The sequence below is a fragment of the Schistocerca piceifrons genome, chromosome 6, assembly GCF_021461385.2.
Source record: "Schistocerca piceifrons isolate TAMUIC-IGC-003096 chromosome 6, iqSchPice1.1, whole genome shotgun sequence".
Classification (NCBI taxonomy): Eukaryota; Metazoa; Arthropoda; class Insecta; order Orthoptera; family Acrididae; genus Schistocerca; species Schistocerca piceifrons.
Window position 1 is genome coordinate 93257946 of NC_060143.1, and position 144179 is coordinate 93402124.

General features: G+C 40.1%; 1 protein-coding gene and 2 non-coding genes across 3 annotated transcripts; 2 read left to right on the plus strand and 1 right to left on the minus strand.

Moving 5' to 3' along the window:
• Window positions 1-10479: 10479 nt before the first annotated feature.
• Window positions 10480-121230, minus strand: LOC124803161 (transforming growth factor beta receptor type 3-like). Its single transcript, XM_047264342.1, has 7 exons — window positions 121066-121230; window positions 116018-116167; window positions 90012-90174; window positions 73506-73756; window positions 64496-64640; window positions 33087-33245; window positions 10480-11142 (listed from the first exon to the last, which is right to left on the minus strand). The coding sequence occupies exons 1-7, from the start codon at window positions 121228-121230 to the stop codon at window positions 11015-11017; spliced, it is 1161 nt and encodes a 386-aa protein (XP_047120298.1). The 3' UTR covers window positions 10480-11014.
• On the plus strand, window positions 29022-29095 carry Trnat-ugu. The gene has a single exon. It is a non-coding gene; the product is annotated as a tRNA-Thr (tRNA).
• Trnat-ugu lies at window positions 57155-57229 on the plus strand. Its single transcript has one exon. It is a non-coding gene; the product is annotated as a tRNA-Thr (tRNA).
• Window positions 121231-144179: the final 22949 nt, after the last annotated feature.

A 144179-nucleotide genomic window follows, 5' to 3' on the forward strand; every position in this document is an offset into this window, starting at 1 on the left:
TCCAAAATATAATGACAAGATGCTCTGTCCAAATGAAATGCTTTTGGACAACAAATGCTATTTAATTTTCAAACATCTTTTATGCTACTGGTCTTTTATGGAGACTATACAGTCTTACATATCAGAACATCACTCTCTATACAAGACATTTTAGTGTAGTTGAAGACAATAAAATTTTTTATTTTATTTCTTTTGTGGTTTACTTACACTATCCCACCTAAAATACTAAGTGACTGCAACAGAGTTTTGAATTTGCAAAAGCAGTAAAGCTTGAGATTATGTAATTTATTCATGAAAAATAATCCCACACACATTAATCATTATCTCACCTGTTATTTTACAAAATTTTGTTTTGGTTATCCTTTGTTCACTGGTACTAAACTTCTAAATTGTTGTTCACATACGCCACTGATGCAACAAAATATAATCATTTAGGCTATTATCTGCCACACCTGAAAACTCATTACTATTTTAATCTCTCTCTCTCTCTCTCTCTCGTCTCTCTCTCTCTCTCTCTCTCACACACACACACACACACACACACACACACACACACACACACACACACACGAGAGAGAGAGAGAGAGAGAGAGAATGACATAATTAATTAAAAGAATTAAGATAACCTCATCCACCACACAAACACAAACAAAATAGACAGAAGTAATGAATAAAATAACATGCATTATTACAACCTAGATTTCATTTAAAATGCTATTGACCTGAGTGAAATGTCACGAACAGCACAAAATAATTAAATGCATGAACTTTGCCTTCACAAAAAAACAAACATAAAAATTACAGCAATAATGAAAGATATATTTATATTACAAACAACTGCATTGAAAAACTCTCTTTATGGATATTACTACCAGTTTTCTAGTACTATAAATAATCTGCAGAACATATCTTCTATAATGGTTCATAATTTACAGTTTCTGATAATCTCACATAGTAAAAGCCAGGTACACTTTTATAAGTTTTTACAGTCCATCATACACCTTAGAATTTTCCTACAGGCATTATGCTACCTGTATTATATTACTTACTTTCTACATGGAACTACAGAAAACAAAGATCAACTAACCATATTAATTCAACACTAATAATGATGATGATCATCATGATTTTGATTGTGGTGATGAGAACAGTAGCAATAATAACCACCATTATAATATCTTAATGACATAAAATACTATACACTGTCAAGTTCTGAAATGAACTGTAACCCTCAACTACAATATTTTTCATTTTCCACTGAATACTACTTACATTCATCTGCACATAGCATTAACTTACAACATATCTGCTCCGGAGACACTTAAGTGTTTCTCTATTTTAAAAAATGCATTTATGTATTAGTCTAATTATATAAGAGCGACAAACTGAAAATGGATATGAAATGAGACTTGTATGTGTAACAATTTACACATCTGCGGTATAACACAGATGCATGCACGCACACACACATACATGCAAACTCCCCCCCCCCCCCCCCCTCCCACACACACAAACTAATGTGATTAAATTTCTTTAATGAATCTGTTTTTCAGGGAAAGAAGAGACTAGTCAAGATATAGACAAAAAATATACCCAGAGACAGAAAAAAATACACTTGGAAGAAACCTTTGTTCCATAAGAATGAGACAGAGAATTGGGAGAGTGAAGCGAAAGAAAGAGAGTGAAACAGAGGGAGGCGAGGAACCTCTGTGTCTCATCCCACTCCTCCCCCTCCACACCCTGCTCCCCATTCTGTTTTTTCTTGTAGGTTTCTAGTTTGAACAACAAACACATCAGTACCTATTCGAAAACACTGTTTGGTGCATAATTTCGATACAAAAAGTGCTGCAGTTTGAGACCTTATTTAGCACCTAGGCTTCCATACTTCCATAATTTGTGATTCGGCCATTACTCAAAAGAACCTGTGAGACTGTGTCAATATGAAATGATGTTTCTACACCTTTTTTCGCCAAGATCATAAAATATAATAGCAAAACACTTAATTCTGTGAGGTTATATCTACCAGCTGAGACAATACATATTTCAAAAATAAAAAACAAATTTATGAAATATGACTTAATTAAAATAAATATTATGCTACTTAATCCCAAATATTTTACTAACAAAACAAAAACTAGTGAAACAGGAACAAATTTCCCTCAGGCAAATTAAGGGTACTGAACTCCAAAAATGTATGAAAAGACACCTCCTGGTTTCACATATACAAAAGATTTCAAATGGTGACATTATACATCCGATAAACATTCTAAGTTATGATGTAAAAGATGAATAACAGCAACAAAACGTCACAGAATCTGTTAGCACAAAGGCTTCTGCAAGATGAACTGATTTTTTTCCTCTGCCAAACAAATAAAACATATTTTGGCTGTGCAGATGAAAAGTATCTGCTGGTGCATTTTGAAAATTTATTCTCAAAAATGGCTGTAACAAACAAGTCATTTGTTAACATATTATATCAAATGAATTACACACTGAATGTATTAAAAAAATTAAATGGAAATCACTAAGACCTATTTACAAATAGGAATTTTCCTAAATACAAAATTAAGCTCTTTGCTTTTCTAATAACGCTGTCCTAGCTTTGGCACTATCTTAATCGTATAGGAAGATTTCTTTTCTTTTTAATAAACATAATAATACATGCTCTTTAGAGAAGTCCTAAAGTTTTATGAAAATAGCAATATCTGTAGTATACTTTCATCAATAAAAGCTCATTATTCACATCCTGACTGGGTCTGGAGTATCTGCACCCCATTCTCTAAAGTAACTCTGGGGCACAATCTCAATAAGTGAAATTACATTTTTAAAAAAGCATTAGTTATCAAGTCGTGCTCTTTAACTACAATCTCGTGCCAATTTTATAGTAACTTTAAGGTTTTCAGACATCATCATACTAATGAGGCATAGAATAACTTTATATAAAGCTGCCTGAATGTGATCAGATCACAAAAAACAGTTATAGTAATGTATTAAAATGAATTATTAGAATGGCAGATTAATTTTGAAAGAAATTATGCATCTGAATATATTTTTACTTATGTGTTTCCGTCTCACAGAAAATGATTTTGTTTTCTTTAGATTCACACATGTGAAGCTGTGTATTCTAGAAGCAGTCATACACAACACCAATAAAAGAACATCACAAGTACACACATTTCAACAGCATATCACAAAAATATTTAGCAGAATTGTGCATATTATAAATCACTAAGTGAAATTTCAATTAATAACAGAATAATGAAGTGGCTTTGTATTACACAAACAGGCCAACACCTAAGTGAAATATCTTAAGCAGGTTGCAACTAACTACTATGAGGTACAGCTAATCTTTGTACACATGGCAATTCTAACATACAACAAAATTCAAGTGTGACAAAAAAATACAGTTAACAGCCACTGTGAAAGAGTGCAAAGAGATCAAAAATGCTTTTCTATTAATTTAAGTACAAGTCATCATGACTTACTACAACACAGATCATAAGAGACTCTTTTTTAAGTCAGTGGTGTTCATTATCAAATATGGATGAGCTCTACAGTTATTGTGTATCAACAAACAAATAAATCAAGTCGCAGTTACATTCTTATTGCAATAACAAACATTAATTTATTATTTCCCTATTCCTATGTTTAAAAACTCTGCCAGAACAGTACACAATGAGGCAGAGTGAGGAAAGCTACAGTATACCAACAAGATCATACCCAATAGTGTGCACTGTGGTGTTCAAAGCAACTTTCTGAGAGCTGACCATGGCATTAATAAAACAGATGGCAAATGACTACATCATTACATTGTTGCCAATGGAATGAAGTTCATAGGCTAACAGACTACATACCTGCATTTACAACCAATGTGAAGCATTTGTTATTATTTAAAATAAATTTGAAAGAAGTGCATCAACTAAATAAGTGTGCAGCCTGAGTCAAATGTGGGAACTGAATGAACTGTATAGGACTTTGTTGTCAAAGTATTAAGAACAATATTCTATACATATGTTATTGCTTAGCTCTCATCTATTACTAGCACACATTAGTTAGCTGATGGCTCAATTGTGCTCATCATTTACTTTTTGGTTGTTCCACAGGGCACTCAGAAAACAGTTTTAATTAATGAGTGTGGTCCATTTGACTTTTAAAATATGTTTTAAGTTTGCATGTAGTTTATTTTGGAGCTTGTATCATACACAGATGTTACAATTACTTCCCAATGAACATATTATTTGAATTTATGATAAATACTTGAGCAAACTTAACAGTAACCATTTTATGACTTCTCGAGTAGTAAAGCTGATTTAATTTTAACACAAGGCGAGAACCGAGTTCTAGCATTTATGAAATAGAATATTAAATAAAAAATATGAAACACGAAAAGTTATCAACTAAGTAATTTGTGATAAATTACAGGACATATTGGGCTATTACTGTACTTCCACACACAAAATTTTAAATAAGCTATTGCTATGACAAAACAGCTGAAAGACACTGAAGTGTGAAGAATATAATTTACTCCACTACTATCAGGTCGGTGAAATATGTGACACTGATTCCCATTTCATCCTCTGCCTAAGGCTCCACCGGATCTCTCTCTCTCTCTCTCTCTCTCTCTCTCTCTCTCTCTCTCTCTCTCTCTCTCTGTGTGTGTGTGTGTGTGTGTGTGTGTGTGTGTGAGAGAGAGAGAGAGAGAGAGAGAGAGAGAGAGAGAGAGAGAGAACGTTTTACATACTTAGTTACTAATTAGTACATGAGAGACTTTTGACATTAGCACCTGAGAGACTTCAGTTTTCACCTCCTATGTTTGCTTATATACAGTGCATAGGACTGAAATTGTATATTGAGGACAGACTGAAATTTGATATTTAAACTGTAATGGATGTACTATCAGCTGGCTAAAAGGATGGATGAAATCATTCCACTACAAAAACAATATCAACATGACACTCATGAAATTACCTGCCTGCTTGCATCAAGAATATGTCTTATTAAAAACACCTGAGAGGATCAAGGTAATTGTAACTGGATAAATATAAAAATCTATTCACCAAGTGGTGGCAGGACAACACACTCACACACACACACTCGCACTCACACACACACACACACACACACACACACACACACACAAAGGTTTCACTTACACAAGCTTCGGAGCCAGTGGTTCCTTCTTCTGGCAGAAGAGTTTAAGGTGAAGGAAGAGGGGTAAGGAAGAGGGGTGAAGGAAAAGGACTGTAGAGATTTAGGAAAAGGGGTTCAGTTCAGAAGTCACCCAGAACCCAGCATCAGAGGAAATTTACTGGTTGGGATGAAAAAGAAATAGGTCTTTCCTCCTCATCCTGTCCAGTAAGTCTCCCCTGACACAGAGCTCTGGGTGACTTTTCCAAACTGCACCACTTTTCCTAAGCCTCTCCCATCCTTTTCCTTCACACCTCTTCCTCCCCTTCCAACTCTTCTGCTGGAAGGAGGAGCCACTGGCTCTGAAAACTTGTGTAAGTTAAGTGCGTGAGTGTGTGTGTGTGTTTTCCTGCCACTGCTTAGTGAGTAGATTTTTCTATCTATCCAGTTTCTATTAGTTTCATTGTAACATTAGCCTGAGTGGATCAATGGGCATTTAGGAAACAAATACTATCACCAACAAAAATAAACTCACATTTATGACATTAAATTGTCAGAGTTCAGTGTGATCTAAAATCTTATTACATAACAATCATCAATTTTCACAATAAAGTTCATGTGCTTATAATAATTTTATCTTGAAACTTTTCCACTGGTCTATATTTGCATATGAAAATAACAATATGGGATTGTGGGTCTGCCATGCTGCAAAACACTTTTGTTATTTACTTATTGTTCCCAAAGTAGTTTCAGCAACAAAGATATTGCCATCATCAGTGGGTTCTCTGACTCTAAAACATGCGGAAATAGCATACGTACACAACATTGTTTTACATGTGTACTGCTTGGTTCCAAATATTGTATTCAGTGAATAATTTCAGAATACCTTATTTACTATACGTCACAGCATGTTTTTACAATTGTTGCCTCTGTTTCTGATATCTGCATGGCATAATCTCTCTCATAGATGAAACACTAAACAGGATAGAAGAGCTACACAGTAACATCAACACGGTGCACCCACAAATCCACTTCACAATGGACACAGGAAAAAAAAGAAACTAAATTTCCTGGACTTTACAACAACAAGCAACGATGACCAACTTGAATTTTCCATCTACAGAAACCCACATAAAGAAGCACTGTCATCCAGAGTTCATCCAACCACCCAACATTGAATAAATATTTCAGTTTCAAATACATGCTCCACAGGATAAACAGAACACCTATTAAGCCAGAAAACTATACACAGGAATTAAATATAATCAAACAAACTGCTGTTGAAAGACTATAAAACAGACATAACAAACAAGCTCAACAATAAGATAAAAATAAAAGATAATAATAGGGGCAACCCACTCAAGAGCACAACCAAAGAGTCTGAAAACACAGAGGCAGAACACACTGACACCACACCACACCACACCACATCAGGAAAAAGAAACAGATGGTACACATTTGGGATCCCAATAATAATCAGAACAAACGACACAGTTCAACAAAGGCTAAGACCAGGCAAAAGAATCCTGACAAATTCAGCAGTGCTGGAATATACCAACTCACGTGTAGCTCCTGTCAGACCCAGTACATAGGACAAACAAGCAGAAACTTCAAAAAAAAAAGTACAGATAACACATAATAGCTCTCAAGACTAACATTCCATTTTTGCAGAACACCTAATAAACAAAAACCACAACCAAACTAATATCAAAAGTGATCTACACATCCTGAAACACAGTGAAACACAGCAACAGTTAATACAGAAAACTAACAATACAAGAAAATTATTAGATGTAAAAGGCTACAGTGCAAGGGAAAAATGTGATAAATGAAAACACAACACTTTGTCACAACACACTTACTGCTCTAACAGAACTGACAGAGAACACAGAACAGGAAAAACACACACCCCCCTCCTTCACACACACAGAGAAATAAATAAGGAACAGAAGTCGTCAGAACTCCTGCTATAATTTTCATAACCTTCTCACAATATACGATGCATTTCTAGTGACACATGCAAACAGCACGATTGTGTAATGTTTTGGATTATGAACAAGGTGCGAAAGTTATGTTTTTCTTTGTCTAAAAGCAGGTGCAAGCTGTCCAACAAATGTGATTACATGACAAACTACATAAAAACCAAGTACACACCAAAACAATTTCCAAAACACCACTGCAATCCCAACTATATAACAATGACATACATAAGTTCAAATTTTTGTATTTGTTTCCTAATAGCCATTAATACCACTCATACGCCGAGAAAAACGGCAAAAAAACACAGAAAATATGCTGGAAACAGAAGCAACAATCATAAAAACATGCTGTGACTTATAGTAAATAAGTTAGTCTGAAATGAATCGCAGAAAACAATATTTTGAACCAAGCATAACACATGTAATAATGTTTTACAATGTTTTATAAGAATGCTATTTCTGGATGTTCTAGAACCAAATAACCCACTGGTGATGGTGATAGTTATCGCTAAAACTAGTTTGGGAATAAATAAATAAATAAATAACAAAAGTGTTTTGCATTAAGGCAGAGTCAAAATCCCACATATGTTCATACTCACATATGGACTTAAAATCCCAAATAGCTGCAGTAGTTATAAAATGTGGAAGGCAAGCCTTGAGAGACAGGAATTTTATTTGTTGTTAAATATAAGTTACTTCATATTTTTCAGGGGCAAGTCTGTTAATTCATGGAGCTCTGAGAATTCAGTTCAGCCAGAAACACCATCTTTTGTGAAACAACTAATCAGCACTTCTCAAGAATTGCATAAATGAAGGCTTTGTACATTAGCAAAGTTTATAACAAAAAATCATTACACAGCAAATATACAACAGAAGTGAAAGCACCGTGCTAGTTATTTATAACTTTTTGTAAAGTGACTGAGAAAAGTTTGCCACAAAAAGCAGGCCATTGCAAGTAGATATGATTTTGCAGGAGATGGGAATGTCAAATAATGGGCCATAATTGCGAAAGATGTTCTACAACAGTGCTCCTGGGAAACAGCACAATATGAAAGTGAAATGTGAGAAACATCCAAGTCAAAAAAATAAAGACTGTAACCATTTGAAACATTGTACAATATAAGTCTATCAAAGAACAGGTTAAATATGAGAAAATATATTACACCACATGTCAAGTACCCACAAGCAAAACATAGTTTACATCCTGTAACAAAAGAGGTAGGGTGGGGGAGGCAGGGGTTACACAATTCAAAAGCAAGTGTTACAAGTAGTACAACCAGTTTTGTGCATCAAGACCAGAGGATTCACTGCTGCAACTGTCTATTAATCTTCCCAGAGAGCAGGGGCAGGAGCTGGGGGCATAAGCCTATGGGCTGTAATTGTTTTGATTGGTAAAAACCAGAACACTATTTGTCATGTACAGTTTCATCGATAAAATACATTTCTTTGATAAATATGTTGGTAACTGGCAGTATTAATTTGTCAACAGAAAGAAAGAATATTAGGATGAGAGAGTAGGAGGAAATTGAGAATGTCCTTTTAAAAAAACATCCTTTCCAACCTTTGCTCCAGCTGATATGGAGAAACTGCGAACACAGAAATACCCTTTCTAAGACAAGAAGACAAGAGAATATATTTGTTGTTTGGAATGTATTGCAGAGAGAGAGAGAGAGAGAGAGAGAGAGAGAGAGAGAGAGAGAGAGAGAGAGAGTCATGTGGATTTTAATAAAATAAAGATAAATTTCATAGCATATTTGGAGAAAACAGAATTTTTTTTATTACAGCTGATTTTGTGAAAGAGCAATTCATATAGGACTCCACATTCCCACACCAAATGAACATTAAAATTACCGCCACCATTTAACAGCAAGGGCACAGTAGTTAATGTCTTGATGTGTTAATATGCAAAATAAAGTACTTGTCTAAACTAACTGTTCTGCTCACATGACATCATTTAGGATTAGACGAAATGGTTAATGACATCAATCTAGGATTTGAAAAATAATGACAGAAACAATAAAATGAGTAATTTGCATCAAGTATGTTACATAATAAACAAACTACAGTGAACAGAAACCAACAACCACATCATTTTCAGTTGTACAGATAAGGGTCAGCAGCTACAGAACCATGTTTTTACAATATGCAGGAAAAAAGAGCTCTCCTGAACAGTGGTCTAAATGGAAAAATATATAGCTCATCACTTGAGAGCAAATGGTTGTGGTTGTGCACATAGGGTTTTGGTAAATTGATAGCTTTCCACTGGTTCTCATACTCTGAATTATCAACACAACAACATTATCATTTTACTTAAGTCACATTGTGGTAAATGAGTACACAAATATAATGTAAATGAACTACTCCTGTATTACAGTAATGTAAACAGTGTCAATGAAATGCACTATACAATAAATATAATAACATTACATATACCATAGCTCTTCAACTGACAGCTTGCGTTAGGGTAAAAAAATCTACTGCTAAGGAACTTAAAATGAATAGGAACATCATGCAATCTCAGATTTAACAACTATTCACAATGTTTGTGTCAGTACGTGGTAAGCACATATATAAATATTGAGCAAATGACAAAACTGAGGTAAATGTACTTCCTGATTATGATTTTCAACAACTGTATACAAAGACAGGTACCCTACAACAGTTTCTTGGTTTGTTGCCCTTTCTAATAATATGACAAAAACACATACAAATATTTATTAACATAAAATAAGCACTTTATCAGGTAAAGTGAACCTCCAAAGTTGTGTAATTACATTAAAGGGAACCAAACACACTAGAAAACTAAATGTGAAGGTTGCTTCAGTTAACATTAACACAGTCAGATACTGAAAAATCTTAAAGCTTTCTTTACAGAAACAAATCAAATACTAGAAACCATGACGACACGATTTCTGATTATACACAACTGTAGCCATTTATGGCCTCGAAAATACCCGTCAATTTTATTTTAGTTGATTAGGATAGACATTTGCTTATTTTGTACATGTGAATGTTATACTGTGATACTAACAGATCTGACATAATAAATACCTAAAAACACGCACATCCTCAGAAAAAGTGTTTTGATTCTATGTAACATTAAAAAGGTGAAACATATGTTGTATGCACATTCAGGGGACAGACAACAGACAGCTCACAAGTGGGGCTGTGATTGCATGCACGTTGCTACTTCAAGGTAGAATGTTGCAATACGATATGCAAAAACCTTGATCAATACCAAAAATATCAACAATGATCACACTTGTCTGTGTTCCAAATGCAGTTCAACACCATAAGTCACTTTTATTTGCAAATATGTCTTTTTTCCATAAATGTTTTCTAGTAAGGCCCAGAATATAAAAATAGTTCCAATTCTGCCTTGCAGGTTAAAGGTTACTCTCACATGTGATAGAAATACTCATAATATTAGAGCAAATCTATCAGTAAACTGCAAAAATGATTTGAGCAAGTGAAGATTCTGTTCCATTTTGAAACACTAATGGTGTTATATGGAGGCAAAGAGCGAATAAAAAAAATCACTACCATGCATACTGATACTGCACCACTGAATCATTAAGACTGTCTTTATTTGATGTGCATCCAATTATTTTTATTTGAAGCCAACTCATTTCTTCTGTATGAGGTATACTTTAACGTACGGTACTTTTGTTGCTGATGGTGGAGATGATAAAGGTTAAACACTGCAGTTCAAATAGGAACTCAACACTTGGTTTCATACACATTTCAGTTTCTTCAACACGGCTCACAAGTGAATAGATTCACATCTGCAATCACTTCTTTCGTACAACAGTAACTGCAACCTGGGTGCAATAATAAAAGCTGCATCTTGTCACAACAATGCTCACTCACAACCGTGCCCACATTACTGGAGAACCACATGTAGCATATCATAAATTAGCACTTGACCCAACACTGTTTGGGGGTACACTGAAAACAGTGCCACCTGCACTAATATTTCCTGTGGTTATTCCTCCAGTCTGATGAACTTGTTTTGTTCTGTGATGCCGCAATGGATCTGAAAAATACATATATGTATATATTCCAGTCTTTCACATCTCTATATTAAATAATGCCCCATAATGTGTATTGGAACAATCTGAGAACAACTTACACAAAGAATTCAGAAGTAGGATTTACTGAAGTAATCACACATTAAATTTTCATAACACTATGATCAATGAAATAAGTCATATCAAAATTGATGAAAAATCTTGGGGTTGTCAACCAGCCTGCCAGCTGTCCAGAAGATGAAGAGTAGGATACTCATCAAAATGTTGTGGTACCTCAACACTGTCAACTGTCTGGAAACCCAAGAGCTTCTCAATAGTAGCATATGGCAACAAAATCACCATTCTTATTGAAAACATTTCAGTTTTGAAAACCAATGAGCACTACTAAAACTAGCAAAAGTGGCTCTAAGAATCTTCATCTGTGCTACAGCAGCATTACACGAGGAATCATATTTATTACATAACTCAACTTTCATAATCGTAAAGCCATTTTTAAATTTTGACAGTACAGTAATTGTGCTCTTAATAATGTTGCTATCAACTCAAGAGGTAGCAGAGTTAACTTTGTGCCAAGTGCAAGTCTTGTGTCACAGAATAAGTGAACAAACATGTCTTTTGTAGTTATGCAAGGACACAAAACTCCTTCATATGCTCTCTCTAAAGTATTGCAGAAAACATACAATGAATACTACACTTCATGGGATTTGCTAACCATCTTGGAATTTGTATTAGGGACTGTGAAGGTAATGTAGATATCCAGATCAAGTCCCAATATAAAATGACTGCAATTAATTCCAGTCAATACCTCTACAATATATATCATGGTATAATAATTTGCCAACACGAGATACCTGAGAGAAAAGTCCTCAGGAGTTGTAGAACCTTGCTGTGATTTGTAGCAGCTTCCTCTTAACAGTTTGCACTGTAACTAGTCTACTGGTGATGTTCTCTACACTCATGCAAAAGCTGTCTGTTTTTGTGTTCTGGTAGATGTCTAGAACCTGCTTCTCTACGCTGACATCCTGTTTTTCAGCTCTTCAAATATTTCATTATTCTCAATTACTGAAACAGTGGTGAACTATTCTTATCTATCTTCCAGTAATGACCCCAACTAATTAACATATTGGCAAGCAAAATATGTTTTATACTGGTGAGGAAAATCTGTTTTACACTACCCTAACTGTAATCTGTGAGCATGTGTCATAATCTTAACAACATGTGAGATCAGTGACTGAGGTGCAAGGCAGTGAGCAATTTTGTAAATATTCACAGAGACCATGAAATTCAAAGAAACTCACTTAATGTTAAAACGGATGTGTTTACACAACCTTAGCAAACTTGCTTGGGACTCAATATACAGTCATTTTCATGCCTTCTATCAATGCCTGTAATATAATAACTGTCTGGCTCTCATCTAACTAGTAAGCATAGAGTCATGAACCCCAGGCTAGTAAACTTGAGGAAAATGAAACTTAGTAACATCTATCTGACCAAGCAAAACAACAATTATCTAGTCTCCTGAGGCCTTAAGGGTCTTCCTGAGACTCTTTACCATTAATGTAAAGTTTCCTTCTTCCCATAGCTGGCTGCCTGTGACTGTTTAGCCACAAGAAAGACTGGTTAAGATCTTTCAGTCTCTCATTTCATTCTCCTAATCCTGCTATTGTTCCACAATCCTGGGCACAATGGTCATGTGGCTCACAGAAGACATAAACAGTACCACCTGTTCAACTTTAATTCTTAATATCCCCTTGAAATTGTTGTACAGGTGAAGATTAACTGTGTAACTTGGGGTGGTGATGGTGTTGCACAAATATTTTGTAATCCGAGAGCTCTGCCCACATCTGTCCCAATACATTCTATTACTTTAAGGATGTTGTTCTAAGATACCTTCACATTTAACTTTAATGATAAGAGTACAAACACACAGTCAGTCATGAATGCGATCACAGGTATTCACATCTTTGTCCAGCGCATACAGGGTTTTAATATGTAAATTACAGTTTGTACAGGTGTAGTTAAGTGCTGCTAGAATCACACACTGTAATAGGTTTAATTCCAACCTCATAGTCCAAGTGAACCTGTATAATTCTACTACTGTTGCTATAATAAGCCTAAAGCACCTTTTTTGTCTCCTGATAAGTATCAACAGTCACACTGATACCATTCCCCTTTCAGGTTTCCACGCAGATGTATGTGCTTATAAATGGTAAAAAGTGACGAATTCTTGCCAATCAAATGCTTGAACTGTTTTGAAAAGCTGTACAAGCTTCTGAAAAATGCCTTGAACTATAAGAAGCGCAGTTTTATTAAGGTTCATAAGACAGCTGAGGTGACAGTTACTGACGGTTATGTGTCATTAATGGTAATGTGTGACACAGCACCTGCCTCGTTTCATCCCCATTTTCTGTGAGATACTTACAAAAGTACATTTGCCAATAAGTACACACCATATTCAGTTATGTGAGATTTTAGTACAAGCACTACAAACCTTGCTGTTGTGTGCCCACACCTCCATACCATTATCATCATCATCAGCAGTTATGTTGGCAACAAGCTCAGTATCATCAAGCAGGTTGTGAATCTCATTGTTGAGACCTGTCAATTTATCTATTATTGCAAAATAGAGGAGAGAATATCATGGACATGATACAGGATTTGGGATGGACCCAATAGAACAAAGGCATTTTTCGCTGTGGCAGAATCTCATCACAAAATTTCAGTCACCAACTTTCTCCTCCAAATGTGGAAATATTTTGTTGATGCCAACCTACATAGGGTGAAATGTTCATTATAATAAAATAAGGGAAATCAGAGCTCCCAGAAAGATACAGTAGTTCATTTTTTCCACACATTGTTCGAGGGTGGAATAATAGAGAATTATTGTGGAGGTGGTTCACAATGAACCCTCTGCCAGGCACTTTAGAAAGATTTGTATGTAGATGTAATCTGGCCTTACAGTGTTCCACATCCTCCAGTAGCATCAAATCAGTAAATTCCTGCACCTACTTGACAAAATGTGTGATTTTTACTCTTCTTCTTGCCTGTTGCTTTAAATGGTCAGGAATGTAATTTGTGTATTTCACAAAATGACAAAAACATAGAATCCTACAAATATAATACCAGTGAAGTCATACAAATACCTGGATGTAGCACTCAGTAGGTACACAAAATGGAACAATCACATAATCTCTGTTGTGGAAAGAGCAGGTAGCACACTTCAGTTTATTGGTGGAATACTAGGAAAATGCAATCAGTCTACAAATGAGATTACTTACAAATGACTTGTGTGGCCCATCTACAATACTGCTCAAGTTACGATGAAGCAAGCTGGGATCTCTTTACTTCCTCTCTTGCTTTGCCATCTGCCTCCTTAAATTCATTTTTTTTCATTTTTGACTAATTATCTTTAACATACATGAGTATAATCTGCATTTCCATAAAAGAGAAAGGATGGCCCTCAGTCTTAAAGAATAGAGCACCAGGCCTAATTTTGTGCTTAGTTTTGTGTATGTAATTAATTTCCTAATTTATTTTGACTATCCCCAGTTAATGCCCTTTGTTATAAGGTGAAGTCAATAATTGTTTGGTGACTTAAATTCTATTGTTGACTTATAAACAAATATAATTTGTGCTAATTATAAACAATTGGAAGGAGAACTGCTAGAATTCTTAAAGTATTTATTTGGCTCTATCCGAAAACATATTAGAAAAGCCAGCCCTTAATTATTTCCAAAATCAGTACCAGGTTTGTCAAAAGTATTTTTTGTGTAAAAATATCTGTTAATTTCATTATTTAAAAAAATAATTCAGCCTTTGTGGCTGAAGAAACTGTTAAAAAAGGAGGAATTTTTTGATGTATTCAGTTAATTGAATGAGTTATGTTTTCACTGTAATTTCTGTAAATTAAACATCGAACAATGTGTAGTTTTAGTACCTATTATTGTGAAGATATATAAAGGATGGATTTTTGGTCTCTACACAGTCAGCCCAAGGCCAATTTTCAGAGGGAAATTATGTACTGTTTAAAGTAACAACAATGTGTCAACTTAACAGTGGAGTTAGTGTTATACAAATAGACCATGCATTAAAACAAGGACAGTGTCTGTTCAATTTTTATAAGAAATTGTGTCACACGTACCATATTATTTTGCAAGAACCGTGAACTGTGTGGTTACGTTTTTACTGCTCAAAGATGTTCATCAGCAAACTATTGTAGCAGTATGCTGATGTTTGCCTGCAACCTATAAATGAGGCTTGTCAAAATTTACCGATAGTGACTGGGCATATAACTGTGTAATATTGGGGGGTTGTGAACAGTGAAAGTAAATAACTGTGAAACGCAACTATGCACCTGTCGGCTACATCATTTACAGTAGTCAGTATTGAACTTCCAACCTCCATTTTTCAGCCAGTGTAACAATGCTGTACGTCGACACTGAGGACTATCAATGAAGAAATAAAGCAGATGAACATCACATATGGTGCTTTCAGGTGAGGACTACTGCATTTTGACACAGTAAACAAGGACTCACAAACTTTGAACAGTGAACTCGAGAGCAGTTTACAGTACAGTGACTTTAACAAAGTGAGTGGATGATACATGTGTCATCAGAATTTTGTCAAAGACAGTGAACAGACAATATTATGGGAGTGTGAAATACAATTACTTTGAAATATCAGAATTGATGTAGCCGCCATCAAACAGGGAGGTGCAACAGCCAATCAGCAAGTGGGTTCTATGGAAGCAGCTGTTGAGTACAGGAGCAGCCAATCAACTCATAGGTGGACACAGCCGAGCAGGATAAACAACATGTCTCACAAAGAGAATTACAATATGCACCAGCTGTGCAGACGACCATCAAGATGACAACCGCAGCAGCAGCAGGAGACGAGTGAATAAAAATAAGGTAATTCATAGCAAAAGCCGTTTTGTATTAAGTGATACATAATGAGTGGCCTTAACAAACAAGACAGTGTGATGGAGGAGAATGGACAACAGGAGAGTGATGTGACTGATAACAAAGCTGTAGATGTTAAGTTTTTAAGTGAACAGATAGACGTAATGGGGACTGATTCAGTAGATGACAGTGATTATAAATCAGATATGAATGTAACTTTGAATGATGGTGATGAAGGTCATATTGTAAGTGAAATGATAAAAGTGGCATCTAAATTCTGTGGTGATGTGAGCGAAATGGACAAAAACAGTACTGAAGCGGGTAAAATCATTAAGGTTAAGGAGGAAGACTCATAGTGAAAGTCAGCGAAGGCAAAATTTATGGCAGACAGAAAATCTGAAGTGATGTCAAGGCAACTTATGAGTAGTATGAGTATGACAGAAGACATTAGTAGTATGAAAAAAGACATTAGTAGGGTGAAAAATAAAATTGTGAGCATTAAAACTGACATTGCTAGCTTAAAGGATGAACTGAAGAAAGAAATTAAAAAGGAAATTAAGGTAGTCAACTTTAATCTTTCAGCACATTAAAAGTTGAGGCAGTAATAAAAGACTGTGATTAAAAGATAAAGAAAGTAGTGCAGAATACTAATGAGAAATTAACATTAATGAGTAGTAAATGTGTAGAGGAGAGAAAGAAACTTTGTGATGACTATAGTAGGAGGGTGGGAGGGTGGAGGCTTCCAGGAAACAGTGTAAAGATGAAGTCAAAGCAGCCAGGAAATTTTGTGCTCAAAATAGGATTAAACTTTAGAACCAAATCAATCAGATTAAAAATGATTTACAAGTGTAGGTAGAAACCAAGTGTGCAAGAGTGCTAGACAAAAAACTGGTAAAAGTAAATAAAAATGTAGATTCAAAATTGGCTGAAATGGAGAAAAAGATGGATGAGGTACAAAATCTATTATATACAGTATGTAGTGTCCCAAACAGTCCTTCATTTGTTTGTTGTAAGAAACTTAATAATTTTGAACAATATGGGGAAGTGCATCCACTGGATTTCATTAGAGAATTTAATGCTTTCCCTGAAACATGGAGTGACAAAGACAAAATGTCATTTGTGAGAGGTTTCTTGAAATGGGATGCTTATCGATGAGCAGCTCAGGTAGCTGATAATTGTACCTCATGGCATAGCTTTATGAAAGCATTTTTAGATGAATATTGGTCCAAAGAGAAGAAGCAGAGAATTTTGAGTGAATTTTGGGGAGGAGAGAGATTTTACTCTAGGAACGGTACTGTGAAAGGTTTCTGTCAGCTTTGGATAAACAAACTGAAATATTTGGACAAAAAGCTAGGTTGTTTGTTGTCGTCTTCAGTCCTGAGACTGGTTTGATGCAGCTCTCTATGCTACTCTATCCTGTGCAAGCTTCTTCATCTCCCAGTACTTACTGCAACCTACATCCTTCTGAATCTGCTTAGTGTACTCATCTCTTAGTCTTCCTCTACGATTTTTACCCTCCACACTGTCCTCCAATGCTAAATTAGTAATCCCTTGATGCCTCAGAACATGTCCTATCAACCGGTCCCTTCTTCTTGTCAGGTTGTGCCACAAACTCCTCTTCTCCCCAATTCTATTCAATACCTCCTCCATACAGTAAAGCTGCATGCCCTCAGGAAAAATTACGGCTGTAGTTTCCCCTTGCTTTCAGCCGTTCGCAGTACCAGCACAGCAAGGCCGTTTTGGTTAGTGTTACAAGGCCAGATCAGTCAATCATCCAGACTGTTGCCCCTGCAACTACTGAAAAGGCTGCTGCCCCTCTTCAGGAACCACACGTTTGTCTGGCCTCGCAACAGATACCCCTCCGTTGTGGTTGCACCTACGGTACAGCCATCTGTATTGCTGAGGCACGCAAGCCTCCCCACCAATGGCAAGGTCCATGGTTCATGGGGGTAAGAAAAGCTAGGTAGTGAATCAATAATTGTTGGTTTAGAAACTAAGTTGCCTCAGAAAGTCAGAGAATTGCTTTACCTACCCCGAGGGGTAACATTAGTAATTTTTTAAAATTATGTTGATAAAGTGGAGAGGATGAAGCCCTCAGTGGAAGATCATAGGAGGAATTTTGATGACAATAATCAATCAGGGAGAGAGTTTCAGGTAATTGGGATGAACAGAACTAATTATAGTAGAAATTCAAGGAATGGTTGGGTGGAAGATAGCCAGAATGAGCACAGAAATGGTAGGACAAATTCAAATAACAAAAATGGAGGAGATAATGCTCCAGTTTTTGGCTCGCAATAGAGGAGGTAATAATGAAGAGCCACGTGTATATAAATGTGTTGTAATCACAGGTAAGGTTAATGTAAATGATAGTAGTAAGGTGAGTGTAAATTCTAATTCTAGTGAGATGTTGAAGGATGGTGTGGGTAGCAATGTTTATCCTGTAAAAAAAAGAGGAGGAACTTGGTATAATAAAATTAAGTGATGAAATAGGGTGTGTTGCTGTTGCTCTGGATGTCCAAAGTGTCAAACTGGATGGCAAATTTTTAAGAGAATTCAGGTATTTTGCTGTTTGGTCTAATACTGGAAACAAGGATCAACTAATTAGCCAAGTATTTGAGGACAGTGAAAGCGAAAGTGGGTCTGATTCTGACAGTAGCTGTACTGATGATAGCAATGATGAATCCAGTAGTAATGAGGATGAGGTATTTGAATTTATCATCAATAATGATGGCAATGTGTTAAGTAAAAAAAGAATAAAGGAGGATAATACTATGCCTAATGAAGAGTTAGAGTTTAATGAGAGTGGTAATGAGGACGAGGACCATGCTGTCATTTGACTGTGTCTGATAATTGTTTTGATAAGCAGGATAATAGTTTTTCCAGGGAAAGGATTAATGAGAATTTGTTGTATGAAGAAGATCACATGGTAAGTAAAAAGGAAGTGTGGCAACCTGTAATAAAATGTACAAGGTATACATGTTAGGTGTTTACTGGACAGCGGTAGTGATTTGAATGGCATTTCACAGTCATTTTTTGAATCTATTAAGAACGCAGAGGGTATAGCAGTAATACTTGTTTCTGGAATAAAAATTATTGGTGCTATAGGTAAGCTATCAAAGAGTGTGAAATGAGAGGTACTGTGGAGTTGGCGGGACAGTTGTTGGAGTGCAATTTCTTGGTGATTCAAAATCTCAGCATTGATGTAATATTTGGGACTAATTTCTTGTGCAAATGGTGTGTAAATATTGATTCTGCCAGTGGTAAGTTTAGTTTTAAGTGCAATGGAAGTAGGTATGATGCATCATTTTTGGAGGGTATGGACAAGTGTGTGGAAACTGAATTAGATTTGCCATTAAGAGTTTTGACCATTGGGCAGGTTGCTTAGGAACAAAATGAGGAATGAGCAAGGCTGGAAATAATAAAGAGAGTTGAGGATATTAAAGGTATTACAAATAATTAAAGGGAGGAATTAAATGGTATTCTACTGAGCAACTGTAAGGCATTTTCAGACAAGCCAGGTTTGGTAAATGATTTTGAGTGCAAATTAGAGTTTAAGGATTATGAATCATTTTTCAAGAAGCCTTATATTACTCCATTTTCAAAAAAGGAAACAATGAGAAAAGAAATTCACAAGATGGTCTCATGGGGGATTACTGAAAGGTTGTGGTTGTAAAGAAGAAGAACAGTGGTGTCAGGTTGGTTCTGAATGCCAGGAAGTTAAATGAAATCGTCGTAGGGGAGAGTGACAACCCACTAACACAGATGAAATTTTGCAAAAGTTCCATGGATGTAAGTTTCTGACTTCTTTTGATGTGACTTGTGGCTATTGGAATATTAGTTTGGCCAGTGAATCCAGGCCATGTACAGCATTCTCTCTCTCTGTGCGTGTGTGTGTGTGTGTGTGTGTGTGTGTGTGTGTGTCAGAGCTATTGACAAGGTGGTAGGTGAGATATTAACCACAGACATCACAGTCTATGTAGATGATATCCTAGTAGTGAGTGCATAATGGTTCAAGCACTGTAAGATTCTGAATGAAGTACTGAGGGCTATGTCTAGAGAAGGTATGAAACTAAAATTAAGTAAATCTGAACTTGTAAAGTAGGAAATTTCATTTTTGGGTCACAGGATTAACGAGGAAGGTATACAGCCTGATGCAGAAATCTTATAGCTAAGTTTGGCTTGTTTGGCTTCTACTGAAAGTTCATATCAGATCAGTCATTTAATCATTCTTGCTTTGGTTATTTGTTGAAAAAGGATGAAATGTGAAATTGGACAGAGGAGTGTGAAGAGGCATTTCAGAGTTTCAAAAAAGAATTAGTAAACAGTAAGGTGTTAGGACATCCAAATTTTTCACTGCCTTTCTGTGTAAGTACTGATGCAAGTTTTTGTGGTTTGGGGGTAGAAATTTTCCAATTACTCGTAGTACCTACTGAGAAGGGGGCTGAACACAAAACTATTGATTTTGCTAGTAGAACATTACAGTCACATGAAAAGAACTATTACATTTCAGTATTAGAGCCTTTTGGCAATTAGTTTTGGATTTCAAAAGTTTGAGTACTATTTGCTTGGACATATGACCGTAGTGTATACAGATCATAAGGCTTTGAATTACCTCCAGAAGTGCAGGCTGAAACACACCAAGTTAACTAGATAGGGTTTTTATCTACAACAATATGATTTGGAGGTAAGGTATGCAAAAGGAAAAGACAATATTGTGGTTGATGTATTACCTAGGATGCCAGCAGGGAAGAAGGATACTGACAGTAGTGAGAACCATGAAGAACAAGTAAGGTTGTTTTATTTGCAGGGAGTGAAGAATGAGAAGCTTATTAGGAAAATTTGCAAGCAAATGAGAAGGGAGCAGAATGGGGTTCCAAATTTAAGGTTGGTTGAGCAGTATTAGAATTCAGACAACATGCCAAAAGTGGAACAGTACTATACTATACATAAAGGGTTGTTGTTTAGGAAGTAAAATTTGAATGGTGAGGACTGGACATTTTGAGAATCCAGAGTGAAAATATCATTCTGGAAACATCTCCCATTGCTGTGGTTAAGCCGTGCCTCCGCAAGATTGAAGCTATGATGATAGGTCGTGTGTCGTGCTTGGGTAGGTCAGTTGGTAGAGCACTTGCCGGCAAAAGGCAAAGGTCCCGAGTTCGAGTCTCAGTCCGACACAAAGTTTTAATCTGCCAGGAAGTTTCATATCAGCCCACACTCTGCTGCAGAGTGAAAATATCATTCTGGAAACATCCCCCAGGCTGTGGCTAAGCCATATTTCTTCCAGGAGACTAGTTCTGCAAGGTTCGCAGAAGAGCTTCTGTGAAGTTTGGAAGGTAGGAGACGAGGTACCGGCAGAATTGAAGCTGTGATGAAGGGTCGTGTGTCGTGCTTGGGTAGCAGCTCAGTTGGTGGATCACTTGCCCGCAAGAGGCAAAAACTCCCAAGTTCGAGTCTCGGTCCGGCACACAGTTTTAATCTGCCAGGAAGTTTCCAGACTGGAAATGATGCTTTCCTGACCAACATGTTGATAAATTTGTTGACTACTTGCATGAGAATTATGGACATTATGGCACTAGGAGAATAGTAGCTAAGATACAGGAGACAGTAATATTTAAGAACTTGTGGAAAAGGGTTAAGGAGAGACTAGGAAGGTGTGGTAAATGTCAGAGAGTAAAGACAACTGGCGTGCCATCAAAAGGCTTAATGCATTCTGTTCTTCCTAGCGAACCTAAAAAGCTTATAGCAATTGACCTTCTAGGAATGTTGCCTGCATCTACAGGAGGTTGTAAACATATTTTCGTTGTTTTGGACACATTCTCAAAATGTGTAAAATTGTATCCAATTAAGAAGACAAATATTATAATTGAGAAGTTGATATCTGATTACTTTTGCAATGTAGGGGTACCAAAATCACTTTTGTCTGACAATGGTCTGCAATTTGTTTCTGAGAGGTTTGGACACTGTATGGCAATACACAAGATAAAACACATAAAGATCTCTACCTATTTTCCACAAGGTAACATGAGTGAAAGGGTTATGAAGGAGATTAATAGACTGTGCAGGACTTATTGTAGTAAGAAACACACTGCTTGAACAAGTTATATTCGACATTTGAAAATACTATCAACAACTTGTGGAACAAATCAACAGGATATGCCCCAGGTGAGCTTATGTTCAACGAGAGACCCAGCAACATCATCAGAGAAGATGTGGATTTCCCTCAGGTAAGTGAAGTAGCACAGGACGAAAGGATCAGATTGGCTAAAGAGATAATGAAAAAGAAAGCAGCAGGAAGGAAGAGAAGACATGACAAAGGAGTGAATCCAACTAGTGTCAGAATAGGTGGCTTTGTCCTTATCAAAACCAAAGAAAATGATGAGATGAATAAATTTTTGCATGTGTATCATGGTCTTTTCTGAGTGGTACGCAATGCCCATGACAACTCTTATGAACTGGCTTACACAAAAACTAGTAGGATTTTTGGAATAAAGAATATTATTGACCTGAAACCTTATGTATCACCAATGAGATGTTTGTATATCAATCCATGACAGTTTAAAATGTTTCTAAGCTTAGGTAGTGTGGATTTTGTTAGGAGAATGGAGTGTGCATTGAACCAGAAATAAGACCTGTGACCAAGTAGGGGGTTCAAGATTGCGTGTTGGGTTCATTATGTGGCGATAATGCTTACCCCAGCTGTATGTCTCATCCTTTGTGTTTTCTGAGGCAGTCAAACTCCTATCCTATCTGAAGTTTTTAAGTGAATCAGAAACATTCTACTTTCGATTTTCATGTGATTACATAAATGGTGTGAATTTCAAACCAGGACTTCGCATTTTAGTGATTTTGCAAATGGAAAATAAACCCAAATCTTTCAAGTTTAACCAGTTTAAGACAGAGTTATCTACAAGAGTAGTGTAATGTGCACTTGATTTTAAATTTTTACTAGTCTCCACCTTTCGCACTGTAGTCAGTTTTAGTGTTAATTATTGTGATGTTATGAGAACTGTGTGATGTATTTATTTATGAAGTCATGACCATTATTTGCCATCAGTGTAAAACAATTTTTCCTTATACTTTGTTAGAAGTAAAAGTGAGTGTACTAAAGTGGGGCACTTTGTCTAACTTTTTCATGTACTGTGGTGGAGGAGAGTCACCTCCAAGGATAGCAGTGTGTTTCCTTACTAACTGCCACTTGGACATCTGAAGGTGTGGATGACTTGGTGAGAAAATGTGTTAAAGCTCATTAAAAGAGTGAAAGTGCTTGTGCAAAATACTAAACAATGAAAAAGTGAATTTTTCTGTCAAGAAAATGAACTGCAAGGTGTAGTGCAATTTAACTTCTTGCAACCCATATCATTTACTTTATTGAAGCAAGAGAGGACTTGTATAAAGTGATATGTATTTTAAAATGTAATCTTTGTTTATCCAAAAAGGACATCACCTATGATGAAGATGTCTATTTTTATTAAAAGTATAATTTGTGGATATTTTGTGCCAAGGTACAATACACTATATGTAAATATTTTGTATGGAGATTTTCATATGGCCAGTTCATATAAGTAGGAATCTGAAAAACATATGTGCTGTAGTTTATGATAAGGAGGTTTCTTATGTAATTTTCTTTTTTATGTAGATTATTAAACCTACTTTCTGGGATCTCTTGTGGTCATTGAATTGCCCAGTTAGCTATTTGCAATACCTATCTGGTCAATCCAATGAGGGGGTTATGTGACAAAGCAAGATGGGATCTCTTTACTTCCTCTCTTGCTTTGCCATCTGCCTCCATAAATTCAATTTATTTTCATTTTTACCTAATAGCCTCTAACATACATGAGTATAATCTGCATTTCCAAAAAAGAGAAAGGTTGGCCCTCAGTCCTAAAGAATATAGCACCAGGTTGTGCTTAGCTTTGTGAATGTAATTAATTTTCTAATTTAGTTTCATTATTCCTAGTAATATATTTTGTTATAAGGTAAGCTCAGTAATTGTTTCATGGCTTAAATTCTATTGTTGACTTATAAACAAAAATAAATTCAGTTCTAATTATAAATACTTGGAAGGAGAACTGCTAGGATTCTTAAAAGTATTTATTTGGCTCTTTTCGAAAACATATAAGAAAAGCTAGCCCTTAATTAATTCCAAAGTAATTACAAGGCTTGTCAAAAGTATTGTTTGTATAACTATATCTGTTAATTTCATTATTTAAACAAATAATTTAGCCTAACCTTTGTGGTAGAAGAAACTGTTAAAAAGGAGGAATTTTTTTATGTATTCAGTTAATTGGATGAGTTATGTTTTAATTGTAATTTCTGTAAATTAAACATCGAACAATGTATAGTTTCAGTACCTGATATTGCGAGGATATATAAAGGATGGATTTTTGGTCTCTGCACAGTCAGTCCATGGCTGATTTTCAGTGGGAAATTATGTACTGTTTAAAGTAACAACAATGCATCAACTTAACATTTAATTAGAGTAACACAAATAGGTCATGTGTTAAAACAAGGACAGTGTCTGTTCAGTTTATATGACAAATAGTGTCAGATGTACCATATTATTCTGCCAGAACTGTGAACTTCATGGTTAGATTTTTACTGCTCATAGATGTTCAACAGCAAACTATTATAGCAGTATGCTGATGTTTGCCTGCAACCTATTAATGAGGCTTATCAAAATTTACCAATAGTGAACTGGCCACATAACTGTGTAATATTGGGTGGTTGTGAATTGTAAAAGTAAATAACTGTGAAACACAACTGTGCACCTGTCAGCTACATCATTTACAGTAGTCAACGTTGAACTTCCATCCTCCACTTTTCAGCCAATATAACAATGCTGTATGCCAACACTGAGGACTATCAACAAACAAATCAAGCAGGCGAACATCACAAAGTGTGTGGGACAGTAGGATATGGGGGGGGGACAGTAAAGTGCTGCTTGTGTGAGCATGCAGGACCATGGTGGGGACAGGGTAGGGCAGCTAGGTGGCATCTGGAGGTTTCATGGGGGAGGAAGTGGAGGAGGGAAAAAAAGGCAAGCAGAGGTAGGGGAGGAAAAGGAGAGAGAGGGAGAGAGAGACTGATGGGTGTGTTGGTGGAATAGAAGACTGTGTAGTGCTGGAATGGGAACAGGGAAGGGGATAGTTGAATAAAGGATAGGGACTAACAAAGGCTGAGGCCAGGGGGATATGAGAATGTAGGCTGTATTGCGTGGAGAGTTACCACCTGCACATTAAGAAAAGCTGGTGTTGGTAGGAAGGATCCAGATGGCACACGCCGTGAAGCTGTCACTGAAGTGAAGAATGTTGCTTCACAGTCGGCACCATCTGGATCCTTCCTGCCAATACCAGCTTTTCTGGACTGTGCAGGTGGAAACTCTCCCTGTAATATATCCTACATCCCATAAGCCCCCTGGTCTCAACCTTTGTTAGCACCTATTCTTCCACCAACAACCCATTCCTGCTCTCACTGCAGCACTATACAGCCTTTTATTCCAAAAATGTACCCACTAGTCTCTCTCTCTCTCTCTCTCTCTCTCTCTCTCTCTCTCTCTCACTCACTCTCACTGTCCCCTCCCTCACTCACTCTCCTCTCTTTCTTCCCTTTCTCTACTTCTCACCTCCCCCCCTGCCCTGCTGACCCTCCTGACTGCACCAACTGCACTACACTCCCTCCACCACATTCCTGTATGCTCCCAAAAGTAGCACTTTACCATCCTTTCACAAACTGCAACATCATCGCAAAAAACTAGTGACCTGTATATATAATAAGTTTCCTTTAATTTACGTCTATGGTCACACACTGTCTGTTAACAGACTACCGGTTTCGGTCTTTAATGACCATCATCAGATCTGCAGCAAATAGGAAAAACATAAATACACTCTCAAACTGTATACAGCTTAAGAGCAATGCATAGACCATAATGAAAAGTAGTACTGACAAAATTTACATTTGTGAGCTTTAAATATGAAGAGGCATACCTGTTTCATAAAAACAAAGCCCTAATGTACTGCAGTCATAGTGGCATCGTGAAATGTTAAATGCGGAATCAGCACCATCATCGTCAAATACATATAAATAACACCACATGCACGAGTCATGTTGTCAGTAGTACTACTGTTTAAAACAAGCTGCCGTACAGTAGCCACAAGATGTTTGTGTTGTAAGTTCACCAGATGTCACTAATGTCAGCATACACTAGTTTTCAATAACTAATTGAAACAGCAAAAATAAAGGGGGATACAATAATTGAAATCTGTAATAAGCTTATAATGTAAAAAAGGCAACTAGACTGGCCACAAATGATGAAAAGCTGTTTTTAATTATGTCAAGTATGGATGCTGTCTTTTAAGACAGATTTTAATGATGTGTGAAGCTGTAACAGCGCCAGCACTAATCAAGGATGTTTTATGGTATGTATTTTGTAATTAAGTCATGAATATATTATTGGTCCCTGCTACAATATTATATGCAGTTCTGCATGCCGTTGTATGTTGCTAACTTGAGAAAAAATGTTTTTTATATCGTAGATCTGAAGACAGCTAGATTCTTAGCTGAAACTAGCAATCAATCCAAATACAGAAGACTTCAGGTGTGATCTTGACTACATGGGTTTTCAGTCCTTTAAAAAAAAAAAAAAAAATAAATAAACACTGTTAAAGACTTCCACTCAATTGTTGTGCTGTATTCTGAACATCTGGTAATAAATCTAGGATTAAAAAATGCAGAATTCTTGTGATGAACACAGGCATCTCCTGGCCTCTTTGGAGAAGCACTTTTAGCTTCAAACAGATGGAACACTGAAATGTTTCATTATTTAACCATGTTAGTTCTAATGTTGCTGGTGTCTTTCACACTAGAACTCTAAGGTTGGTTTGATGTAGTTCTCTGGCTCTGTCACTCATCGGCTATACTCTTCGTTTCAGCTGACCACTGCATCCTCCATCACCATCGTCAATGATCTGCTTATATACTCATATCTTTGGCTGCCAAGGCCAGACTGGTCTCGGCAGCCAGAGACAGTGGTCATGTCTGTGTGAGCTGTGTTTGGGTGAATGTGTGTGTGCATGTCGCCTATTTCAGCAGAGAGCCTTCTGGTTGAAGGCTTGTGTGTAATAGTCTTTTTGTTATGCATATCTGCAACCCATCATCTTCACTATAAGGTGTGTAGCAATCTATCCTTTCCATAATACTGTCATTATACCAATCTGGATTTTCCATTGTTTAAAAAAAAGCTAGGTATATCCATCTCTTTACAGTCTTTGGAGAAACAATAACATTTTTACAAAGAAAAAAATTTGGAACAAAGCCCATATAGTCTGCTTGATGATTTTGGAGTTATTTTTCTACTTTTCAGAGAGTGATGTCCACGCATCACATTGAAAAACTTACAGTGAACTTCAAGTTTGTGTATGTTTGTACTCTTAAAATGACTTATGATGCCTTTTCCTTGTCCATGTCCTATGGCTGTGAACATAACACTGACGTAAGCAGCTGCTTGGAATAATTCACAAAGTGTTTACATCTTTGATCTGCCTATGTTCATTGACATAACCTGATGCGCAACACCTAAAGTGAATAGAACAGAAGATCTTCAGACCTACTAACATGAGTGACATGGCAGATATCACCATCCTAATGATGTGTTTCTTTCTCTACATTGGTTCCTTTTTCCTCAATAAAATAGCTAACAATGGTTCAACATTGTAAAGATACATACATAAACATAAGTTAACTGTAGTGCGAGTGGCTGTTTCAAACTGAACCTCTACAAAACATGCAGTTTTACTGGGGATGAAATACTCCCAAATGACACATCAGAAGATCCTGGCTGCTCAGCACAAAAAATTCTTTGTGGGAGCTATAGCACTTCAGTGCTTTATATAGTTGAGTTACTGAGTTTTTCATTTGGATGACATGATAGTTTTGACCACATTATGTTATCTTTGGTCTGTTTTCAATAATTGAGAAAATGTTGGCCAAGGCAGGATGTATTATAAAGACAACAATAATCTCAATTACTAATCAGTCTGGCCAACTGTGGGTATATATCAAATTACATACTTTAAAATTTCAAGTTAATATAAACTATTGAACAATAAAATACAGAGATTAAAAGGTACTCTGCAACTTGTACAGAAGTCAGACTCCAATTATAACAGAGAAATCTGAACACTAGGCAGATGTTAGAGAATGGAGTGTAATTAAATTAAGTGATGCTTTGCGAATTAGATTAGGAAATGACACACTAAAACTAATGTAGATAAGTTCTGCTATTTGAGCAGCAAAACAACTGAAAAAAGACTGAAGTAAAGAGGATTTAAGTGCAGACTGGTAATAGCATGAAAAGTTTTACTGTAAGAAAGAAGTCTGTTAACACTGAGTACAAATTTAATCATTAGAAAGTCATTTCTGAAACATATTTGTCTGAAGTGTAGCTCTATATGAAAATAGAAGCTGGATGATAAAACAATACAGGCAAGGGAGGAAAGAAGATTTTGAAATGTGGTATTACAGAAGAACACTGAAGATTAGACTTGTAGACCAGATAACTAATGAAGAGATACCGCATTGAACTGGGAGAAAAGAATTTATATATGTATGTCCCGGTCAGGGCACACATTTTCAGCTGTCCCCATAGAAGTATATCGACAACACGTGTCGGCAGCTGAGGGTTTCAATTAATTATCATTTATTCTTGAGAAGATGCACGGTCATCAATGGTATCTGTTCTTTCAAGAACAGTTACTATCTTCATACATATAGTTAAAGGCTACCCAGCCATTGACCTTCGTCTGTGCAGATGTGCACAGGTTGCCCAAACTCTTACGGGAATCATCACCTTAGTGTGCGCGAGTAATGAGTGGATGGGCAAATATCTATTACATACATTACGTATGTAGATTGTGGACAGTTGGAAATGTGGGTCTCACGGGGAGCATGCAAGGGATAAGTCCCTGCAGTGGCACTACTCATCTGTGTCCTTGGTGGCTCAGATGGATAGAGTGTCTGCCATGTAAGCAGGAGATCCCGGGTTCGAGTCCCGGTCGAGGCACACATTTTCAGCTGTCCCCATCGAGGTATATCAATAACACCTGTCAGCAGCTGAGGGTTTCAATTAATTATCATTTATTTTAGAAAAGAGTTTAATGACACAACTTGACTAAAACAAGGGATCCTGTGGCATCACAGAACTGTTAATTCAGTAATGTAGTGAGGTATGTGGGGGTTGGGTAAAAACTGCGTAGGGAGACCAAGGCTTGACTACTGTATGCAGGGAGAAGCAGGGCTTGACTTCAGGAAGCAGGTTTTAAGTGATGTCTGGTCCCAGCATTCCTGCAGAGGTGAAGAATTTTACACAGGATACACTAGCATGGAGAATTGTGCAACCAGTCTTTGGACTGGAGATCACAACAGCTACAACACTGACAAGAACATTGTCTATTTTAGGTCAAACAGAGCCTACCATAATGTAACTAATATTTGAAAACAGAAAATGCAGGATAGAATAAAAACAATACACCTTGGGACAGACTGGTAATCACCACATAGCAGACACAACACTTATCAGCTGCCAGATCCATTTAAGTAGATCACTGGCATTATTAAGCATTGCATTTTTTGTAGCAACTCACAATAGTTGAGTCTTCTAGTATCAGAATAGTGACCAATAGACTTCATTTAATTTTTGATAATTTTCTTTTTATGACTTAGGATTAAAACTATGATGGTAAGTGTGCACTTTCCATTGCTCTTATGTGAGCTATTAAACTATGAAGGTAATTCTATTCCCCACTGCCCTTTTGCAAGCTGTTATGGGTTGCAATCAGAAGGGAGGGGGGAAAAAACAATATTTTGTGTTTTTATTTTGGGGAAACAATCCTAAAAATTTCATTTACTACACAATAAAGAAATGAGCTGATACAAGTCATGACAATGTATATGGTAGAAATGAAGCAATGTGTTCAGACTTCACAAATGACAACAGTAATGACCTCACAGTAAGCAGAAACTAACGACCATAGGAGTTAGTTTTGACACGTAGCAGTTAGTTTTGACACGTAAAGTACGTTGTACTACCACAAGATGTTGGGCACATCCGGAGGTAGTAAGACATATTCCCACGAACATAGTAAAACAAATAAATTGCAGGCACGTAAGTTTCCGACAGTCCACAAAAAGGAATATTAACCTTGTGAAAAGTTAACAGAGGTGATACAATACATTTCCACGAATGCAGTAAAGAAATACAGTTAGTGGTAAGTATACTTCCCACAGCCCAAGAAAGGGTTATGCTATAGGACTATGTCCTTTGTCAGATATATGTATGCGCGCACACACACACACCAGGTGCTAAGGCCCCATTACAACTTCACCTGTGGTGAGTAGCAATCTCAGCTGGGGTGGGTAGTTGGTGTACACAATAGACCTGGGTCATGGAGGGGGAGGGACGACAGGTGAGGGATGGGCATAGATGCGAGTGCCGTCAGTGGGAGTGTGCAGGGGAGTGGTGGGAACAAGACATTGCAGCATCAGACAGGGGGGCGGTGTGAGGTGACTGAGGGGAGGGTAGAAAGGGGGAAGGATTATGCAGTACAGCAATGACAGAAGGTACGTGTAGGGCTGTAGTGGGAGCAGGGAAAGCAGGGGAGAGGACAGAGGCAGCTGGAGGAGGAAAGCTAGTAAAGGCTGAGGGCAGGAGGGCTACAGGAACAAATGATATGTTGCAGGGAAAGTTGCCATTTGCACAATTCAGAAAAGCCAGTATCAACGGGAAGAATCAGTGTCATGCGGCCGTGAAGCGGTTAGAGTCGAGCACACTGTGCCAGGTGGCACGTTCAGCAACTCGGTGTTCCAGCGGTCATTAATGAGGATGGACAACTTGTTTGCTGTCACATCACAGTGCTTGCAGCTACATCGGTAGCTGACGTGGCCGTTTTCACCATTGATCCCCTCTTTCGTGGGGCAGGCAGTGCCTGTGATGGGACTGGAGTAAGTGGTGGTCAGAGGAAGCATAGGAAAGGTCTTGCATTTATGTCTATCACAGGCATCTGAGCCACGAGGTATTGGGTAGCAAGCAGAGGTGGAATAGGGACAGAGAAAGATATTGGATAGGTTGAATGGGGGGGGCAGAATATCTCAGTGAGAGGTCGGGGCACAATTTTGTCATTATGACTGGTGGTCACAACCCTAATAGAGAATGTGATTCAGAGCTGCTCCAGTCCTGGGTGGTACTGCGTCATGTGGGAGAGTGGGGGGAGGGTGCTTCTTTGTTGGTGGCCGGTGGGTATGTGAGGGATGGTGGTGACTGAGGAGACAAGGCACATGAGATATGCTTCTGGACAAGGTGCAGAGGGTAATTTCAATCTGTCAGTTCCCTGACACATTTGAAACGGGAATGCTCACCATTATGGATGCAACAACCACAGGTGACCAGGCTGTACAGAAGGAACTCCTCAGTGTGCAATAGGTGACAGTTGTCAAAGTGGAGGCACTGTTGTCAGTTGGAGGGTTTGATGTGGGTGGAAGTACTGAAGTAGCCACCCTCGAGATGGAGGTTGATGAAGAGGATGGTGCCTTGTTGGACTGAGGTGGACTGGGTAAGGCAAACAGGGAAGAAGGTGTTGAGGTTTTGGGGGACTGTGAATAGGCTGCCCTCACCCTCAGTCCAGACCACGCAAATATCATCTGGGGAGTTTGGTGGGCAGCGGAAGTGTTAAAATTCTGAAGAGTGTTCCTGGACCCACTCTCTAGCAATTCTGGATGCGTGGGGTGTCACATTGTCCTGCTGGAATTGCCCAAGTCATCAATGAATGTGAAACAGGTGAGGGATTTGAGATCTCGGCTGGCTAGGAAGGGTCCCCTTCAATGTACATTTCTGCCTCTAAGCACCACATTTATGTGGTCAGTAGCAGTCTATCCATTTCATATTGCTAATATTCCATTCCAGATTTTCCACTGTTTAAATGCGCCTTTCTGCCACTCAACATCCTTGCTATGCACTGAGTAGCAATTTATCGTAATTCATATAGTTATATTTAACAAACATTTTAGTTTCTTCACATTTCTGATATTCTGTATAGCTCTGAATAATATTAGCTGTTTCAGCACAAAGCCAGGACTACAATTTTGACAAATGTAATGAAACTCTTAAATTTTAAAACATTTATATACTATATCATTCAAACAACAGCAAGAAATCAAAACAGACTTACTTCTGGACTACAAAGAGCAAAACTGGCACAAATTGTGATGTGTATCACATAAGTACTTTCTAGCATATAAAACTACTTCTGCATTTTGTTAACAATCTCTATATAATTTACACTACTAATAAATTAGCCACACTTGAGAACTTTATCCAAGAACAACTATTTGACTTTGAACATTTCACATATTTCTCTTGTTGAATTCACTATGTATCCACAATCACATTTCCCTAAAACATTTTTATTCAATGGTTCCATATATGCTGGAAGACAGGTCTTTTGATATGGAGTACTAGTCCAGTCTCTCAGGTCTGATAAACATGGGTGTAACAACCAGTCATAGATATCTTGAGTGAATCATCTTTAAATTTACCTGGAGAAATTTATCAGATCACAGAAAACATAAATCAACCCAGTTCTCCAGAAACTAACATTCAGAATTTTACTTACGTCAATGATTTACACCATTATATAATAATACAATGTTTGAGCTGTTTCTATGTAGATATTCCACAACATAATTTAAAGAAAGGTGATGCTAATGAAATGCTGGATTCTGGGGGTAATGTAAATTGGGTATTCATAAATTACAATGCCATAAATGGCTTTGAGATATTGCTTCTGGGAAAATTCTGTGAAGGTGATTGAATGCATCATTATTTTGTTGGGCAAAATAAATAACTTTTAATGTTGATGGTTCTCATTTATTAACATACCTTCTCACATACATATTGTTGACTGAGATTTAATAAATCCTTCATTTCATATGCATCAATCTCAAGTAATCAACAGCACGCCACTCTACTGAATATTTTAATTGGTATCAAATACACTCACCAGTTTTCACATGGATGAACCAAATGATTATCATCAGTACAATACCAATCACAAAAGATGTCAAAGCAATCCCCACAGTAGCTTGTATGGACACACAAGTTGTACTCATATCAACAACATGTGGGAACACTGCTTCAGCAGAAGTTGGAGAAGGGATAGCTGGAACATATATACCATTAAACTATTTCCACTTATATACAAGTATTACAGTAAATTTATATATCATCAAATGCTGTGAATAATTTTTTCTTACTTATTTAAAGCTCTGGTACATGGACTAAATTTCAGCCAAATATAAATGAAGTATCAGGGTTTCTGAATATATGACATGACAGTGTAATATGTAAGAATTACTGACTGATTCGGATTTCAGTTAAATTGTTCCAGAGAACACCCTAACTGTCAGACTGTTACAATGACTTGTATTTAAATTTAAAATGAATATGTTTGTGTGTGTGTGAAATAAAATTCTCTAATTTTCAACAGCTGTAACCTTCGTCGTCATAAGGAGTAAAAGTACCAACTGCCAGAATTGGCACAGTGTTCAGCTTAAATACTGAAGAGCCAAAGAAACTGGCACACCTGCCTAATATAGTGTAGGACGCCTGCAAGCATACAGAAGTGCCGCAACATGACATGGCATGGACTCAACTAATGTCTGACGTAGTGCTGGAGGAAATTAAGCCATGAATCCTGCAGGGCTGTCCATAAATCCATAAGAGTATGAGGCGGTGGAGATTTCTTCTGAACAGCACATTGCAAGGCATCCCAGATATGCTCAATAATGTTTATGTCTGGGGAGTTTGGTGGGCAGCGGAAGTGTTTAAATTCAGAAGAGTGTTCCTGGATCCACTCTCTAGCAATTCTGGATGCGTGGGGTGTCACATTGTCCTGCTGGAATTGCCCAAGTCTGTCGGAATGCACAATAGACATGAATAGATGCAAGTGATCAGACACCTGTCAGAGTCATATGCTGACGTATCATGGGTCCTATATCACTCCAACTGCAGATGCCCCACACCATTATCATTACACCAGCTTGAACAGTCCCCTGCTGACATGCAGGGTCTATGGATTCATGAGGTTTTCTCCATACCCGCACAGACCAATCAGCTCAATACAATTTGAAATGAGAATCATCCGACCAGGCAACATGTTTCCAACAGCCCAATGTCGGTGTTGATGGGCCCAGGTGAGGCGTGAAGCTTTGTGTCATGCAGTTATCAAGGGTACACGAGTGGACATTTGGTTCCGAAAGCCCATACCGATGATGTTTCCTTGAATGTTCACACACTGACACTTGTTGATGGCCTAGCATTGAAATCTGCAGCAATTTGCGGAAGTGTTGCACTTCTGTCACATTGAACATTTCTCTTCAGTCGTCCTTGATCCACTTCTTGCAGGATCTCTTTCTGGCTGCAGCAATGTTTGAGATTTGATGTTTTACTGGACTGTGAAGTGGTTGTAAGGGAAAATTGCCACTTCAACAGTACATCGGAGATGCTGTGTTCTATCGCTCGTGCGCCGACTATAACACCATCTTCAAACTGACTTATATCTTCATAACCTACCTTTGGAGCAGCAGTAACTGATCTAACAACTGCACCAGACAACTGTTGTCTTGCACAGGACTTGCCTGTTTACATATCTCTGTATTTGAATAGCATGCCTATAACAGTTTCTTTGACACTTCAGTTTATAGGTGTTGCCACCAGAGAGGGGTTGAAACGACACGTGCATGGGAAGACACATTAGGCTGCTGCTTCTGACAGCTCTGGCCCACTACAGGATGGCATACATCAGATGGTGTGTGGGGCTGGTGCCATCTCTGAACCCTTTTCTCCCGCATCCCTGTAAGTTCCGAGCACCTATTTAAGCTCAGCGTCCAGGTTGCCCCTGTGCCCCAATCCTACTACACGTATGTTTTTCATTTTGAACAAAATTGTTATCATATAATTTAACACCAGCCTCCTCTTCTATAATGAAACTCAAATATGGAGGTGCAAGGGACAAGACCATCATACTTTCATATTGTATTTTATGTTCGTTCTTTAGGCAGTGTTCAGCAATGGTCAAAATCTCAAGCTCCCTCTGCTTTATGTGGTGCACATACCCTGTATACCAAAAGCACAAATCTTTTGGCCTGTGCAGATGCTGAATTCACAGAGGACACTACACAATGGTCACTCAAAGACATACATAATCTTTAGGCATAACATATATCAGGTTGGGCTGAAACACTTGTCTCGATCTCTGACCCTGGAACACACATCCATTTTAGGTCCTCACAGCCATCTTTTTCATCATAGTATGGAAGGTATACTGCTGGCTTGGTCCAAGTCACATAGCATCCTTAACTGGTGGCACCTGAGCGCATCTGCAATTTCCACTTTATGTAATGTGAGAGCCCAAGACTTTTATACAGGAGTAGTGGATACGCATTTCTGTTGAAGTTTGCGATACATTGCTATTTTTATTACATTGATGTATATTTATGATTATGTACCTGTGTGTCACATACATTAATCATTGTTTAACACTATTTTAAATAATTTAATATCATTAAGCACAGAAGTTCATCATCAACAATGGAAATTCCTGGCTGGAATAGTACGTAAAATAATGGAAATTCCTGGCTGGAATAGTACATAAAATAATGGAAAGGCGGACTGATGTGTGGTACACAGAAACATGCAACAGAAAGTAATATTAATGCTCACTTCTGATATCTTGCTCTTTCTCTTGCAAAAGTTTATACAATGTAAGCTTTCATGGTTGGTACTGACATCACTTAAAACTTTTAGGCTACGGTCGATGTATAAAACTTCTTCACAACATTTCCACTCTATTCCAGGAGACATCTTCAGAGGCAAAACAGCCTATCACAGATGTCGGCTACGAGATTATCACTGGTATTGCCAATTTTGACATCCAAATTTTGTATACTTTAACACCTTCCTTTTTTCAGTTAAAATTATTATGGTGGTTAAACATCTCAATAGCCTCTCTATACACATACGCATGATAATGCGATGTTTTCGATGTGACACTCGTCTCAGAGAATTTTATTTAATGATCACCATCTTGGTAAAGATGTTCCGCCAAGGCTGATTTATCTGTATATCCCAGGTGGCAATTTCTCTTGTGTTCAATGAGACAGGTGTTAACACATCTTTTTGTGGTACCAATATAAACCAGTCCACAAGTACATGGAATTTTATATATACCCAGTGTGCCGATCTTAAACATTCTTTTATATTTCTGGTGGGTCTGAAGGTAGCGTCCACACAGTACTTACTCAAAACTTCCCTAATGCGATCTGTAATCGTCCTGAAGAACGGAAGGGAAACTTTCCCTTCAGCCAGCCATCGTTCCTCATTGGTCCTTATTCTCTCCCCAGGGTGAAGAGATCTATCTACCTCCTCATTAGAATAACCATTCTTCTTGAAGGTCAAACGTAGATGTTCAAGCTCATCTTTCAAGTAATACGGTTCACAAATTTTGCATGCCCTATCTAGAAAGCTTTTAATCATCCCTCTTTTTTGTCTGGGGTGATAGTCAGAATCTTTACGCATGATTTTTCTATATATTCTTTGGCCCAACGTCCCATCCCCTTGATTGATAACAAACACATCTAAGAAATTCTGCTGTTCATTATTCTCCATCTCCAAAATAAATTGTATTTTTGGATTGATGCTGTTGAGACGTACCAGGAAGGCATCCACTTCCTCTGCACCATGTGCCCATACTACAAAAGTATCATTGATGTAGTGGTACCACCTGGCTAGTCTTTTTCTAGCAGTCTGCAATGCCTGTTGTTCAAAGTTACCCATAAACAAATTGGCAACACCTGGACTAAGAAGATTGCCTATAGCCACCCCCCACCCCAGCAACCCCCCCACCCCACCCCAAATATGTTCATAAAAATCATACTGTACTGAAAATAGGTCATGGTAAGGCAATGTCTGAATAACTCCACAATATCTGATGGAAAAATATCAGCTATAAATGAGATAGCTTCGTTCAATGGAATAATGGTAAATAAGGACAAAACATCAATACTAACAAGGATATCAGACACTGCCTCACCATGACCTATTTTCCATATATAATAATGCTTTTTATAAACAGATTAACAGGGTGGCTATGGGCAGTCCACTTTGTCCAGCTGTTGCCAATTTGTTTATGGAGAACTTTAAACAACAGGCATTGCAGACTGACAGAAAAAGACCAGCCAGGTGGTACCACTACATCGGTGCTAATTCCATAGTAGGGACACACAATGCAGAGGAATTGGATGCCTTCCTAATACATCTCAACAGGATGAATCCAAAAATACAATTTATTATGGATATGGAGAATAATGAACAGCTGAATTTCTTGGATGTGTCTGTTATCAATCATTCAATCATGGGGATGTGACGTTGGGCCATAGAATATATAGAAAAATCATGCATTACCTGCATAAAGATTCTAACCATCACCCCAGTGGGGGAGGGGGGGGGGGGGATGTGTAATTACAACCTTTGTAGATAGGGCACACAAAATTTGTGAACTGTAAAAGATGTGCTTGCCCAGTTGACATTCAAGAAGAGCGGTTATTCAAACAAGGAGATAGATAGAGCACTTCGCCCTAGTGAGAGAATCAGGACCAATGAGGAACGACAGCTGCACAAAGGGAAAGTTTTCCTTCTGTTCATCAGTATGATTACAGATCGCATTGGGAAAGTGCTGGGCAAGTACGGCGTGAACTCTAACTTCAGACTCACCAGGAATATAAAATAATGTTTAAGATCGGCAAAAGATATACTACATCCTTGGCTGCACCTTGTACTTGTGGACTGGGGTTTATACTTGTACCACAAGAAGAATTGTTAATACCAGTCTCGCTGAACGCAAGAGAAATTTCCACCTGTGTTATACAGATAAATCAGCCATAGCAGAACATGTTTACCAAGAGGGTGATCATGAAATAAAACTCTCTGAGACAAGTGTCACATCGAAAACATCCCATTATCAGGTGTGTGTGTGTGTGTGTGTGTGTGTGTGTGTGTGTGTGTGTGTGTGTGTAGAGGCTATTGAGATTTATAAAAACCATAATAATTTTAACAGAAAAGAGGAAGGTAATAAATTAGACAAAATTTGGATGTCAAAACTGCAACTTAAGAATGATGATCAATTACTTTCAATGGGGAATGTTGACAACGCCAGTGATAATCTTGTAACCAATGTCACATGATAAGACTGTGGTGCCCTCTAAACTACCTCTTTATTCCACACTTCCTTGAGATATGTTTGCAGTTCACCATTTTACCTCCGAAGAAGCCTCCCACAGTTGGAAAGGAAACAATAGGAGAAAGTTTTATATACCGACCACTGCCTAATGGCCCAGAAGTTCTAAGTAATGTCTAGCAAAAGTAGACTTATTCACACACGTGATACACAGTCACGCAAACACACACTCCTATGGCTGTTTCAAGACTGACTATTGAATATCAACTATTGAAAGTAGTTGCATGAGGAAATGGATGAGGTGAGGGGTTAGGAAAGGCTGCACGAGGCAAGAAAGGGGTAGTGGGATAATGTGAAGCTAGGTCTTTCAACAGATGACTCAGCATCTGCATGTCAATATGACGAGACAAAAGGAGTTCAGAGGGTAGAGCATGTAAGTGAGAGTGTGAGTGAGAGTGGTGGGTGGGTGGGTGTGTGTGTGTGTGTGTGAGAGAGAGAGAGAGAGAATGGCAGGGGTGGAAAAGGAAAGGAAAATGGAGATGAAGAGGGAGACACCATGGGAAGAGAAAGGGGGGGGGGACAAAGAGAATGGGGGGAGGTGACACCTTTAGCCAAAAACTAAGTTCAACCATGCTGGATTTGTAAAGGACCTTCTTTATTTTACTCATTCCCTGCGGCGAAAACACACCGACTACAGTCTCCCAAATAGAATCTTGTTCAAAACAGTTTCAAACTCCCTCCAACCTTGATTCTCCTAGCTATCTGTAACCAGAAAACCATTCCAAACCTTATTATCCTTCCCACAGACAAAGGCTCCAGTGCAGTGTCAAAACTGTAGTGACTATGTGGCTGAGGGCATCTGACAACCTTGCGACACTTCTGCATACAAATCTTATGGCCATGATCCAATGCCAAAGTCCAACATGACCTCCAGCAGCTCTTCAAGGCCTTAAGTCTATCCCCATCTGAATCCATCTCCCTTCTCAATCAGGGCAACCCCCCCCCCCCCCCCACCACTCCTAACATTTTATGTACTCCACTAACCCAAACCCACAAGTCTTCCTACTGATTGTTCCACTGTAGCTCAGTACAGTGCTTATACAGGATGAACCTCTGCCTCTACTGACCAACACCTCTGAACTGTTGTCTGTAGCCTCATGTCCTACATTAAACACCCTGCTAACTTCCTTTGCTGCCTTTCCACAGTTCCTGTTCCTTTACAACCAGAAGCCTTCTTGGTCACTGTGTATGCAGTGTCCTTATACACCAACTTCCCCCACTACCTATCCAAACATCCATCCTAATCTTTTTAGACAACCATTTTTAGACAACCATATCCTGACCCACAATCATTTCACTTTGAATGATTAATGGAAAATCTCATATAAAGATGTGAAACAAATACTAACAAAGAGATAGAGGGGCTGGCCAGTACTTACCTCAGCTGAGTACAGCCGATAGATGACACAAAACAGAACAGAAAATTTACATTCCTAGCTTTCAGAACTTTGCTCCTTCATCAGGGAGGAGAGAGGGGGAAAAAAGGGAAGAAGGGAAAGTGGATTTAGTTACTCACAACACAGGTTATGAAGCAACAGGAAAAGGTAAACAGGGAGGGTAGCAAGGATGGAGGCATGGTTGTCAGAGGGAAGCCAAAGATATTCTACTGGTAAGTACTGTGCCAGCTTCAAACCAAAGAGGGTGCATACAGAAGTAAAGAGGTATATAGCATAAAGATAAACACAATTATGTAGGATGAAAAGATGCGTGAATGGCTAAAGAGGAGAGGGAAAAAGAAGAAGACTGAAGAGTAAATGGGAGTGATGTTGGTTAACGTAGGTTCAGTCCAGGGGGATGGCGGGATGAAAGGATGTGTTGGAGTGCAAGTTCCCATTTCCGCAGTTCCGAGGGACTGGTGTTGTGTGGGAGAAGCCAAATGGCACGTACGTTGTAGCAGGTCCCTAGGTCCCTAGAATTATGCTGGATGGCATGCTCTGCTACTGGGTATTGGACATCTCCTAGGCGGACAGTTCGTCTGTGCCCGTTCATGTGCTCAGCCAGTTTAGTTGTCGTCATACCGATGTAAAAGGCTGTGTAGTGCAGGCATGTCAGCTGATAAATGACATGTGTTGTTTCACATGTGGCCCTGCATTGAATTATGTATGTTTTACCAGTAGTGGGGCTGGAGTAGGTGGTTGTGGGGGGATGCATGGGGCAGGTTTTGCAGCGGGGTGGGTTACAGGGGTAGGAACCGCAGGGTAGAGAAGGTGGCCTGGGAACATTGTAGGGTTTGGCAAGGATGTTACGGAGGTTGGGGGGGCGACGAAAGGCAACTCTGGGTGGTCTGGGGAGAATATTGTCAACGGATGATCTCATTTCAGGGCTCAAATTGAGAAAGTCATATCCCTGGCGGAGTAATTTGTTGATGTATTCGAGGCCAGGATAATATTGGGTGACAAGGGGGATGCTTCTGTGTGGTCTGGGGGTAAGAACATTGTTGTTGGATGGGGAGGAATGTATTGCTCAGGAGATCTGTTTGTGGACAAGGTCTGCAGGATAGTTGCGGGAGAGGAAAGCACTGGTCAGGTTATTGGTGTAATTGTTGAGAGATTCGTCACTGGAGCAGATACGTTTGCCACGAATACCTAGGCTGTAGGGAAGGGAGCGTTTGGTGTGGAATGGATGGCAGCTATCAAAGTGAAGGTACTGTTGTTTGTTTGTTGGTGTGATGTGGACAGAGGTGTGGATGTGAGCTTCAACAAGATGAAGGTCAACATCCAGGAAGGTAGCTTGGGTTTTGGAGAAGGACCAGGTGAAATTCAGACTCGAAAAGGAGTTGAGGTTATGGAGGAAATTAAGGAGTGTTTCTTCACCATGTGTCCAGACCACTAAGATGTCATCTATAAACCTATACCAGGCCAGGGGAAGCAGCTGTTGGGTCTTCAGGAAAGCATCCTCCATGCGGCCCATGAAGAGGTTGGCATAGGACGGAGCCATCCTGGTTCCCATGGCCGTTCCCCTGATTTGTTTGTAGGTCTGGCCTTCAAAAGTGAAATAATTATGGGTGAGGATGAAGTTGGTAAGTGTGATAAGGAATGAGGTTTTTGGAAGATCTTTGGGCGGGCGTTGGCAGAGGTAGTGTTCAAGGGCAGAGAGACCGTGGGTATGTGGGATGTTTGAGTAAAGGGATGTAGCATCTTCGGTGACAAGAAAGGTTTCAGGTGGGAGGGGAGTGGCAATGGATTTGAGGTGTTCCAGAAAGTGGTTTGTGTCTTTGATGTAGGATGGGAGTCTGCAGGTGATAGGTTGGAGGTGTTGGTCTACCAGAGCTGAGATACGTTCTGTTGGGGCCTGCCACAATTGGACAGCCAGGATGGTTCTCTTTGTGGATTTTGGGTAATAGGTAGAAGGTAGGGATACGTGGCTCAGGTGGAGTGAGTAGGTCTATGGAAGCCATTGTGAGGCCTTGTGAGGGACCTTGGATTTTTATGATTTTCTGCAGCTCAGTCTGGATGGAGGGAATGGGATCCTGGGTAACAGCTTTGTAGGTTGAGGTGTTAGAGAGTTGACGCAGTCCTTCTGCCACATACTCCACATGGTCAAGTACCACAATTATGGAGCCTTTATCCGCCGGGAGGATGACAATAGAGCGGTCTGTTTTCAGCTCCTTAATGGCACGGGATTCAGCTGGGGTGATGTTGGGGGTTGTCAGGATGTTCTTCAAGAAGGACTGGGAGGCAACACTGGATGTGAGGAATTCCTGAAATGTCTGCAAGGGATGTTTTTGGGGGAGGGGAGGAGGATCCCTTTGGGAAGGCGGTCGGAACTGTTCTAGACAGGGTTCAACACTGGGTTTAGTATTTGGGGGCTGTGTTTGGGTGGTGAAGTGATATTTCCAGTTGAGGTTCCGGGTGAATGAGAGGAGATCTTTAACCAGAGCAGTGTGGTTGAATTTAGGTGTGGGGCTAAAGGTTAAGCCTTTTGATAGAACAGATGTCTCTGGAGGAGAGAGGGATCTGGATGAGAGGTTTAGAACTGAATTGGGACTGGTGGTATGTGGCATTTGACTGTGGTTATAGTTGAGATTTGGTCTGTGTGGGGTATGTGCTGGGATTGAGAGATCGAGTAGGGTGGCCAGGCTAGGTTTGTTGGCTATGAGGGGGGTTTGTTGAAGGTGATGTTGTGGTTGGTGTTTGTGAGGGATAGGGAGAGGGACCCCACTTCTTAGGTGTTGCACTAGCACTGTGGATAGTTTTTTCAGGTGGTGTGTGGCATGGAACTCAAGTTTGCAGCTGGCTTCTAGGATGATGTTCCTGAGTGTGTTCTCCAAGCAGGGGTTTGAGAGGTGGAGGACATTGAAGAGAGACAGGAGCTGTTGGGAGTGGTGGTTACACGAAGTAGTGTAGAGATTCAGGACAAGTTGGGTAAGGGCTAAGGATTGAAGGTTCTGGAAGTCCAGGAGAGACTGGTGGAAGGAGGGATTGCACCCAGAGATGGGAACTTTTAAGGTAAGTCCTTTAGGGGTAATTCCAAAGGTTAAGCAGAACCAGAGGAAAAGTATGTGGGATTGCACTTTGGCTAGGGTGAAAGCATGTTTCCGGAATGAATGTAGATAATGTGGTATAGGATTAGGGTACAAAGTGGGTAACTGGTGTGTAGGGAAATTAAATAACTAAAGTTAAAATAGTAATAATAAGAAGGAATAAAACAAGGAGGGAAGGATGAGAAAGAAAATAAAATCTGTTGGTAATGTTCAATACCAAAGGAAGACCACTAAATAAGAAAAGTACGGATAAAGGTTGACCAGACCAAGCAAGTATGTCCATGCCATCCAGCATAATTCTAGGGACCTAGGGACCTGCTACAATGTACGTGCCATTTGGCTTCTCTCACCCAACACCAGTCCCTCGGAACTGCGCAGATGGGAACTTGCACTCCAACACATCCTTTCATCCCGCCATCCCCCTGGACTGAACCTACGTTAACCAACCTCACTCCCATTTACTCTTCAGTCTTCTTCTTTTTCCCTCTCCTCTTTAGCCATTCACGCATCTTTTCATCCTACTTTTCTCAAAGTATTTGTATGGAGTGTAGCAATGTATGTATGTGAAATGTGGACAGTAAATAGTTTAGGCAGGAAGAGAGTAGAAGCTTTCGAAATGTGGTGCTACAGAAGAATTTTGAAGTTAGAAGATTATGGGTAGATCATGTAGCTAATGAAGAGGTACTGAACAGAATTTGGTAGAAGAGGAATTTGTGGCAAAACTCCTCCTATGTATCAGATTCACTGATGACATTTTCATTATCTGAACTCACAGCAGGGACACCCTTGGCTCTCACCTCCATAGCCTTGAAATGAGGACTATCCTATCTACATCACCCAAAGTAGTGTTCCGCCACTCACCCAACCTACAGAACATCCTTGTCCACCCCTATTTCAATAGTGCTCCCAATCCTGCACTCCATGGATCATTCCCTTAAGGTCAACCCATGTACATGAGCTGTACCATAGATAAACCCGCAATCTCCTAGCACCGTCCAGTCACAGGCATTTTCTACTTAATAAAATGCAGGGTCATGTATGAAAGCAGCCATGTTATGTATCAGTTACACTACAATCAGTGCACAGCATTTTATGTGGTCATGATAAATAACAAACTGTCTACTCACATGAATGGCCAGTACTAAACTGTAGTAAACAACAAACTAGACCATCCAGTTTTGGAACAAGCTGTGCACCACAGAATAATGACTTCAACAGCTGCTTCACTATGTGAGCCATTTAGATATACCTTTGCAGCACTAGTTTCTCTGAATTACACTGATGGGAATTGCCTCTCCAGCATATCCTGCACTCTTGCAATCCCCCTGGCAGTAATTCTCCGCTAATTTGTCACCCACTGCTGCACCTTTCCTGCTCTCTCTCTTCTGTTCAGACCACTCCTTTCCCATCCAGATCATGTACTGCCCCCCCCCCCCCTCAGGCAGGCTCCTCCCACTCCTCTCTCCTGCCCCCCCTTCCCCTATCTTTGCCACCTCTCTCCCTTTTTCTCACCCCTTTCAGACTACATCTTCATCCTTACCTTTCTCTCTTCCCCCTATATATCTTACATGGTCTACCCTCTGAACTCCTTTCATCTTGTTGTGCAGGCACTGAGACATCTGTCGAAACACTTGGTTCACACTATCCCGCTACCCCATTCTTGGCTTGTGTGTCCTTCCCTACCTCCTTACCACCTCCAACTGCACATGTAACTGCTCCCAATAATCAACAGTCACTCTCACCGTAGCTGCAAGAGTTTGTGTTTCAGTGACCGTATTGTGTGTGTGAATGCATGTACTTTTGCTAGAGAAAGAGCAAGAGCTCGAAAGCTAGTGTGAATACTGTTTTCTGTTGTGTGTTTCTTTGTGCCAACAGTAGTCTGTGTATCTGTAGGTGAGTGGTTGGCTTTCCCTCATTTTACGTAAAAGTTCATCATCTCATTTCTTATGAAAAATTATGATTTTTTATAAAATGAAATTTTGTGCATGCATGTTCCAATTCAGTCATTTCAATAGCTTAAATCTGTGAAAACAAAAATGTGGTCATGCAACGCAAATTTTTAATAAAATACAGTGTATCTTTTAATGGAAGTTACTAGAAAGTATTGTGAAATGCTGTAGTTACATATTCAAAATGTGGATATTTAGCACATTATCAACCTTCAGCGAGACAATTCTCTGTATTAAAGAATAAAACTGAAGCATTAGAAACACTGTAATTAAAGGAAACTAAAATAATTTATATATTACTGAAATTTCTCTATCTTAAAACGGAATGTTAAAATTAAACATTTCATAAAATTTATTACAGTAAAGTTTGTATTTAACAAAAATGTGTAATTAAAATTTGTTATTCATTAGGTAGCCTCATGTTCCATGGGGTATTATACAATTTATTGTAATAATCTGGTATCAGTTACTGTATATTCAAATAATACATCCATATATAAATATGGCTGCCATTGCGACCATTTACAAGTGCCTTAAAGGGGTGAATTAGTAGTTCTTATTACCATCTTTTACATGTTGCAAAAACAGAAATTCTTCTGTGGTATAGGAGATGTCAAGGAGAAACTTTTCAGGTTGTTTTCAAATTTAACTTTGCTGTTTCTCACACATTTTATATCACTGGGTAAGTAATTAAAATTTTTGTTGGCAGCATGCGCACCCCTTTTAGTGCTCAAGACAAACCTAATGTGGAATAATTAAGGTCATTTTTTCTGCTACTGTAATTATGTACATCATTGTTTATTTTGCATTGTAGTGGGTTGTTTACAACAGAACTGTTTATTAAAACTTTTCATTAGACATTATCAAATGAAAATACCCTAAATATATTAGAATGAAAATACCCTAAATATATTAACATTCTGCTTTGTGTTTCCTCAAGATCTTCAATGATTCAAAAGTGCACATTTGGGTGAACTAAGTTATTTTAGGAGTTCCAAAAATCCCCCCCCCCCCCCCCCAATTTAAATTCTTATCAATGTGGATACCAAAAAATTTTAAAGTTACCACCCTAGTTATTATTCCCTCATTACATGTTATATTTATTGTTGGTGTACTACACCTGGATGTGTGGATGTGAATATCTTGTGACTTTTTGAAACTAGCAGTGTGACCATTTGCAGAAAACCACATCATAATACTTTTAAGAATACTGTTTACATTTTTGTCTGTTGCTGTTAAGTTCGGACCAATTACAATACTACTCCGTCATCTCCAAAAAGAATAGATTCTGCTTATTTTATATTAGACTGAAGGTTGTTTGCATATATGAGAAACAATAGTGAACCTAATATTGAGCCTTGAGGAACCTCTGATGTGATTTTTTCCTAAACAGAAGAATCTCCCCTATTTATACTGGTTGAATTATTTAGTACAACTTTATCTTTATTCTTCTGATTAGACATGATATTATCCTCCAACTCCACAAAACCTCAGTGTATCTACAAGAATACTATGATCCACACAGTCAGTCAGATCAGCCACACAGTACACCAACTGGTGCTATTTTGTTATTTAATGCTTGTAAAATGTTGTGAGTGAACAGGTAAATGGCATTTTCAGTTGAGAAACTCTTCTGAAATCCAAACTGTGTTTTACTGAGGACACTATTTTCCTCGGGTGGGATATTATTCTACAACAAATCATTTCTTTAAAATTTTGGAAAATGATGTCAGTAGTAAACATGATGGTAATTATTGACATTCCTCCTATTACTTTTCTTATGGAGACAATGACATATTTCAATTTCATTGAGAAAATGCTATGAGTTAGTGATGTGTTACTTATTTCAGAAAAGACAGTGCTTATTATATGGAAATAAGTCTTTACTACTCTGTTGAAAACATCATCAAATGCAGATACGCTTTTATTTTTGAGAGAATATATACTTTCTAATTTCAGACGGAGAAGCTGGTGAGGCATTCATATAACTTAATGTTATGAGAGCTGCTTTTCTAACATGCTACTATGATTTGCTCTTGAACTGGTTGTCCCTGTATTTTCTATTACATTTAAGAACTGATGATTAGGAATACCTGCTACATGTGTCTGATCATTTATAGCCCTTCTATTTAAATCAATAGTTATATTATCCTATTGCATGGCCTGTTGTTCTGTGCCTTCTTCCGTTACATTCCATACAGATTGAAGTGTGAAGTCAGAAATACTAATCTCTGACATAATGTGCACATTCTTAGATTTTTAATAACTTTTCTAAAAATTCTATGTAGTGTGAAATTCCTGCAGGAACTTTACTTGTTCTTGCCAACAGACACATTTCCCTTTTTATTTCACATGATACTTCATTTCCTCCTATAGTTTTTAGATGGTTGACCAATGGTCTTTCTGATTAGCTTATGAGGAAAACTATTTTCAAATAAAGATACGAATTTATCATATAGCAGATAAAATTTTATGTCAGCACTTGTAAATGATTCTTAAAAAGTCTTTCCTGAAGTCATTAATTCTTCTCATTAATTTCCAGTGAGGAGTATCTATACTGTAAGGCACTATCTTATTTATCCTAACTGCTTGAGCACCATGATCAGAGAGACCATTTGTTACTGGAAACACAGATATTATCTTGCTTTGAACTTCATCAATGAAAACTTTGTCAAATAGAGTCCTTCTGTCTTGATCCATCTGTGTCAGAAAATTAATTACTGGGATCGAATTGCAGGATCTAAATATGGTTTCCAGATATTTTTTTCTATTAGAATTCTTAACAAAATCTACAATGAAATCACAGACTAATAACTGCTTGTTGCTGTTTGACAGATATCATAACACCCCCATGAAGATCTATATTCAGTTCCAATTAAAAGAGAACTATTTTTCACTTATGCAGAATATGCTGTCACACATACAACTTTATAAATGGACATTTCTTCATTGTAATACAAGATAAATTAAAACTGTTATTTGCTTATACTTCCAAATAAGAGCCAGTGCAAGGCCATGAAAGGAGCAAGTTAGTGGTTGTAGTGAGTTGAAGTTGGTTGTTATGGAGGTTGTTGGTTGGTCAGGATGGTGAAGCAGTGGAGAAAGTTGTGAATAATTAATTAATTAGGCTGTAAAAATTTATGTAAACAGTGACCTGCCTATAAGTTGTATGCAAAATACTAAAAATCTATGACTTTGCCCAACGATATGAAATAACTATTACCAACAATTGCTGAGAAAATTGTTTCTTTGTGTTAAGTATTAAGGAAAACTCTAGCAAAATGTAAATATAATTAAGAGTAAAGGAGACCACACACCAAATAGCAGAGGTCAATGAGTTGTCAAGAGGCACACACAAAAGAGGAAGACAAGTTTTCTAGCTTCCAGTACAAATCCTTTAGCTAGCAACTCAGATAGAGGTAGCAGGTGTGTAAAATATGAATGCAAGAGGGAGGAGTGGCAAGTACACCAGCTAGACCTGTGATACAAGGTTACAGTCTGAGCTAGTGAGTTGTGACACATAATGAAGGTGGCGCGGAGGTGTGGATTTGGAGGGGTAACAGGACATAGGGAGTGGGGAGTGTGTTCAGTAGAGATAGTGGAGACAGAGGGACAGTGGAGGCTGATGCCGCGAGAAGTATGGGATCTGTTGCAAGGCTAACTCCTATCTATGTAGTTCAGAGAAGCTCATGTTAGAAGAAAGAATCCAGAGTGCACACATTGTGAAGCAGCCATTGAACTCGTGCCGTTTTCAGTGGCATGTTGTGACATGGAATGGTGAACTTTGTTCTTGATCACAGTTTGCTGGTGTTCAGCTGGTTGGTAGTCATGTCCACATATAATGCTTTGCAGTGACTGTGACACAGCTGGTATTGACATGCCTGTTTTTACAGGCAGCCCTCTCTCTGAAGGCATAGGATAAGACTGGGAGAGGACTGGAGTAGGATGTGCTGATTGAGTGGATCGGGCAGGTCTCGCACCTGGGTCTTGCACTAGGATAGGATCCCTGTGGCAAGGGGCTGGGAGGGGGTGTGGCATAGTGATGGACCAGGAGGTTGTTTAGGTTGGGTGGGTGACAGAGTAAAACTTTAACAGGGGTCCCTATTTTGAGGATAACTATATCTTCACCCACAACTACTTTTCCTTTGAAAGGGAGGTGCACAAACAAAACTGCAGCCCAGCCACAGCACTCGCATGGCACTCTTCTATCCCAAACCGTTAATGGTCCATGTAGAGGATACTTTCCGAGCCTCCCGAAACCTCAAATCCATTATCTGGTTTAGATTCACTGATAATATCTTCATGATCTTCACTCAAGAGTCAAGACACCCTATCCTCATTTCTCCACAATCTCAACACCTCCTCTCTTATTCCCCTCACATGGGTATCCTTAACCCAACCCTCCTTAACCCAACACTTCTTAACTCCTGGACGTTGGCCTCCATCTCTCTGATGGCTCCATCCACCCGTCTATACATATTACACCCAGTAACCACAAACAGTTCCCATATTGTGACAGCTGTCACCCTTCAAAACCAAAAAATGAAGGCCTTCACAGACAGGCAGTAGTCTACCGCCTGCCCCCCCCCCCCCCCCCTCCCAACCTATTCAGCAAACAGATTTCCTATACCATATCCTCACACATCCCTCACCCTCCTATCACCTCCAACAAGAAGCTGCAAAGGAGTGGAACCTCTTGTCACCCAGTATCACTCCAGACTGGAGCAGCTGAACCATATCCCTTGTCTGAGCTTTGATTATTTATCATCATGACCAGAAATGAGAGACACTCTACCCAAGATTCTCCCAACCACTCCTCCTAAAGTGATATCCCATTGTCCACCCAATTTACACAACACTGTAGTAGTTGGTGTTGGAGCTGCTCCTTTTTTTTTTTGATTGAAGTCAGCTGATAGGTACACCAGCTTAAAGGAAGTTCCTCTAACTAAGGGATCACCTTCAGAGGACATCATATTTCCAAGCAGAGAAGGAATTGGCATATTTCATCAAATTATAAGAGATATTAGAGATGAAGTTAGTGAACAGCTTATAGATGTTGACTCTGAAATTGTTGGTATGTTGGAGCACCACTTACATAATTTGACAATTCAGAGGCTTCCTTTACCAGGACACAGATTAGCTGGCTGTTTTTCAAGGAGTTCCTTGTGAGATGGGGAAGTGGCTATGTACATAAAAAACACTATTCCATTTGAGTCCACAGACGTATCATGGCACTGCACTGAACAGATATTTGAATGTTGTGCAGGAGCAGTTGAATTTAGTGAAACTAAACTTCTAATTGTTGTTGTTTATAGGTCCCCTAACTCTGACTTTAGAGCATTTCTGCTCAAGCTAGAGAGGGTTCTTGATTCACTTTGCAGGAAGTACCAGAAATTAGTTATATGTGGAGACTTCAATATAAATTTTGTATGCGACGGTGCAATATAAAGGATCTTGGTAGATCTCCTAAATTCATAAAATCTGATTCAGACTGTGGTTTTTCTAACTAGGGTGCAGGGGAACAGTAGCACAGCCATAGACAATATTTTTATCCATTCTTCAGTACTAGATTGGCATTATGTTAGTAAAAGAGTGAATGGCCTTTCCGACCATGATGCACAAATTTTAACACTAAAAGGCTTTTGTATGCAAACAAATGTCACATATAATTACAAGCTGTGCAGGAAAGTTAATCCAACAGCAATAGAGAGTTTTTTAAACCTTGTCAAGGAACAAGAGTGGCAAGATGTTTAGGCTATAGTGCCGATAACATAGATGATAAATATAATGCTTTCCTTAACACATTTCTCATGCTCTTTGAGAGTTGCTTTCCATTACAATGTTCTAAACGGGGTACTAGCAGTAATAGGCAGCCCAGGTGGTTGATAGTGGGGTAAGGATATCATGTAGAACAATGCAGGAATTATATCAAAATGTTAGAAGTAGTCACAATCAAGGTACAGTAGCCCATTACAAACAGTATTGTAAGGTGCTTAAAAATGTTATTAGGAAGGCAAAGAGTATGTGGTATACAAACAGAATAGCTGATTCACAGGACAAAATTAAAATAATAAGGTCAGCTGGGAAGGAAGTGCATGGTCAGCAGCACAAGGTCAATGACATAAAGCCAGTTCATAGTAAAAATATTTCCGTTACTTATAAATCAGATATATGTACAATATTTAACAAACATTTTCAGAGCATTGCTGGTGAATTAAATAAAAATTTAGTTTCTACAGGGAATCATATAACTTTCCTGGCAAATGCCTTTCTGTGACTGATGTCTGAAATGCTCCTCTGTGATACAGACAAGGGGGAGATTGAGTCAATAATTAAATCACTGAAGACTAAGGACTCTCATGGTTATGACTGAGTGCCTAGCAGAATATTAAAGTACTGTGCCACACATGTTAGACCTGTATTTAGCCATATTTGTAATTTTTCCTTTAGGAATGGTCAGTTTCCTGATCGATTAAAGTACTCGGTAGTAAAGCCAGTTTATAAAAAGGGAGAAAGGGCTAATGTAGATAATTTTAGACCTATTTCTCTGCCATCAGTGTTTGCTAAAGTTATGCTATCAAACGTACAGTTTGGCTTTGAAGTCGTTTAGCAACTGAAAATGCTATGTTCTCTTTTCTCTGTGAGGTACTGGATGGGTTAAACAAAAGGTTTCAAACATTAGGCATATTTTATGCTTTAACTAAGGTGCTTGATTGTGTTGATCACAAAATGTTGCTCTAGAAGTTGGACCATTACGTAATACGGGGAGCAGCTCACAAATGATTCACCTCTTACCTTAGTAACAGACGGCAAAAGGTCATTATTCAAAATGTTGAGAATGGCTGTGAGGTGGGATCTGAGTGGGTGGTGCCCCAGAGATCAGTGTTGGGGCAACTCCTGTTCCTTATTTACATAAATAATGTGCCCTCTAGTATTATGAGTAACTCTAAAATATTTCTGTTTGCTGATGACACTAGCTTGGTAGTAAAGGATGATGTGTGCAACATTGGCTCGGTTTCAAATAGTGCAATTCGTGACCTAGGTTCATGGCTTGTAGAAAATAAACTAATGCTAAATCACAGTAAGACTCAGTTTTTACAGTTTCTAACACATAATTCAACAAAACCTGACATTTTAATTTCATGGAATGGGCATATGATTAGGGAAACTGAACAGTTCAAATTTCTAGGTGTTCAGATAGATAGTAAACTGTCATGGAAAGCCCACATTCAGGATCTTGTTCAAAGATTTAATGCTGCCATTTTTACTATTCGAACTGTATCTGGAGTGAGTGATCATTCGACACGAAAATTAGTCTACTTTTCTTATTTTCATTGGCTTATGTTGTATGGTATTATATTTTGGGGTAACTCTTCCTATTCTAAAAGGATATTTTTGGCTCAGAAATGGGCGGTTTAGGCAATAAGTTCACGAATCTCTTGTTGACCCCTTTTCACGAGTCTGGGTATTTTGACATCGGCTTCTCAATATATATATTTCCTTACTGTCCTTTCTTGTAAACAATATTAGCTTATTCCCAGGAATAAGCAGCTTTCACTCAGTTAATACTCAGCAGAAATCAAACTTGCATTTGTATTAGACTTCATTAACTCTTGTGCAGAAAGGTGTGCAGTAGCTGCAGCCATTTTCAATAAGTTACTACTCGAATTCAAAAAACTTAGCAGTAATCCACGTACTTCCCAAATCGAAACTGAAGAGTTTCCTCACAGGTCACTCCTTCTATTCTGTTGAGGAGTTCCTTGAAAAATTAAGCTGATTCTTGCTGTATTGTTGATTGTGTTTCCTTAAACTTATGGACTGACTTTTTTGGGTTCATAAAGATTTTATTTCTATCTGTTATTATTTTTATGTTGTAATTTCATGTACTGATACGTTCCATGACCTTGGGAGATTTGCTCCTCAATTTGGTCCTATGGAACTTGAGGCGCAAATAAAATAAATAAACCCCTATGCCACTCCCACTCTCAACCCCTCGACACAGGAGTCCTATCCCAGTGGAAGACCCAGGTGCAAGACCTGCCCAATCTACACACTCAGCACATCTTACTCTAGCCCTATTACCAGCTTATCCTATCCCATCAGATGCAGGAACACCTGTGAAAGCAGCCATGTCATATACCAGCCATGCTACTATCATTGCACAGTATTTTATGCAGGCATGACCATCATAGCTATGCACCCGAATTAATGGCCCTCGCTACACTGTGGCGAACAACAAAGTTGAACATTTAGTGGCAGAACACATCAATGAGCAGAACACAGTGGAGTTCAATGCCTGCTTCACAACGTATGTAACCTGAGTCCTGTCCTCCAACACAAGGTATTCTAATCTACACGGATGGAAGTTATCCTTGCAACAGATACTTTTTCCCCCATAATCCTCCTCATCTCAACCTCAGCTAATTTACAGTTCCCACAGCCTCCACCCAACAGCTTTCCCTCCCTCTCTCCTGTCAGTCCTCCCCCTCCCCCCCCCCCCCCCCCCAAATTCATGTCAGGTTCAACACCCACCACACCTCACCATTTCCTGTACCTGTGTGTCACTTCACTGATGCACCTGCCACCACTTCCTCCCACATTCACACCTTACAGATTCTGCCCTCCCCCCCAAGGCCCCAGAGCTCCAGCTACCTGTCCTCAGCCCCCCCCCCCCTCCTGCTCGCTGTCTCTTTCTCTCTGCACCACCTGACAGTCCAGCCAGCACTATGTAGGTGCTCATTTTCTTGCGGTTTGTGTGTGTGTGTGTGTGTGTGTGTGTGTGTGTGTGTGTGTGTGTGAGAGAGAGAGAGAGAGAGAGAGAGAGAGAGAGAAAGAGAGAGAGAGATTGGGTAACTGATTCCCCTAAATTAGGTTCTTAATACACAATATAGTGCAACAAACTCTATCCCTTAGAGTAAACTGCGATTAGGGCTAAATTTTGTATCTATTATTGTCAATATTGAGAATGAGAGCATTATACTTGCTGTAACCATTTTCCCTGAACACAAGCCTCATATGCAGAAATTCAGACTGTAGACCAGGATGGCCACGGTGTGCCACACTTCATGCTGGCTCTGTGTGCGGGCCAAGGCTCAGCCTGTCATGGCTTTGTTCGTTCCTTCTCAGAAGTATCAGGTATAGCGCGAGATTTCACTTAGTATGCAATGTGGCACAACTCTCTTCAGTTCAGCAGAATTGTGGTGTTAGTCTTGTTTACCCTTCACTATTTGTTCATGTTATGAAGGATGTTCACAGGTCCAGTGGACGTTTGAACAGAAAGAGGCAGTCTCGTGATCTGTCCTCACGAGCCTTTAGAAATTATCAGGAACGACAGAAGAGAGGGGTGAGAATTCTCAATATATATATTATGCCGTTGCATAAGCAACAGGGACTGCAAATTAGCCATAAAATGATATTACAATACTATGCAGAAACAATTTAAAGATTTAACTGACAGTGAAGCAGCAAAAAATTACAACTACTGACAGACTGTGTGACGAAGCAAGCTGGGATAATTTTAATTGCCCTCTTGTTTTGTCATCTGCCTCCTTAAAATTCATTTTTTTTCATTTTGATTTAATTAACATTAACATATGTGAGTATAATCTGTATTTTCATAAAAGAGAAAAGTTGGCCCTTAGTTTTAAAGAATATAACACCAGATCTAATTTTGTGTTTAGTTTTATGTATGAAACTGATTTTCTAATTTATTTGGACTATTACCAGTTAGTATCTTTCATTACAGGGTGAAATCAGTAATTGTTTCGTAACTTAAATTCTAATGTTGATATATAAACAAGTATAAATTCTGTAATAATTATAAACATTTTGAAGACAAAGTACTAGTAATTTTAAAGTATCTATTTAGCTCTATTCCAAAACATGTTAGCAAAACCAGCCCTTCATTAATTCCAAAGTAATTAACAGTTTTGTCAAAAGTATTGTTTGTGTAACAATATTTGTTAATTATATCTAAAAACACAGGTGATGTGACTTACCGAACGAAAGTGCTGGTAGGTCGATAGACACACAAACATACACACGAAATTCAAGCTTTCGCAACAAACTGTTGCCTCATCAGGAAAGAGGGAAGGAGAGGGAAAGACGAAAGGATGTCGGTTTTAAGGGAGAGGGTAAGGAGTCATTCCAATCCCGGGAGCGGAAAGACTTACCTCAGGGGGAAAAAAGGACAGTTATACACTCGCACACACACACACATATCCATCCGCACATACACAGACATAAGCAGACTGCTTGTGTCTGTGTATGTGCAGATGGATATGTGTGTGTGTGCAAGTGTATACCTGTCCTTTTTTCCCCCTAAGGTAAGTCTTGATATGTGTGTGTGTGCAAGTGTATACCTGTCCTTTTTTCCCCCTAAGGTAAGTCTTTCCGCTCCCGGGATTGGAATGACTCCTTACCCTCTCCCTTAAAACCCACATCCTTTCGTCTTTCCCTCTCCTTCCCTCTTTCCTGATGAGGCAACAGTTTGTTGCGAAAGCTTGAATTTCGTGTGTATGTTTGTGTTTGTTTGTGTGTCTATCGACCTGCCAGCACTTTCGTTCAGTAAGTCACATCATCTGTGTTTTTAGATATATTTTTCCCACGTGGAATGTTTCCCTCTATTATATTCATATATTTGTTAATTTCATGATTTAAACAAATAATTTGGTATAACCCTCGTAGTAGAAGAAACTGCTAAAAATAACCAATTTTTCAATATTTTCAGTTAATTTCATGAAGTAAGTTTTAATTGTAATTTCTGTAAATTTAACTTTAAACAATGTGTAGTTTCAGCACCTATTACTGTGATGCTATATAAGGGTCCGATTTTTGGTCAGGAGAGAGTCAGTCCATGGCTGAGTTTCAGACGAGGAACCTGTGTTGGTTAGAACAACAACAATGATTGACTTAACAGTGAAATAAGTGTTACACCAATAGGCCGTGTGTAAAAACAATGATAGTGACTGTTTCCATATGTACCTGATTATTCTTCAAGAACTGTGAAACTTTGTGGTTAGGTTTTACTGCTCGTGGATGTTCAACAAGAAACTACTGTAGCAGTATGTGGAGTTTCATCTGCAAACTATTAATGAGGCCTATGGAGCTTAAACAATAGTGCACTGGCCATACACATATAACTGTGTATCATTAGGGTGGGGAGGTGAACAGTGAAATTAAAGTACTGTGAAACACAACTGTGCACCTGTCAGCTACATCATTTAAAGTAATCAGTGTCAGAATCCACAACCCATTTTTCAGCCAGTGTAGCAACGCAATACGTAGACACCAAGGACAATCAACAAACGAAGAAAATAAAAAGCAGGTTGAACTGTCACAACTGGATTCACTTTTCTGTACATCAAGATGCACTTTGTGCTCAATTTGCAAGGATGGAGCATGTGAAGAAATTGTTGGTACGAATAGTAAAACTTCTGAAGTCACAAGCATTATTTCACTGTCAGCTGCAACAGTTTTTGTTGTTGGGTTGTTTGGAGGAAGAGACCAAACATCGAGTCATCGGTCTCATTGGATTAGGGAAGAGTGGGGGAAGGAAGTCGGCCGTGCCCTTTCAGAGGAACCATCCCGGCATTTGCCTGTAGCGATTTAGGGAAATCAGGGAAAAACTTAAATCAGGATGGCCGGATGCGAGACTGAACTGTCGTCCTCCCAAATGTGAGTCCAGTGTGCTAACCACTGCGCCACCTCGCTCGGTGCAACAGTTTTTAATGGAATTGAACAAAGAGAATGGAGACTTCATATGTTACTGCAAAGTATGTTACTTAAATGAAGGAACGTGCTTAGAACAAGTTTTCGATTTAAAAATTGCTATTATTGAATTTATAAAGGGAAAAGGAGAGCAGGAACAAAAATTAGAACATCTGAAATGAATTTCAGACTTGATATTTTTAATTGGACTTGACAGCACACTGCCAAGAGTAAGACACTGCAAGGTGAGAAAAAACTTATTTGTAATTTTATGGGGATGCATTTACAAAGAAATCCACATTGTAGAAGGTAAAAATTCTGGCCAATACATTACAGTTCCCTAAACTCACTTGTGTTAAAGAAAGCATGAGGTTTGAAGAATTCATTGTGGACATGAAAGAATCACAAGGATAGTTTTCTAAATGGTTTGAGAACATTGCCAATTTTACATCTGTCTTTTTATCTGTTTTCAAGTCTGTTTTTTATCTGTTTTGCAGTTAGAAGTGTCCCTGTGCATGTGCAGACGTAACTGATTGATATGCAATGTAATTCCCATTTTAAACACACATGTTGGGAATGTGGATCTCGCGGGGAGCGTGCAAGGGATAAGTCCCTGCAGACGCACTATCCTCTGTGCCCGCGGTGGCTCAGATGGATAGAGCGTCTGCCATGTAAGCAGGAGATCCCGGGTTCGAGTCCCGGTCGGGGCACACATTTTCAACACGTCCCCAATGAAGTGTATCTACGCCTGCTTGCAGCTAGGGTGTCTATTTAATTATCATTACATTCTTTTATGTTAAAACTGTGCAGGACACCTCCATTGGCTTCCTCAGATAGAGTTTCCACATCTCCCTAATGAGACTGTAAAATCACTATAAAATTTCAATCAGTGTGTGTGTGTGTGTGTGTGTGTGTGTGTGTGTGTGTGTGTGTGAAAGATCTTTTTCGATTATCAAACTAAATAAGTAATGATAACGAGACAACAAGAGTGTGAAAATCTGTGAAATTGCCTGCACCTTTCTGTAATGCTGACAGTTTGTACCAGATAATAATTATATTATGTCTTCAACATGCCAAAATAATTAAACAATACTGAAAATTTGTTTTGTTTGTGATCTATGTGGTTGAGAATAGTGAAATATGAAACCAAGTTGTATGCAGTGAGAGAACACTGCCATTTAAAGGTGGCACATCTGCATTTTCCCCCTTCCCCCTCCTCACACCCAGACAGTTTTCCATGGTGACAGAGGAAATGTGCAGATGTGTAGAACGCTACAGCACTCATGCCATGGCGGGGCTCTCGAGGTGAATTCTCAATCAACTTTGCTGTAGATGGTCATCATCTGAAATCACTTTAGTTATGTACCAATACATTCGAGTCTGCTTTTTTGTGTACAGGATGGAGAAATCTATTTTCACTCACAAACTGGTTGGTGTAGGCCAGTTTCCTAAATGCTAAATGACCAAGGTGGCCATCTGCCTTCTGCTCAACTAACTTATCGAAGCTTGTCATTCCTCTCCATTTTGATGGTTTGGTCACTCAGTGTATAGGGGACTAACCTATACTGGCCACTATCTGAATGCAAACCGTTTTCACCATACTGTGCAGAGAAAAAGCAACCTTGGACACATTGCCACACATAGCTACAATGATTCTGATTATCGTCGTCTACAGTCTGAACTTCAGAATTTGACTCTCATGTTCAGGGAAAATAGCTACAGCAAGATAGACACTACTGTTTGGTGCCACCAATGAAGAATGCTAAGTAACTCAGTGAGGTTAAGCTGGCAGCATTCTTTTCATTCTGTGACATGACAACCAGTACAACAGGTTGCATGCTCCACATATATGGATATTACAGCTGTTCTAACCTGCCTCCAACATCTGAGATATGCAATGCCTTATTAAGGGCGACTTAAGTCATCAAGCAATCGATGTATGTGGCGTCCTCTGTGAATGTGGCAGAATGTACAGAGGCCTCGTAACTCAAACGAACGCTGTGTGTTGCACTGATCAAATGCACCACTTTAGACAAAAGAGCTCCAGCAGTCTTCCACAGATGAATATTGCCTAGGGAACATACATAAACACAATTTGAACAAATGAGGGCCTCGGCACATTTGCTTTCACAAGAGAATCTTTTTATGAAGATGTAACCTGATATTAAATTGAATTGCAATAATTTTAACCAGGATAATGTGTACATATTAAATCGGATCGCAGGTGGTGTTTAGACTTGACGCTTTCAGAGACGTGGAGTGGCAGGTCCCAATGTAGCACTAGCTCCTCATACCATCTGACATTACTCGTTCCCACAGCACAGCTGCCAAAAGCTGCCTAGCTCGCATTCCTAGATGTGTATCATTTTGGCCCGATGGGAGATAGCTGCAAAAAGTTTGAGTATTTTATTCAACATGATACAGCTTGAAAACCATGAATATTTTATTCACATTATTGCTAACTGACCTCATAACAATATATAAAATAAACGAAAGGCAACCACTAACTTACAGGTAGCTGATTTGTGGCCCACTGAAACATGAAGAGTAAAACACACATATCCACGAAGACAACCAAATGCACATGCCTGTGGCCATGGTGAAATTTCATGATAAGCTACACAGTGCCATATAGTTTAGTTGACAAATGAAGCTGTGACCTGAGAAGAGGTTACTGACCACGTAGTGAAGTGCCAGTTACCGTTCAAAAGCTTCGAAGATGATAAACCATATGCATTGACTACTGTACATTACCTCCTATACTGTTGCATGCGTGTCATATCTTCCTGAGAATTCCAACTGTAAGATGACTGATCAATTGATTTTTTTATTATTTATACAAACAAATAAAAACTACACAGTCATGGGCACAGTCAGCAAAAAGGAAAAAGTGAAAACTACCCTCCTCTAGCCAGGAGTTGACAATGACCATAGTGCCACATCAGTCAGATCGCTGGCATTGGTAGCTGTGGGATAGACAGCATATTCAACACAAAGTGTTCCGAATGGTGCCAACATGTAATCAGTCAGTTAACTTTTCATGTGCTGCCATTCACCAACAATTGCTGCCACCAGAAATTGAGACAAAACAACTCCAATATCTGATGTTGCCCTGGCTGAATGAGAAGTTTTGATTAGCCTTGAAAATTTTGGAACACCTGCACAACCACTACATAAATGTGGATAAATGCTGCTCCTTGTTGAATTCCAGCCACTCTGTGTCCAGTTTTTATCACTATCCAATCTATCATGAATGTGTACACTGTAAATTATGTATTAACTGTGGTTCGCAGTCTTAAATATTCTTGGTAATAGTTTTATATAGAATCATGGATACATTTTTAAATGGACATAAGTCAGCACTAGTCGACAGTGAAGCATAAAAAGTGCACGGAAGAGCATGATTATGAAGGTGAAACCAAGAAAATATTCTCAAGAATACTTAAATTTTCAGTTTACCAGCATTGAAGTAAATAAGGAGAAAGACCCCTGTACATCATCTGCTCAAAACTTTTGAAACCAGAGAGTGAGAAACCTATTCAACTTAAATGACGCTTGGAAAAGCTTCACAATGAGTACACTAACAAACCCCAAATAATCATCGAACTGAAATCAAAACCATTTGGAAGGCTTTATTTATTTATTTATTTATTTATTAAGGAAAAAAGAGTTTTGTCTGTAATGAAAGTGATTTATTTGCCTCTTACAATTTTTCATATAAAATAGCCAGGTGCAAAAAGTCTCACATCAATGGTAAAAAGCCTGTTTTGTCAACTGCAATCAAGACCGTAGAAACTATGTTTGGAGATAACTTCACCAAACAACAGTAGTCCATACCTCTACTAAATGGTACTGTTGCCCATATATGATACAGCTGAAGATGTACAGCTTCAGCTTTTCAGGACGTTGCATGACAAACTGTTTTCAATTCAGCTCGATGAATGAACAGATAGCAATAAATCAAACAATGGAAAATACAGGATGGAATGTAACAATATTATGAGCAGGAAAATTGCTACTCACCATATACAGGAGATGCTGAGTCGCAGATAGGCAAAACAAAAAGAGTCTTTTTGTTGTCTCAGCATCTCTGCTATATGGTGAGTAGCAACTTTCCTTCTCATAATATTGTCAGATAGCAATAAAGACACTTATTGCCTTTGTCAGATTTTGTGATGGTATGTCAGCTGTACAGGAACTACATTTCTGTAAACCAATGGAACTGAAAGCAACAGCAATCACATCATTCACTATCTTCAATGATTTTCTAAACTAGGCAAACACAGAATGGAAAAATTGCATCAGAACAGGTACCAAGAAGCACATTCAATGTATGGAATATTCCACAGTATACAAACACTTGTAAAGCAAAAATTTCTACAGTGTGTCTGGACCGGTCTGAAAACATTGCATGCGCTGACAGTTGCAGCTGTAGTACATGATATAAATACAAAAGCCCTAAAATCAAGATTTTTTTCTGCACTTTGTACAGACATGGGTGAAATACATTGAGTGTTATTATTTTATTGTGATGCAAGATGGTTATCATGTGGGAAATTTTTTCTATGTCTTTACAAATTATGAAATGAAATCACCGCGTTTCTAGAAGAGGAAAACTGATCGGAAGCCAAGAAGTTTTGAGACAGTTTATTTGTGATGAAACTGAGCTACTTGGTCAACATATTTGAGGAAATAAATACCTGGAATCTTCAACTCCAAGTAGCAAACACACATATTTGTAGAAAATTAGAATTGTGGAGCCGAAATTTAAACCAAAAAAAATCTGAAAATGTCTGCCAATAAAAACTGTTTTTGTAGCCATTGAAAAATCATTTAAACATGGTGGGGAAAAAAAATTAAAATGTATTTTCCTGCTGATGAAAAATTGGTAGCAAGTTACAAGTAGGTTATGAATCCATTTCAAACTACTCCCGAAGATATCTCAACTGTTAAAAAAGAAACATTCATAGACTTTATGGGAAGTGACAAAATCGGACGACAGTTTTGTAACAAATCGTATTTGAATTTTGGACACAGATGGATGACGAGTTTTCTGCACTGAAAACACAAGCACTTTGTATACAATTACCATTTGAACATCCTACTTTCGCAAAACTGGATTTTATGCATGAGCTGCTTTGAAGACAAAATATAGATCTCAATTAACCTAAAAAACAAACTCAAGACTGTCTATTTCTAATATTAAAACCTGCTCTGCAAATTTTTGTTCTGCAAGGCAGACCCAAGTGAGTCACCAATAATTACTAAAGTTGTTTTTTAATTTAGTTCTGAAACGTTGATTATTAAATGATTTGTGCGGTACTGATGAAGTTTTATGTATAAGTGCATTACATCAGTGTAAAAGTAAATTGTAGTATTTCATTGTGTCAAAAAGTATTTTGCTTTGCTTTCCTTTCAGAAAATTAATCAACATTTTAATTCTTTTTTCCAACAAGCTTGTGCCCCACTCTAGTGTTATTGCAGCCCCTACAGAGGCATGTCCTACAGGTTGAGGCTGGCTGCTTCACATGTATATATGTATGTATGTATGTATGTATGTATGTACAGACTATTTTCAAGCAAATAATGTTGGGACATGAAATAACATGTCCAAGTTTTCCCCTGCTACTCTTTCTAACAATAATTGAACTTACAAGTATGGGCTGGGTTTGACTTCAGATAAGTATAAGGAAATGGGTAGATTGCTCACCATAAAGATGACACATTGCATTATAGTAAACATGCACAATGAAAAGCCTGTTACACATTTGGGTTCTGGCCAAAGTCTTCTTTAGAAAAGAAAAGAAAACACACACACACACACACACACACACACACACACACACATATATTCACACACGCAAGCATACCTCACGCACATATGATTGCCACCTCCCACAGATCAGACTGGAATGCAACTGTCATGTAGAACGGAAGCATCAAAGTATCAATCTGGAGGGGACAAGGAAGGTATAGCAGGATACAGCTGGGGGGAGAGAAGAACACTGTCTGGGAAACAGTGCAGGGAGTAGACTGCCAACAGGCATAGCAGCAGGCTACTGTAGGGAAGGGATGAGTGGGTCGAGGGGGACGGGAGGAGGGGGGGGGGGGGAGGGGGGAAAAAGGACAGAGGAAGTGGAAACTGTTGGGTGGAGGGTGTGAGGACAGTAAGTTACTGTACGTTGAGACTGGAGTAATTTCGGGAATGTAGTATGCGTTGTGAGGACAACTCCCACCTGTACAGTTCAGAAAAGCTGGTGGTGGAGGGGAGGATCCAGGTGTCCCAGGTAGTGAAGCAGCCATTGAAATCACACTAGTCATGTTCAGCTGCATGTTGTGCCACAGAGTGGTCTACTCTGCTCCCAGTCACCGTTTGGCAGTGGCCATTCATCCTGGTGGACAGTTGGTTGGCAGTAATACAAATATAAAAAGCTATGCAGTGATTGCAGCAGAGCTGGTAAATGACATGGCTGCTTTCACAGGTAGCCTGGCTTCTGATGGGGTAGGCTAAGCCTGTGACGGGACGAGAGTAGGAAGTGCTGGGTGGGTGGCCTGAGCAGGTCTTGCACCTAGGTCTTTGACAAGGCTATGATCCCTGTGGCAAACAGTTCAGACTGGGAGTGGCGTAGCAATGGACTAGGATGTTGTGGAGGTTGTGCGAGTGGCAGAACACCAGTTTAGGAGGGGTGGGAAGGATTATGGTTAGGAATCCATTATTTCAGGATATGATGATACATTATCAAAGCTCCAAAGGAGACCTGTTCCAGATCAGGGAGGTATTGGGTGACAAAGAGGGCACTCCTTTGCAGCAGCTTCCTGGGCACAGTTGGAGGATTTGGGTTGTCTGGGGAAAGGGCACGGGAAATCTTTATGCGAACTAGGTCTGGGGGATAGTGCCTGTCTCTGAAGTCCTCGGTAAGACCTTCAGTATACTGGGTGGGGGAGTTCCTGTCCCTGTAAATATGCTGTCCCCTGGAAGGGCTGATAGCTGTCAAAATGCACGTACTCAATGGTGGTTGGTGGGTTTAATGTGGGCAGAGGTGTAGATGGAGCCATCAGAGAGGAGGATGTCAATGTCCAGGAAGGTGGCATGCTGGGTTGAGGAGGACCAGCTGAAGCAGATGGGACAGAAGGTGTTGAGGTTGTGGAGGAATGAGGGAGGAGGACTAAGTGAAGTGGACGGGAGAGAAGATGTTGAAGTCTCTTGGACCTTAGTGCAGATCTAGAAGATATCATCAATGAACCTGAACCAAGTTAGGAGTTTGGGATTTTGGGAGGCTATGAAGGTATCCTCTAGATTGCCCAAAAACAAGTCGGCATAGAAGGCTGCACTGCCCACTCTGCTTCATTTATTATACTTGTCACCTGTGCCCTTTTCATTTGTGCTAGTGAAGAGCTTCACTTTCATATTACACAACCACAAACATGTCTTACACCGTCATTTTAGTTACAGATCATTATCTAATAATGCTACTAAAAAGGTTTTACTAGCAAGAGGTAGATGACAAAAATAGTTGGCAGAAATGCTAGCCTTAGATAAAAAGGAATCATTCAGTCATTGACCAACAGGGAGCGAAGGGTTGGAAGAAATGAGACTACTCAGGAGCTACATTTGAAAAGGTGTCTACTATCAATATCAAAGAAAATAGACAATAATGGGATTTGAGGAAATGAACAATGTAATATAAATAGCAAATGAGAACTGAACACATAAATAGATGGAAGGCAGTCAATAATATGTCAGAGATTTGAATAGAGAGACTGAAAATGAAAGAAAGGGCGAGGCAAATCTGAGCAGTAACTGAAAAATTAAAAGATGGAGCAAATAGTGGAAAGACGGCAGTGAAGATAGAGCAAATAGTGGAGAGGCAGCAGCGACGTTTGAAAAGACAAGAGAAGCTACGAAAATAACAAATACTCATTTTGCAATAGGCATCTACAAGCTATGTGATAATCTATGTGCAATGTTGCCATACCTGCAATACTCTTTACATGTGTCAGAAAATTGGGTACAAACTTCAGTGGCCCACGGGTAACTATCTGCTGAGCTGTCGACACTGTCGTCTGGTTCACAAGTGGCTGGGACCTTGGCTTTGAGCAATGCTGTGTTCTGTTGACACACTGAAATGACATGTCAATATGATGAGTTATATAATTTACCTGAAAGTTGTTTCCAATAAAGGGAAGATACACTTTAATTATTAATGTATACCTATTATTCTGAGCATCTGCATAACAACAACAATAGTCCACTATACTGCAAAGCTTATGCAAAATTTCCTGTGAAAGCATTTACTATGAGAACATGTTAATGAAGAACATTTTGACCAAGTATTCCTCAAGCATTGTCAAATGGTAACTGACTTTTGTACAGTTGCTGGCCTCATCCCTGTACATCCACTGTACCAGCTGTGACATCACTGGTCCTCAGTCCAATGCCATTTTATTCACTGTTCTCATCCTGCATCTGCAATGTCTACTTTAAACTCATGATCATCAAGTTTCATTACATACTCAACTGCAAATGACTGTCATTATTCAGAAAATATAGTGTAACTGAATAGATAAAAAAATCTACTCACAAAGTGGCAGCTGGAGAAAACATGTACAAAGGTATTGGAATTTGCAAGCTTTGGGAGCCATTGGCTCCTTCTTTTGGTGGAAGGGTTGAAGGTAAATGAAGAGCGGTAAAGGAAAATGACTGACAACCTTTAGGAAGTGGAGAAAGTTTGGAAAAGTTATCCAGAACCCTCAGTCAGGGGAGACATAACTGGAAGGGATGAGAAGGAAAGTCTGATTGTTGGGAACTGTACCAAACGAGATTTGAAAACCTGAGGGCTTAAAGGTGGAAGATAGGGTAATATTCAAGGCAGAGATTAGTGAGAAAACATTGTTGTAATGCCAGTTCCTACCTGTGAAGTTCTGAGGGAAGGGAACTGGTGCTACACTATATCCTTTGTTCTCACCACACACCTGGCCTTAATTTATGTTAATGTCTTTGGTTTCAAATTTTCTTCTCAGTAACTATTCCTTTCTTCACCCCCTTTTGGTTTTGTACATCTTTTATTTTTTTGACACATTTATTTCCCCCCACCCAACCTCTACCACATACAATGCACTTAGCTTTCCACTCTTATTAACTCATTTTGTTAGTAATCTCTGTCTTGTCTAGCACCCTATCTTCCATCTTTCAGCTCTTAGGTTTTCAAATCTCATCTGGTGCATTCCCCAATCAATCAACCTATGCTTCTCATTATATCCAGTAAGTCTCACCTGAACTGGGGTTCTGGGCAACTTTTCCTCATTTCCTAAATCTCACCATTCCTTTTCCTTCACCCCTCTTCTTTCCCTTCAACCCACCCACCAGAAGAAGAAGCCACTGACCCTGAAATCATGCAAACTTCAATATCATTATACGTGTTTTCTTCTGCTGCCACTTGGTGAGTATATGTTTTTATCCATCCAATTATATTATACTTCAAAAATTGATTATTTTCATTTATGCCTTAGTTCAGTACATCATTAGATTTTTTTATCTCTATAGCTTCTTTTTTTACACTATCCCAAAAACATTTAGCCATCTTGACGATCATCAAATGCAATTTTTTGCCCATTTTCTGAAGCACATTCAGCTTTTACTGATTTCTCTGAATAGCACAGTAGCAGACTCCTGTCACGTTCAGCCTGGTGTCATTCTATCTTGCGCACAGTCTGCTTGATGTAACACTGTGCACACTCACATTGTATTTTGTAAATGACAGGAACTCTGAGGTCTATAATATCTTTCACAGGCCACATGAATTTGCATAATTTGTCTGTAGGCCTAAAAACTCACTTGATGTTCTGTCTATTCTGGAGCCTTTAATATTCCCTGTCGCTTAACCACTGAATGACTGAATGGCAATAAATACAATTTTTTTATTTCTCAGTGTGCCAATGTTTCACTTGCAGATACATCGTGAAATTGTTTGATATATTTGATGGTTATTGTCGAAATTCCCACAGAAGACTCGTAGATTGTTCACTTCCTGTGGTTTATCTCTGGCATCAGAGGCAGTTTCTGCTTGATGAATCAAGCTCCTTACAACAGTCCATAGCTGGATCGTATGTTGGGGTTACTGGTTAAGAGCTTGTAGATATTGAATCACGTAACTGGGTTTCTTGTACACACTTTGGCTGAGACACCCATTGGGTTTTTGGCAGATGAGGACATCAAAGAAGGATAATGAAACACCCCCATTTTGTCCTTTATTGGGTTTTGTGTGATTACCGAAGATGCAAACAATTAATTTTTATAATTATATGACCGTGTACTTAATGGATGAAAGGCTATCGGTTTTTCTGCTGTGGTTTCGGGGGTATTTCAACTGAGTGCAGCTGTTCAGAGAAAGAATAGTTAATGATTGAAAGTTTGTCTATTATTAAAGACCATAAAGGTTGCGATGTACAAACTGATACGTATTTTCTACTAATACACAAATTCTGAGGCAGTTGCTACCTTCACCTTACACGTCTAATTACGGTTATATCTTTTATTGGTTGCTGAATTTAAGTACTTCGTCACACGCAATGATGATGGTTAACATTCACAACAATCCTCACTGCAATCCATGGTTACTGCTGGCCGACACAGTTGGCGCGAAACATGTAATTCAGCACTTATCACTTTTGGTTTAATATCAGTCGCGAATCGGTATCAATGAGGGTCAACCCCACGACGATCAGGGGGACGCGCTCATTTGTCATACTCCAGTGAATTTACCGTTTACTAGTCATTCGACCATCATTCTTGCCCGTCTCTCCAGTACTACTGCTCACTCGACACTAGTCTCACTGCCTCCTGCAGTGCTCGATAATCGACTCCTGTCTGCTAGTGACCTGGGTGTCTGATACTAGCATCTATGTTCGTGGGATCACGGATCCCTTACAAGGCACTGTATTTTTATCATGAATTTGATGTGGTATAGATGCTACTGAGGAACTGCATGGACTCTTCAAATTTTGATGTTGGCCTGGTTGTACACTAAAAGTGTCATCAACATACCAGCAAAACATACTTTGTTTCACAGGAGCTGTGTTGAGGGTGTGGTGGTATCCGGTGGTACCCTCAAAGTTTTAAATGAATAGTTTTGTTATGGTCAGATCTAACTGGCTTCCCATGACAGTAAACAATATTTATCATCAAGAAAGCTAAGAGTTTCTGAGAGAACATAATCAAAGAAAATACAGAGATCAAAATATCTAACAACACTCTCAAAGAAGGTGGTGCCATGCAGGAGAGTATAGCTTGGGACCTGACTCTTCCAAGATTATGATTAGAATTCACTATCAATTCCTTGCCTGGCTTTTTTTTCTTTTTGTGATTGGATCCCAAATCTTGGATCTGGCCCTTTTATTTTGCATTTAACCACACATGATAAAGACACCCAAAACAACACACAAAAAATGATGGTAACAAAATAATGCGCATTCCGTACATACCACTAGCCAAAGAGTACTGGATTCTTTCACACAAGACGCAATTCGGATTCACATATTCAATTATCATTATCACAGAGATTGGCTTACAGTAGGTACACCTGATGTGACATGGCACGAAAGCGAACTTTTTCTACACAGTGAATGATCGTTGCAACTGGTTCTAGATATAAATAAATATTATAACAATATAATCCGCAGGTCTTCCGTAGTGCAGAAGGAAAGTTACATTTAGAGACTCAGACGACTGTGTGTACAAATCCCATCAGGTGGGGAAATATTTTTATTTTTAAATCTTCATCAAAATGACTGTGATTATTATTATTTTCAATTAATTGGTCTCAATATAATTTTTTATTTTTAATCTTTTGTCACATCATTTTTATCATCATACTGACTTTTTTATTTGGTCCTCTTATCACTCTTTTTTCATCTGGAATCTGCCTGTCTCGCCTATAATCTGTAAATGAGTCCCAACCTGGACTGCTCATCATTTGGTATAAAGTCAGCTTGTGTACCAAAAGCAAGGTGTTACAGTTCACTTTTAGCACTGAAACTGAATTTTTTCTGTCTTGGGTTTGTTCATACTGTCAGCATTAATTGCCATGAGCAAAGAGAGTGTGATTAACAGCTCTGCCGCAGGTTGCTGACTGCCATTTTCTTATATACATTGCACATTAAAAGGTTGTGGTTAGGTTAGGATAAAAGTGTAAGTTCAGGGCTACAAAATGCGTTATATGCCACAGTTCTGTCATTGGTCATTTAAAATCAGCTGTGGACAGAGCATCTAGCACTCAACCCCATACCTGATGGCAGCAGCTCCCTCCGTGTTACATGAACAACATTTCAGCACTTCGGAATTGATCCACCATATTTGTGTGTCGTCTTTAACACTTAGGCGCCGATGCCCGTAAAAATACGGGCGTGTGCGACCTGCCCATAAGTCTGGCGCCCGTAATTTTATGGGCGTGTCTTCTCGTTCTTCCGCTTCTTTCCTTTGTGTGTTCTCACGATTCCCGCTTGTCTGGGAGGCGCTGCATGGACTGTAGTTCGAGTATTGGTCACTAGATAGTGCAGGCATGCTGTGGAAGGGTGTGCTTCCCTTTTTATTTGTCGGGTTTTGTAAGCAGCGATTTTGCCCCACGTGGTCTCAGTAGCGTCGACATGGCAAAGCGTGGCTTGACGGACGAAGAAATTGCTCGCGAGTTATATTGTGATTTAGAAGAAATTGACATTGATTTGTCAGAGGAAGATATTGTAGATGACTCTGATGATGTGGACTATGTTCAAGAAGAAGTTTCTGGCAGTTCAGGTAAAGAATTCTGACAACAAAACATCTATAATTTTTGTTCAGATTTTCACTGAAAAAACTCTCAGTACGTAATTATGATTTTATTTGCAAATACTACTCTTCTGATAGACTCAGAAGAGGAGAGCAGGTGTCCAAGCACTTCAGCAGCAAGTAGTCCCGTCGATATTGTGCCTGAAGAACGAGCGAGACTAACGGCGAGGGGTAAGCCGAGACGTGCGCGCCACACCGATTCTGAGGAAGGTTGGACGACTACTGATCGTGCATCAGAAATCGATCTATTCTCAGGACAATTTGGAATATGCAATGTTGTCAGTTTAGACCAGAATAGTGCACCTCTAGAATTTTTTTCATATTTCCTGACAGATAGTATGATGAAATATATAAAGGAACAAACTAATCTGTATGCTCAACAATGCATCAGGAAATTACGAAGCACAAATTCCCTTTCACCCACCTGCTCATTATCAAAGTGGAAAGGAGTTACACTTATGGAAATAAGGAAGTTTCTGGCAAAGTGTGGCGAAAAGACAGACGCTACCAGTGTAGTGAATGTAAAGTAGCATTGTACAAAATTCCGCACTTCAAAATTTACCACACAAAGAGCAAAATTGCATCCTAAAATAGTTACAGGAGGTTACTGTAGATGATACATACTGTATAAATCATAATTACAATTTTTGTGTAAAATAAAAAAAAAATTCCTTCTAGAAAATACAGTGAATATACCTTTGACCAATTTTTCCTTTTTTAAAAAACAATGTTATAATAATAACGCTTGTCAAAAGTATGTATTAATTCAAGAGAAATGTATTATATATGGTTTTAAACAAGAAAGTTTAGGTTTTTCAATAAGAGTAATTTTATTGCTATAACTGAAACCTTCCATGAGTTGTAGTAGTTTAAAATACGTTAAAATCAGCCAGTCTTTATGGTAGACATCCGTGCGCAATGGCTCAGGACCCAAAGCGTTAACCGAGCAGTAGCCAATATAGCAACACTGCAATGCCAAGTGGCAGACGTCAACTATCAAGTAATTTTAAATGGACTATACCATGGCACTGGACTGAGGACCAGTGACGTCACAGCTGCTATCACAGAAATATAAAGATGAAACCATTCACCACACGGCAGTCAATTATCATCTGACAAATACTGAGGAATACTCAATCAAAAACAACCACAAGGATGTATAACCATTTGATGCAACTGGAAGCCCAAGGTGATTTTCTTTGGCCACCCTGCTATGAAAATGTGCATTCATCCACCATATGACAGTATTGTATATTGTATATGGCAACAAGCAGAGGAGCATCAGGAGTCAGCTGCTTTATGACTGTGACTGTTCTGCAAATTATTTACAAGTGATGCAGTGGTGTATCCCTGTGACTGGCATACACTCTTAAGGTGTTAGGTTGGTGCATAAGTACATAGTGTTTTTGTTCTACATGCTGGTATTCTGGTTGCTATGGGTTTATATATTGATTGTCATTTTTTATTTGTAGTTCACTGTTGCTATTTGAGTTTACATATTACCATTTTGTCATTTGGAGAGAGAGAGTGGAGCTGTGGACACTAGAAAATGGAGTGCTAAGTGGAGAAATCACAACATTTCCATCATATTCTTCTGTTCGAGTTCAGTATAAAGGTGACAGGAGTGGAGACAGCCAGAAACACTAGCATCATATATGGACTTAAAGCCACTGAATACAGCACAGCAAGAAAATGGTGCCGCCCGGAGTGGCCGAGCGGTTCTAGGCACTACAGTCTGGAACCAGGCGACCGCTATGTTCGCATGTTCGAATCCTACCTCAGGCATCGATGTGTGTGATGTCCTTAGGTTAGTTAGGTTTAAGGAATTCTAAGTTGTAGGGGACTGATGACCTCAGAAGTTAAGTTCCATAGTGCTCAGAGCCATTTGAACCATTTGAAGAAAACGGTTTTCTCATTTTAAGCAAAATCGTTTTGACATTAGTGGCTCTCCACAGTCAGGAAAACCATAGGGGTTTGGAGAAGATTGTCTAAATGCATTAATCCTCAATGATCCAAAACTGTGATGAACTGTGATCATTAGACCACTGTGTGACATTTGCATGCAACTGAGTGTATAGGTACCAAATTTCTATGCCAAAATCACAAAAAAACAGTGGGTGGCAGCATGTGCAGTTCTACTTGTTGCTCGTCAGCAATTGCTTGTGAAGAGCACCAACCATTCCTATACCGTATTGTTACTGGTGGCGAGAAATGGTGTCTTTATGCTAACATAAAGAAACGAAAGGAATGGCTGAGCCCGAGCAAAGCAGAATAAGCCCATAGAAAGACCTGTGCACATCCACAAAAGATAACATTATGCATCTGGTGGAACAGCGAAGGGACTACAAACTGCTACCCTGAGGTGTGACCATCACTACTGCAAGTGTCAACAACTGAGACGCCTTGCAGATGCAATCCAAGAACAATAACCAGGAAGACTGTGTGAAGTGATGCAACTCCACTATAATGCCTCCTCGGATTCTGCAAGACTGACAAAAAGCACTATACAGAAACTGGGTTGGGAAGTCATTCCGCACCCACCTTATTCACCCTATGTCACACCCTCAGATTTTCACCTTTTCTCCTCTCTATTGAACAACCTTCAAGGAACTTCCTTTATGGATGAAAACTTGCTACAAACACAGCTTGATGAGTTCCTCACCTCAAAACTGTGCGATTTCTAGAGTAGGGGAATTGAAAACTTGCTCCAGCATTGGCAGACTGTTGTAAATAGTGAAGGAGAAAATATTGCTGATGACTTAAGTCTCTGTTATGCATATGTGTTATGTTTATTAAACTTGTGGAAAAATACTATGAACTTATCCACCACCCCAATAAGATACAACACTTGCCTTAAGTGCAGCTTTTCTATATTTATGGAGCAGCTGTAAAATGGCTGGAGAAATGTCACTTATACAAATATGTAACACTTAACTCTAGTCAACATCACAACTTATATATCTCACTGCTGATGAGTGAACAAATTTGCCCAATGCTTATTGATATGTTGTGGAACAACCATTAACTGAAACTTATATTCTAACAACTAACTACACTTTCATACTAAGTAGTGTTTCTCATACTTCAGTGTTTGTAATATCTGTACCTATATAATCTTGTCAGCTCTTAACTTCGGCAAACTCTAATAGTGTTTTCCATTATTCATTTTCCTCACTGGTCACACAAAAACTCTCTCCATAAGTACTCTATCATCTCTTTAGAATACCTGTGTGCAATCAACACTTCTCTCTTTGAATAAAAACTCTTTCTCAGTAGTGACTGATAGTTTATGGAATGGTCACTAAATTTTAATTAACATCTCTAAGAAATAAAGTTACATAATTGATATTTTGTTTGTTTTCTGGTACATTTCTGTACACAATGAAATCCCTGTGCCGCAGCAGCACAGCATGCTGCCAGGGGAGACACAAGACAACATGCCACGGCCCGTCTCCACTTTATCGATGGGCTGCGGGCAGCGCTTTACTCCAATTCTCCTGTCAGCATACTACAGTACTGTGGCACAGGGATTTCAATGCTTACCAGGGATGCAGGCATGTACCTGGAAATAAACAAAAAATCAGTTATATAACTTTATTTCTTAGAGATGTTAATCAAGACATATGACTACACATCATGCTACCCACCCCACTTGTGAAATAAAGACTATCTGTGACCAAACAGTCCATATAATTAGCTGTTGCCCATGACTATGATTAGTGAAGGTTTTTCTCCAGCATACACTGTACATCTTATCACTGGCTTCAAAAATAAATTCTACAGTCAATCGTCTTTTTGCCAATATAATTTAAAACACTGTTGCAATTTAGTCCAACTTGCCTGTTACTTCATTTTCGTTGTTATTTATTCAACAGCTGCCTTTCATTGTTTGTTATTATTTTTAAAATGATACATTGTTATTCAAACAAAAGAAAGAAATTATCTTGGTTATGGAGAAATCAGAAATGACTTAGCAGATGCATAACAGCTAAATAACACAGCTCTTTCATCATTGCAACATCAAATAATGCATAAATAGTTCAGTAACACATGAAAAAAGCATTTGATCATTAGTAATACTCTGAAATTGATGTATTTCTATAAGTTGATAGTAAACAGTGTACAGTTTAACAATGCATATTACAAAAATATGCTCGTACACTCACCAATGCCAAGTTTCCTTTGGTAAGGGACTCCAAATAGGTGCACATACCAATACGACAGTGCATATACACAACACCCACTTCTACATATTCAGGGCTTGTTTTAAAACTGAAGCTTCCATGCTGCTGCAGTAAGCTGACTGCAGAGTCAACAGGGCACGCATTACGAAGAAGAAACTTCTGTATTTTGCTTTTCGGATCAGAAGAATTTGTCAGCCAACAGTTCTCAGTAACCAGCTGAACTTTGGTCCCACCTGGAAAATAAAGACATGTAGACTGCTTCCAACTTCATTGAAACGTAACAACAAACAAAAGTTTTACACACACACACACACACACACACACACACACACACACACACACACAGACACACACAGACACACAGAGAGAGAGAGAGAGAGAGACCAGGAAGGAGGGGGGTGGATATCAAAGCCCTGAATTATCAATAAATATCTGGGAAAAATTTTGGCAGTTGCCTCTAGGTAAACAGTATACTTGGAAACTGAAACTTTCATGAATGACAGGTCCTGACAGGTGTGAACACTACCAAACTATCAGTTTAATAAGTCATGGTTGCAAATGAATGACATATATTACTTTTAGAAGAATGGAAAAACTGGTAGAAGGCGGACTCAGGGAAAATCAGTTTCTAAAAATGTGCAGGGCAATACTGACACTACAACTTACTTTAGAAGATGGATTAAAAAAGACCAAACTTACATTTGTAGGACTTGTAGACTTAGAGAAAACTTTTGACTATGTTGACTGGAATACTATCTTCGAAATTCTGAAGGTATCTGGGGCAAAATACAGGGAGCAAAAGGTTATTTTATAACTTGTACAGAAACTAGATGGCAGTTATACGAGCTGAGGGGCATGAAAGAGAGGCAATGGTGGAGAAGGGACTGAGACATGGTTCTGTACAGGAAACCAAAGAAGAATTTGGAGAAGGAACTGAAAGTTCTGGAAAAAGAAATAAAAACTTCGAGGTTTGCCGATGACTTATCATTCAATCAGAGGCACGAAGGACTTGGAAGGGCAATTGAACAGAATGGACAGTGTCTTGAAAGGAGCATAAGAGATGAACACCAACAAAATCCAAACAAGGGTAATATTATGTAATTTAATTAAATCAGGAGGTGCTGAGTGAATTCGATAAGGAAATGGGGCACTAACAGTAGCAGATGTGTTTTGTTATTTGAGTAGTAAAATAACTTATGGTGGCCGAAATAGAGAGAATGTAAAATGAACCCGGCGATGGCTAGAAAATTGTTTCTGAAGAGGAGAAGTTTGTTAACATCAAACATAAATTTAAGTGCTAGGAAGTCTTTTCTGGAGATATTTGTCAAGAGTGTAGCCTTGTACAAAAGTGAAACATGGACAATATGCCGTTTGGTAAATAAAATGGAAGCTATTACAATGTGATGCTATAGAAGAATGCCGAAGATTAGATGGGTAGACCATTTATTTCTTTTTGGTTTTCTTTACTTTTTTCTCTATTTACAGCCTGAATAAAGATGGGGATGGGCTATTGCCCTGCTTCACTGCTTTATTATTACTTTCTTTTCGTGTGCTTTGGCTCTTATAACTGAGACTTGGGTTCTTTACAAGTTGAGGCCTGGGTTCTTTACAAGTTGTAGATAACCTTTTGCTACCTGTCTTTTATCCTTTGTCACTTTTCAATTTCAAGGTGTGTATTCCACTCAAGAGTGTCAATTTTTTTAATATCTTACAAATAATACCAATGTTTGCAGCGACAAATTAGTTCAGTAACAATTAGATCTGACAGTGCCTGTATTCCTCTGTACTGTGATTATTACATTCTTCTTGAAGTCTTGAGAGTTTAGTTTTGGCTGGCTTTCCAAAGGATCTCAATAATTCTGATGGGATGACATTTATTCTAGGTGCTTTGTTTCACCTTAGATCTTGCAGTGTTCTGACATATTCTTTTCACAGCATCACCTTCTCATCTCATCTTCATCTACTTCCTCTTGCCTTTCTGCTATACTGACTTAGGGTTTCTTTGCCTTATGCTGTCCTTCTATATATTGTTCCACCTTTCAGCGTTTGCTTAGTAATGGCTTACCACCCGAGCTCTTCATGTTCATGCAGCAAGTTCTCTAATTTCGAAAGTTTTCTTTAATTCTAATTTTCCTATATACAGCATCTATTTTTCTTATAGTCATACACGCTTCTGCAGCTTTGCATTTGCCCTCTAGCTATTCCAACTTTGTTACTTCATACTTCCTGTCAATTTCATTTTTTGTCATCTAATTCCATTCTGCCTCTTTCATTTCCTGCATTTTTATATTTTCTCTGTTCATTAACGAAAATTAATATCTCAACCAAAATAATTATTTTTTGACAATATAAAAATAAATTTATACTTATGCATTTCATGACCAACTGAACTCAAAACTGGTAATTTTACAGCAACAAAAACAGCCTATTTCAACATTAACAACTGTTTTTGCCTATTTTAGTTTTAAAATCCTAAAAGATACCTATTTCTTTAATATAACACTTCCCCCCCCCCCCCCCCCGCCCGCCCCCAAATTATCATAATTGCTTACAAGAATTGAAGGTGGGAGGACATAAGACAATATTTGAAGGGAAAAAAAGTAAAATAAATAAAATAATAATAATAATTTGTAGCTCACAGAATCCTGCCCAACTGTCTACTTCCACAACAATAGATAATTGTAGGCCTTGAACTGACATCGGATTTGAGGGGGGGGGGGATACATATACAAGGAGAGACTTTAAAGCTGCCTAGCAACTAAAGGAAAAATCCTCATTCTCCCCTTGGTTATACACGGAGGCAATTGTCGAATTTTTGTTATACACCCACCAAACTAAACCAGTACAAAGTGTACCAATGGACATATAATATAAAGTGCAATGTGTTCATTGTTCAAAATCTATTCTAGTTTCAGTACACGAATAGCTCAATGGAAGATAATATCAAAAGCAGCTAATTTTTCTGCAAGATACGACAGATGGAAAAATTATATTGTGCCAAGTATTCAACCAAGAGGTTAGTGGTTATGTTTTGGTGCTACTTAGTTTTTAGTGCTGTTTTGGAACTGCAAATTTCCTCATACCTCTTTTGACACCAGAGCGTTTTTGAAGCACGATATTTTGTAAATACTGTTTAAAATTACACTAAGAGACAACTGTTCACTTTTATTCTAATTTTTTAAGTTGCTGAGTTCAATTTTCATATAAAGGAAAAGTAAGCAATGTGAAAATATCATACCTACAGGACAAAGAATAAATGTTTTTAAAATTATACACCAAGTTCTGATTTTTTTATAGTTTTGAGTTGTAAGAAATATCTATTCAACGACAGGATAGTTGGAAAACTAAAATTGCCAAATTGTATTTTTTATTTTATTTTATTTTTTTATTTTTTTTAATTTTTTTGGTAAAATTATGTATCACTATCCCTTAACAGCACCAAATACTTTTTATACGCACTTCTATGTAGCATCTTGTTTCAAGTGATAAAAAGTCCCACTTAACTCAGCATGCAGAAGGAGCATTATATAAGGGAAATGTAGAACATTATATAAGGGAAATGTAGAATGGATATCAAAATTGAAGCAAAAGCTTTTAACAAAGACATCTGACGAATCCACCAAAAAGAACCAATTCTGCAGTGACTTGTTTCATGCTATTGTGGCAGCAAACTCTCTTTTCGAAAACTATAAAATTCTATTTTCAAAGGTTTTCTTGAGAACTACTGCCATCAGTCTGTTCCTATAGAGTCAAAATTGTGTAACACATTGCACAGAATCCAATAAGATATTGGTGAGTCTTGCATATGGATTTCTATTGATGAAACCAGTTACAGTCTTGGTCCATACATTTCAAATCTGATTATTGGTAAGCTGGCTCCAGATATGCTCTCCAGGGCTTATTTGATTTGTTCAAAACAACTCTCAAAGACTAACCAGCAAACAACTGCCTATTTTGTCTACAATGGGCTGAAGCTGCTATATCCAAATGGTGTGGACGTAAATGAGGTGCTTCTGGCATTCGCAGGTGCTGCTGCATATATGGTGCAGCATTCCCATTGCTTCAAGCTTTCTACCTTTTAATACTGCATGTAGCTTGTGTAGCACATGTGATCAACCATATAGCAGAGCAAGTAACACTTGTATTCCCTGACAGTAATAAATTTCTCTCCACAGTAATGTGCCATCAAAGATACAGGCATTCAAAGAACAACTTCAAGATGTCCCCTTGCCACCTGAACGTGCTGTTACCCACTGGGGCACATGGTTAGCAGTGGTGGAATGCTATAGTAAGCATCTGACAGCAGTCCAGAAGGTAATTTAAAATCTACCAGAGGTTGCTGCCACTGTAACTTCAGCAAAACAATTACTCAGTCCAACTGGACTGGACTTACATTAGAGCCACCTACACATTTACGGCAAGAATTATTTCTGAATTAGAAGGCTAAGAGAGACCTAGCTATGAAAACACATCTTTACTGGAAGAAGCTAAAAAATAAAATTAATTAAGCACTTGATGAAGTGGGCAAAAAAGTAAGGATAAAAATGCAAAAGGTTTTGCATAACAACACCAGCCTGAAGGACTTATACACTGCAGCATACATACTCAGAAGAAAATCTACGGCCCCTGTGTGTGTGTGTGTGTGTGTGTGTGTGTGTGTGTCATTTTTATCATCATTTCATCATTATTGACCAGCAAGTTGCCAAAGTCCCCCTCAGGAGACACCGCCTTAATGAAACACTGTCCGTTTGGGCGAGGGGGTTTGTGTGATCCAATGAAGTGGAGGGCTATGCCGGCGGTGGTGTAACTACCGGCAGGGCCTCCCAAGCCGGACAGGTCTCCATAGAGGATGCAGACAAAGTGTGTCTCACAATGTCCCGTCTAGTGTCCTGTCCTATCCTATTCTGCTCTGTCCCATCCTATACATTCCATTCATTTCCTTTTCCTCCTTGTGATTGTGTGGCAGCAGACAAAGTCCCCTAATGTGGACAGCGGAAGATCCTTGGAAATCAGGACAACGTTGATGCACATAGGCCTTATTGCGAAGGGATGGATAGCGTTCTGTAGTCGTGGTGAAGACAAGCTATCTAAGGGGTAAGGCCCTGAAATAAAACCTTGGCAGGTGTCCAGGCCATGAGGTGGCAGCCCCACCAGGACACTCGGGGGCTGTGGGCTGATAACCCGCACCACCAAAAAACACATATCACAGGAACTAAAAGGAGAAACAACCGGATGGATCTTAAGGATATGACCGTTGGCCTGAAAAGGAAAACCCTTATTGGTTTTTGGAATGTAAGGACGTTGAGAGAGGCAGGGAGGCTAAGACAAGTTGAAAAAGAGATGGAGAACTATCGACTAGATATATTGGGACTAAGCAAAGTAAGGTGGCCAGAATCTGGGGAATTCCAAACACAAAATGGTGGAGTGTTGCTGTATGCGGGTCAGACAGGTGAGGACGTGATGCACAGGAATGGTGTAGGGCTCTTACTATCTAAAAGCAGCAAGAAGAGCTTACTGGAGTGGAAACCAGTCTCGGAACGGATAATAACCGCACGCTTTAAAACAAATGTGCGATACGTCACTGTAATTCAATGCTATGCACCTACTGAAATAGCTAAAGGATAATTAAAAGATGCATTTTATACAGAGCTTAACGGAGTTCTTAGACAAACAAATTCTAGGGACATAAAAATTTTAATGGGTGACTTGAACGCAAAAGTTGGTTCAGAAAATGAAGGGCTTGAACATATCATGGGCGTGCATGGTATGGGGATCAGGAATGTAAATGGTGAACTGTTGATAGATACATGCGCTGAACATGACCTAGTCACAGGAGGCACATTGTTTCCACATCTTAACTGCCATAAGATAACGTGGGTTTCTCCAGACCACATTACCAAAAATCAAATAGACCACATAGTCATAAGCCACAAGTTCCGACACTCTCTGTTAGATATCAGAAATAGAAGAGGGGCAGACGTTGGAAGTGACCACTACCTAGTTTTGGCGGAATTCAGACTGAAGATAGTGGCAAATAGAACCAAGCTCAATCATAGGTGCAAGAAAATAGAGGTGGCAAGATTAAAAGACCAACAGATCAAAGAAACATTTGCCCTTGAACTACAAAACAGATTCCAGGTCCTCTCTGAAGAAAACTTTATGGAAGAGGGAATTGAAACATGCTGGCAAAAAATCAAAAACAGTTATTTAGATGTGAGAAAAAAAATCCTAGGATTTAAGGCACATCAAAGGAAGGAATGGATCTCCGATGCTACGTGGAATGAAATCAGCCACAGGAAAGAACTAAAACTTAAGTTAAATTTTTGTAAGACAAGAGCGTAGAAGAGCTAAGCGCATAAAGAATACATGAAGGCGAACAAAAAAGTTAAAACATTGCTACGTCGAGATAAAACGAAATGGATAGATGAGCAAGCAAAATTAGCAGAAGAGGCAGCAAGACAAGGAAATATGAAAGACCTCTACAACATTACCAAACAGTTGTCAATGAAGAACTTCAGACATGAAGGACCAGTTAAGAACAAGAATGGTGTGATGCTTACAATTCAACAAGCACAGCTACAGAGATAGGAGGAGCACTTCAGGCAACTGTTAAATTGTGAAGACAACCAAGAGGAACACGTAAGAGAAGTTCCAGAGGAAGTCGAAGAAGACCAAGATATAAATTTGCAGTGCCCCACAATGGACGAAATTAGGATTGCCTTGAAAACACTAAAAAATACAAAGGCTCCAGGTCTAGACAACATAGCACCGGAGCTCTTAAAAGCCAATATTGAAAGTACTGTTAAAATGCTCCATCCTTTGCTGAAGCATATTTGGCTTGAAGAGAAATCTCCAAAGGAGTGGAAAAATGGCTTGGTGGTAAAGCTCCCAAAAAAGGGAAATTTGTCAGACTGTAACAACTGGCGTGGTATTACATTGTTGTCAGTGCCCAGTAAGGTCCTCACCAGAATTATTTTAAACAGAATTAAAGAATCCCTTGAAAAGCGACTGCGTAAAAAACAGGCCGGTTTTAGGGCACAACGCAGCTGTGTTGATCTTATTAACACTCTTAGGATCATCTTAGAGCAAAGCAAAGAATTCCAAGCAACCATGTACCTGGCATTTATTGATTTTCAAAAGGCCTTCAATTCCGTGAAACATAAAGTGCTCTGGCAGGTGTTGCGGAAGTATGGCATACCACAGAAGATCTTAAACATCATAAAAGATCTATATGATGGCTACGAATGCTGCATACTCCACAAGGGAAATATGACAGAGCCCATAAAAGTAACAACTGGAGTCCAGCAGGGTTGCATTTTGTCACCAACAATTTTTCTACTCATTCTAGACTCTGTTATGGGAAGAGTCACAGCAGGCAGGAGACAAGGAATCCGGTGGGGGATCCACGAACGTCTGGAGGATTTGGATTTTGCAGACAACACAGTTTTATTAGCTCCAAGGCTGACTGATATGCAAGCTAAATTAAACTTGCTGAAAGAAGAAGCAGAGACTGCTGGCCTCAAGATAAATACAGGCAAAACAAAGGAAATGAGAGTAAATTCACGTAACATGGAGGTGCCCCTGTTAATAGGTGAGCAGCGAGTGGAGACTGTCAACTCATTCCTGTATCTGGGTAGTATAGTGGCAGAAGATGGTGGAGCTGGAGATGACGTGAAAAACCGCATTAAAAAGGCAAATGCTGCCTTCATACAATTGTATCCAATATGGAAAAATAGAAATATCACATACAAAACAAAAATCCGTATTTTTAATACAAATGTGAAGGCTGTCCTTCTGTACGCCAGTGAAAGCTGGAAAATGGATAAAAAGATAACAACCCAGTTACAAAGCTTCATAAATAGATGTCTTCGACGCATCATGAATATCTGGTGGCCAGAAAAAATATGAAATGAGGAGCTCTGGCGAATAACAAACCAGATACCTATAGAAGACCAGATACGAGAGAGAAAGTGGGGCTGGTTGGGGCACACCTTGAGAAAACCAGATGGAGCCACCGAGAAAAAAGCAGTGGAATGAATCCCCAGGGAACAAAGAAGAGAGGAAGACCAAGGGGCACATGGAAAAGGACAGTGAAAGGGGAAGCAAAAAGAGTTGGCAAGACCTGGGCAGAATTGAGGCAAATGGGCAAAGACAGAGACGGATGGCGAGTTCTCCTGGATGCCCTATGCCCCCATGGGGGCCAAAGGAATTAAGTCAAGTAAGTCAAGTTGCTAAAGTGGCATCAAATTAAAAGGACTTCCATCAGGCGGCTGAATAAGCCATATGCACATTTTCAATGAAAAGTAATATGTTCTTACATCAATACCGTGTATTTTACATTATAGTTTTTCTATATAATACTTGATAGGGCCTACAGTAGGTTTTATAAAGCCTAAATGATTCACTGAAAGGGCCTATTTGGGTGCCTAGAATGCACTTTTTACAACCTAAAAATCTGCAGTCCATTCATAATTAATTAATTATTGCCAGTGTCCATATTGGCACATGGAAATGTTTTGCAGATTAATGCCTGGTTTCTAATTCTCTCTCTCACCCCTACATAATCTATGTTAAATTTTATAGTGTTTTCAGGTCTCTTCCACAAATACAGTTTCCTTTACTATTCTTAAACAAAGTGTTCACAGTACCAAATTATGATCTGTGCAAAGTTCTACCAGATGGCTTCATCTTTCAATCCTTTCCACCAGACCACGTCGTTCTACTATTTCTCATTCTCTTCCTTTTTTGCTATCAAACTCCAGTCCTCCATCACAATTAAATTTTCATTTCCCGAAAATTGCTGAATTGTTTATTTTATCTCATCGTACTTGTTGTCAGTCTCTTCATTAACTGTGTAGCAAGTACCCCCATGTAGCCCGCCCAGCTAGCCATGCAGTCTAATGCGCTGCTTCCCCAGTGGGAAGGCATGCCGGTCCCTGGCACGAATCCGCCTGGCGATTGCTGCACAAACACTGTCTCCATGTATGTGTACACCCCATCATTACTCTACCACGTAAACATGCAGTGGTGGGGTGAGTGGACTGCTATAGCATGTTGTGGGGTTGTTAACCACTGAGGGCTACGGCGGGGATGAAGTTTCTCCATCGTTTCTATGTCCCCGGTTCAATACACACTCCCATGTATTTTTACAATTGTGGCAGGTCATTAGTTTTGTCCATCTTGGATGTCTTTATCCTTTCACTATGCTGTTCATCATAGTTTACCTGTATTTCTTTTTTTTTCTGTCTTCCCCGTTATTAGTCCTTGCATTAATCCTGATACGATTCTGCATTGACAACCATGTATACACATGACCATAAATCTGGTGTTTCCTACTCCCACAAATCACCAATTCCAACTATATCTAGTTTTAACTTATCCAGTTCTCTTTTGAAGTTTTTCCAACTTACCTACTTTATTTATTCCCTCTTCTGACCTATACAAGGCCAGAATTGTTTTTTCAGATGACAATGTGCTCCTGAGCAGTCCTCATCTGGAGATGACTGAGGGCTACTCCATGTGCAGAATATTTTACACAGGAGCATGCAACCATCATCAGACTATACAGTAGAGATGCTTGTATTTAGGAAATATAATAGCTGTACATTCCCTTGGTTTCAGCCACGTTGGTTAATGTTATAATGCAAGGTCAGTCAGTCAACCACATTTTTGTTCCAGCAACTACTGAAGGATGCTGCCCCCTTTCAGATGCTAGTGCTAGACTGGACTTTCCACAGACATTAATTTCCACAGGCTTCCACTCCTATCATTATGAATGCTTCCAAACATGATAGGAAGCTCGTGATTATTTCATAAACATTGTGATATTATTTAATGAAGGCTTATTCCATTATGATGATGTTCTCAATATACTCAAAATACACCATTTGTGTGAAGTTCACCCAGAACTCACCCATAGCTGTTGAAGGCAGGTCATCTTCAGTAACAGTACAAATAGGGCACAGAATACTGACAGACAACAATTTGGGTTCCTCTTTGTTTCCAGTCCATATGATTGCATGAACATATCATATAATTCTAACAGCCAATTTCCCTGGTGCACAAGATGATGTTCTGCTTCCCGTCTAGCAGAGATTTTGACTGTTATATAATGTTGCATGTGTGTGCTTTGGAAGGAATGTTCAATGGTTTTTATACAGGACCTTTCCAGTGAAAGGGTTATGTGTTGGAGGCCCTATGTCATAACCTTCACAGGCATTTCACACTGGACGTCTTCCAAATCATCAGGGACTTCCTTTACTAATAAGTAAAAAGAATTGTCTGCATTTTGCATTTCAATGAAGTAGTGTCAGGTGTCCACATGTTGTCATTTTTGTTTGGGAGTCGACGTCTGTGGGAAGAACTCTGCGTGGACTTTTCTCTTCTTCAAAACATTCTGGAGAATGTCTTGAACATTTGATTTACAGATGTCATTCACTGTGATTTGAGGCACAAAAATGTTGACATGCTGTTGTTGTATGTCCAAGACACTGCCTGCCTGCTACTGACTGGTTGAATCACATCTGCAGTTTAGAGTTATTAGTTCGAGCTGCCGCCACAGTTATTGTACGGCATATAAATGTCATCAGTAAAGTCAGTCTTGGTACTTTCTGGACCGAAGGTATATTGCTGACACAGAGAATGTCATTTCTAACTCTTAATACTTTATTTACGTACCTGTATTGACAATAGTGCTGCAAGTATGCAGCATGGCAGCAACACGAAAGTGCAGCTAATTTTTAAAGAACTTTGCTTGTTAATATAATACTGTCATGTAAAAGAAGGTGTAATTAGATGAATGATGAACACTAACTTCACTTAACGAAGGTTTAGTTAGCACTCGCACGTACAAGAGCACAGAGCAAACTGCCTCCGGCCAGAACACATACAGTATATATACAGGTACAGAACATTCCAGTGCAATGATTCTTGACATTTGTGGATACTTCTAGAATGTACTCGAACCAAATATAGAAATTAAAATTGTATAGTCCAGGTGAGTTTTGAACTCACAACTCTCCATGCAACAGTTCAGTATCATAACCACTACACCACGGTGCTACTCAGCTTCTTCTATGACACTGCTCCCTCCTTACGAGAACAGTATCTCAGTGTTACGTCATCCTAGTCCAGGAATGAGTCATTGGTCCTGCGTACTCTGACTCCCAATGACTGATTCTCACCCTGGCAGTGATCTTCTTAGAACTTCTTTTGCCGCTACGCTCTTCGTAATGTTTCTGCTTGTTGCTTGTCACTGGAGCTTCGAATTTACCCTGGATTGCAGGATCCTTGTAGGGCTTCATTCTAAGGATGGACCGTATCTCTGATCTTTTGACGTCTTGTGTCAGGGTCGAAACCTTCAACTTTATAAGTAATAGCAGACAACTGTCTTACAACCTTATAAAGTCCAAAGTAGTGCCTGAGGAGCTTCTCAGTGAGACCAACCTTCCGAACAGGAGTGATGATCCAGATGAGGTTGCCAGGCTGGTAGACAACAGGGAGGTGGCTCGCGTCATACCTTCGACGATCGTTTTCTTGAGCCTGCAGCGTGCGGAGTTGAGCTAACTGCCAAGCTTCCTCAGTTCTGGTTAATACCTGGCCGATGTAGTAGTCATCCACGTCATCAGGATGTAACAGAAACACAGTGTGCAAAGTCGTAGTCACCTCACGCCCATGCACCAGGAAAAATGGCATAAATCCTGTGATGTCTTGTTTGGCGGTGTTGTAGGCAAACGTCACAAAAGATAGCACCTCATCCCAGTTCCTCTGCTCAACACTGATGGCATGGCAGCCAAGGTCTTATTAAAGTGTTCAGTAAGTCCACTAGTTTGTGGATTGTAGGCAGTCATCATGTGATGAGTAATGTTTCACCAATGGTTTATCTCTATCACAATATTCGATTGAAAAACTTTCCCTCGATCCGGAATTAACAACCTCGGAGCACCGTGTTTTAATACAATGTCTTCCATGATGAATTTGGCTACCTCAGATGCTTCAGCTGTTTTCATGGCTTTTGTAATGGCATAGCGTGTCAGATAATCAATGCAAAAAATAATCCATCTATTGCCACTAGCAGATGTACGAAATCATCTGAGGAGCTCAATCCCAACACACTGGAAAGACGTTTCAGCTGGTGGAATTGGTATAAGTCAGCCAGGTGGTTTCTGAGGAACTGCCTTTCTCCTCTGGCACTCTTGACAGTGCAACACGTAGTGACAGACACTTCTAAATAAGCCTGGCCAGAAAAGTCTCATGCGGGTTCTATCGTATGTCTTAATAAATCCTAAATGTCTGGCCTCGGGTGTCTCATGGAATTTCTGTAGAACATCTAAGCGCAAGTGTTATGAATCACTGGTAGCCACCTCTTTCCAAACGGATCAAAGTTTTAAAGTTTTCCTTGCAAAGTAATCCATTAACTACCTTAAACTGTCCTTTCACATCCTCTGACCGATTTAAGCCAAGCATAATTTGAGATATCTTGGCGTCCTCCTTCTGCTCAGCAGAGGGATCCTGAAGTGCAGCGAGACAGTCACTATCTTCATCACAGTCTTGATTGTCTTGCACAGGGTTTCTTGAGAGACAATCGGCATCTTGGTGTTTTCTTCCACTTTTGTACACTATGGTAATGTCATACTCTTGAAGACGTAGTGCCCACCTGGCGAGTCGTCCTGTTGGATCCTTACGACCTGTCGACCAACAAAGTGAATGATTGTCTGTAACAACTGTGAATGGCCTTCCATAGATATACTGTTGAAATTTGCACATGGCCCAGATCACAGCAAGACATTCTCTCTCTGTAGATGAGTAGTTTCTCTTGGCTTTTGTTTGTGTCCTAGAAGCATAGGCTATAACCTTCTCTTTTCCATCCGAAAGTTGCACCAGAACAGCACCGATCCCATACCTGCTGGCATCTGTGTGTAGTTCTGTAGGTGGTCTCTCATCATACAGACCAAGTACAGGATCAGTCATCAGAGCTTTTCGCAGCACATCGAAAGAATCTTGTTGAGCACCAACCAAGATAAATTTAGCATCAGCTTTTAACAACTGTTGGAGTGGCCTGGCTTTGATACAAAAGTCTTTGATAAAATGACGGTAATAAGAACATAATCCGAGGAAGCTTCTCATATCTCTGATACTTTTAGGAATAGGAAATTCCATTATAGATCTCACCTTTTCTAGGTCTGACCGCACACCTTCGTTTGACACAAGGTGTCCAAGTATTTTGATTTCTTTTGCTCCAAAGAGACACTATCTTGGATTAAGTTTCAGTCCGCCTTGTTGGAGACACTTAAGAACAGCCCTCAGTCTCTTTATATTTTCATCAAATGTCTCTGAGAATACTATAATGTCATCTAAATAACAAAGACACATTGTCCACTTCAGGTGCCTTAGAAGATTATCCACCATCTGTTCAAAAGTTGCTGGTGCATTATACAAATCAAACGGCATTGCCTTAAACTCATACAGGCCCTCAGGGGTGATTAATGCAGTTTTCTCATGATCAGCCTCATCTACTTCAATTTGCCAGTATCCCGAGTACATGTCCATGGTTGAGAAAAACTTAGCCCCCTTCAGACAATCTAGTGTATCGCCAATTCTTGGAAGAGGATAAACATCTGCTTTAGTTATCTTATTAAGCTTCCTGTAATCAACACAAAAGCGCCAACTGCTATCCTTCTTCCTGACGAGGACCACTGCTGACGACCATGGGCTCTGCGAAGGCTGAATGATGTCATTCTTCATCATTTTCTCTACCTCGTCACAAATTACTCGATGTTCCGGTTGCTGACACACGGTATGCTCTCTGGCTTATTGGTTGATGGTCTCCAGAGCTAATCCAGTGCTTCACCGTCACTCTGTCTGATTTGCTCTTCACCTGTGGATTGAAGCATTCAGTGAACTCTTGAAGAATAGCAAGTAGCTTCTTCTGTTGTTCCATAGTGAGATCTGATGATAGTTGAACTAGAAGATCTTGTCTCATAGTGGTAGCACTAATTTCACCCACAGACTTGGCATGGGAGGTTTCTATGATGCTCTGCTGTTCTTCAATTAAGAGCTCAGCATTTGCTATGCACATGTGTCTTGGAAGGATCTGTGGTTCTCAGTGACAGTTAACTATCCACTATCAACCGAATCCGTTCTTAAGCAAGATGACAGACGCTGTGATGACCAAGTTATTCTTCAGTGGTATGCTTCTCTTACATTCCACTACAAGATCCACGGGTTGATGCATGGCATGACGTGTGACAGTTACCTTTCTAGCACTGACTGCAGGAATGATCACTTCATCCAGCACACATAGTCTCCACACATTCAGATGCGCATCTTCCTGTCCACAGTATCTCATCTCGTCTAGCATAATCTTCAAGTGACCACAATCTATAATTGCCTGAAAAACTTTCAGAAAGTCCCATCCGAGAATGACGTCATGACTACACTCTTGTAAGATGATGAATCCTAAGGGCTGTGTATGGCCACTTATACCCACATGAATGGTACATCTTCCTGTAGGTTTTACATATTTCCCATTGGCCACCTTCAGCAAAGATGTTTTGTTGTCGACAAATATGGTTTTCCGCAACTGGCAACAGTACTTCTCCAAAATGACTGACTATGAAGCTCCAGAGTCCACAAGAGCTTGGGCTAGTTGGCCATCCCTGAGGATATCGACATAGTTTCCTATCATTTTTGTAGTGATCAAAGGCAGAGGATTTTTCTCTTCAGCGGCCTCACCTCCAAGGAAGGTCGCACCCTTTAGTTTTCCAGGTTGCAGCGGCTAGGTGATCGGCTGAAGCTTCTAAACAGCGAGGTAGACGTTGATCGGCATGTTGGGGAGCGTCTTCTCCAGTGGCTAGCTTGCGGCGACGGTGACCTACATCGTCCTGCACCCACATCATCTTGTTCATCTTCGTCATCCCGGAGTTGGCGTCGGCTAAGGTCGGTCTGCTGTCTTCTGGTGCAGGCACAATCAAATATCCGCTGCTTTTCCCAACAATAGTGCACCGCAATGTCCTGGTCGGCCACAGTGGAAACATACTGATTGGTTATCCTGGGTCCTCCATATGTTAGTCTTCCTTGGTGCCCAAACAGGTTCCTCACGTGGCATTGTAGGAACGTAACTCCACCTCGGTCTCAACTTTTTCACCATTTTAAAGGGAAATGAAGGATGAGAGATTGGGTTCAATGTCTGTTCCACTTCCTCCCTTATGACCTCTTGAAGCATTTCGGTTTTTTGCTCACTGTGCAATCCAAATACCTTCTGAACCTCCTCTCTCACTATCTGACAAAGAACACTTGTGAAATCAGTTGCTTCCTCCATCACAGACATCGATACGACATTTGGAAGCTGTTCAAACTTCTTGCGTGTAATTCTTTTTTTGATGCATTGCTGGGGGTGCTCATCATGTAAACGGTGGCTCTGTCGTGGCCTGATGGGAGCGGTTATGTTGTGGCCTGATGGAAGCCACTGTGTCGTCAATAATGTGTGCTATCACAAGTTACAATACCCAGCATCTCCACTAGAATAATGTCACGCAGAAGAAGGTGTAATTAGATGAATGATGAACACTAACTTCACTTAACGAAGGTTTACTCGGCACCTGCACATACAAGAGCGTGGAGCAACTCTCCTCCATGACAGTTTCTAATGTTTACAGCAACAGGAAGGACAGCCAGCCACAGAACCATACGAAAATAACTGGTGAGCCATGGGTAAGTGACTGCCCGTCATTAGTGGTTGCTGTTATGTGCAAGCAAAACACTGAAGAAACAAAAGATGCGAGGACGCAATGTATGGACACGGTTCTTCACCAGTGAGCAAGCAGACAGAATTCGCTTGTCCAACAGATAGTGGAAATTTAATTCCAAAAACATGTTATAGCTTTTTCAAAAAAAATTGTGACCACTGAAGTAGTTGCCTTGGTTTGTTCGTACAACAATTTACAATGTTTCACATGAAAACCAACTGCAAAGAACCACCCAAATGAAATGACATTCTAGTCATACACAACTGAAAATGTTACCATACAAAATGTGTAATTGAAAGAAGTTTAAAGTAATCACATATTTAGAAGGAAACAAACATTTTCATTAAATATATCTGACAGCGACCCCACAAAGACTGGCTGATACGCTGTGAATGTAATAGCCGATTATGTCCACTTAAAATAGGGAAGCAAAAGAAGAAAGATATTGTTCAAAAACCGGTAGCTACTCACATTCAGTACTGTCATCAGACTACCTCCTACATGAAATTTACAACAGTGGTCTTGCTATCCATAAAACAGACCCTATCTCATTAGCTGTAAAAATAACCAGCTTGTTTTATTAATGTGATAATGCCTCTAACACTCTGCAGAATTATCAGAAATGCCTTCCTACATATTATCCAAGAACAATTTACCAAGGCAATATGTGAATTATTTTCTCTGATTTAAAGTTTCAAGCTACTGATATTAAATAACAAGAAAAATATTGTGTCATTTGTACCTCCTTCCATCCAAGCCCGCACAAAAATTTGTTCACCATATCTAACTTCTTCTATTTGAAGATTAAGAGGATCAAAATGGAGTTGCTGATTTAACTCCTTATCTCTGAACAGGTCCATGTTGTAAAGACTTTTGTGTCTGACACCATTATGTTCCACCATATCCTGAAACAAATGTGGATGTTTAAAAAACCATATTAATCTTTTTTTGGAATAAAATTTAGTTGTCATTTGTAAATATATTTTTATTATTCTTTACTTATTTTGACAAATTAATTGGTCATTTTCAGGAGCTTAGTACTAGTTTAGCATATGTCAGTATCTTCTTCATAGAAGTGTAATGCCACGATATTTCCAGAAATGTAAATATTGTACGTGATTATTCTAAACATAGATTGATACTTAACAGCTCAACATATAGGAAGAGATAGATTGCTACCTTCCAAAAAGAAGACACGTTACAATTACAAGACACTTGCACAAAACTTTCAGCCACAGCCCCCACCAGCAAAAGGGAAACATAGAAACACACACCATTCATGCACACAGGGAAGCACACCTCTCTCTCTCTCTCTCTCTCTCTCTCTCTCTCTCTCTCTCTCTCTCTCTCTCTCTCTCTCACACACACACACACACACACACACACACACACACATCGCTGACAACTCCAGCACAGCTCAGGCCAGAATGCATGAGTTGGTAGTCATATGCGCTTGAGGCATGCTTCCTTGTTTGAATGAATGGTGTGGGTTTCTCTTTTGCTGGTAGAGGCTGTGGCCGAAAGTTTCATGTTGTTGTTGTTGTGGTCTTCAGTCCTGAGACTGGTTTGATGCAGCTCTCCATGCTACTCTATCCTGTGCAAGCTTTTTCATCTCCCAGTACCTACTGCAACCTACATCCTTCTGAATCTGCTTAGTGTATTCATCTCTTGGTCTCCCTCTACGATTTTTACCCTCCACGCTGCCCTCCAATACTAAATTGGTGATCCCTTGATGCCTCAGAACATGTCCTACCAACCGATCCCTTCTTCTGGTCAAGTTGTGCCACAAACTTCTCTTCTCCCCAATCCTATTCAATACTTCCTCATTAGTTATGTGATCTACCCATCTAATCTTCAGCATTCTTCTGTAGCACCACATTTCGAAAGCTTCTATTCTCTTCTTGTCCAAACTACTTATCGTCCATGTTTCACTTCCATACATGGCTACACTCCATACAAATACTTTCAGAAATGACTTCCTGACACTTAAATCTATACTGGATATTAACAAATTTCTCTTCTTCAGAAACGCTTTCCTTGCCATTGCCAGTCTACATTTTATATCCTCTCTACTTCGACCATCATCCGTTATTTTGCTCCCCAAATAGCAAAACTCCTTTACTACTTTAAGTGCCTCATTTCCTAATCTAATTCCCTCAGCATCACCCGACTTAATTAGACTACATTCCATTATCCTTGTTTTGCTTTTGTTGATATTCATCTTATATCCTCCTTTCAAGACACTGTCCATTCCATTCAACTGCTCTTCCAAGTCCTTTGCTGTCTCTGACAGAATTACAATGTCATCGGCGAACCTCAAAGTTTTTATTTCTTCTCCATGAATTTTAATACCTACTCCGAATTTTTCTTTTGTTTCCTTTACTGCTTGCTCAATATACAGATTGAACAACATCGGGGAGAGGCTACAACCCTGTCTTACTCCCTTTCCAACCACTGATTCCCTTTCATGTCCCTCGACTCTTATAACTGCCATCTGGTTTCTGTACAACTTGTAAATAGCCTTTCGCTCCCTGTATTTTACCCCTGCCACCTTTAGAATTTGAAAGAGAGTATTCCAGTCAACATTGTCAAAAGCTTTCTCTAAGTCTACAAATGCTAGAAACGTAGGTTTGCCTTTCCTTAATCTTTCTTCTAAGATAAGTCGTAAGGTCAGTATTGCCTCACGTGTCCCAGTGTTTCTACGGAATCCAAACTGATCTTCCCCGACGTTGGCTTCTACTAGTTTTTCCATTCGTCTGTAAAGAATTCATGTTAGTATTTTGCAGTTGTGACTTATTAAGCTGATAGTTCGGTAATTTTCACATCTGTCAACACCTGCTTTCTTTGGGATTGGAATTATTATATTCTTCTTGAAGTCTGAGGGTATTTCGCCTGTTTCATACATCTTGCTCACCAGATGGTAGAGTTTTGTCAGGAATGGCTCTCCCACGGCCGTCAGTAGTTCCAGTGGAATATTGTCTACTCCGGGGGCCTTGTTTCGACTCAGGTCTTTCAGTGCTCTGTCAAACTCTTCACGCAGTATCATATCTCCCATTTCTTCTTCATCTACATCCTCTTCCATTTCCATAATATTGTCCTCAAGTACATCGCCCTTGTATAGACCCTCTATATACTCCTTCCACCTTTCTGCTTTCCCTTCTTTGCTTAGAACTGGGTTTCCATCTGAGCTCTTGATATCCATACAAGTCGTTCTCTTATCTCCAAAGGTCTGTTTAATTTTCCTGTAGGCGGTATCTATCTTACCACTAGTGAGATAGGCCTCTACATCCTTACATTTGTCCTCTAGCCATCCCTGCTTAGCCATTTTGCACTTCCTGTCGATCTCATTTTTGAGACGTTTGTATTCCTTTTTGCCTGTTTCACTTACTGCATTTTTATATTTTCTCTTTTCATCAATTAAATTCAATATTCCTTCTGTTACCCAAGGATTTCTACTAGCCCTTGTCTTTTTACCTACTTGATCCTCTGCTGCCTTCACTACTTCATCCCTCAAAGCTACCCATTCGTCTTCTACTGTATTTATTTCCCCCATTCCTGTCAATTGCTCCCTTATGCTCTCCCTGAATCTCTGTACAACCTCTGGTTCTTTTAGTTTATCCAGGTCCCATCTCCTTAAATTCCCACCTTTTTGCAGTTTCTTCAGTTTTAATCTACAGGTCATAACCAAGAGATTGTGGTCAGAGTCCACATCTGCCCCTGGAAATGTCTTACAATTTAAAACCTGGTTCCTAAATCTCTGTCTTACCATTATATAATCTATCTGATACCTTTTAGTATCTCCAGGGTTCTTCCATGTATACAACCTTCTTTCATGATTCTTAAACCAAGTGTTAGTTATGATTATGTTGTGCTCTGTGCAAAATTCTACCAGGCGGCTTCCTCTTTCATTTCTGTCCCCCAATCCATATTCACCTACTATGTTTCCTTCTCTCCCTTTTCCTACACTCGAATTCCAGTCACCCATGACTATTAAATTTTCGTCTCCCTTCACAATCTGAATAATTTCTTTTATTTCATCATACATTTCTTCAATTTCTTCGTCATCTGCAGAGCTAGTTGGCATATAAACTTGTACTACTGTAGTAGGCGTGGGCTTCGTATCTATCTTGGCCACAATAATGCGTTCACTATGCTGTTTGTAGTAGCTTACCCGCATTCCTATTTTCCTATTCATTATTAAACCTACTCCTGCATTACCCCTATTTGATTTTGTGTTTATAACCCTGTAGTCACCTGACCAGAAGTCTTGTTCCTCCTGCCACCGAACTTCACTAATTCCCACTACATCTAACTTCAACCTATCCATTTCCCTTTTTAAATTTTCTAACCTACCTGCCCGATTAAGGGATCTGACATTCCACGCTCCGATCCGTAGAACGCCAGTTTTCTTTCTCCTGATAACGACATCCTCTCGAGTAGTCCCCGCCCGGAGATCCGAATGGGGGACTATTTTACCTCCGGAATATTTTACCCAAGAGGACGCCATCATCATGTAATCATACAGTAAAGCTGCATGCCCTCGGGAAAAATTACGGCTGTAGTTTCCCCTTGCTTTCAGCCGTTCACAGTACTAGCACAGCAAGGCCGTTTTGGTTATTGTTACAAGGCCAGATCAGTCAATCATCCAGACTGTTGCCCTTGCAACTACTGAAAAGGCTGCTGCCCCTCTTCAGGAACCACACGTTTGTCTGGCCTCTCAACAGATACCCCTCCCTTGTGGTTGCACCTACGGTACGGCTATCTGTATCGCTGAGGCACGCAAGCCTCCCCACCAACGGCAAGGTCCATGGTTCATGGGGGGGAAGTTTCATGTAAGGGTATTTTAATTGTGCCTGCCTACAACTTAACATGTCTTCTTTACAGTAAGTAGCAATCTATCTTTTCCTATATTGTTCACATTCCTACGTCATCTTTCCATTGTTTGATTCAGTTTGACATATACATAGATGTGATTCAGACACTGTAAATTGTCAATCTGCATTTACAATACTTACATACAATATGTACATTTCTGGATATATCATGCCATTGTGCTTCTATGAAGAAGATAATGACATCTGTTATACCTATACTAAGCTCCTGAAGATGACTAATTAATTTGTCCAAACCAGAAAGAGTGATAAAATCATACTTGCAACTGACAACTGAATTTAATTCTGAAAAATATATACTAAGTTGCTGCCTAAAATAAACAGTACTGAATTTCAGCAGTGATTTTGTAGGAGCACTACATCAATTGAGGAACATTACCATATTATTTTAGACTGTATAACACACCATACCAAATTCATAACTGCAAGACCTGCAGCAGTTCTTGAATATTTTTTGTACACATATGCTGAATAGCAGTGCTACACTACAATCAATTTAATTTCAATTAGCTGCACAAGAAGTTGTTTACAGAATACTAAATTTCAATAAATGATTTAAAAATACTTTTATTCTCACCATATACTGAAACACTGTTCCTTAAATAGAAGTGTATAGTTCATTTGGCAGTCATCGGAAGCAACTTATGCCAGTCTTCCTACTTTTGGATGATATTTAAGAGGCTCAAATAGAAATAGCTTGAGTAAGGTCATAAATATATGAATGAAGCTCAGGAACTTTCTTTTTGAAATTTCACAGTGCCTCATTTGTTTTGATGGAAGCAATAGAATAAATGCTGTCATGCACGAGCAACATATATATGGGGTGTACGTAACTCACTTCCACTGAAATATCTTATGAATTTGATAGTACACGTTTCCATTTAGAGATTGTCCTTGAGGATGAAGAATAATGAGTAGTCTACATACACTGTCCCAGAAAACTGCACACAGCACTTTCCTTGCAGGTGATGTCTTCAACGGGATGTTTCAGTTGCATGGATGAATACTTCTGTCTCAGATTGGTAATAATATACACAAGAATCTTCACCTATGAAAATTTTGGTAAGAATATCATATATTTCATTGTAGCAATGAATGTGTCAATATTATGCCTGATCTATTCTCTGAAATGCCATATGACTAGCTTGCACGGTATCCACAGTGCACCAACTTCGAAACAATATGAGGTGCACCTTGCTGTGTCATTAAACACCATCAATGGCTGCAGTATTTACTGTTACCTTCCTGTCTACTTATATTAATTTTCCAACCTGTCTCACATTTACCTTTGTGGCAATATCCAATTATTGTTTGACACAAGATTAGTCTTTAATAAATATGCTTTGTTCAGAACATCTTTTTTTAATTTGGCTGTAAACAGTGCGACATTACAGGCATATTTTAAATATGTGTGTGTGTGTGTGTGTGTGTGTGTGTGTGTGTGTGTGTGTGTGGAGGGGGGAGGGGGGGGGGGGGGCAAACGTGGCACACAGTGATCTGTTCACCACAAACACCACACACTGGAGGGTCCTCTAGCCGGAGCAAGAAGCCACGCGTCATTGGGCTGTGACCTATGCGAAGACAGGTAAGGAGTAACTTACCTCATCTTCATGGCTGAAAGGAAGTATGCCACAACCACGTAGTGGGCTTTATTAGACACAACTTATTATTAGTAACTTCCAGCCACTTGTCTTCCCATCGACACGTCACTGTCTCTGTACCTCAACAGCAAGGTAATAGCACACAGGGTGATAGAACACTGACATAACTGACACTCGCTACAAGGCTCCTTGGCTGCTACACCCGTCCTTTCATTTCCTGTAATACCCATGTGCCCTGGTACCCAGCAGAAAGGCATCTCCTTCCCTTGCCACTGTAGTTGGAGGAGGGTGTCCTGGATATTCTGGACTACTTTATCCGCCAGGTACAAACATTGCACAGAGTGAAGGGCACTCAGAGAATCAGGACAGACAAGGAATTTAGCACTCAAAGCATGCATCATCTTCTCCAGTGCCAACGAGATCACATACAGTTCCACTTAAATACAATAAAGTCTTGAGAGGCAGTCAGACCTTGAAGACACGATCAGGGAAAACAACAGAGCATCCAAAGGAGTCCCATGTTTTGACCCATCTGTAAAAACAGTTGTAAAGTGTGGTGACCCATAAAAAGACAGAAAATAAAGTATTAAAAACATATATAGAAGTGGAATCTCTCCTATACTGCACTAAATTTAAAATTACCCTGGGCCTCTGCAGTAACCATGGTGGCTGGCAGTTACAACCCTAGATTTGATGCTGTACATGCTCCACACCAAATGACTCCAACACACGCTGCATGCAGATTCTAAACAGCATTGTTGTTTGTGGACAATTGGAGAAAAGGAGCTGTAAAGTTGGATGAGCAATAGTATGGTAAATGATGAAGTCAGAACTGCGAGGAACTTACAAGCTTGATGCACCATGATGAGCTGCTGCCAGATGGTGAGTGGTGGTTCCCCAGTCACATCAGAGATTGCGATGGGGCTGGTTCTATAAGCACCTGTGGATAGTTTAATCCCCTCATGGTGGATGGTTCAACAACCTTCCATGCAAGACAGCCTCACTAACCCGTAAGATGTGCATCTGTAGTCTATCCGTGAATGCACAAAAGCCCTATAAAACTGGAGCAGACGTGCTCTGTCTGCTCCCCAAGACCTGTAACTAAGGCACTTATGATGCTAAGGCATTTCATGAAATTCAGTACCTTCTAAATTCTGGCTTTCATGTCTTTCAGGTGTGGGAACCACGACAGTTTGGAGTCAAAAATGAGGCCCAAAAATCTCACAGAGTCTCTAAAATGTAGAATGGTGCCCTCATACGCAAGGCAGGTAAATTAAAAATACAAGGATGATTAAAATGAACATGCACACACTTATCTGCAGAAAACTGAAACCCTGAATTGCAGCCCACTCCCCTAACCTCCGCAATGTAAATTGCAATTGACGGGTCGAAAAACACTGCCCTGAGGTAAAACACTCTCCTGCTCAAAAATGATCGGACAGCATGTCACCAACTCGGGACCTAACAAAGTGCTTAGACAGCAAAGGCCCCTATGAAGATGGGGAGTTGGCCACAATAGCCCATTGATGGAGTTGCATGAGAATGCTGAGTCTCCAAGTAATGTCATATGCCTTACTGATATCAAAGAATATACCCAGACAGTGATGTTTACACATGAAAGCCTGCTGAAAAGCCTCCTCCAAGGGCAGGTTGTTGACAGTGGACCAAAATCTCTGGAATCCACACTGAGAGTAGCGAAGGAGTTGCCTGCTCTCTAGCAACCAGACCAAATGATGGTTAACCATTCACTCCAGGGTCTTTCCTATACATCTCGTTAAGGTGACACTCTGTTAACTACTGGGACATATGTGGTTCTTTCCTGGTTTAAGGAGGTTTATCAGAATATCCCCTCTCCACACGCTGGGAAATTGTCCTGCTTGCCACATCAAATTAAAACATTCGAGGAGGATTTCCTTTGACGCCGCTGGAAAATGTCAAAACATGCAGTACCAGACCTGGTCGTGACCAGGTGTGGTATTATGAGTCTCAGACAGTGCCAATTCCAGCACCCACATTGAGACAGGGCAGTTGTAAGACCTCAGAGCTGTGGGATCTGAAGTCCAACTTTCCCCTCTCTGCAGTCACACGGTAGTGACAAATTGCCAGATTGTGATTGGCAACAGCAGTAATTGCTGTAAAATGCTTTACCATCATCTGAGCAATGTCTCCAGGCATTATTTGGAGACATCACTGCTGATATGGGTGAATAACTGTGTTTGCTGGAAATCCTCCTGATGCCTTCCCACACCTTCGTAGAACAAGTGGAATGGTTGATGGAGTCCAGGAACTTTTGCCATGACCTTTTCTTGCTCTCTTTAATTGCATGTCTAGCCTTGACCTTTGTGATCTGAAATACCCTGAGGTTGTCTGTTGTCAGGCAGTACTTAAGCCATCAAAGAGCCACACACCGACCTCAATAGCTGAGTGGCACTCACCAGTCCACCAAGGTACAGGTTGCCTCCTAAGATGACCTGAGGACTTTGGGATGGGTAAGTCAGTGGCACGGTGGATTACTTGTGTGATGTGGTCCAATCATTTCTGGATGCTGTTGCAGTGTTCAAACACAGCCACCTTGCTGAACGGTGTCCAGTTAGCCCTGCTAATCATCCATCTGGTGGCTTTTCTTCAAGTGGCCCTCCATCGAGTATGTGGATCGACAGTGGGAAGTGGTCATTGGACTGAAAGTCATCAGTTGCTTCCCACTGAGCAGAGACTGTAAGCCCAGAAGAGCAGAAAGAGGAGTTGATGGCTGAGGACAACCCACTAACAGCCAGTAAATGAGTGGGATGCCTGTATTGAGGGTGCACAGCTCCTGAGACATCATGAGGTTCTCCAAGACTCAAAACCTAGGGCAAGTATAACTCGTGCCCCATAACACATTATGGACATTAAAATCACCCACTATGAGAAATGGGCACAGGACATGTCCAACAAGGCCTGTGGGAGCTTCGCAGTCTATCACGATCTATGGATGTAAATGGAGTGAGCAGATTGTGATCTTCTGACCCACATGAACTGTAATAGCTACTGTTTGTCAGTCAGTAACCAAGGAAAGAGCAGAGGAGTGGTGTGAGCCTTGAGGAGCCGCTGATGAAGTATCGGTGCAGCAGCAGTGCAGTAGGGAGTTGCATATTTAGCTTTCATATTTGTTTTGTAGTTTGATTCTTTATTTTCTTCCGAGCGTTTGAGCACTTGCATATTTAATTACATAAAATCCTTGCGTATTCTCGTGTCTGAGAGGAGTAATAGTGCTTATTAATAGCTGTAAAGTATAAATTTGCGGAGTCGTTAGTCAGTTGCTTGTTTTGGACAGCCAGTGCTTTCTGTTTATTTCGTAGAGTCAGTTAGCAGCAGACAGAGGCCAGTGCAGTTTCATCTGTGCTTGCAGAGTGACGTATGCGAGCAGCAGTAGCAGAAACTAGTCGTATATTCAGTTTTTCGTATTAGTTCCACAGGTTTAATTCAAATTACTTTGTGTGTTTGTGTGCTTGCGTGGTGAAATTTTTTGGAACTTTGCGTATTTTCGATTTAGAAAGGGGTAGTATCAAATTTTAATAACGGTAGAGTGTAACATCGCATAGACGGTTGTCATTTGTACTCAGACGGGGGTAGGATCGCATTGTAATATCTGTATAGTGGCCTAGTCGTGGTCATTTGATTGCTTGGTTCGTAAGTAATTGTTCATATATTGCAGCTCAATATGGCGCTGGTGACACAACTATGCAGTCGCATATTGCTGTTTTATTTGTCGCAACTCTATACATCCAGATATTAGCAGTAGGATGGATAGGGTGTGCGCGTACTGTGTGCGGGCGCAGGAGGAACTGGCCGCAGTTCGCGAGCAGCTGAGCATGCTGTTGGCCACGGTCAGCCGCCTTCAGGCTGCTGCAACGGCGGAGGGTCTGGCGCGTCGCTTGAGACACCCCAGGTGTCGCTTGCTGTGTCCACTGACTCAGCCGCCGAGGCACCTTCAAGTGTACCCGGCGCGTTGGGGCCGCCCTCACCTCAGGGTGAGTGGCAGACTGCAACGTGTTCGCATCGCTCGGGGCAGAGGGTCAATGTGGAGGCTGGCCGGCTGGCCTCGCCCGTTCATCCTGTCAGTGGGCAGGTGGCCGCTCCTTCAGCTGGGACCGAGCAGGCACACGGAGGCAAAGGCTTGCTGGTTATTGGGAGCTCCAACATTAGGTGGGTGATGGAGCCCCTTAGTGGAAATAGCGTACAGGGCTGGAAAGAATTCCAACGTGCACTCGGTTTGTCTGCTGAGGAGCCTCATCCAAGATGTGGAGGCAGCCTTGCCTGCGGCTATCGAGCATACAGGGTGCAGTCGTCTGCAAATAGTTGCTCACGTCGGCACCAATGATGCCTGTCGCTTGGGTTCTGAGGCAATCCTCAGTTCGTACAGGCGGCTGGCGGATTTGGTGAAGATCACTGGCCTCGCACGCGGGGTGCAAGCAGAGCTCTCTATTTGTAGCATCGTTCCCAGAGTGGATCGGGGTCCTTTGGTTTGGAGCCGAGTGGAGGGTCTCAACCAGAGGCTTCGTCGACTCTCGACTCTGTGACGGTCTTGGCCGCAGATTTCTAGACTTGCGCTATTGGGTGGGTTGTAGGACGCCCCTAGATAGGTCAGGGGTGCACTACACAAAGGACGCGGCTATTCGAGTAGCAGAGTACTTGTGACATGCACATGGGGTTTTTTTAGGCTAGGCAGTAGTGCGAGGTGTCCTGATGAACACTCACCAGTCAACGTGCAGGCAGGGAAATCAGGACGCGCTCAGTGTAAAGACACTTCAGCTGTCAAGATATTGGCAGTAAGTTTTCAGAGTGTTCGGAATGAATTTACTGCCCTCCAGGAGGCATGTGGCATGCAAATTATTCTCGGGACTGAGACCTGGCTGAACCCTGAGATATGAAGTTCTGAAATATTTAGTGTGGGTTGGAACGGGTATCGGAAAGACAGATTAGACATCGTAGGAGGTGGTGTCTTCATTGTAGTTGACAAAAATATTATGTTTGCTGAGGTCGAAGTAGAGTGTTATTGTGAAGGTATCTGAACACGTTTAACAGGGCTAGGAGAAATAAAGTTAATTGTTGGGTGTTATTACCGGCCACCAGGTTCCACCGTGACAGTTCTAGAATCATTCAAAGGGAGTCTACACTCTGTATCGCAGAAGTACCCGGATCATGCTATATTAGTCAGAGGCGACTTCAACCTACCTAGTATAGACTGGGATGTCTATGGATTCATTACAGGTGGTACAGACAAGCTGTCATGTGAATTACTTTTGAACACATTATCCAAAAACTGTCTTGAGCAGCTAAATCGACAGCCAACGCGTAATGGAAATATTTTAGATCTGGTAGCCACGAACAGACCAGACCTCATCGACGGTGTCAGTGTTGAGACAGGGGTTAGTGATCATGATGTTGTCATTACGACTATGGTTACGGAAGTTAAAAAGTCGGTCAAGAAGGCTAGGAGAGTATTCTTACGACAAAGAGCAGATAAGCAGTTGTTAGCATCCCACTTAGTAAATGAATCGACTTCATTTACTTCTGGTACGATACACGTGGAAGAATTATTGGCAAATTTTAAACACATTGTAAATCATGCATTGGAGAAGTATGTGCCGAAAAAGTGGGTTGCGGACGTAAAAGGCCCACCATGGTTTAACAGCGCAATTCGGAGAATGCTCAGGAAGCAAAGACAGTTGCACCCGCGGTACAAGAAAGATCGGGAAATGAGGACAGGCAAAAGTTAGTAGAGATTCGTGCTGCTGTAAAAAGAGCGATGCGCGAAGCATACAACCACTACCACTGTCATACCTTAGCAAAAGATCTTGCTGAAAACCCAAGGAAATTCTGGTCTTACGTAAGATTAGTAAGCAGGTCGAAGACTTCCATCCAGTCATTCAATGATCAGTCTGGCCTGGCAACGGAAGACGGCAAAACGAAAGCTGAAATTTTAAATTTAGCATTTGAGAAATCTTTCATGTAGGAGGATTGTAGAAACATACCTCCATTTGAGTCTCTTACAGATTCCCATATAGAGGACATAGTGATAGACATCCCTGGGGTTGTGAAGCAGCTGAATGGGTTGAAAATAAATAAATCGCCAGGTCCAGATGGAATTCCAATTTGGTTTTACAGAGAGTACTCTACTGCATTGGCTCCTTACTTAGCTTGCATTTATCACGAATCTCTTGCCCAACATAAAGTCCTGAGCGACTGGAAAAAAGCGCAGGTGATGCCTGTATATAAGAAGGGTAGAAGGACGGATCCTCAAAATTACAGACCAATATCCTTAACAGCGGTTTGTTGCAGGATTCTCGAACATATTCTCAGTTCGAATATAATGAATTTCCTTGAGACAGAGAAGTTGCTGTCCAGGCATCAGCACAGCTTTAGAAAGCATCGCTCCTGCGAAACGCAACTCGTCCTTTTTTCACATGAAATCTTGCGAACCATGGATGAAGGGTATCAGACAGATGCCATATCTCTTGACTTCCGGAAAGCGTTTGACTCAGTGCCCCACTGCAGACTCCTAACTAAGGTATGAGCATATGAGATTGGTTCCCAAATATGTGAGTGGCTCGAAGACTCCTTAAGTAATAGAACCCAGTACGTTGTCCTCGATGGTGAGTGTTCATCGGAGGTGAGGGTATCATCTGGAGTGCCCCAGGGAAGTGTGGTAGGTCTGCTGTTATTTTCTATCTACATAAATGATCTTTTGGAAAGGGGGGGTAGCAATGTGCAGCTGTTTGCTGATGGTGCTGCGGTGTACGGGAAGGTGTCGTCGTTGAGTGACTGTAGGAGGATACGAGATGAATTGGACAGGATTTGTGATTGGTGTAAAGAATGGCAGCTAACTCTAAATATAGATAAATGTAAATTAACACAGATGAATAGGAAAAAGTATCCCATCATGTCTGAATACTCCATTAGTAGTGTAGCGCTTGACACAGTCACCTCGATTAAATATTCAGGAGGACGACGGCTCAATCCTGCGTCCGGCCATCCTGATTTAGGTTTTCCGTGATTTCCCTAAATCACTCCAGGTAAATGCCGGGATGGTTCCTTTGAAAGGGCACGGCTGACTTCCTTCCCTATCCTTCCCTAATCCGATGAGACCAATGACCTCGCTGTCTGGTTTCCTCCCCGAAACAATCCAATCCAATCCAAAAAAAATATTTGGGCGTAACATTTCAGAGCTATATGAAGTGGGACAAGCTTGTAATGGCAGTTGTAAGGAAGGTGGATAGTCGTCTTTGGTTCATTGGTAGAATTTTGGGAAGATGTGGTTCATCTGTAAAGGAGACCGCTTACAAAACACTAATACGACCTATTCTTGAGTACTGCTCAAGCGTTTGGGATCCATATCAGGTCAGATTGAGGGAGGACATAGAAGCAATTCAGAGGCAGGCTCCTAGATTTGTTTCTGGTACGTTTGATCATCATGCGAGTGTTACGGAAATGCTTCAGGAACTCAGGTGGGAGTCTCTGGAGGAAAGGAGGCATTCTTTTTGTGAATTGCTACTGAGGAAATTTAGAGAACCAGCATTTGAGGCTGACTGCAGTACAATTTTATTGCCACCAACTTATATTTCACAGAAAGACCACAAAGATAAGATAAGAGAGATTAGGGCTCATACAGAGGCATATAGGCAGTCATTTTTTCCCTTGTTCTGTTTGGGAGTGAAACAGGGAGAGAAGATGCTAGTTGAGGTACAAGGTACCCTCCACCACACACCATATGGTGGATTGTGGAGAATGTATGTAGATGTAGATGTAGATGTGTTATTGACACACACAGCAACCCTTCAACTGGCTCTGTCCCCAGTCAGGTCATAGCCCTGTAGCACAGCGTCATCAGTGGCTTTAAAATTTGCTTCTTGTAAACACAAGCACAGGGGGCATGCCTGTGCTAGGAGTTTCAGTTTCTCCACATGTGTCCTCAACCTTGTGTTCCACTGTAGGAGGGGTGCCATCTCTCACAGGGGTAGCATTTTCATCCTGACTTTCTGCAGGTTTAGTGACATCTCTAAACAGTCAAAGGGCCTGTGTCTGTGATACAGTATCCACAGTCAACGTCTATCTTCAGGAGTTCTGGGAAATTTTACAACTTGTGACAGTGCTCCCTCCCTAGAGTTTTTCTGCTATTAGCCCAACTGGTTTACCCTTCCCTTTTCTGCTGAAGTGGAGGGCATATCTAGTATAATCCCATCTACAGATGAAAACAACAGAAACAACAACAATATGTGATTCTGCACCCCACATAAACAGCCATTCCAATTCCAGATTAGCTCTCCTGCTAGAAGAGCTCGAATGAGGTCAGTCACGCGGTCTCAGGAGAGACACAAACTCAACATTGGTATGTCTCAATGCTGATGCAGCCATTGTCAGGTCACACTCTACTCTGTACCCACCATCTCTGACAATGCTATTACCTGGCCCATTCACTATAACCATGGTGCCTCTTCATGTGAAGTCTTTGCAAAGCGATCCTAAATCATACATTACCTGTTCCAGACCAACAACACTAGGTATAAAAAAATTGGTGAGCTGGTATTCTGGTCCTAGTTCATCCGGTGAAAGTTGGCCAACAGCTGTAGTGTGAGAATTATGTAACAACAAAACTTACTTTCTTTCTCTTCAGTGACTTTGTTACGTCCCTATTTTTCAATTGACTGCTGTAACTTTACAGTGCCCTGTCTACACCAATGTTTGTCTGAGGCACATCAGTTTACAACTGAAGAAACAATCAAACTTATTTTTCATCTTCAACACAAAACTGTCAGATGAAGTTCTGAGCTTGTCCCCTCTGCTGCCTGTTGTCACTTCCCAACTCTCTCCACCTTTCTCCCTCTTTAATTTCTCCAGATCTTTCATAGACTTGTCTAATTCAGGCTGAAGGACAGCAGTTTTCCCCTCTTGTTCCATTATCTTCTTATTTGTGTTACTTATCCTACAAACCACTGAAGCATCTCATTTATTTTCCCAATTCCAACGCTACTACAGCCCCCAATTGAAAAAACTACAGCACCTGTCACACCAAATCCCGAAACTAACAATGCTACAATCAGTCACTTTTGGTCAGTTATTTATCACGCACGATAAAGACAACACTTTAGTAAAAATTAGTAAATTAAATTAGCAATAAACAAGAAAACACATTTACAAAAACACACAGCAATATGTAAACAAACAAAACTGCAAAGAGTCTGAATCAAACAACTTAAAATTTACAAGACTTTCCATTAATATGACCCAAATAATGGCTTGACTAAATGTGTGTGTATTCCATTTTGAAGGGAGCACTTTTTTGTCTGAAAGCTTAAATGTTCAGCAGTCTTTTTCAGTGTGCCTGACTGCGACTTAACACCACTTCTATGTGGTGAGTAGCACTCTATCCTTTTCATATTGTTGTTATACCATTCTGTGCTTTCCACTGTCTATTATTACAATCTAAATGGCTTATAATTACAAGAATATAAAATCTCACGCATCTAGCCTGGCACAGGGCTGCAAACAGGTGTTTCTGGTTGCTCTCTGAGCTTTTCGCAAAATTTCAGTCCTCAACTTTCTCCTCCAAATGCAAAAATATTTTGTCGAGTCGCACCTCTATTTTCGTGTACACTGTTTGAGAATGGAACAGTAGAGAAGTAGCCTGAAGGTGGTTTGATGAACCATCCGCCAGGCTCTTAATTATGAATTGCAGAGTAGCCACGTAGATGAACTTGGAAACAATGGAATCAGGTTCATCACTTTCACAATATCGGAAGAGATCAGGTTTTGATTCCATAGGGAAACAGTTGTGCCCAGTGACTGCATTCATTTCAAGTAGTAAAGGGTGCAGCAATCAGCTACAATAATTTTTATTGGATATCTAGATTTTGATCACCGTGTGCCCATCTTCAATGCTAAAAAACATGTGGAAAACCTGTTACAATAGGGTAACACACATGCCTTATTAAATTTATAGTTGCGTAAGCATTAAATGGTAGTTAGTTATAAAATACATACCAGTAAATATAAGATAAAACATTAAACACACTTGTATATGCACATAGTCCAACTGGACTATTCACGTCAGAGTTTGAGTTCACACCGACAAGGAGAGGTCACCAGTGGTAAGATCGACTTTTTGAAACCATCTATACAACCATGTAGGTTAAGATCCCAGGTATCACACACTGCAGCCATTCACCCAGGTGGGCCCCTGTTTCCGAGGAATTTTTGTGACACTAAATAGCATTCAAAAAGTTCTCTTATGTAGCTGGTTGCGTGGTGTAATGGATCGGATAACAGCTTCACATGCAGAAGACTGCGAGATCGAATCTTTTCAGTGGAGTAAACATTTTATTTATTTTTAAGTCTTTATCGAAATGGCTTTGATCAAAATTTTTATTCAATTAATTGACTTAAATTAAATTTTTTATTTCCATTCCTTTATTACATAATTTTAATCATAATATCAGCTTCTTCATTTGCTCTCTCTTTTCTGTTGATGACAGTGCAAAAAAAATTAATTAATTAATTAATTTAAAAAATATATATAAATTGATTATTTTGTCTTTTGTTTTTAACTGATAAATTGGAGTTTCCAAATAATTGCATATTATAATAGATAAACAGAATTAAATTCATATTTACAAATATTATGATTGGAAAATGAATGACACGAAGAAAAAAAGAAACAAATGAAAAAAGTTCATATGGTGATTAAAATCATGTGACAATGGAACAGAAATAAAAAATAACATTTAAACCAATCAAGTGAATAAAAACTACATCTGACAAGATTCGACCCACAACCTCCTGCATATGAAGCTAATATCCTATTCGTTACACCGCACAACCAGACTATGTAATGCAACTTTTTGAATGCTACTGCTTGTCGCACAAAATTCCCTTCCCCCCCCCCCCCCCCTCCCCTTCAATTACTCACAAATGATGGCCCACCAGGGTGAATGGCTACAGGGTGTGACACCTGGGATCTTAACCTACATCACCACACCAGTTGATTTCAAGAAGTTAGTCCCATAGCTGGAGACCTCTCCTTGTGAGCTTGTGAGGCCGCTGTTCACAATTACAGCACACCTGGCTTCTGTGTACATCACACCAATTTTCAGTGTCCTCCTTACATGTATGATGGATTGACAACATGTATTAACTTTATTTTACCTTGACAATTCTTATTTTTTATCATTTTATTTATTATTTTATACGTTTTTAAAACTTATGAACATAAAACAAATAAGGTGGTTGTAATTAAAAGCAGCGACTAATCTTTTACAGTTGTACATGATGTACCATCAATGGCATCACTTACTGCTGCACATTTGGCAATTGAACATAATTTAAAAAACAGATTGTCCAATGATGAAATCAGTGATAACGTACAAGTCGCTTACATTAATTTTTGAGTATAAATATTTTAAATCAATGGGGGATTTATTTTTACAAAAAGATGGTCTAAGTGTACGGAGCCCCTTTCAGGCTTTTACCTGATATTTTTATCAACCATTTGGACAATAATTTTTTTCAGAACAATCCAGATGTGACAAGCATACTAATATACTAATTCATTTAAAAACAAAGATGATGCGCTGGTAGGTCGATAGAAACACAAACAAACACATACATACACACAAAATTCTAGCTTTCGCAACCAATGGCTGCTTCGTCAGGAAAGAGGGAAGGAGAGGGAAAGACGAAAGGATGTGGGTTTTAAGGGAGAGGGTAAGGAGTCACTCCAATCCCGGGAGCGGAAAGACTTACCTTAGGGGGAAAAAAGGACAGGTATACACTCGCGCACACACACACACACACACACACACACACACACACATATCCATCCACACATACACAGACACAAGCAGACAAAATGTCTGCTTGTGTCTGTGTATGTGCGGATGGATATGTGTGTGTGTGCGAGTGTATACCTGTCCTTTTTTCCCCCTGAGGTAAGTCTTTCCGCTCCCGGGATTGGAATGACTCCTTACCCTCTCCCTTAAAACCCACATCCTTTCGTCTTTCCCTCTCCTTCCCTCTTTCTTGACGAAGCAACCATTGGCTGCGAAAGCTAGAATTTTGTGTGTATGTATGTGTTTGTTTGTGTTTCTATCGACCTGCCAGCACTTTCGTATGGTAAGTCACATCATCTTTGTTTTTAAATATATTTTTCCCGTGTGGAATGTTTCCCTATTATATTAATATACTAATTCAGATAGGTTGATGATATCTTGCTATTAATTAGAGGTAACAACAAAGATGTTAAAATAATTGTCAAGAAGTTCAATGGGCAACAAAGGAAAATTGGATCCACATATGATATGGAGTCAAATTGATCAATTAACTTTTTAGATTTGAACATTACTATTTTAAATGAGAAGCACTTGAGCTGACAGTATCATAAATTAAAAAACGAACCGCCCCAGTCCGTACAAGATATCATACTTTTAATTTCTCCATCAATTGGTTGTTAAAAATTCCAGTTTCAAGTACAGGGCATGAAGTGGAGCTGAATACAGTAAAACATATTGCTAAGGTCAATGACTAACCTCATAATTACACCAATGACAAGTACGACAACATAGGCAGAAAGAAACTAGTTTCAATATAAGCGATAACAGCAATAATATGTACATTTGTTTACAAAATTTATGTAAAATTAGTGAAGGGTGGCCTCAGTTATTCGAAAACAGAAAGCAAAACTGTGTGCCAGACCAAGATTCAAACATGAAACCTTTGCCTTTCGTGGGCAAGTGCTCACTGTCTAAGCTTCCAAAGCACGACTCACAATCCATCCTCACAGCTCCAATTCTGCCCGTGAAAGGCAACAGTTCCGAGTTCAAGTCTTGGTCCGGCACACAGTTTTAATCTGCCAGGAAGTTTCAAGGTGTATATAGAATTAAATGTCCTTATTGCAATGCTTGCTACGTGGGAGAAACTGGTAGATGGATGGAAGGCAAGTTCAGTAAACATCTCACATTAGATGTAAAAATGCAGCAGAAATATCTAACTTTGCTGTGTACCTTCTTACAAGTGGGTACAATATACCAGTTTTGTCCTCACACATGAGAATGCTGTGCAAAAAGGGAAGACGTAGATGAAAAGCACCCAGTTTTAGAAACTGTTTAAGAATCACTGGGATAAAAGCTACTATGTGCCGATCCCAGCAGATGCACTGACCTGACAATAATCACCTACTTATGCTTACACTCCTTCTAGATCACACACAGATGCAAAGTATTTACTGCATAATTACATGATGCAGTTGATAGTTTATTAATTTTAACAGCAAACTGTGTAAATTGTGTTGGATTAGTATATGAAACACAAAAGAGAGGGCATTTTAAAGCAAAATGATTCCTGGCCTTTTGACATTCTGCTGATGGTACAGTGACTTTTAGCACCACTCTTTTTTGTTCCAATTCCTTTAATTGTACTTAGTATGTAGTAAAGGCCTGATAAAATTTTATTAACATAGATATTTGAACAAGATATTTTTAAAATTATGTTCAAATGCAAAATGTGCAGCAGTAACTGGCAGCAGTGGCTACACACAGTTATCACCATGTACAACTGTAAAACTTCAGTAATTACATTTAGTTACAAACACCTCTTCTGTTTTATGTACTTAAAAAGTATAAAATAAGAAATAAAATGATAAAAAATACAAACTGTGAAGGAAAAATGAAGTTAATACCCGTTGTCAATGCATCATACATGTAAAGAAGGCACTGAAAACAGGTACAAAATACACTGAAGCCAACCGTCCTATAATTTAAACAATGGCCTTAGTGTGAACTCAGCCTCTGAAATGAACAGTCCAGTTGAAACCATGTGCTTGTACAAGGGTGTTTAATGTTTTAACTTACGTTTACTGCTATGTACACTATGTGATCGAAAGTATCTGGACACCTGGCTGAAAATGACTTACAAGTTCGTGGCACCCTCCGTTGGTAATGCTGGAATTCAATATGGTGTTGGTCCAGCCTTAGCCTTGACGACAGCTTCCACTCTCGCAGGCACGTGTTCAATCAGGTGCTGGAAGGTTTCTTTTGGAATGGCAGCCCATCCTTCAAGGAGTGCTGCACTAAGGAGAGGTACTGATGTCAGTTGGTGAGTCCTGGCACGAACTCAGCATTCGAAAACATCCCAAAGGTGTTCCATAGGATTCAGGTCAGGACTCTATGCAGGGATGTTACTGTTGTGTAACCACTCTGCCACAGGCCGTGCATTATGAATAGGTGCTCTATTGTGTTGAAAGGTGCACTTGCCATCCCTGAATTACTCTTCAACAGTGGGAAGCAAGAAGGTGCTTAAAACATCAATGTACACCTGTGCTGTGATAGTGCCTTGCAAAATGCAACCACACCATAACACCACCGCCTGTAAATTTTACTGTTTGCACTACACACGCTGGCAGATGACATTCAACGGGCATGCGTCATATCCACACCCTACCATTGGATCACCACATTGTGTACCGTGATTCGTCAATCCACACAACGTTTTTCCACTGTTCAATCATCCAATGTTTACGCTCCTTACACCAAGTGAGGCATCATTAGGCATTTACCAGCACGATGTGTGACTTATGAGCAGCCACTTGACCATGAAATCCAAGTTTTCTCACTTCCCACCCAACTGTCATAGTACTTGCAGTGGATCCTGATGCAGTTTGGTTCCTGTGTGATGCTCTGTATAGATGACTGCCTATTACACATTAAGACCCTCTTCAACTGTCAGTTGCCTCTGTTAGCCAACACACGAGGTCGACCTGTACGTTTTTGTGCTGTACATGTCCCTTCACCTTTCCATTTCACTATCACATTGGAAACAGTTGACTTAGGGATGTTTAGGAGTGTGGAAATCTTGTGTACAGATGTATGACACAAGTGACACCCTAACACCTTATCACATTCGAAGTCTGTGAGTTCCGCGGAGCACTCCATTCTGCTCTGTCACGATGTCTAATGACTACTGAGGTCGCTGATATGGAGTACCTGGTAGTAGGTGGCAGGCCAATAAACCTAATATTAGATTAGATTAGATTAGATTTACTTTCATTCCAATTGATCGATAGTGAGGAGGTCCTCCAGGATGTAGAATAAGTCAGAAAACAACAATACATGACAAATATTTACAACTCAAACAAATAATCTAATGTACCATTCCACAGGTCCCAAGTGGCATGGTTGTCATTTTTTAATGAACGCTATATGAAAGAATCATTTTACAAATACTATTGCATTGAATTTAAAATAATTTTTTTTATTTATTTATAAGGTAATAAATGTGTAATACAACTATTAAATACTTATTTACAATGAACACATTACTGCACTGACCTGGTGCAGAAGTTATATTGTACTTACACACACACACACACACACACACACACACACACACACACACACACACACAGATCAGTTGGTTCTACTGAGAAATTCATCAATGAAGTAGAAGGAGTTGGCCACTAATAAATCCTTTAGTCTTCTCTTGAACTGAATTTCATTGGTATGAAAAATGTATGTTTTTGGGGGTGTCTGGATACTTTTGATCACACAGTGTGTTTCATGACTGACTTATATTTAGAGCATGCGCAACAATAAATTTAGTAAGCCATCATTATAACTGGTTCATAACGTTTTATAGCACTGAAGATAGCCACACAGTGACAAAAATCTAGATATGCCATAAACATCATTTTGACTCAAAATATCCACGGGTGTACTGCCGGTCTACAGTGTCCAACGGGCACAATATTTCGGCGATCATACATGTCGCCATCATCAGGTGAACTGACAGACTGAGCTCCTGTGAACGTGCCGGTATGGAGATCCGTACGCTATGGCTGCTCAGGGGGAACTGACTGTGACCTGACAACCCTAAGTCGCCAGGTGACTACAGGCCGATCAGCATACTACCTGCAATATCTAAAGCCCTAGAATACATCGTCCATGAACAGCTGACAGATTACCTCAAAACTCATAACATCCACGACAAATATCAGTCAGGCTTTCGAAAGCACCATAGTACAGAAACTGCATTAATCAAAGTAACTGATGACATTAAACATGCTATGGACAGACGTGAAGCTACCATCCTAACACTGCTTGACTTTAGCAAGGCTTTTGATACAGTTGACTTTGATATATTACTAATTAAAATGAAGCAACTGAATTTCTCAAACAGCGCAATACACTGGTTCGACAGCTACCTCAAAAACGGAAGTCAACAAGTCATTTGTGGGTCGGAAAAGTCATCATGGAAAAACGTGCGCTCTGGAGTTCCCCAAGGCTCCGTCCTTGGTCCATTACTCTTCTCACTGTACATTAATGATATTTCTTCAGTGATTCACTCCTGCAACTACCATCTATATGCCAACGACATCCAACTGTACATAAGTGCAAGCCCCAAGAACATTGCTGACGCAGTAGCGAGTATGAACGCAGATCTTTGCTCTGTTTCTCGATGGGCACAGAAACTAGGTCTGAAACTAAACCCCAAGAAATCCCAGGTCATACTTATATCTCATCCAAAGTTAATCAGTCGGTACTTTCGCGAAACAGTCCCTCAAATACTCCTCAATGGTACCCAACTAACATACCAAAAAACAGTAAAAGACCTTGGAATAATATTGGATGAACACCTAAACTGGGAAGAACAAACAGTCACAGCTTGCCGGAAATCGCTCTCCTCCCTACACGCAATTCAAAAATTTAGAAAAATATTTCCAACCCATGTTAAACAAAAATTAGTCCAAACACTAGTCTTGCCTAATCTTTACTACTGTGATGTAGTTCAGCACGGCACAAATAGTGAAAATTCGAGATGCCTCGAGCTAGTGATGAATGCTTGCGTTAGATACATATGCAATATATGGTTGTATGATCATATCAGTCCTTCATACTCCCAGCTAGGTTGGATACGCCCACATAATGCACGTGATCTCCACATGATGTGCTTACTTCATCGATTTCTTAACCACTGGTGCCCCCAATACTTATCTTCTCACATTAAACACCTATCATCATTCCACAACCGCAATACCAGATCACATACGTCTAGCATCTTGGCTGTACCTTTACATAACACGAAATCTTTCTCCGTGTCATTCTCCATCTCAGCCATACGACTATGAAACACGCTCCCCTGTGATCTGCGTCTTATCCAGAACCACTCAACATTCAAGAGGGAACTCAAGACTTACATATTAGGGACGGTATAGCCACCATTGTTGTGCCCCTCTCATCTTTTTCTTTCTCCTCTCCATCATAGCTTCGAATTTTACCATTCTATTTCTCTTCCTCTAACCTATATACCTCTTCTATATCTCTTTCACCCCATTCTATCGTCTTATGTCGCTGCTTGATGAGAATAACTCACAAGCTGCAAGAATATAACGAGTAAATTCCCAACTAGCAATAGGACTGACATTCATAAAAGAAAAATATGTTTACTTTCATATACATAGTCATGACTATTATTATTATTATTATTATTATTATTATTCTTGATTGTTATAATTATTTTTTGATTGTTATAATTATCATTGTACTACTTTTATAATCTCTATTTTTTTCTTTAACATTAATACTGTATAACATGTTATATGTCCTTAATGTTCTGTAGAAACTGAAATTTGTTGAATCTGAGTATGCCTGGTTAGGTGTAAGAGAGGGCCTGAAGGCCCTAATCTTGCCAGGTAAAATAAATGCATAAATAAATAAATAAATAAATATTGTTCCCGTTGGACACTGTAGACCGGCAGTACACCCGTGGATATTTTGATTATGAAATACGCCGGGAGAAACTCAAGAATCACATCATTTTGACTGATTGTGACCTTTTACTACTTGATTGGAAGTGATGCTCATCAGCAGCACAAATTTCTATTGGAAGAATATACACAAAGGAACTTAGTTGTCACCAGATGATAAAACAGTTAATCAGACAGATCACACTCTGACTGACCATGAAGGAAAGAGCTGGGTGATGGATGTGAAGACAGCACAAGGTGCGGAATGATGCAGCATCACTTCCTAGAAAAAATATGACTACAAGTACAAGCCAAAACCAAAGTCTGTAGTTGTGTGCTATCACAGCAATGCATTCAAAGGCAATATAAGAAAGACGAATTTCAGCTCCAGCTCAGCAAATCCTTTCAAATTCTACAGGAAAATGATTCACGAAAGAACCTAGAAGAAGAATGGAAAGAAATCTAGGATGCAGTAAATGAGGTGACAAACGCAGTCATCAGGAAGCAGATCAGGGGCAAAAATCTTGGCTTATGGTTGAATGCATTAATAACTTGCGAGGAGAAGAGCGACCAAGGAGAGCCAGCTACACAGCACGGATTTTGCACTAGGCAAAAGTTCAATAAGATTTCTTGGAAAAAGAGGCTTGAAAGATGTACTATAAAGTTAACCTTTTTAAGAAGGGATACCAGGGCCACCAAAAGTTTGTCAATTACAATAATGGGATCACACTCACGAATGCATTCAACAATGCAGAGAGATGGAAGCAATACCTCATGGTGCTCCTCAGCTGTGATGAACCTAAAGATCTGTTCAAATTCCAACCTCCTGACATTGTAGATTTATATTATCCACCTCTTGCACTGGAAGAAATTAAAAGTCAGATAATGAAGCTGAAGAATGACAAAAGTCCAGGAGCAGGTGGAATGCAGGTGGAGGTCATTCAAGCTGGAGGTGAGAGACTCCACAAGAGAATTCATCCATTACTCAAGAGGATATAGATTGTGCAGGAGATCCCAGAAGACTGGAAGACAGCAGAAATCTGCCCTTTACACAAGAAAGGTGACAAAATGGTCTGTACCAACTACAGAGGAATCACCCTCTTAAACATCTGCTATAAGATCTTGTCCATCTGTACACTCTACAGAATCCAGCAATTTCTAGGAGAGATTGGTGAGTATCAAGGTGGTTTCAGGAAGGGCTGTTCAATTGTGGACAACAGGAATGTAATGAGACAGCTCGCTGAGAAGATGTGGGGAGGTGCTGATGACCTTCATGTGCTATTCATAGATTTTAAGAAGGCATACAACTGCATTCACTGGGAGAACTTCATGAACTGCCTAATGAAGTTTGGAATACCAAAGAAACTCATCAGCCCAATTAAGAATTTGTCTCACTGATTCAAAAGCCAAACTGAAGCTCGGGATCCAAGACACTAAGAGTTTTAACATAAACACAGAGTTAAGAAAAAGAGATGGTGTGTTACCAATATTGTTCAATCTGGCACTCAAAAAAATTATGAGGGAAGGTTTCCATAAGAATTTTGAAAGGATCAATGTAAAAGCTGAGAAAATCCCACACCTCACATTTCTTGACAACAAGGCCCTGTTGTCGTAGAGGTGGAAGCGAGCAAGATCATTCTCCTTCCGAATGAATCGAAGATTTAGTATAAGATGGCGAGCAGAACTTGTGCCTATTTGAGAGACCCACCTCCAGCTGGTGGTAGTCTTAACCTAATCCTATAAAAGAGTTTATAATTTTAAATATCTGGGAATAATCTTTACACAGAACACTTTGTGTGAAGCAGACATTACAGCAAGGATACAAGATACACACCAATCACATTACAGTATCAACCAGCTTTCTTAAGCATGGAATTTCAAGCTCCAGCTGTACAAAACACTAAGATTAAACTCATATGACTGTATCGATATGCAGTTTGTCCAAAGAAACACTTAAAATAATCTCCTTGTGTTCGGGAGAAAAGACATAAGGAAGATCTACAGCCCAGTACAAGACAAGGTCACTGGGAAGCAGGGTCCAGCGTAATTATGAGGTGGAAGAGATCTATAGCAGACCAAATACCATACGCCCTATCAGAACCAAACGGCTTGTAAGGTTAGGTCATGTTGCTTGGCCTTAGAAATCCACCTATTTTACTCCCCACACTGAAGACTGAGAGGAAGACAAACGAAAAGGTGGAGAGATGAAATCCAAAAGGACTTGCTGTAGATTGACACACAGAATGATTGGCAGCAGAAAGCAGAAACAAAATTCAGTGGCAGAGGAGCCTTGCAACTGCGAATGGTCCTGGACCTTGTCACGTAAAGCGAGCCAAAGCAAGCAAGTGTACATACAAGTATCAATTTCTAGATGGCCGAGGCGTTACAACATTTCCACAGAGCACTGGTATAGCAATATAGCAAAGATTTAGTGGTACTGTACAGTGTAAGACACAGGTACTAAAATTCAGCCTTCAGTACTTACAAATGTACTGCTGTCTGACACATCTACTTTACCACCAATGTAGTATGGTTGATTTTTGCAGACAATAGGAATTCCCTCACTTTCTGCTAAATCACCATAAAATTCCTTGTCTTCACTTGTTTCTTCAATTCCAGCTGGCTGGACTTGAATCTGAAATAAAAAGAAAAATCTACCTCAATAGTTGAATGAAATTAGATTAATGCAGAACACAGATGTTGCAAACCGTGTGTAGCTAACAACCATAACAACTATGAATTTTAAAATTTTCTCAGCACATTAGATGTTCAAACAAGTTTCGGGCTTGCAGCTGACTATCATTTGCTATACTCCACAATATTTCAACTGGAGGAGAGCCGATCATCCTCAGGTGAGCTGTCGAAGACCGATGAAGACTTCCCACTTTTGACAGTACTGTAACCTTGACATTTGCATGTTGATAAGATGTGTGTTCTACAAAGTGATTAGGCAGTAGGAAGACTGATTAATACCTTACACGATGAGTGTAGCGTAAAAGTTCTGCACTCCTGAATTCTTCCTCATTACTTTGAGAGACCATCAAGTGGATAAGATTACATGCTTGCATCCCACCCAGACTTTATAGCTCTCCTAAAACTCATAAAGAAGGTCTCCCTTTACGCCCAATTGTGAGCAACACTGGTGCTTCTACATCTGATTTAACTGAATATTTTTCTTCCTTGCTGAGACCATTGATGGACAAATGCTTGCATCACATACATAAATTGGGCAATTTTATCAATACACTGAGGAATCTCCATCTCAACAGTCCACACTGCCTAGTTAGCTCCGATACAGAATCACTTTGTACAAAGGTCCCAGTATCCGATTCTTTGGTAGTTTCAGGTGGATGTCGGCATTTTGTTTCAAAACACTATTTTATTTTGATCAGACTGACAGCATTGCCACGGTCATTTGTCTCCCTAGTGGCAAACTTTTTTATTGAGGACTTTGTAGAGAGAGCACTGGAATCAGCAGCCCTTGAATTGACAGTAGTTTGAAGGTATGGAAATGGTACTTTCATAGTGTGGCCTCATGGAGAAGATAAATTAATGGAGTAGATAGACTGCTGCTCACAATATAATGAAGTCACAGACAGGCAAAACAAGAAGATGGCGAAACAAGTAAGCTTTGGGCCAAAGGTCTTCTTCTGAAATAGAACACACACACACACACACACACACACACACACACACACACACACACACACACACACACAAAACTCATGCACACATTACCAATGTCTCTGGCTGCTCAGACCAGACTGCGAGAAACAGTGCAAAGGGAGAAGCAACCTGGATGAACCTGGAGGAGAGTAGGGTGGGGAGGTAAAGGGATAACAGGGTAAGAGTGGGGGGATAGAGAAGTGCTGATGGTGAGAGCACACAGGGATGTGGTGAACAGACGCAGCTATGTGCAGTGGGAGGCTAGATGGGTGGAGGGAGAGAGGGAGGGGGCAAGGGAGTGGATGAGGAGAAACATAGAAAGACTGTTGGTGCTTTGGTGGAGTAGAAGGTGGTGTAGTGGTGGAGTGGGAACAGTGAAGGAGACAGGTTGATTAGGTTGATTAAGGAGAGTGACTAATGAAGGCTGAGGCCACAGGAGTTACAGGGAATGTGTGATATATTGCAGGGTGAGTTGCCACCTGAACAATTCACAAAAGCTGGTGTTGGTAGAATACTTACTATATATCCTATGTTCCCATAACCCCCCTGGCCTCAACCTCAATTAGTTACTGTCCTTCATCCAATTATCTCCTTCCTTGTTCTCACTCCAGCCTTCTATTTCACCAACACACCCAGTCTTTTACTTCTCTACTTTTCCATCCCCGCCCCTATCTAACCACCCAACTGCACCTAGCTCTACTCTCTCCCCACTACATCCCTGTATGCTCCACAACAGCACTTCACTGCCCCCCACCTCTACCATGCTATCCCTCCCCTGCCCCAGCCTCCTCTTTAACAACACTAGATTCCTTCTTCCACCATGCATTGTTGCTCACAGTCTGGCCTTGATGCAGCTTTTACATCCCCTCAACTACATTCATACGAACATACCCTTCACTGTGGAAACTGTGAAAGATGGTTGTCTGTCTTTCTGGATGTCTTGTTTAGACTGGAGAATAATGGCTCTCTGGGGCATTCTGAGAGGAGGAGAGCACATCAATAAAATCTCTAGGTTTTCTTCCTTTTGTTGTCAATATTTTGTTTAAAATAGTAAGAATCTTTCACAAATTTCAGGTGAAAGAGGTTTTCTGTCCACCGGCTAAAACGGCAGACGTTATGGGATCAGAGAAGGACAATTTGTTGCTGCAAAATTGTGGAATTTAAAAAATACCTTTGCAATGTAGTACACCTTACATACACCAGACCACAAACGCTGGGGAAGCACACCAAACACTGATCCTGTACTCACCTTTTGCAATTGAACTACTACTGAAGATTGTTATCTCCACTAGACATTCAATGGAATATGATCAAATAATGATTTTATCCACAGCAACATCTTTTTGGGATTCCAATATTAAGGAATCTGAACATATGCATTGTGGAGAACCTGATGAACCAAGACAGCAGCAACCAGTTGGACAATGTGTGGAACCCCACAATTTGCTCTAGCTGAAGACAATACATTACGCCAAAGGCACGGCAAGTGACAACCACATGGACAACAGAGTTCCACAACGCCATCCAGATAGTTTGGTCAGTCTGTCTCCAAGACATTAAGGTATGTGCAAAATACACACAGCATGATAATAAATTACAGAACGAGGAAGTCTTAGTCAGTCCTCGATGCCTCACCTGAGGATGACGGGTAGATGCCCATTCAAAATATTGTGTAGTTTAGTAAATGGTGACCAGTTGGAAGCCCAAGATTTCTTTGAACACAACACAACCCTTGTATTACACCTTACCCTCTGATCTATTGTTAGACAATGGCAAATGAGTACACAGAGAACTATCTGTTGAATATAATTTGTACTTTAACAATAGTCTGGCATGAAAGTAACTGTTTATAGAAAAATGATAATAAGTTGAGAAGATCTAGTGTGTATTATAACTATCCATACAAGAATAGACCATTCACCAACAAACAGAAAAGACTCTGAACAGCACACATGAATACAGAAAAAGATGATACACTATTAACATCATGTACGAAACACAATGATGAACGTGAATTGAAAGGCACATCTTATTAGCGCAACAAGAAGTTGTCAACAAGAAGCAGAATTCTCACTGAGAAACAGAGCATGAATGCCACCCCACAGCTACCATACATCTACTGGGAGCCTCAGTGCTAGTGCATACAATGCTAAGGTGATTATCTAACATTAGTTTGGGCTTCAAGTTGTATCTACCTCTGATGAAGGACAATCATTCTGTTATTACAGTCTTGTTGGAGACTTTACTTTCTGTGATGAGGATGCAATAAATATACATTGTAAGAATATCTGTAAAAACATCATTCCTCCTCTTGCTATTCACTGCCTTCCTACAGGGTCATATCCGAGATTTGGATACATTATACTGTTTGGACTTCACTCTGTTTACACTATAAATACACTACAATGCAATGGGCTAGAACACTGCTACTGACTCAGTATCACCTCCGGCTGTCACGTCTCTGTTATTGTATTCTGAGCAGTCTCATGTTTGGCTCCATAAAAAATTAACTGTTCAGCATTCATTTGTATCATGAGCTACAATACAACTGACAAGGAGGACTATCTATTGGTTTTGCATCATTTTCCACAGTGACAATTACATGATTCTCAGGGCCACCCATCTTTCATGTGTTTCAGACTGTGGCCCTCGCAACTGGTGACTGCAGTCTTATCTTATGTGTGCACTGCTTCAAGCACTATGAACTTTACATCTGCTCTATCACTCGGTCTGTGACAATTTTATGTGCACTTTTCAGAGCTGTGAACTGTGCTTGTATACTAGGACTGTGAATTCTTTTGTGCATTGGAGCCTTGACTGTGAACTTTGGAACTGCGTCTTCTCTGGTTTTTATGGCAAACTGCACATGTTTCTCCTTCTTACCCATCACGGTGGACAATCAATCTTTGGCACTCATTTTGTGGCAGCTGAAAAGCTGAACATGAGTGAAGTCAAATACATCCAAGGAGCTCCTTGAAGGGGTCCTGAATCCCGAAGAGACTGCAAAATCTTTGTCACAGTCCACCACCACATTTCTGCTTCAGCAGCTCAATCACCTGGCTGTCGGCCCTTTCTCTATATGGATGCCACAGCTTCCCACTCTTCAGGTTTTCAATGACACTCCCTCCCTCAATTGGCTCAGATGATCTTTTGTGGCCTTCACCACTCACAAGGGCTGTCGCAAACAAGTTCTTCTCATCACCTGGTCTGGCACTTCGGCCTATCACTTCTTCTCTCACTTCAACCTGCAGTCAACCTTTCTTCCCTCTCCTACATTCACTTGCAGGACAAAATCATCACTCATTATGCTGCTACCACTGTCTCTCATGCTTATGACTTTTTTTCTGTCCTCTCGGGACTCCCAAGTGGCTCTGTTACAGATTTCGCTGCCTGTTGCCACTGGCTCCTTTGCAGCCAGCTCTACTGTGCCCCAGTTTTGCAAAAGGATCCAGCAGAGACACCTTTCCCTCCACCAACTCTGATGCTTCTGGTGGGTTTTGATGAGTTCTGTGCCAATGACAAGACCCTCTTCAGCTGACACTGGCAGTCTCTGCCCCTGCCAGTGCCAGCCCTTCTGTACTAGTTACCCTTCCCTTGATTTCCAGTTCTTCTGTTCTGTCCTTGTTTATAGCTTCTCGTGTCACTCTTCCCTCTGTGCCCTCTACTCCAGCATGCCTCTGTGCCACTGAGAGCACTTTCACACACCTCGAAGCACCGTGAGGCCCAACCGCGGTCAAATGTGCACACAGTCAGTATTCTCTGCCTCCTCCTCGCAGTTCACATTTTCACTACTTTTTGTAATGCCTTCCTCACTGCCCGGTCATCATGCTCTTACACGCATCCATCATTCCCAACTCCTTCCCCCACTGCATCCTGATTCATTCCTCCTCTGGGTGAGACTCCACTCTTTTGAAGTCCTTCACACATTTCACAATTTGCATCTTCCTCCGTCACCTCCATAACCATAACTGCCACAGAGGTCGGTGCCAGCTCCACCAAGACAGCCCCCAGTACAGATGGCCCTGCTGCCATAATCAGGCTCGCCGGCACTGGTCCTGTGACTGCCACTGTCGGCTCAGTAGACACTGATGCTGCATCTCTTGTGCTGACTCAGTCACGGTCAACCAGGTTGTGGCCAGCCTGGTCATTCCTGCCATCACTGTTTCTGCCGCAGCTGTAGTCAGTCATGTGGCCAGTCTCTACAGCCCATCACGAAAGGACGCACACTCCCGCACACCAGCATGTAGCTCCACACAATCAAATACTTTCCCACCCACAAGGGCTACCAGGGTTTTCAATACCTTCCAGACATTCCACAGGCAGCCCTCCAGCACACGCCGCATTTTCAGTAGGTCCTCAACCTACGCTGCTGTGGCCCAGCCACCATGCACGGAAGCCCCCAGCTGGCTGCCAGATGTTTCTTCCAGAACTTTTGGTGTGGTCCTCAAGGAAGATTTGTCATGAGTCCTCTCCGTGATGGCCTGACAGTCCTGCCACAACGACTACTAATCGCATCGCCACCTATCACAGACATCCTCGCATTAGCAGCCTTCTTCTTGGTGAGGTTCTGAATTTTCACAGGATGAGGAGTGTAGTATTAACACACCTGGGCTTCTACATACTTGACCGTGCCCATTCCGACATGACATCTGCTCCTCCTTTGTGGACTGCTTACACGTCTTGCCAGTATATTGCTTGTTTGGATTCGGTGCTGATTCTAAATAGGATGTTTACAGGCGTAACTCTAGTAGGCACCATCAGAAACTGCCACCATCACCCACAAGCAGCACACACAGCAGCAACAATGGTGGCTCTGCTATCAGGGACCAGCTCTTGTCCACAGGTTATGTGGTCATCAAGAGCCCACGGATATTCCTCTGACATTGTGTACTTAGCCACGGTGCAACCAGTTGCATTTGTAGCTCCGCTACAGGCCACTGGCACTGATCACCTGCAGCGTCCCACATGTTTTGAGTTCCTGTTGAGTCTGCACCATACCATATCACTCCAGTAAATGACCCCGTGACTAACATATCTCCACTGGCAGACTTAGTGCTACTGCGTACAATGCTAAGGCGATTATTAAACTGAGGTTAATTTCAACTTTGGGTTATATCTACCTCGATTAAGGATGATGTTTCTGTTATTACTGGTAGACTTTATTTTCTCTGGAAGGCTGCAATAAATATACATTGTAAGACTATCTGTGGAATCATCATTCCCCATCTTACTATTCACTGCCATCCTGCCAGGTCACACCTGAGATTTGGATACACTATGCTGTTTGAATTTTATTCCTGTTTACAGTTTGGATAGGCTACTCTATGTTGGCCTAGAACACTGCTACTGACTCCAGATGTTACTTCCCTGTTATTGTATTCTTTTCAGTCTTGTGTTTGGCTCCATAACCAAGTAACTCTTCAGCATTCATTTCTATTGTGTGCTACAATACTTCTGAATCTTTTTTATTACAGAACAAATATGTACATAGCCAGGTTACCAAAAATGTAACAGAAAAATGATCACTTGAAGCAAGGAAGAAATATTATCGCTTTATGTCCCACTGATGATAAGGTTATTAGAACCAAGAGCTCAAGTTCTGACAGAATTACTATGGGGCAGGGAGCAGACCATATCCTTCCAAAAGGAAAGAAAACCACAACAAATCCAAATCATGATATCTGGGGAGGTATTTGAACATCACTCTGTAATGGATCTGGGAGATCTGTTATTTTTTTTTACCGGATCTGCCGATACCAAATTGTAAATGTTTTCTTATATTTTTTGTCAGAATTTTTTTTATTATAATTTGCCTTATTATATGTCAATTTACTTATATTTTTGTGAGTGAAAGCATATTGATTACTATTAGTAATTGTGTCGAAGAATAGCAAAGAGACTGATTACAAGTGGAAGCTTGTGTGTTGTGTAAAATGTCTTTGACACTGGAGTCGTCTTTGACTATAGTCAGTCAGCAGTTAACTCTTGGTGTGTGTTGATGGTACAAGAATGTGCAGGTCGCCGTCATAAATCATTTTGAATTATGTTACTATTTTTTTATACAAACTATAAGAAGAAACTACATTCGAAGAAATGGTATTTGAAGCACCAAAAATGAGGCAAACACATTGAACCAGGTCATTTCTGCAGCCGACAAAGACGCATTGTGGAATCATACTCCCAATAGACAACTGAAGCCAAGACCCAATATTGCCTTGTAAACATCTAACGGAAAAGGTACTGTCACGAAATATGCCAAATTTAAGTAAATAAAAAACAGTGAGCACATTTCAACTTTGTGTCTCAGCCAGGTTAGCATATTTCAACTGGGGGCTCAGCCGGGATATTGTGTTCACAAGATCTTCAACAGTGCTACGAGGAAGAAAATTTTTGTGTGTTAATACCAGTTTTTTCAGAATGTGTGTTACAGTATTTGTGTTCATCGGGAAGTAAAAGCTTTGGAGAAGAAATGTTTCGGCAAAAAATATAATTTTCGACAGAAGAAAATACTTCAAGAATTTTGGTCAACAATCACATGGATGGAAAACGTGGATTTGCAACAGTAGAAGATTGTTCCAGATAAGTCACGAAACCCTCGTATTTTGTTAAAACAATGTTTTTATCTTGTTTTGTATTGTTGTGTATAAATTTTTTTTCTTCACAATGACTTATGAGATTTTCGAGAGTATTGTGCCTAAAGTAGAAAGGAGTAATTTAATAGACTTCGAAAATCAGGACAGATCAAATGAAACAGAAAGAACTGATCAAATTGATTTAAAAAGTTTTCTTGTAAATTTCACGAAAGAAATTAAACAATCAGTTGACGACAATAAGACTTACTGGGATGAAAAAATTGATAACATTTTGTTGCAAGTCCAAGCAGTCAATACCCAAGTGGGTGATCTTTCGAACAGAGTTGGCAGTGTTGAGGAAAAAATTGAATCTGTGGAAGCAAAAGTAAATGAAATTGATGCTAAATTGAGCAATGAAATTAATACTGTAAAAAATGAGTTACTGGCAGATAGGGAAAGAAATTTAATTGATTTTAATGAGATAAAAGGGGAAATTAAAAATTTGGATGAGAACACAAAAGTTTTAGTAAAAAATGTACAACAAGAAACTGACAATCATTTGGTTACTTTAGAAAAAAAAGTAGAGTGTAATGATTTAGAAAACAAAAAAATCTGTCAGAGAACTTAGCAAAAAAACTGAAAGTTTTGACATTGATTTTCAAATCAAAAATCATAATGTCAACACATGCAATCGTGTATCTAATATTCCAGTGAAGCACTTTTCGGTAGATGGACCCTTACACTCCGTTGATTTTATACAGTATTGTAAGGATTGTTATTTACCTCACTCACCAGATGATATGAAAATTAAATTTGTTAAAAAATTCTTGGAAGGGGAAGCTTTGTCTTGGGCAAACCGGATTGTGACAGTGGGGATGACCTTTTCAGAATTTGAATCAAAATTTCTGGAAAATTTTTGGAATGGTCTTAAACAAACTAGAATCAAAAGTGAATTTTTGAATGGGAGAAACTATAGAGAATCAGATGGGAACATGAAACAATTTTGCAAAAGTGAACTTCAAAAACTTATTCATTTAACAAAACCTTTGGATAACTTGATCAAAATTGATACCTTAAAGAGAAGATTGCCATCAGCAATGCAGTTGAGTTTAGTTCATTGTCCTGATAGTAATGTAGAGCAGTTTCTCAATTGTATTGAAAAGTTGGATAGGGTAACAACAAGAACACACAGTGGGTTTACTCAGAAAGGTAATGGTCAAAATTGGGGAAATGATAACTTTCAAAAAAGGGAACAAAACAATTATCATGGTGTCAGTCAAAACTCAGGGGGATATAACAATTTTCAAAAGAAGGACCATAATTTTCATCCAAAACAAGAACAACATTTTCACGGAAATAATCAACAAAATAGAGAACACTTTAGGGATCAAAATCACAGAAATTTTGCTAGAGATCAGTACAATAGAAACTACCAACAATCAGGTAATGTTTGGCATAGGAATGGGAACAGAAATGTTGATCAGAGACATTGGCAGAACCACAATCAGCAGTTCAAACAGGAACCAGTTGTAACTCAGGAAATAAAAAACGAGTAGACGCCCCCTTGAAAGGGCTAATGGATGTGACTATCATAAACCTAAACATGACAATTCCAAACCTAAGCTATCACATGAGGTCATTAGTTGTTACTTATTGAAGAAATTTCAAGAGGAAAATAATGGTGATATTGATAAAGATAAAATTTTCAGTACACAAGAATATACAGTAGATAAAAGTAATTGTGATTCATTTAATTTAACAGAGTTTTACACTTGGGCAGAAAAGAACAACACTTTGTCAGATGATGTAATTTGTAGTAGTTCAGAGACTTGTGTGAATGAAAGAGAGAATGCATGCTGTGAGAATGAAAATATTGGTGAAAGGGATCTGGTAACTTTAGAAAGGGGAAATTATATTTTGGGGGATAATTTGAATGTGTATGACCTGAATATGTATAATGATAATGATGTTGATGATAAAGTTGATTATGATAGTAATGGTATTGATGATGATGTTGAGGAAAGGTGTTTCATTAGTTTAAACAGGGAGTTGGGTATACACATGGTTGAATATGGATTAAATAGTGAAAATGTTATAGAAATTCCCAGGGATGTTACCAGGATGAATGAGGCTCACAAGCTGGGTGTATGTAAAAGTGTGAATTTTGATGTTGTTGGTAAAGAATCTGACTTCACAAATAATGATGACACATGTATAACTTCTAGCCTAAGTGAAACTTTTACAGATACTAATGACACACACACATTTCTTAATAATCTATGGCTGAACAGTGAAACTATTTCTTTTGACAAGAACTTTAGAAAGATGCTTATTAATGTATGTGAAACTGTATGTCCTGAGTGGTGGAAAAAGATGAGATATTTTATTTTTGAAAAGCTGAAGGATAAGTACTTCAATAGTATACAATGTGATTTGGATGAAAATTCTTGGCTATTGGAGATAATAGAGAGTACTAATGACAATTTTGTATCTTGTGCAAATTTTATAACTGTGACAAACAATACATGTAATGTTATACCATATGATTCTGATAAGTATAGGTTTGGGGAAATTGAAAGTGATTTATTACGTGAGGATACAGGCTCTGAGAAAAGTGATCAATTTTGCAGTCCTTATATAAAAGTTCAAATTGGGTCATGGATTGGTAAATGTTTAATTGATACAGGAAGTGAGATCTCAGGAATATCTGAAAGGTTAAGCAAGAAATTAAAAGTGGGAAAAGATTTTGTTGAAATGCCAGTTGTTGGGGTAGAGATAAAAGGTGCTACTGGGAAGAGCAGTAGATTGGTAAAAAGCCAGGCTTTAGTGACATTTTTAATTGAAGGCAAGTTGTTCACACATGGATGTTTTGTAATTCAGGAATTTAATGAAGATTTTCTTTTGGGTATGAATTGGATAGTAAAAGTAAATACAGCATTTGATTGGGTTGGAAGAAAACTTTTGATAGAAACTAGTGAAAGGGAATACATTCAGACAAATTTTGTGAACACACTTGGTGATCAGAGTAATGGAAATTTTGACAGTATCAATTTACTAAAAGAAAATAGATTGGAGAATATTGAAACTCATAGATTTGATACTGATGAAGTTGAATTTGGGAATTTAGTAAATTTGAAAATTTCAGAAACGCAAAATTTATCTGGGAAGCAAAAACAACAGTTAGAAAATCTTCTGTGGGAATACAGTGATGTTTTCAATGACATACCTGGTAGGGTAAAGGGATATCAGTGTGAGCTTCAGGTAAAACCTCATGAACCATTTTTCATAAAACCATACAGTATTGCAATATCAAAAAGACCTGCTGTTGAGAAAGAGCTGAAAAAGATGGAAGGATGTAATATAATAGAAAGGAGTATCAGTGCATATAATAATCCTCTAGTAGTAGTTTCGAAAAAAGATGGTGGAGTAAGATTGGTTTTGGACTCTAGACACTTAAACAAAATTTTGTTCAGACAGACAGACCATCCCGAAAATATTGATGAGTTACTCTATAAATTTACAGATATAAAATTTATGTCAAGTTTGAATCTAACTTCGGGTTTTCATCAGGTACCACTTTCGGTTAATTCTAGGAAATATACTGCTTTCTTGTACAATGGTAAGAGTTACCAATATTGTGTTGTGCCATTTGAGTTAAATTCTTCTGTTTCTGAATTTATAAGAGCTTTGGATCATGTACCGTCACAAGAACTTGCGTCTAAACATAATTTATGTAGATGACATTTTGGTTACAGGGCAAAATTGGGAGCAACATTTTTCGATTTTGAAGTCAGTTTGTGAAAAACTTAGAAAAGGGGGGATGACATTTAGATTAGAGAAATGTAAATTTGCAGTTTCGGAATTAAAATTTTTGGGTCATGTTGCCACAGACAAGGGAATTGTGGCAGATTCAGAAAAAATTAAAGTAATTTCAGAAATTCCTATTCCTAAGACTAAAAAACAATTAAGGTCGTTCTTTGGGTTATGCGGTTATTACCGAAAACATATAAGTGATCAGAGTCTGAATGCACCATGTTTAAGTCAGTTACTTAAGAAAAACACTGTTTGGGTTTGGGATAAAAGTTGTCAGAAAGAGTTTGATAAAATTAAACAAGAGTTGAGGAAGCAACACCTATTACACAGACCTGATTTTAATTTACCATTTTGTTTGAACACTGACAGCAGTAATTATGGGCTTGGAGCAGAGTTATTTCAAGAAAGAGTTGAGAATGGAGTTAAGATACATTGTACCATAGCATTTGCAAGCAGAATGTTGCTCAAGCATGAAAAAAAATTATACAGTCACAGAGAAGGAACTTTTGGCAATTCATTGGGCTTTTACAAAATTTAGAATTTACCTTATTGGACATAAAACCACAGTGTTTTCGGATCACAAAGCTTTGAGTTACTTACAAGAGTGCAAATTATAACACAGTAAATTGACCAGATGGGCAATATTTCTGCAACAGTTTGACTTTGAAATCAAGCACATAAAAGGTTCTGAGAATGTAGTAGCTGATTCACTTTCAAGGTTACCAATTGGGGGAGAAAAGGAGATTTTTGAACAAGAGGAGGAAAAGCAATTTAAAATTAGATACTTGAAAGGGGTGGAAAATGAGAAAACAATTAGAGCTATGTGTAACAAAATTAGAAAAAATCAAAATTTGGATCAGAGTTGGAAATTAATTAAAGAATGTTTAGGCAAGAAGGGGTATGAGAAACTTGATAAATTTTACAAATTACATAAGGGGATTTTATTTCGGAGAACAGATGTAGATTCTGATAATTGGAAATTGTGGCCAGAGGCAGATGCCGATAAGCTGATCATTTACATACATGAAAGTTTTGGTCATTGTGGGATACAGAAGTGCATTCAAAAGATACAAGAAAATGTTTATTTTTACAATATTGAAAAGAAGGTAAGAAAAGAATTGGCAACCTGTGACAAATGTCTGAGAGTTAAAGTGAGCAATCAAAGATGTGGTGGAGAGATGCAAAACATTATTCCGGAAAAACCTTTAGATCTTATCGCAGTGGACTTATATGGAATGTTACCAAAGAGTAAAGGTGGTCACTGTTGCATATTTGTTATGGTAGATGTATTTTCAAAATTAATTAAACTATATCCAGTGAAAAAAGCTACTAGCCATGAAATTATAATAAAAATTGAAAGAGATTATTTCGCACAGGTGGGTATACCAAAAGCTATATTATCAGATGATGGTTCACAGTTCACCTCTAAAATTTGGAAAAAGTTTATTGAAAGATCAAAATTGAAGCATATACTTATATCTGTTTATTCCCCATCCACCAATGCTGCAGAAAGATATATGAGGGAAATTGGGAGACTTTGTAGAACCTATTGTAGCCATAAACATCCAACCTGGCTTGAGCACATTCGAAATTTTGAAGATACTATGAATAGCCTACAACATAGTTCCACAGGATTTTCACCATATGAGATTATGTTTAACATCAGACCTCCAAATCTTATATCAGAACTTATTGAATTTCCTAAATGTACACCTTTAACTATGCAAGAGAGAGAAGATATTGTCAGGGAAATTATGAGGAAACAAGGGGAAAAGAAGAATAAAAGACATAACAATAGGGTAAAATTAACCACTTTCAAAATTGGGGATCTTGTTCTGGTCAAATCTCATGAAAAATCAAAAATGTTACTTCAGAAATTAAAAAATTCTTTGATATCTATATTGGGCCTTTTGAAGTCATAGAAAATCCACACCCTAATGCTTATCGATTGGTGTATCCTAAGTCAAAGAAATTATTTGGTCTCAGGAATGTTGTCTCTTTGAAACTATACAAACAGAAATAATAATTTCAAAATTTAAATAACCTATTATCATCTAAAACAAAAGTCCTCCACTGGAATATGCTTGTTAGAACAAAACTACCTGTAAAACCAAGTATGTATATTTGCATGTATAAATTAATAATTTGAAGTCACATGTTAATTGAAACTGATAAAAAAACACTGTTGTAACAAAGAATGAGAGAAAGATTTATTTTTACTTTTTTACAAAAAAAAAAAGTCTCCCTAGTGAGCATTTCTGAATTTTTCTAATTTTTGGAAGCTAAGTCTTCCCTGTGGGTGAAGGCATGCATGTGAGGACATGCATGCAAAGGTATAAGTTTCAAAAACAATTTTAGATAAAGCCTCATGATATATGAGCAATTTATTGTTGTTTATACTGATGTTGTGGGGAGCGAAAGTACTCCTCACAAGAATGTGACTTGTAGAAATATTGTAGTAGAGAGGCAAGTGTACATAAATAATTGCAAAAAATTTAGAGACTACTGATGGTTGGTGATGGTTTGTGGGATTAAAGGGACCAGACTGCAACGGTCATCGGTCCCTTTTTCCAAAAAAAATTAAAACCACCCAAAGAGAATAAAAACGAACAACAGGAAAGACGGCAGACGACACAGGACAAGAAATACTCCGACAAAGAACAGACAAAACAAATTAAAATCACACCAAGTGTGACGGTGGTTGGCCGACCATAGAGAAAAAAGGGAAAAGTCAACCACCGAGAAACGCATTAAAAAAGCAGACTAAAATCGTAGGTCATAGGCCAGAATCAACACAAAAAACACACACATTTACATTAAGCGATAAAATCCCCCTGCCCGAATAAAACGCAAAACTAAGTCCGCTATGGTAGAGTCGTCAGTTAAAAGTGCAGGGAACGTATCACGCAGCGCAAAAGTCTGCCTGAGCACAGTTAAAAGGGCACACTCCAACAGAATATGGACCACCGTCAGGGACACCCCACAACGACAAAGAGGTGGATCCTCACGACACAGTAAATAACTGTGTGTCAGTCGGGTGTGGCCAATGCGGAGCCGACAAAGGATGACTGAGTCCCTGTGGGTGGCTCGCATGGATGACCGCCAAACAGTCGTCGTCTCCTTGATACGACGGAGTTTGTTTGGCACGGGCAGGTTGCGCCATTCAGTGTCCTAGAAATCGAAAACTTTGCGGCGTAATAGTGCCCGCAAATCAGTCGCCGGGAGGCCAATCTCCAGAGGTGGTTGACTGGTGGCCTCTTTCGCCAGGCGGTCAACATTCTCATTGCCGGGTATCCCAACATGGCCTGGGGTCCACACAAAGATCACAGAGTGGCCGCGACGTGCAAGAGTATGCAGGGACTCATGGATAGCCAGCACCAGACGAGAATGAGGAAAACACTGGTCGAGAGCTCGTAAACCGCTCAGGGAATCGCTACAGATAATGAAGGTCTCACCTGAGCAGGAGCGGATATACTCTAGGGCTCGAAAGATGGTGACCAGCTCAGCAGTGTAAACGCTGCAGCCAGCCGGCAAGAAACGTTGTTCAGAATGGTCCCCTAGAGTTAGCGCATAACTGACCCGACCAGCAACCATCGAGCCGTCAGTGTAAACAATGCCAGAGCCCGCATATGTGGCGAGGATGGAATAAAAGTGGTGGCGGAAGGCTTCTGGAGGGACTGAGTCTTTCGGGCCCTGTGCCAAGTCAAGCCGAAGGCAAGGGCGAGGCACACACCACGGGGGTGTACGCAGAGGTGCCCGGAAAGGAGGTGGAACAGGGAAAAAACCAAGCCCGGAGAGAAGCTCCTTGACGCGTACGGCGATCGGACAACCCGATCGGGGCCGACAAACTGGCAGATGGACGACTGACTGCGGGAACAGGACACGGTAATTTGGATGCCCGTGCAAGCTAAAAACATGGGCAGCATAAGCAGCCAGTAATTGTTGGCGTCGTAACCGCAGTGGAGGGACACCTGCCTCCACAAGTATGCTGTCCACAGGGCTGGTGCGGAAGGCACCAGTGGCAAGTCGGATCCCACTGTGTAGTATTGGGTCCAGCACCCGCAACGCAGATGGGGATGCTGAGCCATAAGCCAGGCTCCCATAATCCAAACGAGACTGGATTAACGCCTGGTAGAGCCGTAGGAGAGTAGATCGGTCGGCTCCCCACCTGGTGAGGCTCAGGCATCGCAGAGCATTCAAATGCCACCACCACATCTGTTTAAGCTGCCGAATATGAGGCAGCCAAGTCAGCCGGGCACCAAAAACTACACCCAAAAACCTGTGGGTCTCCACCACAGCAAGGAGTTCATCGGCAAGATAAAGCCGCGGCTCAGGATGGACTGTTCGGCACCGGCAGAAATGCATAACACGGGTCTTGGCAGCCGAAAACTGAAAACCGTGCGCTACAGCCCAAGACTGCGCCTTGCGGATAGCGCCCTGGAGCTGACGTTCAACAGCTGCAATGCCAGTAGAGCTGTAGTAAAGGCAGAAGTCGTCAGCATACAGGGAAGCGGAGACAGAAGTTCCCACGGCCGCAGCGAGCCTGTTAATGGCTATTAAAAACAGGCAGACACTTAAAACAGAACCCTGTGGCACACCGTTCTCCTGGACGTGGGAGGAACTATATGAGGCTGCGACTTGCACGCGGAAGGTACGATACGACAGGAAATTGCGTATAAAAATCGGCAGAGGGCCCCGAAGGCCCCATCCATGAAGCGTAGAAAGGATGTGATGACGCCATATTGTATCGTACGCCTTCCGCATGTCGAAAAAGACAGCGACAAGGTGCTGACGGCGGGCAAAGGCAGTACGGATGGCTGACTCCAGACTCACCACATTGTCGGCGGCGGAGCGGCCTTTACAGAACCCACCCTGAGACGGAGCCAGAAGGCCCCGAGACTCCAGTACCCAATTCAAGCGCCGGCTCACCATCCGTTCGAGAAGCTTGCAAAGAACGTTGGTGAGGCTAATGGGGCGGTAGCTGTCCACCTCCAAAGGGCTCTTGCCCGGTTTCAAAACGGGGATGACAATGCTCTCCCACCATTGCGATGGAAACTCACCCTCGACCCAGAGACGGTTGTAAAGGTCGAGGAGGCGTCGCTTGCAGTCCACTGAAAGGTGTTTCAGCATCTGACAGTGGATGCGATTGGGCCCGGGAGCGGTATCTGGGCAAGCGGCAATAGCACTGTGAAATTCCCACTCACTGAATGGAGCATTGTAGGATTCAGAAGTGTTTGTGCGAAAAGAAAGGCTCCGATGTTCCATCCGCTCTTTAATGGAGCGGAAGGCCTGGGGGTAATTCGCAGAAGCGGAACTCATAGCAAAATGCTCTGCTAAGCGGTTTGCAATGACGTCGGAGTCAGTACAAACTGCTCCATTCAGTGAGAGCGCAGGGACGCTGGCAGGGGTCCGATAGCCGTAGACGCGTCGAATCTTGGCCCAGACCTGCGATGGAGTGACATGGAGGCCAATGGTGGACACGTACCACTCCCAGCACTCCTTCTTGCCTTGGCGGATAAGGAGGCGGGCCCGCGCACGCAGCTGTTTGAAGGCAATAAGGTGGTCTATGGAGGGATGTCACTTGTGACGCTGGAGCGCCCGCCGGCAATCTTTAATCACTTCAGCGATCTCAGGCGACCACCAAGGCACAGCCCTCTGCCGAGGGGACCCAGAAGAACGGGGAATGGCGGATTCGGCGGCAGTAACGATGCCGGTGGTGACCGAGTGAACCACCGCATCAATGTCAGCACTAGAGAGAGGCTCAATAGCGGCAGTCGAGGAAAACAAGTCCCAGTCAGCCTTATTCATAGCCCATCTGCTGGGATGCCCAGAAGAGTGACGTGGTGGCAGTGACAGAAAGATCGGAAAGTGGTCACTGCCACACAAGTCATCATGCACACTCCATTGGACAGACGGTAAGAGGCGAGGGCTATAGATCGAAAGGTCGATGGCGGAGTATGTGCCATGCGCCATGCTGAAGTGTGTGAAGGAACCATCATTTAGAAGTGAAAGATCGAGCTGTGCCAATAAATGCTCAATGATGGCGCCTCGACCTATTGCCACTGAACCACCCTACAGAGGGTCATGGGCACTGAAGTCGCCCAGTAACAAAAAAGGTGACGGCAATTGGGCTAGCAGCGCAGCCAGCTCATGCTGCGCGACATCACCATCCGGTGGAAGGTAAAGACTGCAGACGGTAATAGCTTGTGGCGTCCACACCCTAACAGCGACAGCCTCTAAAGCTGTTTGCAGAGGGACAGACTCGCTGTGAAGAGAGTTAAGGACATAGATGCAGACGCCACCAGACACCCTTTCATAAGCTGCTCGGTTCTTATAATAACCCCGATAGCCTCGGAGGGCGGGGGTTCGCATCGCTGTAAACCAAGTTTCCTGAAGAGCAATGCAGAAGAAAGGGTGAAGGCTGATAAGCTGCCAGAGCTCAGTGAGATGGTGGAAGAAACCACTGCAGTTCCACTGGAGGATGATGTTTTCCATGTCTGTGGAAGGCATGACGGGACTGGGAAGGCAGATTACGCCGCTGGGTCACCTGCTGCCTCCGATTGAGCACCTGTGCTAGCGCTATCCATGGCGTCTGAGGGACCCGCGAGATCGAGGTCCTCAGCGGACGCCAGAATCTCCACCTCGTCCTCAGACGCAGAGCTTGTAGGAGGCGGCGAGACGGGTGCCACCGCAATGTCGGTATTCATGGGGACGTTCTTCTGTTTCTGTTTCTGTTTCTGTTTCCCTCGTTGTGCCTTCGGTGGTTCAGGCTTGGAGGGCTTCACAGGGTCAGCCTCAGGGACGGACGATGACCGTGAGGCCCTACGACCAGGGACTGGTGGTTGTTTGAGCCACTTGCGGGTGTCTGCTGTGCCGCTGGTCGGAACTTGCGAAGGGAGGTCCCCAAGGGACCCCTTCCTTGCGAGGGTAGCCGAAGAAGTCTTACGCTTCTCCGGCTGGGAAGGGGGAACTGATGTCCCCGAGTGTTGGGGGGGTGTTGCTCCTGAAGTAGATGGAGCAGGAGCAACAGGTTGTGAAGTGCCCCCCACAAGCAAGGGGGCTGGTGGATGCTGACCGATCTTACAGCCGATTTGTGATGATGGGAGAAGTGTCGTTGCAGCAGCGGCGTAGGTTGAAGTCATTGCCACAGGATGGAGCCGCTCGTATTTCCGTCTAGCCTCGGGGTAGGTCAGGCGGTCCAGGGTCTTATATTCCATTATCTTCCTTTCTTTCTGGAATATCCTACAGTCCGGCAAGCAGGGGGAATGGTGTTCTCCGCAGTTAACACAGATAGGAGGCGGGGTACATGGAGTATCAGAATGTGAAGGACGTCCACAATCCCGACACGTGATGCTGGAAGTACAGCGAGATGACATGTGCCCGAACTTCCAGCATTTAAAACACCGCATCGGAGGAGGGGTATATGGCTTCACATCACAATGGTAAACCATCACCTTAACCTTTTCGGGTAAGACATCACCCTCAAAGGCCAAGATGAAGGCACCGGTGGCTACCTGATTATCCCTCGGACCCCGATGGATGCGCTGGACGAAGTGAACACCTCGTCGTTCTAGATTGGCACGTAGTTCATCGTCGGACTGCAGAAGAAGATCCCTGTGGAATATAATACCCTGGACCATGTTTAAACTTTTATGGGGAGTGATGGTGACGGAAACATCACCCAACTTGTCACAAGTGAGCAACCTCCGTGACTGGGCAGAGGATGCTGTTTTGATGAGAACCGACCCAGAGCGCATTTTGGACAAGCCCTCCACCTCCCCGAACCTGTCCTCTAAATGCTCCACAAAAAACTGAGGCTTAGTTTGCATAAAAGATTCACCATCGACCCGCGTACAGACAAGGTACCGGGGTGAATAATCTCCACTGCTGTCTTTAGCCATGCGTTCCTCCCATGGAGTGGCCAGGGAGGGAAATGATCTTGGATTGAATTGCTTGCCGTTGAGGTTAGACCTCGATCGCTTAGAGACTGCTGGTGGAGGCCCACCAGCGAGAGATGATGTACCACGCTTCATTGCGGGTCATCCACCCTGATGCCACCCACTCCGACCAGGGGCTCTCCCCACGGGCGCCACCCAGCCAGAGCAAAGACCACCTGGCAGGATGGCCTTTGCTGGGAGTCCTGATGCCCCAGAGGGATAGGCATCTACTCCTCAGCATACGTGGGGAGGTAGCAGCTCAGGCATCAGCAGTGCGATCCCTGTGTAGTCAGGAGGCTACCACCAAGAGGGTACATGACGACCCCACCACAACGGACTGGCTACCGTGCTGGACGTCGGGTGTCGAATATCCATATGTGTCAGGAGGGCAAAGATGGAAGTTCATAATGGAGGGCATGTATGCTGCCCAGAACACACAGCAGCTGATGTGGCTGGAAGCACGGTGTAAGGCCAACTCCATGACAATATTGGGTGTGCCAGAGCTTAGGGCAAGATGGATATATAATACACCACATAAGGCGTCCTTCCCCAAATGGTACACACTAACAGAAAATTTTGAAAGGTAGTGGTCAAACCCCTTAGGGGACCATCACATTAAGGTCGAAACGTTTGAGACTCCTTTTAGTCGCCTCTTACGACAGGCAGGAATACCGTGGGCCTATTCTTACCCCCGAACCCGCAGGGGGATAATACTGATGTATCTTTAGTTGTACTAAAAGAAGAAAATCATAAGCAAAAAAAAAAAAAATACAAAATAAAAAATAAAAAAAAACATGAATAAAAAAATTCAAAAAAAGAAAATCAGAAGTAAAAATATATAAAAGGCAAATATATATAGAAAAAAAAACACTACATTATATATGTCCAGTATCATTTTTACTGTACGATATGTAAGCATAATGAAATTAACAGTAATATAAAAAAAATTTAAATCTTATCCTAGGAAATGAGTTTTACCTTTCTATTATTTTCAGTCTGTATGCTGTATGTTAGAATATTTCTCATGTATGTTTTATACCATGTATATTTGTCATGTCAAATAATTTCTTTACTTGAATTTTTTGTGTATGAGATTGATGGGGAAGAATCATTGCAACAACAGCCAGTAACAAATCCACAGATTCAAAGAGTCCAAATTTGGAAGAGGTTATCAGACTGCATCATTAATGTACTAATTGCGTAATACAGATCCATTACTGAGAGTGGTCGGGATTTTGTTGTATATGTCCATAACAACAAAAGCCCTGGGGAGCAGTTGTAATGGATCTGGGAGATCTGTTATTTTTTTTACCGGATTTGCCGATACCAAATTGTAAATGTTTTCTTATATTTTTTGTCAGAATTTTTTTTATTATAATTTGCCTTATTATATGTTAATTTACTTATATTTTTGTGAGTGAAAGCATATTGATTACTATTAGTAATTGTGTCGAAGAATAGCAAAGAGACTGATTATAAGTGGAAGCTTGTGTGTTGTGTAAAATGTCTTTGACGCTGGAGTCGTCTTTGACTATAGTCAGTCAGCAGTTAACTCTTGGTGTGTGTTGATGGTACAAGAATGTGCAGGTCGCCGTCATAAATCATTTTGAATTATGTTACTATTTTTTTTATACAAACTATAAGAAGAAACTACATTCGAAGAAATGGAGATCTGAGGAACATCCAGCACATACCATGTGTCCTCTGATCAGTCCATTACTGTGGCTGTCCTGGTTATTGCCTGTACTGAAGTTCATCACTCACCTTTGGTCGACTGGGAGGTCATTCCAAGGTGTGGCGGCAGTGAAAGACTTTCCGAGAGGTCAACCAGAGGGCTTTCCCATTTCATCTGACAAATAGATTCTGGGCACTATCTGTGGCTCACAAAGTCCCTGAGCAAGATGCTGTTGCTCACCCAGTTCCACAGGAAGCCTCTCAGCCCGCAAGGTCTGGGCATTCACAGCTGGTGGGTATACTGGTAGATGGAAGCTCCAATATTAAACATGTAACGGGGCCACATAGGAATATGACTTCCGAGGAGAAGGAATCCAGTAGGCACTTTGTGAGCAAACTAGGAGGAGTCATTTCAGATGTAGCATGAATGTTTCTGGATGCCATGAAGAGCACAGTGTGTAGCCAACTGCAGACGGTGGTTCATACTGTTATTAATGATGTGTCGCTTTGGATCGGTAGAGATTTTCTCTGGTTTTGGGCAGCTAGCTGAAGTATCAAAGACTGTCAGTCATGCTTGTGAGATGAAGGAGGAGCTCACCACCTGTTGTATCATCGACAGAAGCGACTGCTGTCCTTTGGTACAGAGCCAAGTGAAGGATCTGAACCAGAGGCGCAGACGGTTCTGCAACCATGTAGGTTGCAGATCCCTTGACTTGTGCTACAGAGTGGTAGGTTTCCAGGTTCTGCTAAATAGGTCAGGAGTCTGCTACATGCAGCAAGCAGCTTTACCAGTAGCGGGGGCTGTATGGAGTGGACTGGGTAGCTTTTTAGGTTAGAGGGTGCAGAAAGAGCTTCAGTTTCAAAGGCTGCAGGATGAACACAGGAAGACGGTAGGCACAGGAGCAATCAATATTGTAGCTGTAAACTGTCATAGCTGTGTTGTAAAAGAACCAGAGTTCCAAGCGCTAATAGAAATCACTGACTATCAAATCATTAAAGGTACAGAAAGCTGTCTAAAGGCAGAAATAAGTTCAGCCGAAATTTTTACAAAGCACCTAAATGTGTTTCGAAAGGATGGATTAAATAAAGTTGGTGGTGGAATGTTTACTGGTGTCAGAAGTAGTTTACCTTGTAGTGAAACTGAAGTAGATAGTTCTTACGAGCTAGTATGGGTTGCAGTTACACTTGAAAACCAGAATAAATTAATAATTAGCTGCTTTTACTGCACCCTTGACACAGATGATACAGTTGCTGAACAGTTCAAAGAAAACTTGAATGTCCTTTCAAATAGATACCCCAATCATACAGTTGTAACTGTTGGTAACTTCAATCTACACATAATATGATGGCGAAAACACATGTTTAAAGTCTGCAGTAGACATCAAACATTGTCCAAAATCGTACTGAATGCCTTCTCAGGCAATTATTTTGAACAACTAGTTCAGGAGCCCACTCAAAAGTGCAGCAGAAAATAATCCTGGACAAATAAGGAGCATCATGACAGATACAAGGATTAGTGACCAAAAGGCGTTGTAGCTAGACTGAATATTGTACCATCCAAACACAACAAAAATATAAGCAAAATACATCTACTAAAACAAATAATAATAAAAAAAAATTGTTTGACATCCTCCTAGTAGACAGTCTCCACTCCTAGTTTGACTGTGTAACGTAGACCACATGTGATTTAAATTGCAAAAAATAGTAGCAATGGCAATTGAGAGATATATACCAAATAAATTAATGAGATATGGTACCGATCCCCAATGGTACACAAAACAGATCAGAACACTGTTGCAGAAGTAAGGCAAAAAGTAACCCAAATTTAAAAGAACGTAAAATCCCTAAGATTTGCGAAGTTTTATGAATGCTGAAACTTTAGCACAAACTTCAATATGGGATGCTTTTGATAGTTTCCACAATGAAACTCTGTCTCGAAATCCATCAGGAAACCAACAGAGATTCCGGTCATATGTAAAATACACCAGAGGCAAAACACAATCAATACCTTCACTGCGCAATAACAACAGTGATGCTATTGATGATAGCGCCACTAAAGCAGAGTTATAAAGACAGTTTTCTGAAATTCCTTCACGAAATATGATGAAGTAAATGGTTCAGAACTCAAATCAAGAACTGCCAACATCAGTAACTTAGAAGTAGATATCCTTGGTGTAGCGAAGCAGCGTGAAAACATGTAAAAAAGGCAAGGCTTTCGGTCCAGATTGTATACCAGTCAGGTTCCTTTCAGAGTATGCTGATCCAATAGCTCCTCACTTAGTAATCATACACAACTGCTCATTTATAGAAAGATCCATACCCAGAGGCTGGAAAGTTGCGAAAGTCACAACACCACCCAAGAAAGGAAATAAGAGTAATCTGCTGAATTCCAGACCCATATCACTAACGTCACTCTTCAGTAGGATTCTGGAACATATTTCATGCTTGAACATTAAGAATCATCTCAAAGAAAATGATTTATTGCTGAATAGCCTATACGGGTTCAGAAAATATTCTTGTGAAGCACAAGTGGTTCTTTATTCTCATGAAGTAATGAGTGCTATCGATAGTGAACATTAAAATTAATTCTATATATTAGATGTCCAGAAGGCTTTTGACACCGTTCTTCACAAGCAACTTCTAACCAAATTGCTTGCCTATGGACTGTCTTATCAGTTGTGTGACTGGATTTGTGATTTCCTGTGAGAAAATCATTGAATAAAACAGAAGTAATATCTGGTGTTCCTCATCCTGATCTATATAAACAATTTAAGGGACAATATAAGCAGTCCTCTAGATTTGCAGTTGATGCTGTCATTAACCATCACATAAAGTCATCAGATGACCAAAACAGATTGCCATATGATTTAGACAAGGTATCTGTATGCTACAAAAAGTAGCAATTGACCCTATATTATGGAAAGTGTGAAGTCTCCCACGTGAGCACTAAAATGGTCCACTAAATTTCAGTTCCACGATAAATCAAAAATCTAAAGGCTGTTAAGTCAACTATATACTTAGGATTTACAATCACAAATAACTTAAATTGGAATGATCACACAGGTAATGTTGTGTGAAAGCAAACTGAAAACTGTGATTTATTGGCAGTGCAACAAGTCCACTAAAGAGACTGCTTACACCATGCTTGTACACCCTCTTCTAGAGTACTGCTGTGTGGTGTGAGATATGCATTAGATGGGACTGAGGGAGAACATCAAATAAGTTCAAAGAAGAGTAGCTCATTTTGTATTATTGCGAAATACGAAGAGAGTGCTATGGACACAATATGTGAACTGCAGGGGCAATCATTAAAACAAAGGTGTTTTTCACTGTGGGCAGAATCTTCTCATGAAATTTCGATCACCAACTTTCTCCTCTGATTTTGAAAATCTTCTGCTGATACCCACCTACATAGCGAGAAATTATCATCATGATAAAAACAGGAGAAATCAGGAACTCGCACAGAAAGATTTGTTTGTTTTTCCTGCATGTTGTTTGAGAGTGGAACAGCAGAGAAATAGCTTGAAGGTAGTCGAGGAACCCTCTGCCAGACACTTAATTGTGAATTGCAGAGTAATCATATAGAAGTAGATGTAGATGCAAGTCATCCTCTGAAGGTGCTAAAAGAGCTTAATCACTTGCAAAAAATAAATCATCTAACTATGTGTTATGATTTCAATGAAACCATGTAGTATTGTCTCTCTGTCTCCACTCTTGGATGATTTTATTCATGTAACAAGCCTGGTGAAAGACCACATCACTGCCATGTTCTTGCACGTATTCTATCCCACTATGATTAATTGTCTTCTTTCTTGATGCAGATTCAATTTATTTTGGAAATTTTGTTTATATCCACCACTAAAATTGTTGGGGAACATGATCGTCTGTTAGAATTTGTAATAAATTGTTTGTGTTGACTTCATCAAAGCTTTTCTGAAGTTGGCGAAAGCAATGTGTGTTTCCAGATTGCATTCTCTATGTTTTTCTATTAGTAATTTCAATTAAAAATAGCCACCGCAGCATGATCTTCCTTTTTGAAAGCTGTTTCATAGTGGTCGTGTTATTTATTTTCGATGATGTTAGGCAAACATTTTTATGATGAGTTCAGTAATCCTTTGTAATTGTCTTTTTAATGTGTGAAATTAAATGATTAAATGTACTCCTGTCCTATGGTGACATGGTGAACAGTGACCATCAGGTACAGGGATAGAATACACGCTGAAAGCACTGAATGACTGTATGAACTGCCATACATGTGGACTGCAACTAGAGATCAACATTTTGATAGTTATTCCCTCAAGAACACTGCCAAGATCAGAGAAATATTAAGTAGCTGTACACTTTGATAGCCTTGTAATCAATCATTTTGTCTTCACAGCCAAAGGCAAAGTTCATCTGTTATAATCTTTTATATTAAATATTAATGCAAATGCTGTTGGCCAGTTACTGAAACAGACCCTGGAGGAAGGGTGATGTTTAGATGCTTAAGAATATGTAAATACTGTGTATTCTGTGCTCTACTTCAGACCTGGTATTTTCTGCCCTGAATCTGAATATCTGAATCTTCTATGCTCCTTTCACCTTTCCTCTCTCTCTCTCTCTCTCTCTCTCTCTCTCTGTGTGTCTCTCAAAAAGGAAATTAATTGAAATTTTAATGCCAGAGACTTCGCGCATTATCTTCCCTTCATTAATTGGAGCTTCTTTCTGCCTCAAAAATAATTTATTTATTATTTTATATTTTTAATTCTGTTATGTCTATAGTTTAGCAGCAACCAATATACACACAATTACATAATTGTTAATTAAATAATTTATTTATTACTTTTATATTTTTAATTCTGTTATGTCTGTAGTTTAGCAGCAACCAATATACACACAATTACATAATTGTTAATTAAATAATTTAATATTAGAGGTGATGACTCATGGACCTGGTACATAAACAAGACAGAAGACTTTGGCAACTTGGAACTTGGGGACAAACCTTTTTCATGGAAGGATTGTGTGTGGTGCAGTGGGTGAGGGAAGAAAGAAGACAGAAACTGGGGGGGGGGGGGGGGGGGAGGTGGAGAAGAAAGGGAGTCTGGCTTACAGCTCAGAGGGAGGCAGCAAATGCTGATCATGCCAGAATAAATGCTCTGCAGTAACTGTGGCTGCCTTCACACGTGGGCCTGTCTCTTATGGGATAGGTTACATTTGTGACAGGATTGGAGTAAGATGTGTCAGGAGGGTGAACTGTACGGTCTCACACCTTAGTATCCCCCAGGTATATGATCCACCTAACAAAGTATCTTGAGTGGGTGTGGTAGAGGGGCAGACCACGGTACTGACCAGATTTGAGGAGGAGGAGGAGGAGATTAGTGTTTAACGTCCCATCGACAACGAGGTCATTAGAGACGGAGCACAGGCGCAGATTAGGTAAGGATTGGGGAAGGAAATCGGCCGTGCTCTTTCAAAGGAACCATACCAGCATTTGCCTGAAGTGATCTAGGGGAAATCACAGAAAACCTAAATCAGGATGGCCGGACACGGGATTGAGAACTGTCGTCCTCCCGAATGTGAGTCCCGTGTGCTAACCCACTGCGCCACCTCGCTCAGTGAGACCAGATTTGAAGCATGGCAGATGATCCTCATTTCCAGGCAACAGTCAGTAGTCAAAGCCTGCCTCAGGGTACGGTTCAGTTGTTCCAGTCCGGCACAATACTGGGTGATGAGGATGGTGCAACCTTCACAGTTGGTTGTTCAGTATGGTGGAATGATGAAGGGTACGTGAGAACATGGCATAGGAAATATGTCTGTAAATTAGGGTAGGGGGATAGTGCCTGTCTATGAACACTTGAGAGTGAACTTCAGCATACTAGACAAGGTGCACCATCCATATATGACTAGACTATATAAGGAGCGATTTTCTGTTGTGAAAGAGATGACACCTGCAAAAATGCACATACTACTGACAATTAGTGACCATTGATACGAACTGATGTCTGGGATGGAGCCATGAGAGAGGTGAAGGTAAACATCCAGCAGGATGGCACATTAGGCTGCAAAAGACCAGCTGAAGTGAATGAGGACAGGGTGTCAAGGCCTTGGGTCCACATAATGAAGAAATCGCCAAAGAACCTTAACCTGACGAGGGGTTTGGAGTTTTGGGAGGCTAGGGAGGTAATCCTCTAGATGGTCCATAAACAAATTGGCATAGGACAGTGCCATGTGGGTGTTCAAAGACCATGCCATGGATCTGGTTGCATATCTTCCTCTCACAGGAGTGGTAGTTATGTGTTAAAATGTAGTTAGTTGCTTGTGTAGAGAATGAGGTGGTGGTTTTGAGTCAGACCATTAAGAAAAGGTAGTGGTTGATAGCAGCAAAGCTACAGGCATGGGCAAATGGGGATGTTGATGCATAGAGGGGCAGCATTGACTGTGATGAGCAGTGATCCAGGTGGTATGGATGACTGTCAGTGAAGGAATTGGTTTGTATCTTTAATATGAGAGGCTAGGCTATGATGGAAAACGTGGGGGGGGGGGGGGGGGGGCGGGGGGAGAAAGAGCAGGGCATTATAGTGAGGGGGAGAGAGAGATTTTTTTAGGAAGGTGGGGGGGAGGGGGGGGGGGGAAGGGGTGGATACTCGGGTGGGTCCAAGGATTTGAGCAGGGACTGGAAGCTATACTGGACTTCTGGGGATCACTATGTCAGGGAGAAGTCAGATACCTGGCAGATGTCTCCTGACAGTTAATCTGTACTGTAATTTCTGTACAGCCTTTTTATGTGGGCATGGCCACAAAGCAACTGCCCACACAAAATGATGGCCACTGCCAAAGAATGAAACAATGGCTAAGAACAGAGTTGACCACCCAGTGACAGGACACACTGCTGAGCACAATGTACTCAACTTTTTAATGGCTGCTTCACAACACATGCAATCTTCTGGATCCCCAGCTTTTCTGAACTACACAGCTGGGAGTTTGTGTGTGTGTGTGTGTGTGT

What these genes read in the sequence shown, in the direction of transcription:
- LOC124803161 (XM_047264342.1), bottom strand. Translation starts at nt 121,230, where the DNA reads ATGGCAGCAGGGCCATCTGTACTGGGGGCTGTCTTGGTGGAGCTGGCA. An exon ending in TGTCAGACAGCAGTACATTT is followed by an intron (nt 90,175 to 116,017) that starts GTAAGTACTGAA and finishes CATTTGTTTCAG; the next exon opens with GATATGGTGGAACATAATGG. An exon ending in ACATGTAAAGAGTATTGCAG is followed by an intron (nt 33,246 to 64,495) that starts GTATGGCAACAT and finishes TATATGTTCCAG; the next exon opens with CTATCCCTTCTCCAACTTCT.